This window comes from Miscanthus floridulus, chromosome 1 (assembly GCF_019320115.1).
Source record: "Miscanthus floridulus cultivar M001 chromosome 1, ASM1932011v1, whole genome shotgun sequence".
Classification (NCBI taxonomy): domain Eukaryota; kingdom Viridiplantae; phylum Streptophyta; class Magnoliopsida; order Poales; family Poaceae; genus Miscanthus; species Miscanthus floridulus.
Window position 1 is genome coordinate 143,131,293 of NC_089580.1, and position 109,947 is coordinate 143,241,239.

Here is a 109,947-nt window from a genome sequence, read left to right on the forward strand (position 1 = left end):
GGAGCAAGTCTCCCGGCTGGCCGTTGATGAGGAGGGCGTCGGAGACGTTGGGCGGCGCACCGGTGATCATGGACTGGCGGAGCACGGCGATGGGGTTCCTCCTCCACCACTCGGCTGCACAAGCATATGCGTTCAGGTCAGTGAGGCGGCGGCATTGGTGGTGGCAGCCGGCGATATAATTACCGACGGGCTGTACTTGTGCTGTACTTGTATTGTACCTAGGATGACGGGGACCTCCATTTGTGGCTTGGGGAAAGGGTAGGGAAGGCCCCTCCTGGGGTGGATCACGAGCGCGCCGTGCACGGTGGCGCGGAGCCAGGAGCTGTGCGCGTGCCACCACAGCGTGCCCTCCTGGCCCTGGGTGGTGAACCGGTACGTGTAGCTGCCGCCGGGGCTGATCGGGCACTGCGTCACGAACTCCGGCCCGTCCGCCCACCCGTTCCGCAGCTGGCGGAGGCCGTGCCAGTGGAGGGTCACGTTGTACTGCGCCAGGTTCACGGCCTTGATCGCCAGCGTGTCGCCGCTGTACACCTCGATCGTCGGCCCCGGGAACTGCCCGTTCACCGTGACGATCTTCTGGCTCTTGCACAGCCTCTTCACTAGCGTCTCCTGGACCTGCAGCAAGCCAGCAGCAACACCAAACCGTTTACCATTTTGAACAGATTAATTGTTGTTATTGAACCACAAAACACAAAGCGCAGCAACACTTACGATGAACTCGTAGAAGCGCTCCTCGGCGAGGGCGCCCGGGAGAAGGAAGCAGCAGAGCAAAAGAAGAGCAGAGGTGCAGCAGAGCTTCACGAGACCTGACCTCGCCATCGCAGCCACCGCTCCGGTTGACCGGCAATGGCTGGCTGGCTTGTTGCTCTGGTGGTTTGCTGCCGTGGTGACCAAGTGCGATACCGGCGAGCGTATATATAGAGGCAGGCAGCAACGATGGGCCGAGACCCGAGAGGGAGGGTAGTGCAGTTGTTTGGGGTTTGGAAGATTAGGTTTTGATCCTTGCGACTGCGACGCGAGGCCTTTTGGCCTCTAGGGTGTCGCATTGCTGAATCAATGGTGAATGCTGACGCGGGAGTTGTTGCACCCACTGGTCTAGCGAATGCAATTGCAATCCAGAGGGATTCGTTTCACCGTGCCCAGTCGTTCCACCTTTCTGATCATTAGCTGCTGCTGCTGAGTTTGTTGATACTATACTATGATGCATGGATGGACGGTAGCTTACCATGGAAGAATTGCATTAACTCTGGTCAATCAAGATGTTGGAGGGAGAAAAAGGTGCAACTCAGTAGTTAGTACTAGTTCTTTTCTGCAGGTAAAAAAAAAGTAGGGCTTAGCTTTGTCAGGGTGCTACATCTGTTCAGTTGCCTACCTACCATTGAGAAATGTCATTTGTTGGTGTGGACTGAATTTCCTTCGATAACATTATTCTTGGAAAGAAAATAGCCCCAGCGAAAGCACTAATGAAACAATAATACATCTCGCAAAAAAAGAAAGAAGAAGAAGAAACAAAAAAAAGAGAGAGGAAAGAACAGCGCGTTTATCACGAAGAAGATTGAGACTGATACTCTGAATGAGACTGCAAAACAGAAATCAAGAAAGTTTGCAACTGCAGACACCGGTTTTGTTGGAAAAATGCAACGCCCCCACACTATAGAAATTTCTCAAGTACATGACTTTCACTGTAGCCTGTAGGAGTTGGTAGGTTCTTTGACAAAGTGAAGTCAATTGGCCCTTTTCCCCCACTCCAACTGAACAATTCCTCTGCTTTCAGCGATTGGGTGGCCAGGAGGCGACGCAGGAGACATATGATTAGTTAGGGTCATTGAGCTATCAATTTCTAGCCTGTAGCAAATAGCTAATCGTTGCCGATTTCATCGCCGTACAACTGAAAGGAACATGCGTCGGCGTTCAGCAGATGAAGTCCATCTGCAGGTACTTCACTATGAAGGATTCAAATGTTCACTTTGGTTGCTCACAATAAACAAACTATAAATTGACTGATTAATTTCGTCTAGGCTTGTGGGATTTTGGCCATGTCAAATTTTTTTGCAGTACCCCTGAATCGAGCTCCAATTGGAATGACACAGTCCGGTTTGTGGATATAGTACAAGGCGATAAGCACCCTTGTGTCCATATGTTTGCACTTTGCAATGCAATTTCCTGGACAATGAGAGGAAGGGCCAGCTACAGGATCTCTTTTTCGGCCTGCACCTTGCTAAGCTACTAAAGGCGGCAGATCATAACGAGAGTACTATCTCAAAATAGTTGACACTTCAGCTATGAATATGGACAGTTTGTCCCGAAACTATTTCGGACAGAGGGAGTAGGTGCAACCTTGGGAAGCAAGAATTTCACATGAAACATTTAGGATGCACCAGGAGTTGGAACAAATTCCCATCTTCCTAGCGAGATTGTGTACACTATGCACTACAACTTGAGATAGGCTGTTCCTTTGCAGAATGCTACTACTTGTAATGGCAAGTATTGATCGTGCTGACCATTAGTTGTAAGCAGTTATAAGTCTAAAACCAAATGTGCAGCCGTGCAGGTAAGAGTTTAATACCTGGTCCATTGGCAAGCTGACGTTGCCGGTACCAGTATGTTTGGGGTGTATTTCACGTTGTCGAGTAACTACAAAAAGGGTTAACTCATCCTTGCTATTTACGTGCAGGTTGGACGCAAACAGCCAAGTCCAAGAGGTCGACGAAAGGGTCTGCAGCAACACAATCACTGACTGGATCACTAGATAGTAGCAGGCCCACAGCCCTGGTAAGAAATTAGTGTTGGCTGCAAAACCGCAAAAAAATCTACCTTCTTCCACATCCTTAAAGTTTGCAGGTTGTGTTGTGCCTTGTGCGCTCAGTTTGGCCCTGGTAACATCAGGGTTCCTCTGTAATGTCATGATCGGTGATTGAGTACGTTGTGCAGGTGATATGAGCATTCGTACGTTGCGCACTCAGATTCGCGTGGCATGAGAAAGAGAAACCCTTCCTAATCTGACAAGTTACATAGGTGAAACTACCAGCTGCTCACGTAAGCTCTTGCGTGATCACAGAAAATAAAAAACTCAAGTTTGTCATTATGTGTGTTTGGTTGCTAACTACACCTTGCCACACTTCACCTTAAGTTCGGGGGTGTTTGGTTCTAGCTTAAACGGTTTAGTCACTTTTAGTAACTCCAGAGTTATTAGAGATGACTAAAGCCCTTTTAGTCATAGCGTTTGGTTAAAAAGTTACTAAAGTGACTAAAAGCTACTAAATTTAGTAGCTACTAGACGAACCAAACAGGCCCTTAGTAAGTATTTGGTTAGCAACTAAATTTATACAAGATTTTTTTTACTCTACTTGTCGTGGAGTAAAAAAGAACAGCAAAAATCCCTTAGACATGACAAAGTGTGGCTCTAAATTTTCTAGTCACACTTTTTGTGTCTTGCCACATTTGCTTAAGGTTAATTGTGGCAAATTATGTCAGGAAACCAAACAGCCCCGAAATTAGACATTTCTCTCAAAAGGAAATTTTTTGAAAGCACCAAAGGTTCTATTGAAACTGCCGTCTTCCACGTCATTAAAGTTTGCAGGTTGTGTTGTGGGCTCAATTTTGCCCTGGTAACATCAGGGTTCCTCTGTAATGTCGTCATGATCTGTGATTTGAGTACCGTTCGTGATTTTGCATGTTAGGTAGCAGGTGATATGAGCAATCGTACGTTGTGCGCTCAGATTTGCGTGGCATGAGAAACCCTTCCTAATCTGACAAGTTACACTGGACAAACTACCAGCTACTCTTGCGTGATCACAGAAAATAAAAACTCAAGGTTGTCATTATGTGTTTGGTTGCTAGCCACACCTTCCCACAGTTCACCTTAAGTCTGTAAGTATTTGGTTCGTAACTAAATTTAAACAAGATGTTTTTGGACTTTGTGTCGGAGAGTAAAAAAGTATAGCAATCTTAGGCATGACAAAGTGTGGCTCCAAATTTTCTAGCCACACTTTTTATGTTGCCACATTTGATTGAGGTTAATTGTGGCAAATTATGGCTGCCCCGAAATTGGACATTTCTCTCAAAGGAAAATTTTTGAAAGCACTAAAGGTTCAATTGAAATTTAATCAGCAGCCAGCACTCCCAAATCATCTTCTGATAACATGGAGTGTTTCTGGCTGGTACAAACGAATTCAGGAATTAAAGAATGACATCACAACCAAAATTCTCCTACTCCCTACACCTGTACTGTACAGACTGGAAAAAAAAAACGGATAGACTCTGAAGTCTACTTATTAAGAACCTGAAGTAAAAGAGAACTGTAAATTTCAGTCTGCAAGAGGCCGACTACTCTGTAATTGTAGATTTCGTTTCGTCCGTGACACTGGTGGCGGTCGCGGTAGTATGGCTCGGCTCACCGGTGAAGGACGAGGCGGCAGAGACAGCAATTGAGGGCTTGATCTGCTCAAGCTGCCGCATCACTTGCTGTGCCTCGGGCCTCGCTGGAGGCGAAGGATCGACGCAATGCAGTGCCAGTTTCAGCGTCTTCACCAGCTCCTCGCCGGTCTCTGAGCCCGCGGCCGCGTCCTTCATGAGCTCCAGGTCGAACACCTCGTTGGTCCACTCCTCCTCGACGACCGAGGCCACCCACTGCGGCAGGTCGAGGCCGTTGGTCGTGTCCCCGGGCGACTTGCCAGTCAGGAGCTCGAGCATGACCACCCCGAGGCTGTAGATGTCGGTCTTGGTGTTGGCCTTTTTCAGCTTGGAGAGCTCCGGCGCGCGGTAGCCGAGCGCGCCCGCGGCGGCGATCACGCTGGAGTTGGCTGCCGCGCTCGTGAGGCGCGACAGGCCGCAGTCGGCGATCTTGGCGTCGTTGCCCTCGTCCAGGAGGATGTTGTTGCTGGTGATGTTGCCGTGCACCATGTTGGCGTCGGTGTGTAGGTGGTGCAATCCCCGCGCCAGGCCCATCGCGATGTTCATCCTCGTCGGCCAGTCCACCGGGCTGCTGTCCGGTGCACGAGCTGCGATAATACACATGGCGAAGTTTTGTTAAGCACAAAAGAGAAGCAAAGAGATAGCTAAAGAGAATCCGAGCATTTGAAAATGGAAATTGCACTGTGCAAGTGAGCTTACCATGGAGGAAAGAGGCAAGGTTGCCTTTGGGCATGTAGTCGAACACCAAAAGCTTCTCGCCCTTGGGTCCCAAGTAATAGGCCCTGAGGGCGAGGAGGTCGGGGTGCCGGAGCTTGCCGAGTGCGTTCACCTCCAGCTCGAACTCCTTCTGGCTCTTGGCGATCTTCTCCCGGAGCCGCTTCACCGCGACGTAGCTGCCGTCCTCCATGGTTGCCTTGTACACCGTCCCGTACGTGCTCTTCCCCAGGATCTCTGCGGTCGCGCACAGCAGGTCGTCCGCCGTGAACGAGAGCGGCCCGTCGAAGTGGACCAACTTGCCGCCGCCGTCCCCACCGGTGTCAGTGCCTGAGCCTGCCTTCCCGACAGTCTTCGTGGTCGTCTCCTTGGCGCCCTTCTTGGGGGGCGAGCTTTCCTTCTTGTCTTTCCTCCAGAAGATGAAGACGCAGCAGAACAGGAGAAAAAAGAGCAGGAGGATGCCTGCCACTGCAATGATGAGCTCCCTTTTGTTGAGCTTCCGGGTTCGCCGCTCCGACAAAGGCACTGGAGGAGACGGCGCCGTCAGTGGGGATGAAGCGGAAGTGCAAATGGCAGAGCCATTGAACCCACAGAGCTGAAGGTTTCCAAGGAACGAGCTAGAATTGAACTTGTTGGATAGAGCTGCAGGCACAGGCCCCGAGAGAATGTTGTAGGACACATTGAAAGAACTGAGATTGACAAGGCCGCTCAAGGAGGCAGGAATTTCTCCGGTGAGGTTGTTCTCGGACACGTCGAACAGTGACAGTGCCGAAAGGTTCCCGATGGTCGCTGGGATTTCGCCATCGAGGACATTCCTCCTCAGGGACAGCTTGGTCAGATTCTTAAGCCCGTCAAAGCATGCCGGGATGTGTCCTCCGATGTCATTGCCATCGAGATTGAGCTCTACTAACAAAGTGAGGCTGCAGAGTGACTCAGGGAGGCTACCACCTAAAAGATTGTCAGAGAGATCAAGCTTTCCGAGCTTTGTGGCGTTGCCAATCCCATCCGGGATGCTTCCACTGATCAAATTGCTAGCGAGAGAAAGATCGTGGAGCAATCTGAGATTGCCAATGGTGGGCGGAATCACGCCGCTGAGATTATTGTTGTTGAGCTGAAGGGATTCGAGGAACGGGAGGGAAGTGAGGCTGGTCGGCACGACACCGGATAGGTTGTTGGACGCGAGGTTGATCCTATACAGCCGAGTGGCATTGGCCAGAGCGGAAGGGATACTCCCCGAGAGGAAGTTGCCGCTGAGGTCGAGCGTCTGAAGGAGCGCGCAGCCGCCGAGTGCCGGGGGCACGGCGCCGGCGAAGCGGTTGTTGTGGAGGTAGACGCCGCGAAGCTCGCGGAGGAAGCCGAGCGCGGCGGGCACCTGGCCCCCGATGATGTTGTCGTGGAAGCTGAGCCTCCGGAGCGCGGTGAGCTGGCTGACCTTGTCGGAGAGCGCGCCGGCAAGGCCCTTGAAGGGGAGCTGGATGGCCACGACCTTGCCCTGCGCGCATTTGATCCCCGCCCAGCCGCCGGAGCAGGCGTCGAGGCCCGTGCCGTTCCAGCCGGCCAGGAAACCGCGCGGGTCCACCAGCGCCTGGCGGATGGCCTGCAGCCCCTGCAGGTCCGCCTGCGCGATCACCACGCCTTCCGATCGCTGCCCGCGCGCCGGCACCGCCGCCGCCGCCAGCAGCAAGAGCAGCACGAGCAAGCCCCCACCCCTACATTGCTGTTGCTTCCTTCTCGATCCAGCACCGCAATGGACGCCGGCGCGGCAGCAGCTCCGCACACCCATGCTGGCTAGTGCAAGTAGCTAGTAGCTCTAGCTAGAATCTAGTGTACCTAGCCCAATGCAGCCGCTCCTACCTAGGAGGAGCTCGAACTTTTGAGCGAGTTCTTTCTTGGTTTCTGGTTCTGCTAGCGGGGAAAGCGATGGTACCGCGCTCTATATAAGCGTCGCAGGTACTAGTCCATTGGCAGAAGAACGGAAAAAGGAGGGAATAATTTAGCTGCTAACCCGATTCAACTCAGATGCGCTAACTAACGGCTAGCTCAGTCCCTTCTGCAGAGGGAGACGATTTGGAGTTTTAAAACCAGCTCGTCCTATACGTTACGGACGCGGGCGCTGACATCGTGGGTCCCGCGCGGAAGAGCAGGAAAGAATCCGATCTTTATCCCATTCAGCGCAGCAGCAGCAGGAGCTCCCCGGGGTATCTGTACCCTGTCCTGTGCCGTGGTGTCCCCACCGGCCCCCAACGGCTAGCTCCCCGGCGGTGGAGCCCGCCGGACAGCGAACGCCGCGCGGGGATCGAAAGGCGAGCACGTGCGCCCGTACATGGAAAGCAGTGTGGGAGTTAATGGCCGCAGTAATTAACAAGAGCTGGAGCGAGAGATTTGGGGGGAGGCCGAGAGGGACAGGACAGGCAGCGATCCGGCAAAATGAGACTGCCCCGCTCGGGCTCGGCTCGACCTGCCGGCCGCACCCGCACGCAGCCGCTGGGCGTGGATCCCCACGGCCGCCGCCCGCCGGGACCCGGCCCGTCAGCGACCAGGCGCAGGGAGAAAACGTCGTTTCGCAACGGGAGGACCGATGGATTTTGCTCAGGATTTGTTTGCCAGCCACTGATGGTCGCCGAGCCATGATGTACTGGAGGAATGTGCACAGGGCGCGCATCGCGCGATGGCGCGTGCGCCCACCAGCCCATGCTTCCATTGATCCATTCAGGTGGTGTTTAGATCTAGTCGGTAAGGTTTAGGGGTGTCATGTTAGATGTTATATGGGGTGTCGAGTGAGATATTTGGATATTAATAAAAAATAAATTACAGAATTCGTCGGTAAAACGCGAGACTAATTTATTAAGCCGAATAAATCCATCATTAGCGAATGTGTGTACTGTAGCACTTTGTTGTCAAATCATGAACTGATTAGGCTTAAAAGATTCGTCTCGTAAAGTAGTCGCAATCTGTGTAATTAGTTATTTTTTAGTTTATATTTAATACTCTATGCATGTGTCTAGACATTCAATGTGATAGGTCGTAAAGTTTTGACGGGGGAACTAAACAACGGCTCATTGTGCGTTTTTGACCTGCCTGCCATCTGGGCTGCATCGTCAACGGCCAATATAGCCAGGTAGGTTCTGATACCCAAGCACCAACGAACAGATGGGTTAAAAAGAGGGACGAATAGGGCAATCGAAAGCGGCGACTCAGCGGCTCTGCCTCGGCTCCAGGCAATGTGGTGGAGCCGGAAAGAAGGGGAAGGCCACAAGTCACATCGACCGATGCCACCGGGACCGGGTGACGGAACTCCGTAGTCGACCTCAGATTCCGGGCTGCAATTGAGTCAGTCAGTCCACATTTGCCTTCTGAAGAAATGGCCACCACCGTGCAGGGCAGGACATGGCAGCGGTACCAAAACTTCAGAGCGGGGGGTTTGTTGATTCGGGCAGGGCATGACGAGGTCTAGTTCTCTAGCAAAAATGATTCATCAAGATTCAAGAGGGAGATATTGGCGATACCAACGTGGCCTCTATTTTCAGAGGTCTGGCTTGTTCGCTTGAACTTATCAGCCGACTTATCAGTTAGAATGTATAGTATTTTTCTCCCACAACAAAACAGCTTCAGCCAGCTGATACCAGCCGAACATGCCCTTATTACAAAAGGTCCTTTTAATCCACTTTATATTTTTAGAGTAGTTTGATTTTTCTCTCTCATTATAGAACTGGATTTTTTTTCCATCTTTACCAACTTTAAAACCAGTTTATTTTCACACCGCCGTTTCTTCCTGGAGCCGCCACCGCCGGTGAATAGCAGCACCCTTGTTCCTATTCCAACATAAGGTAGGCTCATTAGTTTAGTTAAAAGTACATCTACACATCTGTAGTGATTGAGCTATCGTTGGTTGAGCTATCGTTGAGTAGTGTGTACGAGAGCGCCTTCACGGCTGGAACTTGTTAGTTGAAATTATTCAGTACTCATTGTTATTCACTATTCAATATTTGTTCAGTTTTTTGCCCATGCGATGGACCCTTGTTTGTATTATATTATATACAGTACTCTGTAAAGTTAATCCCCACTAGGTGTCCTATCTTTTCATGTAAAATGTCCACATCGTTCCCCACTAATTTACAATTTTTCCATGCAAATTATCCATTTCATCCATTATTAATGACAAAAATTGTCCACTACAGTACTTGTAATCCTTAATCTATCAACGTAAGGCATCTAACATATGCTATTTGTTTCATCATCCTATCTTTCTATAATGTGATCTAATATTCTATTGGCTTCTCTTCCATTAGCTTACCATTTTTTTACCAAATTCGATACAATAAAATAACATACAAGTCAAGATCATATACAGAGGACCTAGAGTACTATATAGTTATGCTATATATATACCAAATTTTATTTCTAAGAAAGTCCCATGACAACACGCGAGGTATTCTTCTAGTTAATGTGATTATTGAATCTGCTATGTTGAGCTACACATTTGAAGTGTTTACATGGGTCAGTGTTTCCGAATTAATTTACCGTTTTTGACCGTTATCGATATGTATCCGACCGCATTGTGTCGTCCCCAAATCCCAAATATCCTGTTTCTGTTTTCCCGACTGAGTATTCTTGATTCTGTTTTCGTTTCCCTATAAAAATATGAAAACAAAAAATGGTTGGAGGGTTTTTCCGACAGTTCCGCCGTTTTCGTCCCTACTGGGGTTCTGTTCTGCGGACACGCGGGCCCGGAATGTCAAAGAAACCAAGGGAGAGGGAGCGGATCAGGAGATGCTGGGCTGCCTGCCCGGCTCTTGGTCCAAGGATGCCAGGCCGAGCTGAACGGGCTCAGCCCAAGCACAACGGAAGAAGGGGCGCTGCGACCAGGAGCTGGCCGGGAAAAAGCCAGGCCGGCCCAAACGTAGAAAGAAAAGGAAAGGAGGATCGGGCTGAGCCAAGAGAAAGAGAGAGCAGGCCGTCAGATAAGCTCGAAGCGTTTTTATAGTTTTCTATAAACATATTCCTAAGATGTTTGATGGTCGGATTGGTCATGTAATGACCGTTGATAAGCTCCGAAATGTCAATTTCATTTATCTCGACGAGGCTCCTCGGCATAGTAGGGCCAAAAAATGTGATTTGAGCATATCTAGCAACATGTTAAGTCTCATTTCGTTCCTTGGCTAGAATCATGTTGAGATAGAACATGATTTTAGGGAAAATATGAAACTAATTTCATAATTTTTCATGCTAAAACAAAATTTCTATGAGTTTCCTAAGGTCAAACCAGGTTTTATGTTTTTTTAATTGCATTATTTTCTATGAAATTGTTTTGGATAGTTTTTTTTGAAACCATTTTCACGAAATTTTGGATATTTTAAATTTTAGTTTTATTTTTATCTTCTCGAACTTTTAATTTAATCTGATTACATGCCTCTCGGCTAACGTCAGAAAAAGATATTATTAAAATTATCTATGACGCAAAACAAACGGTTTTAAAATATAGGGGAGGTAAAAAAATAGTTTTATAGATGAAGTAGGGAGCGGACGAGAGCCACCTCCGCATGCGCAGTTTTGTGCGTCGTAAAAAATTCTCTTGTCTGTCCGACGTCAAAGTATAGGTCTAAGTGAACTGATCATAGATTAGCTGGTTGTGTTCCTTGTGGTAGAACCTGTCCACCTGGGTTCAAGTCCTCGACTTGGCACGAGTGCTTGTATTTTCCTGGATTTATTCCAGAATTTAATGGCGCTATGTTTTCAGTGGTAGGCGACATCCCGTCGACAGCGAGGCGTCTGTGGTGACTTCGTGAATCTCGAGATCTGCCGGCTCAGTCCTTCGGAGGTGCTCATATAGGGTAAGGTTTGTGTACATGTATTCATAGGGGTGAGTATGTGTGCGTGCTGTGTGCGTATACGTTGTACTGTGTAATTCAAAAAAATATAGGTCTAAGGTCCAGCCCAGACTCACTTGTGTATTGAACAAAAGTTCAGAGGTTTCTTGATCTACGTGAGAAAGTCATCTTATATTTTAAGGCATTGTTTGAATATATCTTAGATTGTGGGAGCTGGATTTTGAAATGTAGATTGCTATAAGTTGGATTGTAGAATCTGAGTTGTGAGGTTGATTGGATCCATAGATTATAAAAGCTAGGGTAGACAACTTTCTAGAGTACGGTTACCATAATAGCCTCAATATTTTAGTTTATGTTGGAGCTATGGAAGAAAGAAAGAGGGCAGAATAGTCTTTTCATGTCTAAAAGCTGGAAGACCTAGATTATAGAATCTGAGGTCTCTGGATTCTAAAAGCTACCTAGAAGTTACGGCGGTCTAGATTCTAGAAGCCAGTTTGTATAATTTGGATCAATCCAAATAGGCCCCAAGGAGAATGCCCTGGGACTGCCTAGCATCCGCGGAGAGTTTTTAGATGAATTAGGGAAATTGGACGATCGCGAAAGTAATAAAAAAAACTTGTGCGCTAATTGATCGACGGAGGCGGACTCTCCGAGCGATGATTCCCCTCCCGACGAGAGCGAGATCAACTAGAATCCGAAAAGAGAAACGGCCATCTACCCTACCCACCCTCCTGTGCGAGCCGTGACTCTTGCGTCGTCTTCCCGCCGCTCGTGAAGAGCGACCAGCTAGCCAGCCTCGTTTAATTCCGAACAGCACGCGCCATGCGGCAGGCCCCCACTTGCATGCATTGTTCCTACCTTCCTGGTGGGGGCAGCGCAACTAGGCGGCTGGGTTGGCTGCCAGGGTTTATGGCGGTCGGGACCGGGCCGCACGAGCGCGTACGGCCGGCGGGCAGCGAGCCGTGCCTTGCGTGAGCGAGAGGCCGGCCCTCCTCTCCATCGCCTGGTCCAAGGAGAGCAGCAGCAGCCGAGCGCGGCCGGGGAAACAGCGCTCGGTCGCGTCCTCGTGATCAGCAGTGACGTTTTGGCGCAACTGGGCGTGCCCGGCCACTGGTTCCCCGGAAAGGGACGCGCGGGCGCTCCCCCCACTTGCGCGCGTTCCCCTCGCGCGAGCCCTTATCGATCGCGTCGTCCGTCCACCCGCCTCCCAACCCCAAGTGGCCTCCCCAACTTGCAGCCCTGTTGTTGTTGATTCAGAATCACGACAGCAGCGCCCCTGCTGGTATATGCTACAGGAGTAGTACATTGCTACCAACGACGACAGGCTGCATCGATCTTCTCTCTTTTTCCCTGTCCCTTTTATTACTTTCGTAGTGATTGGTTCGGTTGAAAATTAAACCCGCGCGTGGCCGTAGAAGAATCTCCTCCTACCGGCTGTCGCTGGGAGTATAGCTATACACATCTATGTACTGTTCCTGTGTTGTCGTTGTCCACCCATTGCTGTAGGATTTCGTGCAGTATCTAGCCAATCTGACCATAGAAAGCGCAGTGACGAATTGAAGTTTTTCCTATGCTAAAAAATTGATGTCTTTCCCCTTCGGCAACGTGATGGATTGATGACCTTCTTGCGTTTCCATTGGTCAATTGACTGAGCTGTGAGCTCGTGTTTTTCAGCGAATAATTCTATCATGTATTCATGTGCGTGCGTGGAAGAAGAACGCTGAACACACTAGCTCGATCGATAGGCCGAAGAAGGGACCCGTTATATTCCGGCCATTGCAATACAAAGTTGCATCACACTAGCTTGCTATTGCTACGAAAGTGTGGCCTTGCAAAAATGTTGTCCTGTACGGTGTACGCACAATCATGGCTGGAAACAGATCGCGTTTGTTAACCAGCTTTGTCGCTAACAGGAAGCCGGTAGAACCTCCTTTGTGCCTGTCATGGTCCGTGCATACGATATATATATATATATATATATATATATATATATATATATATATATATATATATATATATATATATATATATATATATATATATACACACTGTTTTGCTATAATACACCTGGTTACATCCTGTATATAGAATGCACACAGGCCGGCGGGCGCATCAATTTGGAGCAACCAGCGTGCATGCATGCATGAAATTTTTTGTTGGTTCGAATCTTCGAAACAAATTTTCTCCTAAACCGTAACCCCGAGTGACAAACCGTTTGTTGCATCTCACTCAATAAAATATTCTGAGCAAAACTAGATCCAATATGGATATATTTTTTATCCTTTAAACGAGTTGCATGTCAATGTGCTACCGGTTGTAACTCTGTCTACCACCTAGTTGCAACTAGTTATAACTCTGTGTATTATATGCATCTAGTCAAGTTGCAATTCTGAGTTGCAATCATATCTGAGTAGCAACTGTAAAAAAAACTTCATCAAATACAGCCGTTATTACAACCAGTGCTAAATACGCTACAGCCAAGTTGCAATTGTGTTGTAGAAGTGCTTACAACTCATAATACAACATATTGCAACTACGTATTTGAAAAAAAAACTTCATCAAATACAACCTTCATTGCAACCAGTGCTAAATACGCTTCAGCCAAGTTACAATTATGTTGTAGAAGTGCTTGCAACTCATAGTACAACATATTACAATTACGTATTTGAAAAAAAAAAAACTTCATCAAATACAACCTTCATTGCAATCAGTGCTAAATACGCTACAGTCAAGTTGCAATTGTGTTGTAGAAGTACTTGCAACTCATAGTACAACATATTGCAATTACGTATTTGAAAAAAAAAACTTCATCAAATACAGCCTTCATTGCAACCAGTGCTAAATACGCTACAGTCAAGTTGCAATTGTGTTGTAGAAGTGCTTACAACTCATAGTACAACATATTGCAACTACGTATTTGAAAAAAAATAATCAAATACAGCCTTCATTGCAACCAGTGCTAAATACGCTTCAGCCAAGTTACAATTGTGTTGTAGAAGTGCTTGCAACTCATAGTACAACATATTGCAATTACGTATTTGAAAAAAAAAACTTCATCAAATACATCCTTCATTGCAACCAGTGCTAAATACGCTACAGTCAAGTTGCAATTGTGTTGTAGAAGTGCTTGCAACTCATAGTACAACATATTGCAATTACGTATTTGAAAAAAAAACTTCATCAAATACAGCCTTCATTGCAACCAGTGCTAAATACGCTACAGACAAGTTGCAATTGTGTTGTAGAAGTGCTTGCAACTCATAGTACAACATATTGCAATTACGTATTTGAAAAAAAAAATCATCAAATACAGCCTTCATTGCAACCAGTGCTAAATACGCTTCAGCCAAGTTACAATTGTATTGTAGAAGTGCTTGTAACTCATAGTACAACATATTATAATTACGTATTTGAAAAAAAAACTTCATCAAATACATCCTTCATTGCAACCAGTGCTAAATACGCTACAGTCAAGTTGCAATTGTGTTGTAGAAGTGTTTGCAACTCATAGTACAACATATTGCAATTACGTATTTGAAAAAAAACTTTATCAAATACAGCCTTCATTGCAACCAGTGCTAAACATGCTACAGCCAAGTTGCAATTGTATTGTAGAAGTGCTTGCAATTCATAGTACAACATATTGCAATTACGTATTTGAAAAAAAAAATCATCGAATACAGCCTTCGTGGATCTCGTTTTGTTAAGCATATTTTTTTCAACAACCTACTTCAAACAGAACTAAAATCGAATATATGATTTAGAAGATATCGTATTTTTTCGTTTCGAATCAACAAAAGATTCTCTGCATGCATGCTTCCTGGTGGGTGAGTTGAGCAGTTAGATGGCATCTCGTAGTTGGTTGTCTCCATTTAATTTTACATGTAGGAGCGTGGACTTACCTCGCGGCTCACACTCACGTGTCGGATGCACTCGCTTTACAGAATGCACCAAGGTGCATTTTAGCCTCGTCATATATATACCCTCCCGGTTGGAGGTTGGACCGATAATTGTAACTGTAGATGAAAACATATTAAAGAATCGATATAATTAGTGATTTGTGCCTTCAAATATGATACGACGTACATTTTCCCAAGAGACAACTGAACACAGAAACAGAGTTTTTTTTTTTTTTTTTTGCCTTTGTGTATACTACGAAACAAGTAGAGCTTTAGTGGTCCTTTCATCTGAAGAAAAAGGGTAGGGTACAAGTTGACGACCGTGCCAAGTTGATCTCCGTATTTTATTGTACCATTATTAAGTTAGTAGCTGGTGAAAGATTAACGATCATAAAGGGACGGGATCACGACGATGGAAAACAACAGCATTGGGCAAGAGGGATGATATAAAAATGGGCATCCATAGGACAAGCACGGTGTGGGGTTATATATAAACTCATCTCGACCAACTTGGCTTACTTGCCTCCCCTGTTCTATATGCTCCACTTTCATTACATTACAATGCTAGTTGTTGAGAAATCTTTAGATGAAAACATATACAGTATATTTGAACAGTTCAGCCCCTTCCCCCTCTTTACTTAATTAACCACCTCCTCTTGGATAAAGATTAATTTGCAGTGTTGCTTGCCCACTTGCTCTTAACAAGCATCTTTTAAATATTACAGTGATATATTATATCATCCACTTTTCTTTCTAATAAATATCTCTTGCCGTCCCTTCTGATATATACTCCCCCGCAACTTCTCAACAATCATATATGGGCCACTGAACCCCCGCAACTTATGCAGCAAAGTTAGATTTAAACCTCTCAATCCTATGCATGCATCATTCTACAATGGTTGTACATTTTTTTATGTTAGAAGGCACTCACTTCTTCCTAAAACATAAGTTATTTTAGTTTTGTGCTAAGTTACAATTTTATTAAAAAAACCATCATTATCTCCACAACGTCAAAAAAATTTCATTAAGTCCACCACATAATATTGTTGTTACTTGTTAGTGCATTTTTGTGTCCATTGTAGACATTTATATCATAACATGCATTTATTTAAATTTGATCAAACAGAGAGAAAAAATGACTTGGCACAAGACCAAAATGTCATACATCTTGGAGAATGGATGGAGCAGCTGGGCAACTGTTGCATACATAGATATGACAGTCATATAGATGACTAATTCTAACCCTTATCAAATGTCTACAATCAAACCTGTGTTATGTAATCAATTTTTAGATATTATTTTTTTCAAATCGAACCCACTTCAACATCACATAAAACAACCATGTATTCTACTGCATAGTACTTCTACCGCGAGGTACATGAGCCCCCATGCATGGAAATAAACATGAACTGTGATGAAATTCAAGAATCTCTCGTGTTGAGTTTATATATCACTTTTTCTTCCTAATTTATCGAAAAAAATCAAGAAGCTGGCAATGCCCCCCTCCCCGCAAAATTGCAACTTGGGTTGAGTCTATATCAGTTTTTCTTCCTAATCTATAGAAAAGATCAAGAAAGCTGGCAACGCCCTCCCCCAAAAATGCAACTTGGGCAAATTGCTGAAATGTAGACCCCACTTAAAGATGATTTAGTTGAATTAATTAAAGAGGGAGCACAATTAAAGTGAGCACACAACTGGATACATATGCAGCAGTGCGAGCCAGGACAAGTTGGGCGCACTTTGCATTGCATATATAAATGCCTCTACCCTCCATTAACCTCTCTTCACAGTTCACTATCCCCAACCCGCCCATCGCCGCAAGAAATTCCACCGCACACACGAGAGACGAGACCAGCAGACGAAGGCAGCTAACCAGGGTAGGACAAGCGCAGCCAGCTAGCCGCAAAAGATGCCGTGCATCCAGGCGTCCAGCCCCGGCAGCATGCCGCACCAGCACCACGGCCGGGTCCTGGCGGGCGTCGGGTGCGCGGCGGAGGTGGCCGCGGTTGTCGCTGCGAGCGCGGCCGGGATGCGGTGTGGGGCGCACGACGGCGAGGTGCCCGCGGAGGCGGCGCGGCACCACGAGCACGCGGCGCCGGGGCCCGGGCGGTGCTGCTCCGCGGTGGTGCAGCACGTAGCGGCGCCCGCGGCGGCGGTGTGGTCCGTGGTGCGGCGGTTCGACCAGCCGCAGGCGTACAAGCGGTTCGTGCGCAGCTGCGCGCTGCTGGCGGGCGACGGCGGCGTGGGCACGCTCCGCGAGGTGCGCGTGGTGTCGGGCCTCCCCGCGGCGTCCAGCCGCGAGCGCCTGGAGATCCTGGACGACGAGAGCCACGTGCTGAGCTTCCGCGTCGTCGGCGGCGAGCACCGGCTCCAGAACTACCTCTCCGTCACCACCGTGCACCCTTCCCCGGCCGCGCCCGACGCCGCCACCGTCGTCGTGGAGTCGTACGTGGTGGACGTGCCGCCGGGCAACACCCCCGAGGACACCCGAGTGTTCGTCGACACCATCGTCAAGTGCAACCTCCAGTCGCTGGCCACCACCGCCGAGAAGCTCGCAGCCGTGGAGGCGTGAGGAGGGCCTCCATCTCCATGGGTGATCGATGGTTTTTCCGGGGAGGAGGGATGCGTGTTTCTACGGCGCGTGAGCTTTTTTTCTTCTTCTCTTTCTTCTTTCTTTGACCTTTTTCACATTAGTGCCCCTCTTGGTTTTGGTTATTATTTTTGTTTCTCGTTGTTGCGAGAGACACACAGCCCTCCCTGATCCCTAGCTAGTCCCTTGTCCAAAGATTCAAGATATCAGATGACAAGTATAAACCGGTAGAGATCTAAGTTCCGGCGCACGATCGATTCCTCTGTATATATGTTCATGGTTATAGATGTGGTTTCTGGAAAGCACAAAACATATCAGATTAATTATTGTATGTCCTCTGGCAAGTTTTGATCTAAATGTAACAAATGTTATGCATGCGGAGCAATATCTAGTGTACTGTGATGAACACACAAAATGATTAAGAGCCTCCTGCTTACATTTATCGAGCTTGTCACACGCAACAAGCCAAGTGATGATGAGAAAGTAAGTAGCAACAGTGAGCGTTGCGCACTTGTTTGATTTGCTAACCCAGCAAGTCTATTTTTCTCTACTCTTCCATGTTAAGTAATCGACGGGCGAACAAATTAAAGCTACCAGCAAAAGGAAGCAGGAGGAGCATATCTAGCTGCCAAACATGGAGTACCGAGCTAGTACGCAAAAATGCATTTGCCAGAGCAGCCGATCACGCGGAAAAGTGTTTATGAGATCGATCAGAGCCAGGCGTACGTAGCATAACAGTGATGAAGACCTCAGTTTGGTCGATCTGGAATACAATATATGTATACACAGCTGCATCTAATATAAACCGGAGATTATGCATAGTACAGTTTGCAGGACTCAAGCGAAGATCGAGATTCGAGAAGCAACTAGCTAGTTTAGCAGAGATCGACCACTATTTAGCTAATAATCACATCACAGGGGGAGGGATGTCCGTACAGATTGATAGCCACAGTAGGATCTTTACTTTGTTCGTGGGACTTCCTGTGGGAGGAGCCGGAGGACGAAGATGATGGAGCCCTTTGCTGAGATGAGAAGCGAAACCCAGGGTGCGCGCGGCGAAAGTGCCGCCCCACTTGCGGCGCGTCGCGACGTCTCGAGCTGTACTGCCGCCCCAGCAGCCAGCCGAGCCAAGCAGGCCAACTTGCGCGGGTAGAGCAGAGGCCCTGTCGTTGCTTCTTCCATTCCACCCACACCCACCTATCGCGCCCGTCCTCTCCCTCTTCCATCCACCGGCCGTTTCCAAATCGCTCCTTGACCACGCTTTTAATAATAATCTATTTGTTATTGTCATCTTTGTTATAATTAAACTAGGGTATGTTGCTACTGCGACAGATAACAATATGGGTCGCTATAGCTACCTGCAACTTGTGCGTACGTTGCGATCGAGACCGGCGGCAACTTGCACGGGAACGGGACAGGCCAGGTCAGCACACGTACGTGATGTGAGTAAAATAACTGCGCAAGTGGGGGATCAACTTGCATGTGTCAGATCGCGTGATTAGCATCACACACGGCTGCTTGGTTCCCTCCTCTCCTTTTTTTTTTAGTTTTATTTATTTTCTCTGTGTCTTGGCAATTTGGCTTATGGGTCGGTCCATGCATCTTTCACCCTCCCGCGCTTCCTTCCTTCCACTTGCTTCTGGAACGGTCTCGACGGGCTATCTGGTATCAGCCGGACTGGACCTCTTCTTTTCTTCCCGACGGCGTCGGGGGAGGAAGCTTCTTCTCCCGTCCATTTGCTTCGCCTATTCGTTTCGGTTTGTTCCAGTTTTGACAACGATAGTCAGAAAAAGCCAAGATGATTTTTATTTTATGAGTTCAAAAAGCAAGCTGGACCATTGTTTTCAACAAAAAAAAAATCAAGCTAGACCCTTCACGGCTTCTCGACCGGGGCTATAGACTATGAGTACAATTTTGATCGGCTGGAGCTAAGATTGCTGTCTGACTAACGAGCTGCCTGCCAAGATACGGTCTAAACAGGTCTTTAATTTGCCACTGCTCAGGCAGCTGCAGTGAAGCTACAAAGAGAAACGAAACGTCCGTAGCGTCGACGTACGCTCACGGGGTAAAAGATATACTGGTACGTACGTACACGTACACGATTACTCGTGTGCCTGAGTAATCATGTCACCTTCTGCTCTCCGTACGTATATCTTCTCTGAACGAATGGATCGACGTAGAACGTGCAACGGAGTCACAGGACGCACGCACCAGGTAAGCAGAGATTCCAAGTGTTATAAAAAAAAGTAGAGATTCCAAATCCTGCGTTCATATTGCCCGATCGAGCCAGGTCGTCACCGACAACGTACTAGTAGCAGTATATCAATCCGTTTCAAAGTACAAGACGTTTTGGCTTTTTTAGATTTATTTATAATTTTTACTGTACACTTAGATATACACTATATCTAGATGCATAGTTAAAGCAATCTATCTAGAAAAGCCAAAACATCTTATAATTTGGAACGGATGTAGTACCATAGTAGAGAAACGACTTTCCGTCGATGACAAAAAAACATTTAGTCCCGGTTCCAAATTGCAAACCGAGACGAAAGGAGGCATGTGACCTTTAGTCACGGTTTGTAATACAGACTGAGACTAATTCCACACTTTAGTCCCGGTTTGTAACGGTTATCGAGACATGTCAGGGTCAGAAGCTTTAGTCCCGGTTTGAAACACGAACCCAGATTAAAAGTATGACTTTTAGTCTCTGTTTGAGACACGAACCCGGACTAAAGGTACCTTTAGTCCTGGTTTGTGTCTCAAACTCAGACTAAAGGTGTCTCCAGAGTGAATTAAAAAAGACAGCTAGTGTATCTTATGTAAGTCAGATGTGTGGCGAGAGTTGAGATGGCAACGCGCGCAAGGGATGGAGTGGGAGATCTTGAGTTTGAATCTCCACAGCTGCACCTTTTTTTAACCTAAGAAACACCTTTAAAAATCACGACCTTTATTTCATAGTCCCGGTTCTCAAAACTGGCACTAAAGGGGTTGGAAACCAGGCTAAATCTAGCTTCTCTACCGGTGTACGCATCTTTCTTTTTACAAATGGGAAAATGCACATATAGTCACACAAAAACTATGAACGGGAGTGCTCGCTGCAGAATTTTTCCGCTGTGAGTGCACCTGTGGCTGCAACTTTAGAACTGTAAACTACCGTAGCGATGGGCGGCTGCTGCTGCTGTTGCAACCGCAGCCAACAATCTGCAGTGAGCGGGCTAAACATCTTGGAGAGGCCAGGTCAATCGATAGGATATATTAATGAAGTCGCTACATGCAGTTCATTTATCAATGGAAAAATAAATAGCCAAAAACATAGGTATATACCTAATGTTGAGTCTAGAACTCTGAACTAGTCAAGTGGACAAACAAACCTAAACAACTAAGCAAAATTCATTCGTATATTATGCATGATGTTATGATTGGACAAACTAGTCCATCAACCCCATGCCAGATATATTGCATAGGTTTGCAATGTTAAGAGACGTGATTATTTTAAAGAGATGTAAGTATAAATCTCATACTTGTTCTCTGTTATTATTTTCTAACACAATGCCCATAGACATGAATACATATAATATTTCTCCGGTTGTGATAGATTTTATTCCAAATAGCCTATATATGTGGCATTTCATCATATTATATTTTTCCTCTTTATTTAAAACCAGTGTTTTCCTAAACGCTAAACGGTAAACAGTCGGTCACCTACCGTTTAGCCATTATTCGGGCAAAACGTCCTATTAAACGGGCTAAACGGTCAATTAAACGGGGTAAACAGGTGATTAAACGGAAACGGCGGACCACCGTGTAGCGTTTACACGGTGTTTAAACGGGCTAAACGACCGTTTAGGCGAACATTGTTTAAAACACACCTCCATGTATATTCCGTCTATGTTCTTTTGTAATATAATGAAATAACCGAGTCACTTAAAAACAAGTAACAACCCTCCAATCACGAAATTAAAAGATGTAGTCCAATGTTACAACCTATAAACATCAATAACGACAAGGTTATTTAGCTTGGAAGCATGCAAGTTAAATAGATTTGTATTCAAAGTATTTACAAGATCTATAAATTTGAAGGATTTTTATGAATATATTTTAGAAATATAAACAAGGTAGTATTGAAAAAATTTAGATTATTTGTTTCTATAACGGCAGTCGTGGACATTTTAGATGTATTTTTCTGGAGCTACTTATTTTAATTTTTTAATAATACAAGATTCGTATAATTTAGATGCAAATGTTACTTTTTTTTTATAATGGCACGTAATTTAGACATAGGTTTAGGGACTACTCCTAGTCGTGGAGATGAGTATTCAGATATAAGTAGATTTAATTAGATGGATACTTTTCATAATTAATGGCAAACGTGGATAGTTTAGACATGACTATTCTTGTCAAGTTTAGAGACTTGGCCATGTGTTTTCTCTCTCTCTCTCTCTCACACACACACACACTCTCTCTCTGAAAAACAGAGGAACTGGGCAGGATTTTTACGTTTTGGTAAGAGTTGCTAAGGTTTCTTTAATTTTCTAGGGCACGAGTAACTTCGTGCTAGCTAGGCTCTAAAGTAGAAGGGTGTCCATGTCTCCATGAGATACACCGCCTCAACTACTCGCGACGTGTCTCGATCGTCGCAAGTTCGTCGTATCGAGAACATACCGGCGGCCCCGGCCCAAAACCACTCTGGTCCCGCTTGTCTTCTCGTTAGCGTTTCTTGTAGAAAATGGAAGAGAACTTCCCGTCTCTGATAGCTATAGGCTGTTGATATACTTGGTACACGATCGACTGCACATACGACCGACCGGCCGGATTGCGACGTTGCTGCTGTGCGAAGTTCGGTCTCTCTAGACATGAGTAGTGCTGTGGGTGATGGATATATAGAATGACATAGAGATGCCTTGTTCTCGCAGCAGCATGGCGCCATGGCGGCGATGGCGAGTGACTGTGTATATATGCCGATCGAGCTGAGATGACGTACACGAATGATCTGCAGGGACTAATATAAACGACGTACAGGAATGATCAGCAGCGACATGTTGACTCCCTCTCTCTCGCTCTCTCTCTCAAACAAAGGGAACGCACCGATTAGAAGTGTATAGTGTAATATACAGCGCCATGCATTATCTTCATCGAACAGTAATATCAGATCGGAAAACAATATATATAATTCTTTTTCTGCGCTTTATTATCTCCATATATACTTTATCGAACAAGGACTAGATCTTCGTGTTGATGTATCTATAAGACTACCGACAGCGTTGGTTTTTACCGATGCTGAAAGAGGAGAGAGTTGGAGCACATCGAGGAGAGCCATTATGTGTACCGATGCTGAACAAAAAGTTACATGGCTTGAGTAATCTACTTTTCTCGGTGCCGAGTAAATAAAAAAATTATGCTGGTGTTCATCACTATACTGCACACAGAGCACACAGCTTTTTTCTCTGGGCACCAGCGTTGAAAGACGCACATGCATTCTTAGCATCGATGCCGATAGTGCGTGTAGGGACTTTTCTTTGGGCATCGACGACACTATGAGTAGTCTAAGGCTGAGGTGTGTTTCATGTTCTATTTGAGAATTATTCAAGCTTTGGTTTAAAACCACCATAGAATGTAGGTAGCTCATTTATTTAGGAACTGTTGCAATGGATGTACCAAATAACACGTTTTCAAAATGGAGTGCGAGTGTTGTATATTGGCCTATATGTCTAAGTAGGATCAATGATATTGTTTTTTTTTATAAGAAAAGAATAGACTCTTAAATACATGTTATGTTCATATCTACATATTGGACTCACTTTTGGTCTTAATTATTGAAGGGAAGTGTTCAACAACAATGGAGTGTGCTTGCGATTTATTGGAAACAACCGTAAATTGAGTTTTTGGTCAACATGCGTGGATGTTTTCTTATAGATTTGGTGTTTAGGATTTGTTTGGTAGGGTTCTTCCAGAGAAGTCGGAGCCGTTTTGTAGGGGCCACGACCGTGACCTCCCCTTTTTCACTAAAAATAGCTGCAAATGGCTCCTCCTAGCTACTAAACCGTTTGGTAGGGTTCCTCAATGGGGCCTTAGTTTGCCGTTTGAATTGTCTCTTTTGTTTTCAAAGTTATATTCTTGTTTCAAGCTTTTGCTTTTTGTATAGAGGCCATAGCATTGTAATAATAAAATGGTTGTTGGTAAAACTCTTGTCGAGATCATAATATAGTTTTTTTTTCTTAAAAAATAGAGAGAAAGGATATATAGATTCGCCTTTTTGTTTTCTCGATCGGTACTACCTCTCCTATTAGTAAAAAGAAGTTAATTAGTGAATATATTATCGGACTATCTGAATTTCATTTTGGCATGTTTGATTGGTAGTCACGCTAGCCAAAAGCACTTGGCAAAAGTTACCGATTGATAGGACCTCACCGCTTCTTAGAAAATAAGCTTTATGTCCAAAAGCTATTTAAAACAAGTCCATAATTTGTTTTTTTGCAAAAAAAAAAAGAAGAGAAAACAACTACTATCTAAATATAAGCATTAGGTAAATATCTTCTTCACGTGGTTTTCGTGCAATCTCCGTCTAGTTTTCGAGCTTTAGGAAGCTATAACGACCGGACAAAAGGTAAATGTAGAGCTTTATTTTTATTTTGCTCATTTAGCATAACCATAGGGTTTATTTGGTGTTTTTAAGGAGTTTTTGGAGACATTCTAGCTTTCGAGAAAAAAAATAGAGCCTGTTTTGATCCCTCCTCAAACTTTAGAGCTAGAGTCTCTAAATAGATGGTCTAAAATTTAGAGAAGGGGATCTAAACATGCCTTCATCTAGAAAAATGAAGTGATATTAAAGGGCGGGTTTATCTCTAGAAACTCCACATCAACTTGCAGAGGGAGATAAGCAAGGATGGACGGATGGCTTCGTTGGCGGGACACACAGCACCGCCAAGGCGCCAACAACTTGACGCTCCGGCTCCACGCCAAAAGCAGGGGCGCGTGCAACTTGCATTGGGCCTCGATTTCTCAAGCGGACAAGTTCGTGTATACGGGCGTCGACCCCAAAGGCCCGAAGCGTACGTCGGCTCGGTCGGCCGCCGCATTTTTTTTTCTTCGTTGGCCCGCCTGGTCAGTGGTCTCCCCTGGCTGGTTGGCAGGCTCTTCCTACGCGGTTCGATCTCGGCCACTCATTTTTGTCCCTGAGTAGCTTGCCTGATCGATCACCTATACTATCTCCGTGTGACATGGGCAGAGACATGGGCAGTGCATGTCTACCCGGGCGAGGATCTCTGTGGCAGCCGGGTGCGCCACGCACGTATCGTGGGCGTGGTCGCGCGCCTCGGCGGCCGGATGCGCACCACACGGTGGCGGCGCCGTGGGTGGACAAGCTAGCGGCTGTGTAGGGATGGGAAATTGGGAAGGGCTCGTGATCAGCTGCTGCGAGCGTTAGTGAGACTTCCGGACGCATGTATCTACGTCAGGCGGTAGCTACATGTCCTGCAGACCTTTTGTTCAACGAAGTCGGAAGTCCGTGTTCAAGGCCAGGGGATCGCTGCTGTACTGTGCGTGAGATTCAGTTCGGTGGCTGCTAGCTAGCATGCTTTAGTCCAATTGATTTGAGAGTTTTAGTTCCGGTTGGTATTATTAACTGGGAGTAAAGGCGGCTCTAGCCAGGCCCCAGGCGCTGTCACGTATTACACCTCTAGTCCCAATTGATTATACCAACCGGGACTGAATGTCTCTTTTTTTCTTTTCTTTTACAGTTTCTTTGCATTGAATATTGTACGCACGTATTAAGAGTGAAACTAATTAAGTAAGATGTTGTATATTGCAATGATCATCCATCTCACAATCAAATTTCATACAAACCATAATAAATTTAAACCAAATCATTACACACTACATGTCCAAGTACTCCACAAAGTTCATGCAAACATAGTATGTCACCACTACTACCTAATGAAGTTCACTTTCTCGTATTTTCGATTCGGTGAAGTGTCGGTCACCGATGTGGTATCCAAAAATATCATTGATGAAGACCGATGCATTAACTAGTGCACTCTCCCTTGCTTCACAACTACGACAACAGGGTCTACTAACAACGTTTAACAGTGCTCGAGAAGTCGGTGGGTCTCCCCTCTTAGTCGCAAGCAGCTTTGCCTGAAATCCTTCCGCAGTGAGTGTTGGCTATTCATGAATCATGAGCATATTTCCAATCATAACTCAATTGATACGTTGTCTGGTTTAGAGTAGCTTCAAAACTGCACCCATTGTAGGTTAAGTTATAGTCCTCAACCTATAAGTGTGGGGAGAAAAAAAAAGTTATGAGAACCAAGCTTTGCAACATATAACAACAAATCCAGATATAAACTATGAGTTCGACTTCGACTTTACCACATCATTTGGGTTGTTCCAAGCAATGCTTGCACAAAAGCCCTTAACATTATGACGCATGTCCGCATTTATAGCTTGTATCAACACGGAGGATAGTGTAGGCAGGGTGTATCCAATATTCGCAAGCTTAGTTACACATGCAATGATAGCATATTTTTATGCAAGAGTCTTCTGGGGTGCCTTTATTCCCATCTCTGAGATTTGCACAACACCTCTACCCCTCCTAGCGGGGGTGGAAAAGTCAATTCGACATTGAATTAATGGATCATTATCTACATGAACGGTCTGAACATCCACTGCCTGAACCCCTAAATTTGAGAGTGTCTCTTTAAGTCAAATGATTGGATCAATTACCTACGATACATTTAAGAATCACATATATATACATATCAGAAAATATATTTATATAAGAGTATTTGACACATTAATTTATTGGAAACATATAGAGTTGTTTACTATACTTGGATGATTAAACAGTACATTTGGCAACACTAGATCGAATCCCATCCACTTTACATAGCCGTTGAAACCTATGACTTCCGGCAGAGGGAGACGACGTCCAGCCATCTCTTCTCACTAAAGTCAATATATCAAAAATCATATCACTGGAGACAATATTTTTCATACACGAAAATGCATATCACTAAAATCAATTTTTTCCATAAGTCTACAAATATCAAAATTCACATCACTAAATCCTATATATCAAAATTCAAAACACTGTAGTCAATTTTTATCATATACCAAAATGCATAAACACTAAAGTTAATATATCCAAATTTATATATGCAGGTCACTGAAGTTAATTTTTTTATAAGTCTATATATATCAAAATTCGCATCAATAAACCTTATATATCAAAATTCATATCACTAAAGTCAATATATCAAAATGCATAACACGTTAATATATCAAAATTCATATATGTATATCACTGAAGTCAATTTTTTATAAGTCTATATATACCAAAATTCACATCAATAAACCATATGTATCAAAATTCAGCATCTTTCCAAGTCCGGTTTCACACAGCACGAAGGGATGACAAGGGGTTGGCAATGAGTATTACCACCTGGCGGCAGACGAAGGTCGAGGCCGAGGCCGGAGACGAAGAAGGCGACGACGGAGACGATGTCGAGGCCGGAGATGAGGGCAAGGTCGGAAACACGAAGGTGCTGGCTGGAGAGAAGGAGGGCGATGGAGCCAGCGCGCACACCGGAGAGGAGGACGAGGGCGTTGTGCGCGTCGGAGTCGAGTACAAGGGCGAGGCCAGCCGGCCGCCGGAGGACGAGGACAAGGGCACCGCCGCGCTCATCGGAGAAGAGGAAGCGAGCCACGTGCGCGCCGGAGCCGAGGATGAGAACGCCAGCCGGCCGACGGAGGACAAGGACGTGGGCGCCAACACGCGCGCCGGAGCCGAGGACGTGGATGAGGACCCGTCGTGCGAGCCGGCGAAGAGGGCGAGGTCGGACGGGCGGCGCACGGCGGGGGTGGTGACGCAGCGGAGTGCGTGGCGCGGATCCGGCGACGCTTGAAAGGAGAAAGAAGAAGAGAAGACACGATTATATATATAGTTGGTACCTTTAGTCCCGGGTTGGGCCACCAACCGAGACTAAAGGCCTTTTAGTCCCGGTTGGTGGCCCAACCCGGGACTAAAGCCAAATTTTGGTGCGCGGCGAAACTGCTAACTACCCAACAATTTTGTTTCCCGCCCATACAACAGTTTATAACATATCCTTTAACATAAATAGGCCAAAAATTAGAAATTACGTAGTAAAAAATATAGCTCAAAAAATTGCAATACAAATTTGCTTTCATATACAATTTATAATGCTTTTGTCTCATGCTTTCAAATAAAAAAGTTGTCAACTATAAAGTTGCATAACTTTTCAAGATATACAACTTTCGTTTTGGTCATTTCTCCATTTGAGGACATTTTAAAAATTCAAATTTCAAATCTCAGAAATTTAAACATAGTTTTCCTTGACAAAATGATTTCAAATCAAAAAGTTTTCAACTACAAAGTTGCGTAATTTTTTGAGATCTACAACTTTTATTTTGGTCATTTCTTCGTCCGACAAAATGATACTGCACATTATTCACAAATTTATGTACCACTTTGTCGGACGAAGAAATGACCAAAACAATAATAAAGACCTTAGAGAACCTTACAATCCATATAAACATAATTATGTTGTCCATACAAATAAACCTAATAAAACATAATTAACTTGCATACAAACATAATTAAAATATCCATACAAATAAACCTAATTAAAGTACATAACCATTCGAATAAACCAGATTAAACATAACATTACGAATAAACCTAACTAACACATGGATCCTACCAACCGGCCGCAACCCTAGTCTGTCTCCACGGCCAACAGTGTATGTCTCGAATTGTGTAACCACGGTCATTATCTATGTAATATAAGGCCCGCACTACAACACTCTTCATTGCCTTACAATGCAGAGGACATGGCATCCTATAGATGTAGCCTACCGACGGACTATCGATGGGCTGATTCTGCCTAAATCTCACACAATACTGGATGCCAGCTATCATCCTCTGGCCCATCGCTTTCACGAAGTCCCAGGCGTACCCCAGTCGCTTAAGAGCTTGCGTGAGAATGAGCTGCAAGCCACATGTAGTATAGGTGAAATCATAGAGCAAAACCTGCAAGCGAACAAACAAAAAATATCAGAAAACGCTCATATAATAATAAGAATAAATAAACATTACTCTCATATCATACACGATGTACCACATCATATAGTTGAATGTCACATGCCTCTCGCTAACTCGCGGCACATCCAGACTATGTTGACGTAAAGTTTCTATCTTTAAGGACGATAAGTTAGGCACACGGTAGCCAATTCACTCAATTGCCTGCAAAAAAAAAGTAGCACGACATCGATCTGGGCACCTAACTTGGTCGACGACCGTCGTCCAGTCTGCACGATGTCCTAGCGCACCTCATTATTGTACCTAATGGGGATGCCGAAGGCGAGACTGCACGTCCATAACTCGCCTCCTTCATTATTCACGACCTCACTTGTCGTCACTTCAAGATGTCCCACACCCCGAGCAGCCATAGTGCTGCTTACAGCCACTTACCGATTTTATAGTACGTGACATATGCAACAATCATATTATAAATGAATGTATATATGCAAAAATTATATTAGCACGCAAAACATAAAATATTCCATACTATTGATGGGTCTGGGTAACGCGGAAACGGACCTATGTGACGATGGCGTGAATGGAAGATCGCCAAGGTGGAAACCTGGTTCCTGTGGTTGGGGAAGTCCGCTGCTATTCATCGTAACTAAAAAACTGAAAAAATATCCCAATAAATATAGAACCCCCATATAAATATACAATGCAGCAATATATATTAGAGAAATATATAAACAATAAATCATCAAGAAATAATGTTGGTAACAAAGATTATTTCTAGAAAACAATAAATTTTTAAGGTAACAAATATATATGCATGCCAAGTAAACTTAAACGCCCATATAAACAATATATATGCATGCCAAGTAAACTTAAATATTTTACACAAAATTTTGTTTAACGATTATTAACTCTCATCAAGAAATAATGTTGGTAACAAAGATCTAGAAAACAATAAATGTTTAAGGTTACGTAGAAATGATGTATAAATAAAACTAAAATCCACCATTATTATTCTTAATCTAAAAACCCACATATTTGAATATTTCTATGCTTATTACTAAAGCATGAAACGATCTACATTATTAGCAATGGAAGATTAGAAGAATAAGTTGCTAACCTTTAGAAGATTGAAGATGAAGCCGGCAGCCGAGAGCAAGAACTTGCTCCCCCAAGCAAAAACACGGATGAACAATAAGCAAAGACCAAGATTTGACTGGTATGTCTCAGGCTAGGGAGACGGTGGAAGCGGGTATATATAGGTGGAGACATTTAGTCCCGGTTGGTGGAGACTACCGGGACTAAAGGATCAACCTATAGTCCCGGTTAGAGCCAAAACCCAGGATAAAAAGCCAGCGGGACCTTTGATCCCGGTTGGTGATTCCAACATGGATTGAAAGGCAACATTTAGTCCCGGTTTGAACCATATACCGGGACTAAAGGTCACTGCTGCAAAAGCCTATTGCACCATCCGTTGGACAGAAAATTCTAGTCCCGATTAGTGGTTCTAATCGAGACTAAATCTACTGTTACTTCCGACCAAATTCCGGCCAAGACTAAAACCAAAAAACAAAAGTCTATTCTGTACTGGTGTCTACTATCTATTGAAAAGAAAAGCGCGCGCACAAGTGCACACAGTGTACCGCCATTAACATATGATTTATATCTAGTACTACTATAACGACAGTTTTAATTATCTGAACACTGTGTCGAATAGGTACTAAAGCAGATAGATCTAGTAAGCAATTGCTCCTTTCTGAGTCACAACTTTCGAATCGAAGTCAATAAAATGCGTACGTACGCATGTCAATATATATGTATAGCCGGCATTGGCAAACTATCCGTCCCCATTCAAAATATGTACCGTACCCATTTGTCCTCTGGCCGGCGACTTTGAATCCTATACCCAAATATATACAGTACAAACAAGTTATGCAGGGAAAAGTGCCCGAGAAATTTAAATATGTACTCCCTCCATCCCAAATTATAAGTCATTCCAAGAATCTTGGAGAGTCAAAGTTTTTCAAGTTTGACCAAATTTATATAACAAAATAATAATATTTATCATACCAAGTAAGTATCATTAGATTCTTCATTAGTTATATTTTCATATTGTACCTATTTGATGTCATCAATCTTTGTGTTTCTCTCTATAATTTTAGTCAAACTTGAAAAAATTTGACTCTCCAAGATTCTTGGAATGACTTACAATTTGGGATGGAGGGAGTACAATGCAAGTAGATAAAAAGGCGTCAATGCATGTAGGTAGACTACGTTACTACTCCACACTGTTTATTTCGAAATTTATTTCGAATCCAAAAGGTTGAGGGTGACTGTCGTTTATACGATTCTATGATCATGGATGGAAGACCTGTCCTGGTTGTTACGTCCCGTTGTTATAATTTCCCACGATGTTTTTGATCGATTTAAGTGTAATGCTGATGATCAGCGATTAAGATGGACCATTGTGTGAAGTCTTATTTTACAGGTCAAAATTAATAGTTGCAGTCTGTTAAGCACCATTTGATCTTATTTGGGGCCATGGTGAGATTTGTTTTCTAGCGTACCCAAGGCCTGTGTGTTTGGCATGCGGAATGTTTTCGTTTTCTAGCTTGGAGCACAAGAATCAGTTTCAGATTCCTGCACTACTAGATTGAAGCGACAAAAGACCGGTTTCGCAGGAGAATCACTTTTGTTTCGCTATCAACTTATGTGCTAATAATTATATTTTCTTTAGTTGTAATCTCTTTTTGGTGCTACAAGCTAAATGGGTTGTATTTTAAGTTGTCCTTTGTCCAAAAAATTTTGAATTTTTTTGGAAATATACATTTAATATATGTATTCTCATGGATTAAATGACTGCACCAGCCTTGTTTGCTGGGTGACAAGTAAAAGTAATAACAGTGCTATAAGGACCTATCTGGCTGGTGGTCACGCTTGTCACACATGCATCTCCCAGCCTTCTGTACTTTGTATTTTTATCTCAAAATTGATAAAGACACCACACATGCCATTGATATCAATGGACACATCACAAGCCGTGTAGAGAGCACCTCAGAACAACCAAAGGATTACAGGTACGTGTACGTATAATGCTGTTTCTGCATGAATTGTGGAACCTTTTTTTCCCCGCAAAACAAAGTGGCGTGTATGTAGGCCTAACGTGTTGATCTTGAACCTATTTCTCAGTGAAGATAAAAAGCACTTGGCAAAGGCCAAGTGATAGGATACGAACTTGCACGCTGCTTTGGAAAACGTTGCTTGCTTTCATTTTCTAACTGTTCTTTTTTTTTTGGAGTAAATAAATGAAAAACTGCAACCGGGGAAAAATTGAAGTGATAGCATCAACATGCTGCAACTTGCCTAGTGCTAGCACAGGGACGGGAACGGGACGGATGGTTTGGACACCTGGAGAAGAAACAAGAAACACATGCACGCACTCCACGGCAAAAGCAGCGCGCGGTGTGCAAGTGCAACTGCAACTTGGGCAGCTGCCGTTTCCATTTTAGCCGCGCCGTATATTCCAAAGCGTACGTCGCTTCGCTTATACCTTTTCCGCTTTCGTCGTCGTCTTCGTCGCGCCCACGCACCGCCGGTCGCCGTCTGTGATCCCAGTGATCCGTGCTGGCAATGGCAATTGGCAAATGGGGGGCGCGGTTGTTGGCGGCCGATGGGAGCGCCAATCCACCTCACTCTCTTTCGTCCCCTGTCTGCCCACGTCTTGTTTGTTGCGCCCGCCTATAAGTACATGGGGTCCATCCACGTCAGTGGGGACTGTCTCCGTCTTTCCTCGCCTGACACCGAGGCGAGGAGACGTAACATACAGGTAAAACACTTACATCATTTGTATGAAAACGTATGCAACATCCAGATAAATACACTTGCAACATACATCGGAAAAAAGATAAAACATTGAGAACAGGAGCTCGCAACATACCTACAACCATTGCAATATGTGCAATATCCCAATCTACTTTTACAGCATCCTATGAAACACTTGCAACATATCTCTAAAACATTTGAAACATGCGCTTGCAACATGCGTTTTTCACCTTTTTCCGTATGACGCAAAACAAGGGGACGTTTGCGTGGCCTGGCAGCGGCCAGTTGCGCCTACGCCTGGCCTGGTCCTGGCCAACGACGCCCCCTCTCCTGGCCGCCTAGCCTCGGTGCGGCGAAGGATGGAGAACGGCGGCGTGGTGGGGGAGGAGGCGTCGCTGCACTCACCGAGCATGCGCATGGAGCTTAGAGATGGAGGGTGAGGCGCTGGCGACCGGGTCTAGCGGCAACTGTAGTCGGTGGGGCGGCTGGTAGCATACCTCACGCGGAGGATTCCTTCTCTCCGCGGGAGACGGAGGTGCTGCAGGGATGGGGGCGCCGTGGGGATGGCGGGCGCCAACGGCGCGTCGGAGTGGGCGGCAACGCGGGATGGAGGCAGAAGCATGGCGGATTGGGACAGTCGGAATGCTGCATGGCGTCGTGTAGCCGCGATGCATAAGCGTGGAATTGGGGAGACGTGCTTCTGTGGGAATTTGTTATTTTATAGACGAGCGGCGCATGCGACAGTGAGTGGAACGAGGCGTCCGGTCTCCCAGACGTTTTAACGGCAGCATTACCGTTATTCTAGTGTCCTACAATGCAGAATGGACCCCAGATCGTTACACATATCATTTACGGCTATAAGCCCAGTTAAAGGTTAAAGAAAGAAAGAAAATCCACATTATCTTCCTCAACTTTCGCGAAAGTCCGCTTTTCCTCCCTGAACTCCAAAACCGGGCAAAATACATCACTCAACTTTTAAAACCGTTCATCTTACCTCCCGGGCCCGGTTATAAGCGGTTTTGAAGACGGTTTTATCCTTTTCTTTTTTATTTATTTCGGCTGAATTTTTTAAAAAATCATAGTAAATCACAGAAAAATCATAAAATATAAAATCTAATTTCATTGGACTCCACATGAGTAGATATACACAGTAAACATATAATATAAATTTAGTTATAGATTTTTTTAGTTTATGCTTGTTAAATATAGATAAATCTATCACTAAGCTATACAAGATTCAATGAGTATGAAATTTTTACTACAGTTCAATCATATAATAATTAGCCCACCATAAAATTTTCATCACAATTGGACCATAGAAACTGCAGCTATGAATTATTCCAATTAATTACAGAAAAGCATAGATCTAAAGGCACAACAAAAACCTTGTTCTAAAGAATACCATATTGTATGTCCACTATGTAGATCTACTCATTTGGAGTCTAACAAAATTGGATTTTTCTATTTTATGATTTTTCTGTGATTTACTACGATTTTTTCAAAGATTCAGCCGAAATAAATAAATAAATAAAAAGGCAAAACCACCTTCAAAACTGCTTATAACAGGGCCAGGGAGGTAAGATGAACGATTTTAAAAGTTGAGAGGGGTGGTTTGCCCGGTTTTGAAGTTCAGGGAGGAAAAACAGATTTTCGCGAAAGCTGAGAGGTAATGTGGACTTTTTTCCTTAAAAAAACCACCGTCTATGAGTCTATGACCCAACAAACGAGCCCACTAAGTACCTAAGCCCGACGAAAATGCAAGCCTTAGAAAGCCCAGCTATAAAGACCTCAAGTCCAGAGCGAGAGAGAGATTTCAGCCCACGAAGGAACCAAGCAGCACAGCCCAGTAACCCGTCTTGCCTGGCCGTCCCAAAACCAGCTGGCCCATTTTGTCGGCCTGCCTTGCGCAGCTCGTCCCAGCACACACCGCCGTCGTCCTCGCTCAGCTCGTCCGTCCTCGTGAGCTCCGCCTGCCCTCCCCACTGCGAGCCTACTGGACAGCCCCAGCCATCTTACCCCACCTGTATACCGCTGCCGCGCCTACCGCTGCCGCTGCCTCCCGCTTCGCCGCCTCCGCCTAGCTCCGGGCTCCCCAATGGCCTCCACGCTCGCCATCCTCAGGCCCTCCGCGCCGGCCCCGCTCGCCGGCGGCCGGGCCCGGGCTGCCGCGCCGGCGACCGCGAGGGTGGCGCTGTCGTCCAGATCTAGGTATTCGTCGGCCAGGGTGTCCCTCGGCTCCGAGGTTGCAGTTGGCGCCGACGCGCTCTTCGCCGACTATAAGCCCACCACCGCTTTCCTCTTCCCCGGCCAGGTACGGTGAGGGTGAGGCCCTCTTTTTGCAAGTTGTGGGCCGTGTGCACGCGCGTGTGGATTACCCACATGTGTAAATTCTGTGAATGGTCATCACTATACGATGGTTTATGCAAGTAGAATGTCTTAACTTCGGAATTGAAGCCTGGCAATGAATGGTCACCTTTTTGCACGTTTCAGTAAACGTACATCAAAATTTGGCCACAGAAGTTTCTGTTGATTTAAAGTTTGGTGCTTTAGTGCTGCTGTAATTGCATAATTCTAAGTTATACTATAAATAAATACCTCCACCGTTCTCCAAAAAATAAATAGTACCGTTGAGTCATGCCGACATCATTATGCCTATCTCCTATTCCCCTGTCCATTTACTGCTGGATGCTTTGATTTCAGGGTGCCCAAACTGTTGGAATGGGGGCAGAAGCTCAGAGTGTTCCAGCAGCTACCAAATTGTTCAACCAGGCAAATGAAATCCTTGGGTATCTCCAAACCTCTGATAGTATCTACTACGCGTTTTCTCTCTCCTATGCTTGCAGTACTTATTTATAATCCACGGACGCTCAGCCGCTCACCTTCCAAGGAAAATAATTATAGTGCTTATGCTAACTTGTTCCTTTCTACTGGTTAATATAGATATGATTTGCTGGATCTTTGCACCAATGGGCCAAAAGAAAAGCTTGACTCAACAGTGATCAGTCAGGTATGTGGATTTCAGAGTCCCAAGTAATTTGCACCAGTGCTGCCATGCATAGTTAATTCAGTTTCTTTGCCATGCAACTTATTTGCTCCTGCTAAATGTGTCCCACCAAATTAAGTTTCCTGGTCTATATGATGTACTTTGCAGTTTATATGCTTGGCTTGGAAATCCCAGATTCTGAGAGCATCTCCAAGAGTTTCCAATACGCACTCCCAATCTTGATTTTTTTTGGCAAGATTGAAAAAACCCTCTCTCCAACAACTCCTTATCTCAACTCCAAATCCATGCGCAAATATACACTTGCATATCCATCGGCCAATCTGGAGGTGGAAGGATGTGGGAAGGAAAAGGAGAAAGAACAGGTTTCTTAATGCAAATTTACTAGAGAGAGAGAGTATAAAAAGTGGCTAGGGTGATTTGGAAATAATCCGGGATTCCTGATGCAAAATTACCTTCTGCCTTTAGGAGTGAGATATTGGAAATGGTTGGAGAAAGGCAACAAATATGCTCCCTACTTCTTTTTAGCAACTTGGAAAACTCATTGATTTACCAATTGTTTTTTTAGGAACTATTGGAGATGCTCTATTGTGCAGCTCTTAAGCAATGCCCTCCTCTTGTTTGGTTACCAATACTTGCATTTTGAAGCTTGCAATTGTGGTCAGGAACTCAGGATCCCCAGAAATTAATTTGTTAGTTTTGTTTTAAATAAGATATATTGCATATTTGTATGAGTAAGGGCACGTACAATGCAAGATGTTTAGACATATGTGCTTAAGAAGAGAATGTTGTCATACCACTGAGCATTTGCGTGTTCCTAAAATGCAAACAGATGCTTAGGTAGGTTTAACCTCCTCCTTAACACATTAAGCATTGGTGCTAACTTAAGCATCTTATCCACCTCACAAGCATCGGGTGCTATGGTTGGTGAAGTTTTTTTTTTTTTTTTTGGTAAAGCATCTCCTCTAAGCACCTCCATTGTACATGCTCTAAGACTGCATAGGATTATTCCTTTGAATTGCAGTATTTTTGCAGTCTTGTCAATTAAGTGCTATGTTCTGCCTGCTGAATAGTTCTTTTTGCAGCCGGCAATATATGTTACCAGCCTTGCAGCAGTAGAGGTACTACGTGCACGCGATGGAGGCCAAGATGTGATTAACTCTGTAGATGTTACATGTGGTCTCAGTTTGGGAGAATATACTGCTCTTGCATTTGCTGGTGCTTTTAGGTACTCCATTCGTTCTCCAGAAGCACTTGTTTGTTATGTCAAACCATGTCCATCATGGAATGAACAAAGCCTACATGATAGGCGTACTTTTGCAGCTGTAACTTGGATTTGATAGTATATCAACTATGCACAGTTGCACACTAACACATCCTATATCACCATGCAGCTTTGAGGACGGACTGAAGCTTGTCAAGCTAAGAGGAGAAGCTATGCAGGTTTGTCTACAGAAACACTAATAGATAATTTGTTTGATTTTGTAGATTGAATTCTAATGTTCATTATCTATGGTGGACGTAGTCTACAGTAAATCTAGTAGATTGCTTGCTTGTTTGATTTTGTAGATTGATTTCTAATGTTCATTATCTGTGTAGGATGCTTCAGATGCTGCCAATAGTGCGATGGTTAGTGTGATTGGTCTGGATTCAGAAAAGGTGCAAGAACTATGTGATGCTGCTAATGAGGAAGTAGATGAAAATGAACGAGTTCAGATAGCAAACTTTCTGTGCCCTGTGAGTGTTTTATCTGATGCTGTCGGTAACCTCGTATGCTGGCTCTTGATTGATATGAAATGAAGTACATAAAAATACATTGCAGGGGAATTATGCAGTTTCTGGTGGTGTAAAAGGTATTGAAGTAGTTGAAGCCAAAGCAAAGTCCTTCAAGGCCAGAATGACGGTTAGTGTTCCAAAAATGTTTTGCTTGAATCATATTTATTGAAATACTCCCTCCGTTCCAAATTATAAGTCGCTTTGACTTTTTTGGTACATTTTGCTATGCATCTAGATATAATATGTCTAGATACATAGCAAAATTGATGAACCAAAAAAGTCAAAGCGACTTATAATTTGGAACGGATGGAGTATTATCTATAATTTTATATGGTTAAGCATATTACAGTTTTCAGTTATTCTGCCTCCCATTCTCCTTTTTGTTTCAACAATCTTAGTATCTTACCAAAGGAATTTTCATGCTTAACCATTGTATTTCCAGGTTCGCCTAGCTGTTGCTGGTGCTTTCCATACTAGCTTCATGCAACCAGCTGTTTCAAGGTTGGAATCTGCGTTGGCTGCCACTGAGATTAGAACACCTAGAATCCCGGTCATCTCCAATGTTGATGCGCAGCCCCACTCAGATCCTGACACCATCAAGCAGATTTTAGCGCAGCAGGTGAGTTCTATACCAAAACTTGAATTCTTACTGCAGGCTACTAGGCTTGCCACTTTCTAGGGTGAAGTGATTTTTGACGGTTGCATGGCTCTGACCGACCTGCACAACAGGTAACCTCTCCAGTGCAATGGGAAACGACTGTTAAGACTCTTATGGGCAAGGGGCTTGAGAAAAGTTATGAACTTGGACCAGGAAAGGTAAGTGATTAGTTTCCTGTTTGTGATTTATTTATTGTTTAGTAATGTTTCTCGAGTTATAGCAGTGATTTAATTTTCCAAGATAGTATAGCAGCTTGAAGGATTCTTAATAACCGAAATCACTAGTAATGCTCTTGAATTATCCTTTTTTTTTCTGGCATCCAGGTTATAGCAGGTATTCTCAAGAGAATCAACAAAGGCGCTAGCATTGAGAACATCGGGGCTTGAAGGTCAGGGATCTGAAGAACTCTTGATGGAACTAAGTTACACAACAGAGGATTAGCCCCCCGTCGGGTGAATATGAGCCTTTGAGTTAGCGTTTTTTGTTATTTTTTTTACCTTCGTGGTTGAATTTTGATCTTGATGTAAAATTGACACTTAAACTCGTCTGGTCTAATGATTATATGAACAGTGTAGTTTCACAATATTTGAATAACAAGCACATCCGTTTGGTGAAGTTGTGTCCAGATTCAATGTCGTTGCCTGCCCTTAGCCATCCCCCGCTTATTCTCTCTTCCTCCGGGCATACCGGATTGGCGGTTAGCACGCTTAGAGCAATTAGCAATGGTCTCAAAAATAGCCTCTAAATCAGGGCTCATATTCCATATTTTCTCTCGGCACTGTTAGCGTCCGGAGGTCCGGACGGACACCCGGCTGCAGTCTGTTTTTCGTGCGTCCACGCACGGCCTGCGCCGCCGAATGCCGCGCGCCTGCATGGGGACCTCGCGCGCCCCCTCTCGCTTTCCACGCACATCCTAATCTTATGTGTAATACTCTACTTTTGAAACATTTAGATGTAATACTTGCAACATACCAAAAAAAAAAGCTAGAAAAAATACTTGAAACATGTGTCTGAAATATTTGTAAAAACACTTGAAAACCATTGCAAACATACGTAATATCCAGATAAAACAATTTCAACATATGTATAAAAACATATGCAACATATAAATAAACATGCTTGCAACATACATTAAAAAACAGATAAAACATTAGAGACAAACTCTTACAACATACATGTACAATTATTGAAACATCCCGATCTATTTTTGCAATATCCGTATGAAATGCTTACAGCGTACCTCTAAAACACTAAACATTTGAAATGTGAGCTTGCAACATGCGTTTTTCACCCTTCTTCTGTGCGACGCAGAGCAGAGAGCGGAACGGACGGTTCCGGCTAGCCGGCGGTCGAGCTGGTGGCGCAGCCTGGCAACGGCCAGCTGCAGCTGCGCCTGGCCTAAGCCCGGCCAGCGACGCCCCCCTCTCCTAGGGTGCTCTTGGCGATGGCCGTAAGCGGGAGGTGGACGTTGCGCCGTGGCGTGTCGGAGGCGGAGATCTTCCTGGCCGCCGACCAAGCGTCCGGACCCCGTGGTGGAGGCGGTAGCGGCGGTCGAGCGGCTGCAGTCTCCCTCTCCACGGCGCGAGCAGCGCCGGTCGATCGGCAGGTTTGCTAGCCGCGACGAGAGGCCCCAACGGCGGAGAAAGCGAGTGAAGGGCGAACGATGTAGTGGAGGCGCCCGCGGCGGTCGGTGCTAGGTGGGGAAAGTGTTGCTCTCTTTTTTTAGAAACTGTGCATATGTCGTGAGGGGAAGAGGACTGTGGGCCAATCCACAGGCCCAGCTAAAAGCGTCCGTTCGGATGGATGCGGGACGGACGTCTGCGCTAGAGCATTAGTGTTTCTCTTTTCTCATTATCTATGCGCATTCTATCTATTTCATTTGACATAAATTCCTCCAATAATGTTACTATTTTATACAAATAACTACTACTCAAATCTAGAAATTCAAGTTTCAATTTAAATTTGAAATAGATCACATAGTTTGTCCCATCACATAGTTTAAGTTCCCCTTGTTAAAGTACAAACATGAAGCATAGGAACGAATCACTTCCCTTCTCCATTGTTATCACCACTGCTAGCCTCGCTACCTTCACCAGTTGCACCACTTTGATCCACCGAAATTGTTGAATGACGCCATCCGCTTAGCTGCAACTGCAAGATGAGCCCTCATTGCAACAATATATGCTTCCATATACGGTTCTAGAGTGATGTCAGAGAGTATGATCCTTTATTCTTCCCGCATCAACCTCCGAGCCTGTTCGGCTGGTATTAAAGCCGGCTGAAGCTGTTTTGTTATGAGAGAAAAATACTGATAAGCCGGCTCCCCTTATTTTGATCTGCCTCCACCTTGCGCTCCTCCAGTGAGACCTTGAGCTCTTGTATCATCTTCCTTTCCTCTCATCTCTTCCTTTATTTTTTCTTTCTCCAAAAATGAGGTTTTGAAGGACCTGTTTGTACGGTCCATCATCCACTCCGCTCTTCATTTTCTCCTTCGCCTGCTTTCTACCAATTGGCCTTTTCTTCGCAGTTAGCATGGTTAGTGCCACTCTTGCCACTTGCCCCATCTTATCCATCACATTCACAATTCACTAGATGGGTTTTGCGGAAGCTACATGTTTGTCCTAGGGGTCTCTTGTAATTGTCTAGTGACATAAACTTAGGACAATGTCACACCTTCAACCAATAATGAACAAAAGCATAGCCTCGTGCTTCGACGCATATGCTGTCTGTGGTTCTAGCAAACACACACAAAAAAAAAAGGTCAATTCAAATTATCATTATGCTCTCTACATAAATGAGATGTTTTTTACGCTGCCTTCATAATGATGTCCCAACAGTACTGGGTGTTTGCAGTCGTCACCCTCAAATGTCAGTGATAGGATCAATGCGAATGTTCTCCCATGGTTCACACAGGGAGCAAACTAGTTGAGACCAATTGGTTCCTCATTGCCAGTGATAGGATCAATGCGAATGTCCTCCCATGGTTCACACAGGGGGCAAACTAGTTGAGACCAATTGGTTCCTCATTGCCAGTGATCGGATCAATGCGAATGTTCTCCCATGGTTCACACAGTTAGATGTCTTGTTTCTTACCGTAGTTCCATCCATCTTTTACATCCCTTTTAAGACCCTCTAGTTGCCTCATTACTGTGGGTGATAAGAGCTTCTAGAGGAAGAACAAAAGAGATGTATTCAATGTTGGTATAATTGGACATCATCCCAGAAAAATCTCCAGTTGCCATTGACAATTTAGAGAACCAATTAAATAACAACTCGTAACAAGTTAACAGGGCAAAGGTTTAATTAAAATACTCAAAACTTAACATTGTTCACGTCCACTGCCAATTCCCGAGTACCGAATTCCTAGGCAACAACTTTGGCATCAAAACTATGGTTTTTGAAGTACACAGGGAGCAAACTAGTTGAGACCCCAACAAAACATCCAGATTCAACGAAATGAAATGGAGATATCCAGGGCATCATCTTTATGCATTTTCGGTCATAGGGTACTCAAAGACCACGTCTTTCCCACACAGCCTGCGGTAGACTGCAGTGTAGGTCTCCAGCTTGTATTCGGTGTTGTTCCTCTCGTTTGGGTCCAAGAAGATCTGAATGGCATCACAAGAAAAGGCAAAGTACTTACTTCAAGATGTTAGCCAAACCAAAAAATGTATACAAAACGATTCTAGATAACAAAGGGCAATGCAATTTTTAAGTGTTTTTGTACAAGTGAATACAATTGCCCGTAGTGATGCCAGTGACACCCTTTGGTTACTCAATAGGATATGTAGATTATCTGAACAAGATGGAAGCATCTACCTTGATGATCTTGGCACCATCCAGACGGTATCTGACACGCTTCCCCACAATCTCAGCTGGGTAGACAACATCCTCCATGATGCCATCATGAACAGCAGTCAGAGTTCTGGTGCGAGGGCGCTGAACAGCTGAACCCTTCTTGGGTGGCCTCACGATCCTCCTTGTGGCAACAATTACCACATCCTGTGACAAGTAAAATACACGATCAACTATTCTGGCAGACTTGACTGTAATATTGTAGCCCAAACAAGATTGTTTAGCCAAAAGTTTCTAAACATCTTCTATGTACAAGAATCACAATAATAACAAATAGACTCATATTATGACAACAAAACATATATCTATATCACAAAAATACCAAGCACTCAAGTGCTATCAATACAAAAAAAATAGAGGTAGTACGTGTAGTACAAGTAGAGTAGTAGACATGTCTAACATGTAATAAAACTACAAATTGGCAAAGAGGGTCAGAAGTTTCTTCCCATTTCATCAAGAACTAGTAATTCAAACATTGAAATGAGCCAAAGGAATGGACTACATATATGAGGACGACGGTATTGACAATCAGCTGTGACCACAGCTTAGCTGTTCATGACAACCAATTTTATGCGACAGTAATAGGATTACAATAGGATGGTAGCTTTGGTGCTACTAAATCTCCTAATCCTGATAATCAACATGAGTTGCATACATGTATGAAATCCCACACGGCATCTAAATCGATTACCTCGTCCAAGCTTATGCAGTGGCTACAATTAGCATATAAACTAAGCACAGCAGTAGAAAAACAAAACTAGAAATTCACCTTGCCGCTGAATTTCTTCTCAAGCTCCCTGACGAGCCTGACGTGGATCTTCCTGAAGGCCTTGCGCAGGCGGTACGGGACGTGGATCACAACAGCCTTCCTGTTCCCGGCAACATCCATCTGGCTGCAAAGTCACAACAAGCATCGTCACCAAATGTCACAACCATACACCACAGGCTACTGCATCTCAACAGGCAATACAAGATAGGAAGAAACGGTAATCTTACATAGCATTGTTGATGTACAGGTCCTTAAGGTCACTCTTGAGCTCCTGGTTGCCGTTCTCCAGGTCGAAGAAAGCCTGCAGGTACAACAAAACCAGCCGAAAGCACATCACAACCCTGACACATGGGCAACCAAAACACAGCAGCAGCAGTTCGAAGAAAATAAAGGCAATAACAGGAGAGAGAGAGGAGGGGGATTGGCGTTCTGCTCACCTGGGCGACGGAGTCCTCGAACTCGGAGGGCTCAAGGCCCTTCTCCTTCTGGATCTTCTTCCTCGCGGTGTACATCTTGCCCCTTCGCCGCCGGACCCTGCGGCCAAGGAGGAGATTCGGAAAGCAGAGCACGGATCAGCAACCAGCGCAGAGGGAGATAACAATCAGAGAACGCGTCGCCAGATCGATGGCGGACTCGGGGGGCGGAGATGGGATACCTGAGCGGGAGGAGATGGGGTGAGGAAGCGGAGTGGAGGCGCCGGCGCTAGGGTCTGGAGGAGGCGTGGGTGGCTGCTCGGGTGGCAGCTCTTATACGCTTCGTTAAAACCCTAGCCCCGGGGAGTGGGCCGACCAGGCTGGGTGGAATGCCAGAGCGTGAGACGGGCCGAGTATTTGAGAAGCCTATTTTGTGGCCCGACTTGAGAGGTGTGTTAGACTTGCGCGTCTTAGCCCCATAGCATTGTGGCCCAACTGTATCACGGAAAAGGCCTTTCGTTTGACTGGCATCACGGGCCACGGCGGAGGTTTCTGGAACTGGAAGTCAAGAGGCGAGACGTGTCACGTGAGTACGTGACCAATATGTCGTCGCGTTGCACCTCACACGCATGTCCATCGTCAGCTGCCGGATTTTCCATACGCGCAGCCGTGCCGTGCCGACGACCAACGAAACCATGCGAGGAGGAAAGAGCCGTCGCTTTCGCTCGGCAGTGGAGGACACATCTTCCTCGCCGCTTCTGGCTTTGATCAGGTCGCATCCAACGCGCGCGACCTGGTGAACCAGGACGCACCCTCCCACGATTCCTTTCTTCTCCGTCTACGCGTAGTAAAGAAGTTGTTAACCTAGAATCAGAGCAAGAGATCGACAGCACGCAGGAGGGACTAGGGAGCGCCGGAGCAGCGACAGCAGCAGAGAGATCGCCGTGGCCGCTCGCCTGTTTGGAGAGAGGAAGGAAACAAGAGATGGACGAGATCATGAACAAGGTGGGCGCTTACTGGCTGGGGCAGAGGACCAACAAGGAGATCTCCTCGGCCGGCGACGACCTCGAAGTCCGTGAGACAAAACCATCCCATCCCTGCTCTTTCTTGCAGCTCATGTCTGGTTAAATTTCTGTTCATTTCGTCCTAGCGTGGTTCAGCTCAAGCCTCACACGCAGCTCTGTTCGTCCTTATTATGCCCTCCGACGAATAGATACAGCAGCTGAAAGTTACAACAGTCACGGATGAAATCGATTAGTGATTTTAATAAAAGTTAGTTATAGAACAGCCATGGATGAACAACCCTGGTTCCCATCACCGTTTATCATCTTGTTTGCTGATCGCGCCGCTGATGTTTGCTACTGCAGTCGCTGTCGACCAGCGTCGGGGATGGGGCGAAATGGCTAGTGAACAAGCTGAAAGGCAAGATGCAGAAGCCGCTGGCGGAGCTGCTCAAGGAGCACGGCCTTCCCGTGGGTCTGTTCCCGCGCGAGGCGACCAACTACGAGTTCGCGCCGGAGACGCGGCGCCTGACGGTGTACATCCCGTCCCCCTGCGAGGTCGGCTACCGCGACGGCTCCGAGCTGCGGTTCGACGCCACGGTGTCGGGCACGCTGGGCGACGGCCGCCTCACGGAGGTGGAGGGGATCAAGACCAAGGTGCTCGTCTGGGCCAGGGTCACCGCCGTCAAGGCCGACGCCGCCAAGGTCCACTTCACCGCGGGAATCAAGAGGTCGCGCAGCCGGGACGCCTACGAGGTCGTCAGGGGCGGCATCACCGTCGACGAGTTCTAGCTTAATTTTGCTATCGCGGCTCGCATGGATGGACGAGCTTCATCTTGCTTGCTGCACGATGAGATGGACGAGCTTCATCTTGCTTACTGCACGCTGAGATGGTTGCTTGCAGCAATAAATTCTACAGTCATTAGCTAGCTGAGAGATTTGCTTTCACCGGTGTGTTTTGTGCTTTGCTGTGAGAATTTAATACCTGGAAGGATTCAAAACTTATGCTCATTGCATATATCAACATATATATGTTTCGTGTCAGTACAAAATGGCCCAAGTGACAGCTCGGATCTGTCAGATTTTAAACTGAGGAGTGTCTGGCAGTTTATCGGAACGAGAATTAGATGTGAAAGAATACACGAGAAACAAGTTCACTGAGGAGCTGCTGCTCCAGACGCGGTGGACTGAAGGAGATGCTGACAGTTTTGGCTAAGAAGAAGAAAAAAAAACATTTCTTTTGTAACAAAAAAGAAAATGCACCAGCCGGGAATCGAACCCGGGTCTGTACCGTGGCAGGGTACTATTCTACCACTAGACCACTGGTGCTTCTTTGCTTTCGGGGAACTTGGACATCTTAAAGTTATTTATTAACTCTAACATAACAAAAATATCCAATCGGGATTCTGCGGCGCCACAGCAGCAAATCCATGCTAAGCGCCCGTTTGGATCCTTAGGGATTCTAAGAATCCTGATAAAAAAAAAATCTCAGCCTAAAATCTCTTCAAATAGTCTAGGATTCTATTAGATTTTACACAGAGACACAAAATCCAATAAAATACATTGGATTTTTTTTAATCCTGATTCTTAAATCCTAAAGGATCCAAACGGTACCTAAGCTCGAGTTAAATCATTAGTTATTGTTCATTCCAGCCACAGAAATAAACATTTAACGTATTACCAACCATGTTCAACGAAACCAAAGCCTTTGCATTATATATATATATAAAATCTGGGGCTACAACAATGCAGATAAGCTTGCTGACACTGAGCAATTCTGATCAACACATGGAAAAAGAAGTATTCTCTTCTATTATTTCCTCACCCCGAGGCTGAAAAAAATAGTACACCAAATTATCTGGAAAGAAAACATGGTACAGACAGATCTTCGTTAGACAGATATTGATGTGCCACATCTCAATTTCCCGTGATAGCTCTTGGGCACAACATCACAACAAATGCATCCTGGAGCTTCGTCTTTCTGTCAGCTGAGCGAGTATGCTTCTGTATGGAAGTACATTGACTTCAGGAAAAATACATGGGGCTTAGAGAAATGCCCAGACTATTTCCGCCTTTCTTCATTGAATCTTTCAAAAAATGACTTTGAAGCCTCGTATGTGGACCAACATATCGCAGCCGCAGGTGCATGGAACAGCATTCTTGGCTTCCAACCCCTCATGAGCCCGGAATACCCATCTCGCTTTATGATTGTTCTAAACACATCACCTATTGAGTTGCTTGAAAAGCGCTCACAGCCGCACACACCCTGATCACCAAAATGAGTGTTACTATCTTGATGAAACTGAAAGCAGGTTGATAGAATTCACATTCACAAAGATAAAAAAATCAAACCTTATAGAAACCATCCACATTAAAACAGAATATACTCCCCTCCGTCCCAAAATAAGTAACTTGTAGAGGTTTAAATTTGCCTTAAAAAATAGCATTCTACAAATTCTACAAAAACATGGGACACTACCTCCTAATGCGGAAGCTAATCACGGGTGCGTGCAAACTATAACTACCAAATCCAAGAGATATCCTCCGGGAAAGGAAAGGAGATGAGGGTAAATACGTTTGCCAACATTTTTAATCTGTGAGAAAAATATTTATTTTGCCAGCTGCGTCTTTCCTATTGATTTGCACCCAAACCAAGAAAGACTTTATGATTCACTTAATGGTACATTTGCACTTGATAACTTCCCATAGCATATGAAACACTATAATTTCAGTATACAATTCAAGAACTAAATGAAAAACAGTTAAAACAATATTCAAGCAAGGTCACACTGGTCTATATGTTACAGGAAAAGCCTTCCCAGGTTGTTTTCATGTTCCTTTCATGTATATCCATTTGTTTCTCTTTTCTTATATCATGTTTAAGCTGGCGGAATCAATGTAGATCATGGAAGCTAGCGAAAGATGAAGACAAACAGATAAGTCAAGGAGAACATGTGGTATTTAACAAGAATGTTTAACTTAAACATAGCCAGACAATCATAACATTTAAAGTTCTTCAAACACACCGCAAATGATATGACAACCAAACAAAGGAGTAGACTAGACAGAGAACATGCAATCGGTGGAGACTGCAATCTAGAATTCTAATTTGACGTCACGTTAAGTATAAACTCTATATGTGATAGACAGGCTATTCAAACATATTTGAAGGCCCGAAGTTTGAACTACAAAGTTGCTGATGTGTGTGGTTAATGATTTCTAGGAATCTCCACTTCAATTTTCAGCACAAATTTGCAGGTCAGCTCAAGGTTAGAAAAGGCGGTACGCGGTATCTAGGCAGTGACCCATCGCCTAGAGCCTAGGCGTTTTTCTAGGCGGTGGCTAATACATGCATAAATACTTAAAAGAAAAGGAAAAAAAAAGGAGACCAGTGGTCATGGAATACGGAGAAAGAGGAGAAGGCCCATTTAACGGCCCAACTCTCCCACATTACAGCCTCTCCCGCATCTCTCTCTCTCGCCCGCATCTGTCTGCGCCCGCCGCCGCCAATTCCTCTCCCTCTCCGGCATCTCTCTCTCAGTCCGCGCCTGCCGCCACAGTTCCTCTCCCTCTCCCGCATCTCTGTCCACGCCCACCGCCGCCGGTTCCTCTCCCTCTCCTGCACCTCTCTCTCTCAGTCCACGCCCGCACCTGCCGTCCAGCTCCGCGCCTCCGCCCAAGGCTGCTCCTCCTCCACCGGCCCGACGTCCCCTCCTCCTCCACCACCTACGTACCACCTACCCTTCTAGGCAAGGTGGTACCCCTCCGCCCAGTGTGGAGGCGCGCCTAGGCGAGCACAGAACAGCGCCTTGTTGAACACTGGGTCAGCTATTGGCATGTGCTATATCATCTCTATAGCGTCAACCAATTATACCTATTGCTTTGACATTGATTTCTCTTAATTCTTATATCCAAAATTGACACAACATGAATCTAGTCCTTATATGGACATGTGGCTCAGACTCCGATTGGAACACAAGATTTTCCCCCAAATACTACGTTTTTCTTGTGAAATTCCTGCATTCCAAACAGGCCCTCAGAATTACATCTCACTCTTCAGTGGCGGCAGCACTAAAAACGTTTTGTAACTATGTCACTAGGCTTCCACAGTAATGCCACTGGGCATCCTTAGAGCAGTGATCACCACTAGCTTCATTGCACAATTGTTTCCAATAATCTTGGAGATGAATAGGATAACTAGATCCTATAAGAGATCCCTCCTTTTTGGTGGGTAAGCCATCAGAAATCACTCAAATCAGCTCTAATATTGTTGCAGAGCATTAAAAAACAGAGCTTTGGTCAGATTGCAAATCAAGCGCACTAGATCTTCACCTGGCACTGTAGCTGCGTCTTGACAACATCGAGGGGCGTGGTGACCGCCGCCGCAAGTGCCCCTGCTGCGGCCCCAGCGGTGGCGTGTACGGCGAGGGACTCCTCATCGGCGGCCATGTCCCCGAGCATCCGCTTGGCCGCCTCGTAGGTGGCAAAGTGGACAGCGGTGTAGGGTGCGTTCATGACCACGGTTGTCCGGTAGGAAACGAAGAAGGCGCCAGGCCCCTCGTCGCGCAGCACGGTGCGGATGCAGTGCCCTACGCCCGTGTAGGGGCTGCTGGTGAGCTGCAGCCGCTGCTTGACGGTGTCCATAGGCGTGAAGACTGCGTCGCTGGCGACGGTCGCGACGACCCCGGAGGCGGCGTGCGCGGCGGGGTTGTTGGGGCCGAGGCGGTCGGTGAGGGCCGACTTGGCGAACTCGTAGACGGAGAAGTAGACGGCGTGGGCGGGGCCCGCACCGAGCGCCATGGCGGGGAGTCCCCGGTAGAGGGCGAGGGCGCCGCCCTCGCCGGCCACGGCGTTGCGCAGGGCCGCTCCCAGAGACAGAGCCGGTCGGCAGGGCGGCGTGCTGGCCTGCATGTGGGTCTTGAGGGTGTCGACGGGGAACATCACCGTGTGCTCGACGACGCCGGCGACGGAGCCGGCGAGCATGTACTGCCAGAAGCGGAGGCCATCGTGGGTGGCGTCGGGGACGGCGGGGGTGCTAAGCACCGGATTGGGAGGGTGGCCCTGCGGGGTCGTCGGCTCCTCAGCTGCGGCGGGCAGGAGGCGGTCGGGGGTGCGGAAATCCGCAGCCATGGAAGGCGACTGCGGCAGGTCTAGGGTTTTGAGCGGGGAGCACGGGCCGAGGCGATTTGAGGGGAGCACGGAACGCACGAGGAGGAGAAGGAAATAAAGAGAGATCTGAGGGGAAGGAGGATGTCGCCATTCAGGAGGAGGGGACGGGGAGGAAGAGGAGGCGGTGGTCAAATCGATCTCGCTGCATCCTTCCAGTTCCGGCCTCCTTTCGCAGTTTCTTCCCCGAGTTTTTCTCGTTTCGAGCAATCTGGGTATTCCGGCCTCCGAGCAGCCACGTCCCGGCCATCGGATTAGTATATTCTTCTATATTTCTGATTTGTGTGTAAGACGAATGGGACTCCAAATTATTTGAAAATTTTATTGATTATTATTATCGAAAACTCTCTTATGCGACCTATTGCGATATGTTGTCAACGTGTGACGCCTCTTCGTGACCGTCCCCCTCTTTTTCTCCATCTTCGACGGGCTTAGGAAGGGACTTGGAGGAGGCGGGCGGGCCCGACGGTGGGGACGGGAGGCAGCGGTGACGCCACCGGAGCGGTGATAGAGGATGCGGCCGGGAGAGGGTTAGGGAGACCCTGGCTATGTTGACGGCGGGGGAGAGGAAGGAGGAGGTTGTCGTGGGCGCGGTAGGTCTAATCAGGTAAGACACTACCGCGCCGCGGAGGGGTCACACGTACACGATGTGTCATGCGATATTGAGTTCCGCCAAAACCCTACCGCACTGAAGGGACCGTGACGCCTAAGAGGGGGGTGAATTAGGCAACTTAAAAAATCTAACTCTAAACTATGGCCTCTTTTTCAACCTCTAGCAAAACCTATGCAAAAGATAATCTATCTAGATGTGCAACTACGGTTTTGCTAGTGTGCTGCTATCTCTACCGCAAATGATGATACTATGATCAATGTAAATGCGGAAGCTTAAAGAGCAAGGTAGAGATATGCAAACTCCCGTCGACGACTCCGGTATTTTTACCGAGGTATAGAGAAGCGCGCAAGCTTCTCCCTAGTCCTCGTTGGAGCCCCTCGCAAGGAATCCCTCGCAAGGGCCAAGCTCCCGGTCGGGTAACTCCGTGGATAGCCTCGGGCCTTCCCCACGCGCAAGTGGGTCTCCGATGTGCCTCTCGGCAAGCCTCTCTCGGATGCTCCCCGCCGTCTTCACTATCAAGCTTTCGGCCGAAACGCCGCGGGCCTTGTTCCCTCCGGTACACGGTGGCGGCCACACCACAAACACGGTTGGTGTGATCTCGCAAGACTTCAAGTCCCTCCGATGTACAACACTTGTGCTCACAAGCATGGGGTGGCAAGAGGTATGCAAACCTCACTAAACACTAGGCAAACACCTAGAGCAAGCGCATAAGCGGTGGTCTAATTAACCTAAGCACTTCGCAAAGCACTTATGCTAATCACCTAATAAAACACTAAGCACTATGCATGTGGAGATCACTAAAATGGTGTATCAACACTCTTGGTATGTTTCCTTAGCTCCACACTTCTCAAATGACCGGTTGGGGGTTGTATTTATAAGCCCCACTGAGAAAGTAGCCGTTGGGGTCGAACTCCCGCAATTCTGCTACTGACCGTACGCGTCCGGTCGTTCCGACCGTTGCAGCCGCGAACTACCGATCGGACGCTGCCAGTAAGGATGAAAACGGTCGAACTCGGTCGAAAAACTCCTCAACCGTTTTCTACTTTTACATTTGAAATACGAAAGCGAAAGCGAAAGCGGACAAGCCGGACACGAAAACGAACACGAACTTACGGAATATCTAGAATTTCGAAAACGAACCAATTCGAGCGGAATTATGTCGAACACGGTCGGTATGCGAAAATTCAATACGAAATACCGACCCACAGTGCATAGCATTAAACAAGTGCACGACCAAATACATAACAAGTTCACAACTAACAAGTGCATGATCTAGTTCAAGTGCATAGCATTAAACAAGTGCACGATCAAATACATAATAAGAGAGATGAGGCTGGGCGCCGTCTATAAGAGAGGGCAGCTAGCCACCGGTAGAAAGAACACAGCTGCGTGGTGAGCAGCCTGTAATTGGGCTGTATGACCTGTGCAGTTGGCCAAATTCGGTTTAAACCGAATTTTGAATTCGGAATATTTCAAATTAAAAGTAGAAAAGTAGAAAACGGTCGAAAAATGTGTAAACCGTTTTCTACTTTTACATTCGAAATACGAAACATCTCAAATGCGAAAGCGAAAACGGTAAAGTCGGACAAGAAAATGCGGATTCGGTCGGATTAAATATAGAAAACGATGCTGTTCGGTTCGGGATATTTCCATTCCGTTTTCATCCTTAGCTGCCAGCGTCCGGTCGCCTGCCACCGGACGCGTCCGGTCGCAGTTTCGCGCGCCTGGAACCTCTCTGTACTCGATCGGATGCTGTGTTTCTGCGTCCGGTCGGTTGCCGCCAGTGTCCGGTCCTCGCGTCCGGTCGCCTGTTTGCCGAGCCACCGGTCCAGCGTCCGGTCACCTCTGCGAGCTCGTTTCTTCGTGATCTTGCGTACGGCTTGGTTCCTATCTTCATGCTTGAACTTTTCTTAATATCTTGGGTCTTTTCTTTTGCTCCTAAGGTCTTCCTTAAGGTGTTGATCATCGGATCATCACATCGCCTTCGTCCAAGTCATGTCTTGCACCCTGTTGGACTACAAAACAAACACTTGCAAATTCATTAGTCCAATTTGGTTGTGTTGGTCATCAAACACCAAAATCCAAAGTAAATGGGCTTAGGGTCCATTCTCCTTACAATCTCCCCCTTTTTGGTGATTGATGACAATACGACCAAAGCAAGCAAATGATAGAGATTTTAAAATTTTAAAAACTACCTACTTGCTAGGATGCAACGCAAAGGGCAAGGTTATATGATACCAATTAAAACTTTACTTAAAAGCCATGTCTTGCCCTTGCAAATGTCCCCATGTGATGTTATGGATTAAAGCATATCTTTCTAAAAAAATCTCCCATTACTTAGACTAATCCATAATTCACTTTCCTCCCTTTCTCGGACCATTATCACTTGTAGACATCAACTTGATGCTTGCCTTTGGTCCTTCAAATTCTCCCCCTTTGGCATCAAACACCGAAAAGGAAGACATTAGTAGCACAAGGGAGGGTTAAATTTCGTGATCCTTTGTGTATAGAGTAAAATGGATCACAAAATTTGACTCTCATATATTATATAGACTAAGCTCCCCCTGAATATATGCATATATATGGTAGAAAGCAAAGCATATGCATAATTAGTAATTTATTGTATAAGAGAGTTTAATCTATATAATGCATGGAGAAAGCATATAAAGAAGAAAAGTAAACAACATGATGATGCCAATTGAAGAAAGATGCTTAACTTCGGGGACTCCAATTTCCTTACAATGAGACTACTACACATGTGATAGGTTTAAAAAAAATTGATACCATTTGAACAAGTGTTAGTCTCAAAGCATCCAAGTTGTAGAATAAGCTCCCCCTGAATTTGTGCACACAAGTGTTGAATACTCGTAAAATTTATGCACATTGATTTAAGTATCAAAATACCACTTGAAAGATGATATTTGGGAGAGATTATGTACAAATTGGACTTTGGCACATATTAAATAAATGATAGTAAAACAAGCTATGTGCCGTGCTTTCTAAATAATTTTTAAACCATGTAGGTTTGCTCCAAGGGTTGATAATGAAACCGAGCAAGCCTACCATATGATGTACATATTGAATGCATGACAAAGGATTTAAGCATGTAAATGCAAACATAGGCATGAAAAATAACTAGATGCTTTAAGAGTATATCAATTGAAGGATAATACCAATTGAAATGAATACTAATAGAAAGTAATAACATCTAGTTACCTAATATGGGAAAGGGAATTTGGGTCCATAGTATTCACTAACCTATTTGGCAATGACTATGTCCATCAAGATGCACCCCATGAAATGCACCCATACTTTTTCCAAGTCTCCAAATTCCCCAAAGTCCGATGGACTTCTCACTTCCCTTTCGTGATCCAAACCTTCTTGGTGCTCTTCATATTTGAAATGATTTTCTTTGGCATCCAAAAGCGTTTGACCCCATTGTTGGCTTGCTTGTTCACCTTGATGGCCACCACCTTGTCATTTTTCTTCTTCTTCAAGAGATAAGGTGTGGAGGCCTTTTTGTCCACCTTATTGGTGTAGGTGTTGGAGAGCTTGCTTGTTTGCTTTTTCTCCTTCTTCTTTGCTCCTCCCCCATTCTTTACCTTGCACTCATAGGACTTATGACCTTCCTTGTGGCACACGTAACAAACCACAGTTTGTCCTTCATCAAGCTTCTTCACTCCCTTGACGGTGTTATCTTGATGAAGTTGGGTTTGCTTCGCCTTGCCTTTCACTTGAGTCAAGTCCTTGGTGAGGCGAGCTACTTCTTGCTTGAGTTGCTCATTCTCTTTTGCAACCTCTTGTGTGTATGTATCTACAACCACTTTCTCAACACAAGCTTGGTTGCACAAAGGTGAGTCTAAACATAAATCATTGCAAGAGGTAGATGCATTCTTTTTAATTATGTCATTTCTTTTAGATGCCTTGATGGGGGTATTTTTGACGGCCTCAAGATTAACAACTTTATTTGTTAGCTCATCACAATGTTTGCACATGATTTCTATTTTAGCAAGCAAACTTTGATAATTATTTTGTGAGCTAGCTAACTTTTCTTTTAATTTTTAATTTTTCTTTTCAAGTTGCTTATCATTAATTGTGCATGCATTTGTTGTTGCACTAGCCTCAAGTTGCTCAATTTTAGTAGATAGTTCAATATTGAGATTTGCAAAGTTTTCATATTGTTTGAGCAAATTCTTGTATGCTTCTTGTGAACTACCTAGCTCTTCTTTTAAAGTTTTGAGCTTCTTTTGTTGACTAGTGCAAACTTTAGCATATTTAAGATTTTGTTGCACAATTGTATTGTAAGAAGACAAGTCATCATCACTATCACTCTCACTAAAGGATGAGCTTTCGTTACCTCGTGCCATAAGGCACACACGAGAAGAGCTTGATGATGAGTGCTTGTGGCCTCGCCTCTTGTGATGGTTTTCTTCTTCACTTGAAGAATCATCCCATGATCTTATTGTTGTGAGGGCTTTGTTCTTGCACGCCTTCTTCTTTGTCTTGGGTGTGGGCTTGTTTGGACAAACTTCCACAAAGTGCCCCAACTCGCCGCATCCATAACATCCCCTCTTTCTTTGCTCGTTTCTTTGATTAGTGAAAACGAGGTCTTGAATTTGGATGGGCACACCCTTGACGTTGAGCCTTACGATCATCTTCTCCACCTTTTTAATAAGTTTGATTGATTCTTCATCAAGGTCGGAGGTGGAGGAGAAAGATTGATCATCATCACTTGATTCTTGTTCGTCATCATCATCATCCTCATCTTCTTCTTCACTTGAGGAGCTTGAGCTTGACTCAACTTTCTTGCCCTTCATCTTTTTCTTCTCGCTACAAGCGAGAGCTTTGCCTTTGCTTGATGAAGATGCTTCTTCTTGACCCATCTTACGTGACATTTCAAATACCACTAGTTTGCCAATGACAATGCCCGAGGTCATGTTGCTCAAGTTCTTCATGTTGTGAAGAATGGTGATGATGCTTGCATATTTCTTTTGTGGTAGCACGGAGATGATCTTCCTCACGATGTCCGCATCATCTAGCTTTAATAATCCTATAGAATGGAGCTCATTGATAATTAGATTCAATCGAGAATACATATCACGAACAAGCTCATCATCATTCATAGCAAATGAATCATAATTTTGCTTAGCTAGACAATGTTTTTGCTCACGGACATTACTTGTGCCATCATGGAGCTCTTGGAGTTTTAACCAAATTTCATGAGCGGTATTTAAAGTAAACACTTGGTTAAAAACATCCATGCTGAGAGATTCAAACAAGCAATTCTTAGCTCTAGCATTAAAATGCATTTCTTTTTCGTCACTCTTTGTGGGCTTTTCAGGATTCTTAATGAGTTTCATCCCGTCACGAGTGACTCTCCATACACCTAAATCAACCGCCTCAAGGTGGCAAGCCATTCTAGCCTTATAGTAGAGGAAGTTAGTCCCGTCAAATTGTGGAGGCCTAGCGGTATCCATCCCAACCACTCTACAATAGCGTCGGCTCAACGGCGGTTAAGCCAAAGGTCCAAATGTGAACCAACCGGCTTTGATACCAATTGAAGGGACCGTGACGCCTAAGAGGGGGAGGTGAATTAGGTAACTTAAAAAATCTAACTCTAAACTATGGCCTCTTTTTCAACCTCTAGCAAAACCTATGCAAAAGATAATCTATCTAGATGTGCAACTACGGTTTTGCTAGTGTGTTGCTATCTCTACCGCAAATGATGATACTATGATCAATGTAAATGCGGAAGCTTAAAGAGCAAGGTAGAGATATGCAAACTCCCGTCGACGACTCCGGTATTTTTACCGAGGTATCGAGAAGCGCGCAAGCTTCCCCCTAGTCCTCGTTGGAGCCCCTCGCAAGGAATCCCTCGCAAGGGCCAAGCTCTCGGTCGAGTAACCCCGTGGATAGCCTCGGGCCTTCCCCACGCGCAAGTGGGTCTCCGATGTGCCTCTCGGCAAGCCTCTCCTGGATGCTCCCCGCTGTCTTCACTATCAAGCTTCCGGCCGAAACGCCACGGGCCTTGTTCCCTCCGGTACACGGTGGCGGCCACACCACAAACGCGGTTGGTGTGATCTCGCAAGACTTCAAGCCCCTCCGATGTACAACACTTGTGCTCGTAAGCACGGGGTGGCAAGAGGTATGCAACCCTCACTAAACACTAGGCAAACACCTAGAGCAAGCGCATAAGCGGTGGTCTAATCAACCTAAGCACTTCGCAAAGCACTTATGCTAATCACCTAATAAAACACTAAGCACTATGCATGTGGAGATCACTAAAATGGTATATCAACACTCTTGGTATGTTTCCTCAGCTCCACACTTCTCAAATGGCCGGTTGAGGGTTGTATTTATAAGCCCCACTGAGAAAGTAGCCGTTGGGGTCGAACTCCCGCAATTCTGCTACTGACCGGACGCTGAGATCGTCCTGACCGGACGCATCCGGTCGTCCCGACCGTTGCAGCCTCGAACTACCGATCGGACGCTGCCAGCGTCCGGTCGCCTGCCACCGGACACGTCCGGTCGTAGTTTCACGCGCCTGGAACCTCTCTGTACTCGATCGGACGCTGTGTTTCTGCGTCCGGTCGGTTGCCGCCAGCGTCCAGTCCTCGCGTCCGGTCGCCTGTTTGCCGAGCCACCGGTCCAGCGTCCGGTCGCGCTTCCAGCGTCCGGTCCAGCGTCCGGTCGCCTCTGCGAGCTCGTTTCTTCGTGATCTTACGTACGGCTTGGTTCCTATCTTCATGCTTAGACTTTTCTTGATATCTTGGGTCTTTTCTTGTGCTCCTAAGGTCTTCCTTAAGGTGTTGATCATCGGATCATCACGTCGCCTTCGTCCAAGTCATGTCTTGCACCCTGTTGGACTACAAAACAAACACTTGCAAATTCATTAGTCCAATTTGGTTGTATTGGTAATCAAACACCAAAATCCAAAGTAAATGAGCTTAGGGTCCATTTTCCTTACACGCACGATGGAGTTGCGCGTTTTCCAAGTCGCGCAATATCATCGTCCTGTTATTATGTGGTTTATAAGCAGGACGAAGTTGGCTTTTGTTTCTGTTGTAGAGATCAAGTCGTGGTCTAGTTCTCTTTTGTAAAGGCGACTAATTTGTCTGTGCTATATTGGGCGCTTTGACCTGGCTAACCAAATTTTTTATTAGGAAAGGGGAAGCCCATTTGTGAGTGCCATTCGTACGTGTGTGATGTGGCTTTGCGTATGGAAGAAAGGGCGAGTAGAAAGGCAAGTCCAACACGAGCATCGAAGGTCAACAGACAACAGCATCGAATTTGCAGGGATCCACACGCCATCGACTTCACCATGAGAGATCATATGATCTGATAGTACAGGTTAGTGACGCAGTGGGCTGTGATCAACTTGCTAATGCTGCATTGATACGTGAGACATCGGATGTTCCTCCAGGAACGTGGGAGGAAAAAAAATATGCTAGCATACAGCCAACACAACACGGTGGCTATGAAAAAAAAAAAGAGGGCAGTGGGGGCCTAGTAGTTGGTAAACGCAACAGCCACTCTCCAAAAGCGGGGAGAATATTCAACCTGGCAACGGTTCAGACTTCAGAGATGCCACGCATTACAAATACTGAAGCAGCCTGATTTCTCAAAATGGGTTCTCCCCATCTGCAACTTGTAGCCATGTTAGCCTTCTCCATTCGCTGCATCAGGAGCAGTAGAACCAAACATAATCGGGAATCAGTTTTGTTTTCTTTCCCTTCCCCTTTGCTGTGGAATTTGCAACATGGCATCCTATTATGCCCCGACAGACTCTATCAGCATATGATGACTTGCAATTGCAACTCCACATCAACACTCAGAATCAAATTCAGTTACATTTGTTTTAGAAAATGGAAGAGACTTTCCGCTTCTGCGTCTCCGCACATAGCGTTTACATTATTACATAGTGTAATTCACAATTGATCTTCCAAGAGTAAAACAAGCGACCATCATAAAGTCACAACCATTACAAAGGAATTTGTCGATTTCAAGAAGTTCTCATTTCCACTACACCATCATATTGGAATGGTTCCACCCCAGCATCCAAAGCAGCACGTAGCAACATTGCGCAACAGCAGCTCTATTTCAGTGAAGTGAAGCTGTCTTCTAATGTGAGATTCACATTCTGAAAATGACTGATGCACAAAGATCGTACTAGAGAGTAATTGCAGAAATAGGCATATTTATCTCTGTTTGGGACTTAAAGGCTTTGTTGTTGTTGTAGGCATATTTATCTCTGCAAGAAAAAGGAGCTCCATGTTTTGAAAGATAGGAAATGGAAACATCAATATAAACACTTTGCAAGATTCCTTCTTCTTGCCATAGCTTATGAAACAGTTACATTACTTTCCAAGCTAAAAGAATGGCAAGAAATGAAGCAAAACTACCAGCATTCCGAATGATAATTTGTTCCTCTACTCACAATAAAGTCACATCACATTACTTTAATTACGTTTTCACAAGAGTGGTTCATCTGCCTTCCATTGAACATATTTCTAGCCTTCCAATGCCAAAAGGACAACAGAGAATCAGCTATTGGAAGTCTCAGTCTTATGTTCTCTTGCCCACACCCAGAGCACAAGCATCAAGTTGCAAAAAGACTATCAGAACCTTAGTGTTTCCATATCTTAGACCTACAAGTTCATTCGACAGAGAGATTGTATGATTCAGATTGTAAGATCATCTATGTGCAGAAGAGTTCGCAAGCAGCAAGCTAAGTTAAATTTATAACAAAGCATGCGAAACCAGTCTGTTTCATGGTTCCAAATCCATCCAATCATTTGCATAATAATATGTTCATCTAGATAAACATACTATCAACCCTCTAAACAGTGTAGATTTGTGCTGCAGCATTTGCAAAAATTAGCAGAACTGATGATGGATTTTGAAAGTGTACATCAACCTCACGGCACATTTGATAGTGATTATGGTACATATTCAAAATTATAAAAATTTCACCAGAACTCTTGTTGCATTGCATGGCATTCAAATACTCCATCCCTTGCACAAAATAAGTCCCACTTTCATACCTAGCAAGCAAAATGTTGAGTAATAATGTAATATATTACAGAATTGTTGAGGGTTTAGCCTAGTGCTTACCCATTGTATCTAGTTACCTACTATTACTGCTTTACTATTCACCGTCAAGTAGTTTTCAAGTTCCTAGGCTTCCAAGTAGGAATCATAGCATCTGCTTTATGCAGTTAGAATATGCTAAGGAGTAGGTACACCACTTGCCTATATAAGCAGTGGCTAAGCATCTTCTTGTATCTCAAGTCATTTGCAATTCAATACAATCCAAGCGGCCTATGGCCAAGCTGTCCTCTGACAGCCAAATTCTAATTGTGTTCTAGTTTACCTGGGCAACAATTGGTATCTAGAGCCAGGTTAGGAGAGAGCAGAGGCCATGTCCACCTCCAGCGAGCGCGCTCTGCGTGCAGCCGTCGCAGCCGGCAACAACGCAAGCGGAGGGATGGTAGTCAATCCCGAAGCCGATCGCGCTCAGCGTCTGGCCGCGGCAGAGGCCGCAACCGCGCAGGCGATGGAGGCGGCCAGGCAGGCAGCGGCAGCCGCCCAGGCAGCGGTCAACACGGCCGCTGCGCTGCGCGCGGAGTTCGAGCGGCAGCCTAGGGAGCTGTCGCGAAGCCCGGTGCGCCGTTGGATCCCTTCACCGTCGCCGGAGCGTCGTTGCGGATGCGGAGGCTGTCGTGGGTCACCTGTGGCCGTCCAGTGTACAAGGACTTTGGCACGGGGACGCCATGGCCGATGCCGACCAAGACCAACTACAAAGAGTGGAGCCTGCTCATGAAGGTGAAGATGCAGGCGCGCCAGCTCTGGGACGCCATCGAGTATGGCGACCCCCCGTATCACGATGACCGGCACGCGCTCGAGGCCATCATCGCCGGAGTACCGCAAAAGATGGGCGCGCCGCTCGAGGACAAGGAGGCGTGGGACTCCATCGCCGCGGCGCACATCGGCGTCGACCGCGTTCGCCGCGCCACGCTGCAGCGGCTGCGCAAGGAGTGGAAAACCTCGCCTTCCGTCCCGGAGAGTAGATCGAGGATTTCGCCCTTCGCCTCTCCGCGCTGAAGCAGCAGATGGCCTGCCACGGCGACAAGGACCTCACGGAGGAGTGGGCGGTGGAGAAGCTTCTTCGAGCGGCACCGAAGAAGTACGCCCAGCTGAAGATCACGATCGAGACCCTCCTCAACTTCCAGGACCTCATCATCGAGGAGGTCACCGGAAGGCTGAAGACGGTGGACGATCTTGAGGAAGAACCTCCGATCGAGCCCATCTCCGTTGGCGGGAAGCTCATGTACACCGAGGAGCAATGGCTCGCTCAGCAGAAGGAGATGAGGAAGGGAGGAGACGGCTCCGGCTCGTCCAGCTCATCCAAGGACCACTGCCGACGTCCTCGCGGCGGCAGGAAGCAGAAGCCCAAGGGAGAGCGTGGCGACTGTGGTGGCGGCGGACAAGGAGAGAAGGCTGGTGGCGCCGGCGACGAACGCATGGCGAACCGCGACGACACCTGCCTCAATTGCCATCGCACCGGCCACTGGGCGAAGGACTGCCCTTAGCCTCGACGTGAGCGTGGCGACGCAGCGCATCTCGTGAAGGCGGATGATGACGAGGCGGCCTTGTTTCTCGCCCACGACTTCCTCGAGCTGGAAACAGAGGAGGACGTCCTTTGTTCCAAGGTCGACGCCAACCTCGACATCGACGAACCCCGAGCTCGTGCGTTCCTCAACACCGGCTCCGGCGAGGACAACATGGATGGCTGGTACCTCGACAGCGGCGCCACCCACCACATGACCGGCCGTCGCGAGCTATTCTCCGACCTCGACACTTCTGTTCGTGGTTCAGTGCGGTTCGGTGACGTGTCAAAGGTGGAGATCCAAGGCGTCGGCTCGATCGTGTTCCAAGCGAAGACCGGCGAGCACCGAGTCCTTCACGGCGTCTAATTCATCCCAACGCTGCGCAACTCCATCATGAGCCTCGGCCAGCTCGATGAAGGCGGGTCCAAGGTGGAGATCGACAAGGGCGTGCTTCGCATCTGGGATCACCGCGGGCGCCTCCTCGTCAAGGTGCACCGCGGGCCCAACCGCCTCTACGTCCTCCATCTTGAGGCCGCGCAGCCGCTCTGCCTCGCCGCGAGGAAGGATGACGACGCCTGGCGCTGGCATGAACGGTTTGGCAACCTCCACTTCGAGGCGCTGCACCAGCTCGGCAAGCAGGCCATGGTGCGCGGCATGCCGGTGATCAAGCACGCCGAGCAAGTCTGCGACACCTGCGTCACGACGAAGCAGCGCCGGCGCCCCTTCCCTCAGCAGGCCAAGTACCACGCAGGAGCAGCTGGAGCTCGTCCACGGCGACTTTTGCGGGCCCGTGACGCCGGCGACTCCAGGAGGGCGACGCTACTTCCTCCTGATGGTGGACGACGCGTCTCGCTTCATGTGGGCCGTCCTGCTGCTGTCCAAGGATGCTGTCGCGGACGCCATCAAGAATGTCCAGGCCGTGGCGGAGGAGAGCGACAGCAAGCTCCGGGTGCTACGCGCCGACAACGGCGGCGAGTTCACCGTCGCGGAGTTCGCCGACTACTGCGCAGGAGAGGGCATCCAACGCCACTTCTCGGCGCCTCACTCGCCGCAGCAAAATGGCGTGGTGGAACGCCGGAACCAGACCGTAGTGGCCACGGCCCGGGCGCTGCTGAAGCAGAGGAGGATGCCGACCAAGTATTGGGGGGAGGCGGTGATGACGGCAGTCCATTTTCTCAATCGCTAGCCGACGCGGAGCTTGTAGGGCAAAACCCCCTACGAGGCCTGGCACGGGCGCACACCGGCAGTCGGCCACCTGAAGATGTTTTGCTGCGTCGCCTATACCAAGGACCTGGGGCAGCTCCGCAAGCTTGATGACCGCGGCAAGCCCGACGTCTTCATCGGGTACGCGGAGGGAGCCAAGGCGTACCGCATCATGGACCCGGTGACGCAACGCATGAAGATCAGCCGCGACGTCATCTTCGACGAGGGGTGCGGCTGGGACTGGTCCACTCCGGACGCCGGTAGCTCGGCCTCGACAGCGAGTGACTTCATCGTCGAGTACTGGGAAACTAGAGGAGTCGGGGGAGCACAAGGTGCTTCTCCAGTGGCGGCCGGAGCTACATCGCCGGTGCCATCACTCTCTGCACCGCGCTCGTCGTCACCAAGTCCGGGGGAGCCTGGAGGGACATCGGCGACGGCGGTCACTCCTCCAGCATCCCAGCCGACCTCGCCAACGCCACCACCAGCGTCCCCTACTGCACCTACCGCTTCACCAACTTCACCACCGGCAGCAGCTGTGACCAATGACCAAGTGGAGTTCGCCACTCCACTGGAGGATGATGAAGACAGACTCGACGCCTACTACGACGACGAGCCGCTGCGGTACCGCACGATGACAAACATCATCGGCGACCATCCTCCACCTCCGCCGCCTCAACGCCTCTTTGCCGAGCTGCACCTGACACTTCGACGAGCTTGCCAACTATGCCGAGGCCAAGGATGATCCGACATGACGGGCGGCAATGGAGCAAGATCTCAAGACGGTGGAGCAGAACCGGACTTGGGAGCTGGTGCCGCTCCCTGCTGGCCACCAACCCATCACCCTGAAATGGGTGTTCAAGCTCAAGAAAGATGAGCTGGGAGTGGTGACCAAGCACAAGGCAAGACTCGTGGCGCGCGGCTTCGTCCAGCAAGATGGGCTGGACTGCTACGACGCGTTCGCTCCGGTGGCGCGCATGGAATCCGTCAGAGTCCTCCTCGCGCTGGCGGCTCAAGAAGGCTGGCGCGTCCACCACATGGATGTTAAATCCGCTTTCCTCAACGGCGACCTCAAAGAGGAGGTGTACGTGCAGCAGCAGCCGGGCTTCGCCGTCGCCGGAGAGGAAGGGAAGGTCTACCGCCTTTGCAAGGCCCTCTATGGTCTGCGGCAGGCTCCGTGCACCTGGAACGCCAAACTGGATGTTACGCTCATGGACATGGGCTTCCAGCAAAGCGCTCACGAGGCGGTGATGTACCGGCGGGGCGGCGGGCGCTCTGTCCTGCTCGTTGGCGTCTACGTCGACGACCTCATCATCAGCGGCGCGGAGGAACGTGAAGTGGAGGCGTTCAAGGCACAAATGAAGAAGATCTTCGACATGAGTGACCTCGGCCTCCTCAGCTTCTACCTCGGCGTCGAGGTGCGCCAAGATGCCAGCGGCATCACTCTCCGCCAGACGCACAACGCCAAGCGAATCCTGGAGCTTGGCGGAATGGCTGGCTGCAACCCTGCCCATACTCCAATGGAGGAGCGGCTGAGGCTTAGCAGACACAGCACGGCGGCGGAGGTCGACCCCACGCACTACCAGCACCTCATCGGCAGTTTGCGCTACCTGGTGCACACTCGCCCCGATCTGGCGTTCGCTGTCGGATTCGTCAGCTTGTTCATGGAGCGGACTACGGTGGAGCATCAGCAAGCTGTCAAGCGCATCCTCCGCTATGTCGTTGGCACGCTCGACTACGCTCTACACTTCACCAAGGCGCCCGGCACCGCACGCTTCGTCGGCTACTGCGACAGCGACCTCGCCAGCGACATCGACACAAGCAAGAGCACGAGCGGAACATTGTTCTTCCTCGACAATTGCTTGGTCAGCTGGCAATCGATCAAGCAGAAGGTGGTGGCACTCTCCAGCTGTGAAGCTGAGTACATTGCCACCTCTACTGCTGCAACACAGGCTTTGGCTCTTAAGGCTGCTTGCAGAGCTCCTCGGCAGGCACGTTGAGGTGGTGGAGCTGAAGGTGGACAGCAAGTCAGCCCTCGCTCTGGCCAAGAATCCAGTCTTCCATGAAAGGAGCAAGCATATCAGGATCAAGTACCATCCGCAGCTGTCTGGAAGATGGAAGCATCAAGGCCGACCACATCTCAACTACTGATCAGCTTGCAGACATTGTCACAAAGTCTTTGGGCAGGGCCAAATTTGAAGAGATGAGGGAGAGAATTGGTCTGAGGCAGATCATCCCCAAGGCAGGGCACAAGGCTAAGGGGGAGAAATGAGGGTTTAGCCTAGTGCTTACCCATTGTATCTAGTTACCTACTATTACTGCTTTACTATTCACCGTCAAGTAGTTTTCAGGTTCCTTGGCTTCCAAGTAGGAATCATAGCATCTGCTTTATGCAGTTAGAATATGCTAAGGAGTAGGTACACCACTTGCCTATATAAGCAGTGGCTAAGCATCTTCTTGTATCTCAAGTCATTTGCAATTCAATTCAATCCAAGCGGCCAATGGCCAAGCTGTCCTCTGACAGCCAAATTCTAATTGTGTTCTAGTTTACCTGGGCAACAATTGTATCATACTTGTAACTATCTAGATAGATCAGTAGATTACGGAAAGCATGATTAAAGCAGGATTATATTTATTATTATGCTTCCTAGGTGGACTAATATTTTAAAATGGAGGGATTAGTTGTATAAGGAAATGCAGTTCTGAAAAGGAAACCAGAATTAAATAGCTCACCACATTTGATTGACTATTACTCGCATGGTGAGATAATATTATTTATGTACATAAATCATACCTAGGTTTTATTTCAGACGGGTGCACACATTATGTAAGTTTGAGACAAAACGATTCCATACTTGAAAACAATGAATTGTGATCATGACATCTGTATAATAATAGTGCAATGGTGCCATTTGGTGTGAAATAATTGTTGACCAGCAACTATTTCGGCTACCCCTAAAAAAAAGTAAGAGAAAGAAAAGAAACCTAATTACAGGTAATATATGAACTTGTTAATTGTAACTGCAATCACTTGTCCCAGTGAAAGTTCAACCAGATACAGCCCAAAACTAACACAATGGATAAGATACATGACTCGTTGACAGTACCTGTATCTTGGCAAGAACAAAGATTCATCCTGCTGTCCAGTCCATACCATACATGTGCTTAACTGTATGACTGCCAATAAATTTCTTGAATGCCCACCTTCTCAATGGTATACAGGGGCGTACGTGCCTTGACCATCTCTATTATAACTTACGTGACTTCTTGTTGCAAGAACAAAGATAGTCTGGACAGATGGATGAGCAAGTTATAAGGTTACATTTGATGAATGATGACACTCAGAACATGCTAAGCAAGTCAAGGAACTCTAGAAATTTTCAACAGACACCTGTAAATTGCAAAACTACCTTTTCCATTTCAGAAGGAAAAAACAACAGCATGTTTCTTATTGCGACTGGCCAACTGCAGGTAACTAAATACTCTGCAGTACTGAAGACCTGGGTAAATTACTGCTAGAATTGAAACTTGTTTACAAGTATAAATTACTACTCATTGCACCCATCAGAAGTTTAACACCATATCACTAGGGCTGGTTGTACTGGTAATTGATAAATGTACAGAGCAAATATAACATGTAAATAAAAAGGGACCAATGCAACGAAATCACTCACATACAGCAGGTTGCTAGTAGAGAATAGGAATCATTTAAAAGACTCTTAAAGTTACCTTAATGCGTTGGGGCAAACCAATCCAAAATTCCAGGTTTGGAATGGCCTACAATATAAGAAAAGAGTAAGACAAGTGGTTCAAAAGCATCATGAAGTGTAATGGATGGAGTGGGTTCCTAAGGTAACTGCTCACAGAAACAATTGAAGGCTGATCTAATCACAATTTCAAGGGAATGTTCATTGTTTACAAGGGGGAGATATGATTCACTTGTAGTTTTTATTAAAAAAAAGATTTGATTTATTGATAAATTTACATTCTTTCTTCACAGTTTGTTTTACCGTGGTTGTTTAATTAAATGCATTTCTTTCACAATCCAATTAGAAATTGGGAAACCCAATCGAACACACCAATTTCCACCAAATCCAAGTAGAATGGTCAAAACAGTTAGTTATTTCATAGCCAGGTGGACCTTGTTGTCCACAAGCAAACAATATTTTCACTGCCGGTACGTATATTCAAGAAACATGAAGCTGGAATCAAATCAATTACGAGATTAAACTTGTGGTCTCGCAGATTGATTTTGATAAAACTTGAGTACAGTTCAACATTTTGAGGAGCAAGTTGTCTCTAAACAGTGGGCTCAGCTACAGTCCAAATTTATTTTGAAATCCTGCCTTGAGGAGTTGGTCCAACTCAAGACTAATACAAATTTTAACAAATTATTAGTATAAGTTTTCTTGAGACCATTCCCAGTGCTGGGAACATTAATGAAAAGTTATCTAGCACAAAGTTAGGACGAAATGGTACTTTTCCCTACAGATTTCAGGAAACAAAAATTATTTAGAATAACCATCAATGCGCACACGCATGCAGATGTATCAGTGAAGTGGTAGTTGGGTTAATGAGATTTTTCATGTAACTCTAGTGATTAAAGCTATGGATCAGAGCTTATTGATGAGAAACCATGAGAGTTACAACTAGCCTTACCAAGCAAATAACATCATACTCCATATAATTTGACATAAAACGAATGAGGCATATAAATGGAGGACTCTTGAAAGACAAGCTTTACCTCTACAGAATGAATGCCCAGGAAATAGTATCTGTAAACTGCTCCAATCAAAATGTACCCTCCAAGAAGGCACAGAATTCTGCAGAAAAATTAGATATTAATCAAGCTGAGAACTGCTAAAAGAAAAAAGTGTGAAACTCTGCGATGATGAGAACTCACAAACAAGACTACAGTTTTGTATTAAAAAGAAAATGGGCACCCAAATTCAAGGTAAAATAGACATAAACCAGGGAGGTTAGGGGTGTATACCCACACCTTCCAGTAGCTGAGCTAGATTCAATTTCTTCCTACTGCAGAATGCAGATTAATTGGCTAATATAGCAGGTTCCAGGTTCACATAATTATATGCAGCTCAAAAGAACATACGTCATGAACGAAGTGCTTAACCATCCCCAGCCACTTCCAGAAGCAGAAACAGACCTTGCACAACCAGAAGGGTGTTTAAGTGTTGTAGCCTGTGAGGTACAATTGTGTTAATGTCTTAAGGAAACAAAACTGCTGTAGAAAACTGCACCATTGCAATTTTTTGGTACCCACATAATCACATAGACCAGATACGACGAATTTGTCTGGTACCTATGAGTGAGAGGAAATAAAACAGCAAGGTAAAATAAGAGGTGACAGAGAAACAAACAAAACAATAAACTTCAAGGAGATGCCAATGAAGAAATCTACTCACTTGGGCTGCGGTTGAATCGCAAATAACGGAAATAGAAATAGAACACTTTGATGAGAACATCTTAACAATGATACCCTTTTGAGGATTACTCTCGTCTATTCTTTCCCCAATGAAACAACAATCATGTTAATTTGAGACATCAATACAGAAAGAATAGTTCTGAAAGAATATTATGTCATTCTTACCAACTAGAGATATATGGGGTTTAGATAAACTCCCAATAGTTGTGCAGACATCATACCCTGAAGACAGAAAAATGCAGGTTAAAGTTACACACATTAACAATTTTTATCGATATTTGAAAAATGGAAATGGGGGACACCAATTGTCCCACAGGTACCATTCCTGATATACAATTAAGGAAATAATAGGGAAAGACTGCTGAAAACATATCCAGTCAGGACCCAGGAGAGAAAAAAAGCTACCTCGAATATAATTTGACGCAAGTGCACTGCACTGAGTTCCACATCTCAATGGACCACCACAGTCCTATTATGTTACATAAATAGTTTGATTATGGTACATAAATAGTTTGAAAAAAAACATAAATAAAGTAACAAACAAGAAAAATATAATCTTTAACAGCACTCAATGCGAAGGTACAGAGGAGCCTAAATTGTTAAAAAATAACGATGTTTCAATCAGTTGGATCCCATGGTCTAAAGTTTAGTTAGCTCTTGAGGCTCCAAACGGGTGGTCTAAACTCTAAAGTGATGTCCAAACTTTAGCCAACCTCACAAAAATACTATTAGCTCATTAGACCACACAACTGAGCTAAAGTGGTCTAAAGTTTAACCCTTAACTTTAGCCAACCAAACTTTAGACCATGGATCCAAACAGGTCCTAAGCTAGTCCTTGGCATGACAATTTTTCAAAGAGACAAAGATTATTTAATAAAAGACTGTCATGCCAATTTTATCACATGAATAAGCTAATTGCAAAGATGAAGTGAAGTATCACTTATAATGCACCAATCTTACAGTGATAAAACGTATCCTTCGTCAAATCTTACCAAATACAGCTAGTTGTGATGGATGTCTTGAACAGTCTTTTTGTCAGAGCTAGTGATTTGGACCTATTGCAGCCGCTCTCTAACCGGACAGCTGGGCAAAGACTCTCTCTTTATGCCGACGATGTTGCCCTGTTTATTAAGCCCTTGGAGGAAGAGTTACATATTACCAAAGCGATCCTAGATATCTTTGGTGAAGCCTCGGGCCTGAAAACCAACCTTGGTAAGAGCTGTATTATTCCGATTCAATGTAGAGATGATACTTTGGCAGAAGTTAGCAACACGCTGCCATGTACAGTTTCAGAATTCCCTTGCACTTATTTGGGGCTCCCGATCTCAAACAAGAAACTTAGCAAAGCAGCTTTGATGCCTTGGGTTGAGAAGATTGCGGATAAGCTCCCAAGTTGGAAAGCCGCCCTCATGAATAGGGCTGGTCGTGCTACTCTAGTGAGATATGTGCTCTCAACTATTCCGGCGTATCTCCTGGTCGCTATCAATGTCCCCAAGTGGTTTATCAAATTGATTAACAAATTCAGAAAAGGATTCCTTTGGAAGGGCAGGGAGCAGGCTAATGGAGGCTGCTGTTTGGTTGCTTGGGAAAAGGTACAATGACTGATTGACCTTGAAGGCCTTGGCATACTTAATCTTGAGACCATGAGCTGGGCCCTGCAGATGCGATGGCAATGGCTCAAGAAAACTCGAGCTGATCGTCCTTGGGTTGATTTGGAACTGCCTTGTCATGCTAACACATTGGCATTATTCTCTATTGCAGTAACAACCCAAGTAGGAAATGGCAAGAACACACTGTTTTGGACAGATCGATGGCTCCATGGATGTTCCATTTCTGAGTTGGCACCTACAGTGGTTGCTCGTGTCAGACCTCAAATTAAAACCAAAAGAACAGTGGCAGAGGCACTTGAAAATAATGCTTGGGTGAGTGATATTCAGGGGAAGGGCGGGCCTAGTGCAAGCGGTAGAGTCTTATCGCCTGTGACCGGAAGGTCCCGGGTTCGAGTCGCGGTCTCCTCGCATTGCACAGGCAAGGGTAAGGCTTGCCACTGACACCCTTCCCCAGACCCCGCACAGAGCGGGAGCTCTCTGCACTGGGTATGCCCTTTGAGTGATATTCAGGGAGGCCTGTCCATGGTCGGACTCTCAGAGTACTTGCATCTTTGCGATGGTCTTAGGGAGGTTGCGCTCTCCCAGGATGATGATCAACATATTTGGAGATTTGATGCCTCTGGAACATACTCCACCAAGTCTACCTACCGAGCTTTCTTCTATGGTTCGGTGACATTTGAGCCTTGGCGACGTTTATGGAAGTCATGGGCCCCTGGAAAATGTAAATTTTTTATTTGGCTCGCCATCATAAACCGATGTTGGACAGCGGATTGGCTTGATCACCGAGGATTGTCACATCCAGAGAGATGTCCATTATGCGACCAAGAGGAGGAGACTATTCAACATCTGCTCACTAATTGTGTGTTCTCACGTCAAATATGGTTCAGCATCCTTTCTCCTATGGAGATGGATGAAGCAGTACCACAACAGAACGAACATAGCTTTGCTGATTGGTGGGCCAAGTACATTCCTAGAGTCAAGAAGGAGTACAAGAAAGGGGTTAATTCGCTAATCGTTCTGACATCTTGGCTGATATGGAAGCAACGCAATTCTTGTGTCTTTGATGGAGCTACTCCATCCGTTAACGAGGTCTTGAGACAGTTTAGAGATGAGTACAAACTGTGGTGCTTGGCTGGAGCTAAGAAGCTCCAAGCACTTCGGTTAGATGGGGTAGGGACATCTGGTTAGGTGCCTGGTTGTCGGTCGTCAGATGCCTCACAGGTGATAATGTTGTAAGTGCCCCAACCTTCTCATGTATGGTACTGGCATGAGTTGGTAATGAACTCAGGCCTTCATTTTCTCTCTATAATACAATGATACGCAGCTCTCCTGCGTATTCGAGAAAAAAAAAAGTTGCTATTGAAACAGTGTCCATAAAAAAGAATACACACACAAAATAGCAAATGAGAAGTAAATAAATTGTGCAGTATAATATAAATCCTATTTATAATACAATCAGGAAAGGCTGAGACGAACTCAATATAGGGCGTACCCAGTGCAGAGAGCTCCCGCTCTGTGCGAGGTCTGGGGAAGGGTGTCAGTGGCAAGCCTTACCCTCGCATGTGCAATGCGAGGAGACCGCGACTCGAACCCGGGACCTTCCGGTCACAGGCGGTAAAACTCTACCGCTTGCACCAGGCCCGCCCTTCAGACGAACTCAATATAGTTCCAGATAATGCAATGCAACAACAGATGATACTTTGCTCATTCAGCGCGAGCATGGAAATTAAATGCTGAAGTACAGGCGTGAGTGCCAAGTGTGCAAATGACCCGTAATGGAAATCCTAGAGAAAACCTGAACATCTTGCGTTTAACTGATGGAATAGCTAGACCAAGGGAGTATACCTCACAATTAAGACACATAGGTGGGTCAAAGTTGAATAGCATTTCATCGCAAAGCTGCACGCATGGCACAAACAAAACTATCATTAGTGGAACACCAAACCCTAAAAGTCTCACCCCTCCAGAAAGAGAGTGTTTTAGGAAACTCAAGAGTCTATTTTCAGTTACTAACCAGCTTATCATATTAGCTTTTGGAAATTTAGAAAGTATGTCAGCATATGCAATACACACTCAGACATAAAGGAGTATACTATCCTAACCAACCTGGAACCAGAGTATGGAATCATTCACGGCCACCTTGTAAAACCTGAAACACAAGATGGGCATTATTGTGGGACACACTCAGCATAGGTATAATAACACACAAAAAAATGTGATTCCCCAGAACAAATATTTCTAACACATGAGAATTCAAGTATGCAACTGAGTCGAACTGATTGAATACAAGTATGCCTAGAGCTGATTAAGGGCCTCTTTGGCACGGCTTATGCCGGCTTCGGCTTCATCTATTTTGCGCAAATCGAGGCACTGTAGCGTGAAGCCGTTTTGTAAGCCGGGGTTAAAATGAACTAGAAGCCGGGAAAAGCCAGTTTTTCTGGCTTCACCGGCTTTGGCTTCACCGGTGAAGCCGTTTTGGATGAGCCGTGCCAAAGGGGGCTTAAATATTTCTGGAGGTCTTAGCTTCAACTCTCAGCAAGTAAGACAATCAGGCCACTTGCTTTTCAAAAGAAAAGCCAAGCAGGCCACAAATGCACATATCTATTGACTGTTGAGGCTTGAGACACCCTTTTCTGATACCGAGACAAATTTCATATACAAAAGCAATGCCAGGTGACGCATCACTAACTTCAGTTCAGCAACAACCAAGCTCAGGACTCAGGACGAGCACTTCGAGGAACACGGGAAGGGCGTCTCCACGACCATCCACCACTAGGCAGGAGGAGGACCCGAAGTAACCGCGAGGCGCGAGGAGGCAGGCCTCACCTCACCCCCTCCAGAAATGAATTCGCGGCAATCCCCATCCCGGTGGACGCAGGGGAGTACTGCTTGATACACTGGTCTTATATATAGTAGTCCATCATGGGCAGTTGGCGGATCCAGGATTTGAACTCAGGGTATGCCGTCCAAATTTTTTCATATATAATTCGGTAAAACCATTTCTCAATTCGGTAATAATTATAAAATTAAACGTAATTTGATATACACACACTAAATTACATGATAAGTATGAAACTGAAAGACATAAATTTTAATATAAATAGTTCAAACGTCATATTAACAGTCCCAAATATAAACATAAAAGAGAGTATGTAAGAGACTTATCATACTACTTATCTGACTTTTTAAACTGTTTTCTAAGGGATGTGAATGTTTCTATTATATTATCTTTATTCACTTAAAAATGCCTCTTAACAAATTCTTAATTTTGCTTTCACTAAATCATGGTAGAAAATACCCAATCAACAATTGTCGTTGCCTAGCAATATCAATAGGCTTTATGTTTTTACATAAAATAAAAGAGAAGAGACAAAAGCAGAGATGGAATACCTCGGTAGCTAGCAGTCGAGATCTATGCCTAGCACGTTAGTCGCGCACGCACAGCAGCCGACCAGCAGCAGCGAAGTAGCTAGGGCGGATCCTCAATCTGACCATCTTAATCATGATTAGTGGTGACGTCGTGTCCTCGCCTGAGTGCGTGTACGGCTTCGTTGATCAGAGACGGCGGCGATCTGAGACCTAGCGGCATTGGATCGATGGACTCCTACCATAAAGTCCCGTTGTGTAGGGTCCTTCCAAGTGACGTCGTGTGGCCGTAGGCCGGGCCGTAGCTGGTATAGGCCGTGTCACTGGGTGAGGTCGTGGGCCTCGAAAGTGAAAAGGCCTCACGCCGCACGGCGCAGCCTCAGTTTGTTATTTTGCAAGTTTTTCGGTTTTACTACAAAAAAAATATACATGTATATATACTCCATACATGCTAGACCTGCAGGGTATGCCGGTGCATACCTGGCATACCCTGTAGATCCGCCCCTCATGGGTACCAACGTCACGTACCCGTCCTCGCTGAGCACGCCGTGGCGGTGCGCCGGCGTCGGCGCCGCGAGGTCGAAGCTGTAGAGCTCGCTGCCGCGGGCGACGGAGAACTCGCAGGAGCCGCCTTCCCCCCCACCGGTGAGGCCGCTGCTGCAGGCGGCCGCGAGGAGGAGTAGCAGGAGAAGCGGCGGCAGGCGGGGCCCCGGAGGCGGCATTCGCAGCGGCGGCGCAACCGAGGATGAGCAGGAGCGAGTGAGCTTTTCTGCTTGTGGCTGGGGAAGCGAGGACCGAGGAGGGAAGCCTGGAATCCTAGATGCCTCCGCTTGCGCGCGGCTTGAGTTGGACCGCTTTGGCGTTTGTCCGCATCGGTAGTCACGGCTCACGGGTGTGTCGTGTCGGGGCCCCGACGATTCTCTCCTCGGCCGACCGCGCCATCGTCCGTCGTCCCCATCCGCCCTGCGCCCCGCACCGCTCACGTCATCACGTGGTGTTTTCTGCCGCGGCCTGCCGGCCTGTGTTCGCAGACATGTGGTGTGAGTGCGACGGTGTGATGTAGACGTCGAACCCACACAGAAGGCCAGAACTGAATCGGAGCACATGTTCAATGCAATTTCAGGGAGCAAACGCGCGAGAGCGCGACCTGATGTTTTTCTTAAAAAATGATCTACCAAAGTTCAAGGACAACATTCTGTAGCAGAAGTAAAATTTGTCACTCTTATTTATGTTTGGCGTACGAAGGCAACAAGATTGGACGTGGAAACGATCAAACGAACACATCTTGATCCGGCCATCTAACGGTGCATCGAGCTCTTCCTTCCCGCGACGGCAGCGAAGCTCTCGCGGGCAGCGGCAGCACCGACCGCGTCCGCACCGCGCGGCGGCGGCGAGCCGCTCTGCCCGCCGCCGCCGGCGCTGTCGTCGTCGCCCGCGTCGCAGTACCCCTTGAGCATGTCGCCTTCCTGCGGGGTGAAACCGATGAAGGACAGCATGGAGTCGGCGGCCCAGCAGCTCTGCTCGATGACGCGGATGGCGCGGCAGCACCCGGGCCCCAGGAACGCCTCGCCCTTGATGAAGAGGATGATGATCTCGCCCGTGCACGACTTGATCTCCACCAGCGCCTCCCAGCACAGCTGCGCCTCTGCGCCCTCCAGCCGCTCCGCCAGTGCAGGCAGGCCCCGGACCGAGGGCGACGACGACGGGGCGAAAGCCGTCGGCGGCGTCCGGTGCGCGGCCGTCGACGCGGCGAGCTGCGCCAGGAAGGTGAGCGCGGACATGGACAGGCGGGAGAATGCCATGGATGGTGGTGGTGCCATGTGCTCTAGGAAGAGTAAAACTTGGGACGATGAATGAAGGTTAAGAGATGCGCTAGTTAATTTGCAGCTGAGGCTCGCGGCTGTACTTATAGAAGGTGCAGGCTGTAACTGCAGGCAAGCCAAGAGTCACAATTAGTTTCAGAATGTGTAAAACCACACTGTTTAATCTCTCTCTAATGGAAAGCAAAACCCCACTAACCAATTTATCTCATTCTACGGCGCTCCACATCATCGACCACTACTATAGAATGGACTTGTTGTCCCGGTGCGGTAACGGCCTTTAGTCCCGGTTACCATGCCGGGACAACGATCCCGGGACTAAAGGTGGAACCTTCAGTCTCGGGTCATCGAGCCGGGACTAAAGAGGGACCTTTAGTCCCGGTTGGTTCCAGCCGAGCAAACCTGCCGCACCCTTTAGTCCCCGTTGGTAACCCCAACCGGGACTAAAGGTTCACCCTTTAGTCCCGGTTGGTAACTCCAACCGGGACTAAAGGTTCCTTTTCTTTTTCTTTTTTTGTTTAATTTGTTTTCAGTTCAGTCACACATATTTGTTTAATATATAATATGCTTTTATGTACGTATTCTACGCTGCTAATATAAATACACACACGCATATTGTCGGTGTTTCGTACAAGCACTGGCAAGTAAATTTATAGTAATGCGCGTTAGGCTCGGATGGTGCGCTAAAGGACACAAGATTTATACTGGTTCGGGCGGAACGTCCCTACGTCCAGTTTGCTGCTGCTCGTGTTATTAGCACCGTGAACGATCTGTAGTAAGGGGTACAAACTATCGAGAGAGGGACTGGTCCCAAGTCTCTGATGGAAGGGTTGAAAGGTGGTCAAGAGCTTCGTAGCCGCTTGACTGTGCGTATGAGTGTGTTCTCTTGTTTGGTCTTCTTTTTTCGGTCCCCCTTGATGGAGGAAGCGCATCCCCTTTTATAGATGAAGGGGCCGGCTTTACAAGGGTAAGGGCTCCAGGACGCGTACTCTACTTAGTCTTGTGGCTCACGTCTACCTGGTCAGGTCCTCCACTCTGATGAGTGCGAAGGAAGATAAGTGTTTACAATGTTGTCGATGTCTCTGTAGGATGTCAGGTTAGTCACAGAATGCTGCCCTGCGCAGGGTATGGGCTGCAGTACAGTGGTTTTGACTTATGAGCCTCCCCCAGCCTTGCTCCGCACGCCTTCTGGTTCTCATGAGTCCTCGTTGGGAGAATGCGGGGTCGGGGTCCGGTGTAACGCCGTGGCCAAAGCCTTTTGACTGGGAGGACCTGAGGGGTCGGGAAGCGGGCGCCGCTCCCTCGGGTCCACCGTGTGGTGACGGAATACCCGTCGTTCGTGGAGATAACAAATCCTTTCCTGGAGCGTAGCGGTTGTCGTATATCTTCGTCGGGTTCCGTGTCCCAGAGCTGAAGGCGGCGCCTACAACTCTACAGGGTGAGGTGCACGCACCTGTAATACCTTTTGGGCTCTGCGGCGCCCGGAAGGGTCTAAAGCATTAGTCCTGTCGTTCCCTGGCAGTCCTTTTCCTGCCAGGGCGCAGGGTATGGTCATTGGAGCCATGGTTGACCCGAACGTCTTGTCTCGTCCTGTACCCATCATTATGAGGGATAGATATCGATCAGGGCGAGGCTCGTTCTGGGCTGTCGGGTGAGGCGGAGACCAATCCCCATCTCTTGGGCGAGACCTAACCTATCCCTCTGGGATCGGGCGAGGCGGAATCCATCCCTTTGCCTTCGGGCGAGACCGAGCCCGCCCTATAGGCGTCGGGCGAGACGGAGATTAGCCTTGAGCTTTTGGGGCGAGGCAGGGTTATCCTACAAAGGCGTCGGGTGAGGCTGACCCCGCCCCTCTGGGGTCAGGCGAGACGGAATTCATCCCTCAGCCCTCGGGCGAGACCGAGCCCGCCCTCAAGGCGTCGGGCGAGGCGGAGTTTATCCCTCGGCCCTCGGGCGAGACCGAGCCCGTCCCGAAGGTGTCGGGCGAGGCGGAACCGAACTCCTGTCACTCGAACAAGGGATGACATGGAGCCCTTATGCATCTAAAAGTTTTTCACGTTCGGTGGTCATCGGTTCCACCTTCTGGGGTACCCTAGTATTAGGTCCCCGACAGTAGCCCCCGAGACTCCAGGTGATTCGGGTAGAACCGCCTGGAGGGTGTTTTTTGATTTCGTTGAAGCTAATTTGCCGGAGGGTGCGCGCGAGCGCACCCGATGGGTGTAGCCCCCGAGCCCCCGGGTGACTCGAGTAGAGTCGCCCAGGGGGTTGTATCGGCCCCTTCGCGGGTAAGGCTGAAGGACTTAGTTTTTGATCAACTGGGTGTTTTTCCGAGTGGGTCGTGGCGCCCCGTTCGCTGGGGACTGATTCAGGGCTGTCCTCACTGGTGCTTCTGCCCTTGGTGGCGGATTGTTCGTGGATTCCTTCTTAGTTGGGCCGGCCGGCGAGTTGCTGGGCCCCAGGTGGGCCAAAGAGAAAAGAACGGGCCTTTGTGGCTTGCGCTTCCCCGGTGGGTAGAGAGTCCGGATTCGCTTGGGGAAGGCGAACCGTCCGCCGAGATTTTTTGGGATGAGAGGATAGGGACTGCGGGCGCATGTCCCACGATGTGACGCGGTGGCGTGCGTGGCAGACCCGGAGATCGAGGCGGACGGTTGCCCTTCTCACGTCCGTCGCCCCCTATAAAACCGCGGGGTTCGCCCCCAGGGTCCCGTGTTTCACTCCCCTTCCTTTGCGTTCTGAAACATCCGCCGCCAATCTTCCCAGCCTCTCGCGCCCGCATCGCCACCGTCGACCGGCCTGCGTTCGTGTTCCAGCCGCCGTTAAGCTCGCGCCTGCCCTTCCCCCCTCCTGCTTCAATGGAGTTATGGGGCAGATCAAGCATCACTTCCCGGCGTCTGGAGGGCCTCGTCCGCCGTGGCCTTCTCCGCCCACTATCCGCCGTCCAGGAGTGGTTACTCCCCGGCGACGAGGGTGAGCCGGTGCCGCCTGAAGGGTATGTCGTTTCCTTTGCCATCTTCCATGAGCGGGGATTCGGGGTACCCGCGCATAGATTTCTTCGGGGGCTATTAGATTACTATGAGGTAGAGCTGCAGCATCTCACTCCCAATGGGATTCAGCATATGGCGGCGTTCGTTGCCCTGTGCGAGGGTTTCCTGGGGATCGATCCCCATTTTGATCTGTGGCGTTATTTCTTTAGCATTAGTCTGTCGAAGAGGAAGATTGGGGGGAAAGAAGTGAATGCGCCGATGGGGTGTGCCAGCATTCACCTGCGCCATACCCGGTCGAAGGGTTACCCGTACATGCGTCTGGCTACATCCAACAAGGGATGGCATTCGCAGTGGTTTTATGTTAAGGATGATGTGAGTGCCACCCTACCGAAGTACACCGGACGTCTTATTGTGGATGCTCCGGAGTTGTGGGGCTGGGGAGTCCTGACTAAAGACAAGAAACATATCTCCGACCTTCTCTCCGCCCTCCATGCCCTGAAGGGTCGGGGTGTAAAGGGGTCGGGAATTATCGGCGCCTACCATGCGAGGAGGGTGGCACCACTGATGGCGCGTGTGCTTCCCCTGCATCGGATGATGCTCGGGATATCGTTCGAGGGGACGGTGCTCGTTGACGAGGCGCTCCCTTATTCGGAAGTGGCGCAGCGTATCAAGGAGGCGACGGAGCCGACGAAGGATTCTGCCGGCAGGGTCCTCGACATCGTGTATCCGGTGCCCGGGCATCCTCCAATGCGGCCGGAGCCTGGGTTCTTCGAATTCGTAAGCCCTCTTCTCTTGCACTCTTTTCTTTCTCCTGAATCTCCCTCTTTTAACACTTGCTTCTGTAATGTTGGGGCTAGCCGAGGGGGCTAGTCTTCAAGGATAGTCCGGCCCCGCTGCCGAAGGATAAGGTTGTGGGACAAGAAGGCAAAGGAGGAGATGAAGAAGGCGAAATGACTGAAGCAGGAGGCACGGGATCGGGGAGAGGACGTGAGTAGTGAGGATGACGACGATGATGATGACGATGACGACGACGAGGTAGCCGTCGACGTGGATTGGGGCGTCCTGGAGGACGAGGACACGCTGACGAGTGGCCACCCATCCGTGCAGGGGCCCTTCCCTTTCCACGCGGAGGGAAGTGGATCGATGAGGTCAGTGGAGGCCGGCGAGTCCGCCGCTTCGCACGGCGTGCCGGCCGAGGACCGGTGGATGGGGGAGGGCGGGCCTGTCGCCGCCATCCCCGAGGCGACGATGGAGGGGAGCAGCTCTGGTGCTGCACCCCGTGAGACGATGGAGGGGGACGGCTCCGGTGCCGCGCCCGACGAGACGATGGAGAGGAGCGACTCCGGTGCCGCGCCCGACGAGACGAACCCCCCTGCCCCGGAGCAGGGGGCAGGCATGAAACGGTCCCGCCCAGATGAGTCAGGGCAGGGGTCTGGGGATCCATCCCCAAAACGCTTTCGCCGGCCGAGGACGTCAACGTAAGCTGTTGATTCCTCTGTTTTTATCCTTTTTCCATTTTTATTTTGACTTAATGGTTATTACCTTTACGCAGGTTCTTGCGAACGGGTCACCCCCTGGGGCTGGCGCCCAAGAAGAGTCTCGCCCTTCAAGCGGGACAGACGGCATTGCCTGGAGTCACCCCTATTTCAGGTAGGAGTGGTGCCGATGTCGGGGCCGCGTTGGCCGAGCCGACGGCGTCCATGGTGGCTCCCACGCCCGCGGAGGTTACTGAGCGAGCGGTCTCTTCCGTGGCGGACGTGGAACAGCCGGCCGAGGACCGCATACCGCCGGTGAAGGTGGTCGTGACTGCGCCAAGCCAGGATCAACCGGACGCGGTCGTGGTGGCACCCGAGGCGTGGTGCAATCCGCGTCGCCAGGCGTCCATGTGGATCCGCCCGTGGCGCCCGAAGCGGTCCAGACGGAGGAGGGTCTAGCCGGAGGGTCCTCGAGTGTGGCGGTGGTGCCGCACAGGGTCAGGAGGGAGCCGCCACCGACCCCTTTGTCGGGAGGAAGCCGCTCCCCTGCACGGGGGGAGCCGCCACTCCAGTGGATGGCTGCTCAGGACCCGACGTCGGCTCTTTTCTCGCTCGATGATCATTCCGAGAGCATGGAGCGGGAGGGTCTTGACATCGGGATCTCGACCATGCTGAATGCCCTGGACCAGGCCAGAGGAGCCCTCCGTGAGATCGTTATCCCTACCACTCAGGTATTTTCTGGACTTTCTTCTTTTTTCATGTGTTTTTGTGTTTTCGTATTCCTGATATCAGTCTTCTTCCTCCTCAGATTCTTGTTGCTCGTAGCCGGGAAAAATCCCAATTCCTCCGTGAACAGAAGGCGGAGAGGGATCGCCTTTCCGAGGAGGCCCAGCTGTGAGCAGACTTGGCCGCCCAGCTTGCTACTGTCCAGGAGCGGGAGGCCCAGGCGCGTCAGGATGTGGAGGAGGCGCACGGGATGTTCGAGGACCTGTCGGCGAGGTCTAAGCTGGATGGAGAGGAGATTGCCAGGCTCAAAAAAGAGCGAGACGAGCTGCTGCAGAGGAATGCCGCGGCCAATGAGAAGGCCGGCGAAGTCCTGAAGGAGCTGGAGATGGAGCGGGACCTCAGGCAGAAGGCCGAGAGTAGGGCCACAGCCCTCCAGCAAAAGGTGGACGAGGACGTTGAGGTGGTCCGCTCTCTCCGGGCAGAGCTCGATGACGCGGTGAAAGGAAAGTTGAGTGCTGAGAACATCGCCACCAAGCTAGAGAAAGAGGCTGCCTATACGCGAAGGGCCCTTCAGGTTGAGAGCGATGAGCACGATCTTCTACAAGCTGTGGTCGGGGTGGTCCTTAACGCCCTGAATGTGACGGAGCCGGTGGAGACCAGCCCGCTCGCGGCCCGTGTCGGAGGTATCACGGCTCGGGTGGGCCAACTTGAGGAGAGTGCCTTTCACGTCGGGATTACCCAGGCCTTCACCGTCGCCCATGCCCATTATGAGAAGGAAATAAACCTGAAGGTGATGAACGAAGGCTTTCCGTCCACCTACGAGGATGAAGAGCTGGAGGAAATGGAGAAGATGGTCGCTCCCCTTGCGAAGAACCTGGCAGACAATCTGAAAGAAATGGTTCTCCCTTCGCGGGAGTAATTAATCGAACAATTTTGAGAACAGCTTATATGTAATATGTGGACAAGTGTCGGTACTTTTCGAGTCTGGACGCCTTTCGTGCTTTTGCGTCTTAATTTCGTTTTGTTTGATTTTTTGCGATTTTATTTTTTACGGTCTTACCAATATGTTCCCCTGAATTATGCCGCTGATTATAATGCGAGGAGATTGAGGAGGTAGCCGTACCTTAACAGCCCCTGAGTAAGGTCCGACCCCCGCACCTGCTGGGGTCGGGTGTTACTGGAGACCGGAATCGTGGTTTTGGTGACAATGGATGTCAGCGCAATAATCCCCGCCCTGTCTTCCAACAGAAATCTCCACTGGGGACTTTATGGGCTCGGCAAGGTGGGGCCTTTGTCCCTGCATTGTTTGGCCCGAGCCCCCGATCCTTGTTAAGGTCTGATAGGGGTCGGCCGTTATTTGCGTGTTACCTCGTCCTCGGTTTTCGCAATCGGAGGGGCTGAGGGAACGACACTTGCCTCGATGGCTTGAGTATCGCGCTCAACGAGCTCGCTAACGGGTACGTTCGTGCGGAATCCAGGTCCATCATTTGCTGATGGGGTCGGTAGAGCCCTCTGGGGGCACTCCACAACTTCTTAACCCGCCTCCCGGCAGATGCCTGAGTCGTTCGATAAGCTCAGGGGGGCCGATGGCCTCTCCTCGATGGAGATTCTGTGGGTTTGGCTCGAGGTTAGAATCGAACGAGAGAAGGTCGAGACGTCCCGGTTTGCTTCTGAGCGAGGTCGGGCAGGGCCGCTGGGGCTCGTCTCGGTTATCTCTCCCTGGCTCTGTTCGGCGTGAGGCGGCCTCGAGCTCTTTGTGGGCCAACCTTCGAACCTCAGCCTATGGTTGCCTATATCGAAATGAGGCGACAGCCGTTTCGTGGTGCGACATGAATCGTTGGGATGCAATTTTTTGCATTTTGAATGCAAGATTTAATTGAAAGTAAAGGCGGTGACGTTACCTTGGTGGTATGAGTGACGGAAAAGCTCCTACCAGATGGGTTCGGGCCCTGACGTTTGTGACGAGGTTGGAAAAACCTGCGTAAGAATTGCTATTCTTTGTTTTCGTGTCTTGGTGACAATCCGAGCTGTTCGATTAACTTGGGCAACCTGACAGCTTCTCCTTTGGGGGAGATTCTGTAGGCGGACCCCTCCGATCCCCTCTTTGGGGAGGCAGACGTCGAAACTAGAGACGCGAGAGGCGTTGAGCATGATTTTTCTGGTGAATAGAAACACCGTAGCAATCGGGGCGTAGGGTTTGTTAGTTCGTCCAGTTTTACCCAAAGCTTTGTGCCTGTATGTCGCGCCCTTAGTTTCAAGCGTACGGAGGGGTCGGGTGGAGAGGATGTCTAGATTGGTAGTCATCCTTGACAGCCCCCGAGTGATGCTCGCGTCCCTGCTATTTGACGGGGTCGGAATCTTGCGAACAAATTTTAACGCATAAAGTGAGAAAGCTGAGAGGCTTATCTTTCTTTGGTCGTTCGTTCGTCGTGTCTTCTGGGCCGAACGGCCGACCCAAGAGATCTGAAAGGTCCCGTCGCCGGGTCGTCCGTGGTCCTGCATGGGGAGGCGAAAAAGTTGTCTGCCTATGTGGGTGCCTTAATCGCCGCGTCTGGAGCGGGTCAGTGGCGGGCCATACCCAGGCAGTGTTCAGTTTGACCAAAGAGGGACGCCTCGTAGACCAAGGTTCGTCCCGTCACCTCTGGCGCGTCCCCTCAGATATCAATCAGCATTGATTGCGTATTAAAAAAGGGGAAGGGAGAGGGTTTTTCGTCCGACCTTTTGCCTTTCCTTAGTTACAGCGCTTCCTCTTTAAATAGGGAGGGGGAGAGGAGTTCTCATCCCACCTCCCCCTCTGCCTCCGAGCCGCTATCTCTCCTTCTTCTTCCTTTCCGCCAAACGCGTCCGTGCATCGCGGTGGTTCCTGAGTGAGGAAGAGTAATGCCAGAGAGAGATAGAGAACTTACAAACTTGGTCGTGAGTCTGGTGCGTGATGTCGAGCCGGAGGTTATCCAACGTAGATGAGATGGTGCGCGCGGCCCTTGCTGAGGAGTCGCTGCTGCTAAAGGAAAAAAGGCGTCGGTGGGCGTCGTACGTCATTGACTGCGCCGTCGTTTGCCGCGCTCCTCCCTTGGCGAGAGGCATTTCCTGCCCATACGCCATTGTCAGGGTTATGGCTGGAGATGATGGTGTAGTCCCCAGACGCCATGGCGGTGGCGTTGCTGCCGGGGTTGCGGCTGACGACGATGGCGTAGTCCCCGGACGCTCCGGCGGAGGCGTCGCAGATGGTGGTGCCTTCGAGGATCCAGCGAAGATGTCACCGATGGAGAGCGTGGCACGGCGACCGCAGTAGACAAGCTGGCCCGTGTACACGCCCCGGACGTCACCGATGGAGAGCGTGGCGCGGCGACCGCAGTAGACGAGCTGGCTCGTGTACACGCCTCGGACGTCACTGAGTACTTGTGGTAGAGCTGAACCGAGACTGTAATGAAATAACGTTGTGGGGAAGCCCCCGAGTAAACAGTTCTCAGAGTATATTGTTCCTTTTTTGTAATGACATCGCTTTGTAAGTGGTGAATTTGTGCAAAAAATGAACAAAATTACATCTTTTGCTTATGGCAAGTCATTTTAACGCTTTCCAACTCTTCTCATGGTCTAAGTCATAGGAAGCTAGGAACATCCTGGGAACTAATTCTGATTGAACTGGTGAGCAAAGAGTTTGCAGCCGCTGGGGCGTGGGTGTCTCGCAGTCCTGCCAGTTGTATTCAGAATTGGTTCCTAGGATCTTAGCCCTCGAGACTCGTTTACAAGGCGAATGGAAAACTTAGAGAATATTTGTAAGTATAACACAGGGATTTTTGTATTTCACATGACATATGTTACGATCACATGCCAGCCCCCGAGTGAGGTCTGACCCCTCGTGATTTGCAGGGGTCGGAAGTCACTAAGGATCGGGGTTCTGTTAAGACAAAAACTGATAAGGAAAAGTGTAAGCTTATTTTAAGGATAGAAACGACGTAGCTGCTCAATGTTCCAGGCGTTGGTGAAGACCTCGCCTTTGATGGTTTTCAACCGGTAGGCGCCTGGGCGAAGTATTTCCGCGATGATGTAGGGCCCTTCCCAGGGCGGGGAGAGTTTGTGGCGATCCTTGTTGCTCTGTACAAGACGGAGGACGAGGTCTCCGACGTTGAAGGCTCGACCCCGCACCCGTCGGCTGTGGTACCGCCATAACGCTTGTTGGTACTTAGCTGAACGGAGGAGGGCGATGTCGCGGGCCTCATCCAGTTGGTCCATGGCGTCTTGGTGAGATGCCTCAGCTCCCTGTTCGTCATATGCTCTGATTCTTGGTGCTCCATAGTCGAGGTCCGTCGGGAGAACGGCCTCGGAACCGTAGATCATGAAGAAGGGTGTGTAGCCGGTGGCCCGGCTAGGAGTCGTCCTTAGGCTCCAGAGCACAGCTGGGAGCTCAGCGAGCCAACGCGCGCCGAACTTGTTCAACCGGTTGAAAATTTTGGGTTTGAGGCCTTGAAGAAGCATGCCGTTTACGCGCTCGTCCTGTCCGTTCGTCCGAGGGTGCGCGACGGCTGCCCAATCGATTCGGATGTGATGTTCATCACAGAAACGAACGAATTTCCTACCGGTGAACTGCGTGCCGTTGTCTGTGATGATGGAGTTCGGTACTCCAAAGCGATGGATGATGTCGAGAAAGAACAGCACAGCTTGCTCGGATTTGATTGTGGATATTGGCCGAGCTTCAATCCATTTTGTGAAGTTGTCTATGGTGACAAGCAGGTGGGTAAAGCCCCCGGGCGCCTTTTTAAGTGGCCCAACCAGGTCAAGCCCCCAGACCGCGAAGGGCCACGTGACGGGGATCATCTGGAGAGCCTGGGCCGGGAGGTGTGTTTGCCGAGCGTAGTATTGGCACCCTTCGCAGGTGCGTACAATTTGCTCGGCGTCGGCTACTGCAGTGGGCCAATAGAAACCCTGTCGGAATGCCTTCCCAACCAAGGTTCTTGGTGCGGCATGGTGACCGCATGCTCCACCGTGGATGTCGCTCAGTAGGAGTTTTCCCTGTTCGCTAGGGATACAAAGTTGCAGAATTCTGATGTGACTTCGTTTGTAGAGTTCGCCCTCTACAAGAATGAAGGATTTGGCGCATCGCGTGAGCCGTCGGGCTTCTATCTTGTCGGTTGGTAGTACGTCATGGAGGAGATAGTCGAGGTAAAGCGTTCTCCAGTCATTGGGAAGATCGGACTCCATTGCTGGGTCTTCTTCAAGCTCCATGACCTCGGGGTCGGGAGGAGCAGTTGGCGGATCGGCCCTGGGGGTCGGACTTGAAGGGCCATCGTCGGCTTGTTCCGACCCCGCATAGCGTACCGAGGGTTTGTGTTGATCACTGGCAAAGATGCCTGTTGGAACTGGCTCTCGGTTGGATGCTGCTTTTGCGAGTGTATCGGCCGCTTCGTTGAGGCGTCTGGGGATATGATTGAGTTCGAGGCTGTCGAATTTGTCCTCCAGATGTCAGACCTCTTGACAGTATGCCTCCATCTTGATATCGTGGTAGCCTGACTCTTTCATGACCTGGTTGACGACCAACTGAGAGTCGCCCCTGACGTCGAGGCGTCGGATGCCCAATTCGATGGCGATTCGTAGGCCATTGATGAGTGCTTCGTATTCTGCAGCATTGTTTGATGAGGGAAAATGAAGCCGAACCATGTACCTCATGTGCACCCCGAGGGGGGATACAAAGACTAGTCCTGCTCCGGTGCCCTTCTTCATCAGCGATCCATCAAAGTACATTATCCAGTACTCTTGGTCGACGGCTGCTGGTGGCATCTGGACCTCGGTCCACTCCGCGATGAAGTCAGCTAGCGCCTGAGATTTGATCGCCGTTCGGGGGACATAAGAAATGCCCTGATCCATCAGCTCGAGTGCCCACTTTGCGGTTCTTCCTGTAGCGTCATGGCTACGAACGACCTCGCCGAGGGGGAACGACGTCACTACTGTTACGGGGTGTGACTTGAAGTAGTGGCGTAGCTTCCTTTTTGTGATGAGGACGGTGTAGAGGAGTTTCTTGATCTGGGAGTAGCGGGTTTTGGAGTCGGATAACACCTCGCTGATGAAATATACAGGGCGCTGCACCTTGAAGGCGTGCCCCTCTTCCTCCCGCTCTACTATTAAGGTGGAGCTAACCACTTGGGTGGTGGCCGATATATATAGTAGGAGAGATTCTCCATCGCATGGAGGAACTAGGACCGGTGGCTTAGTTAAAAATCGTTTAACCATGTCAAGTGCCTCCTGAGCCTCGGCCGTCCACTCGAAACGGTCAGTTTTCTTCAGGAGTCGATAAAGGGGGAGTCCTCGTTCGCCGAGGCGTGAAATGAATCGGCTGAGGGCGGCAAGGCACCCGGTGATCCGCTGAACCCCCTTTATGTTTTGGATCGGGCCCATCCTCGTGATGGCTGATATCTTCTCTGGGTTGGCTTCGATGCCACGCTCGGAGACGATGAAGCCGAGCAGCATGCCCCTCGGGACCCCGAAAACACATTTTTCGGGATTGAGCTTGATGCCGTTCGCTCGGAGTTTCGCAAAGGTGCGTTCAAGGTCGGCGACAAGGTGGTCAGCCCGCTTGGACTTGACTACAATGTCGTCGACATAGGCCTCAACGGTTCGCCCGATGAGATCTCCGAAGCAACTAAGCATACAGCGCTGGTACGTTGCCCCAGCGTTCTTCAGACCAAACGGCATTGAAACGTAGCAAAATGATCCGAAGGGCGTGATAAAAGATGTCACGAGCTGGTCGGACTCTTTCATCGCGATTTGATGATAGCCTGAGTATGCGTCAAGGAAACAGAGGGTTTCGCACCCCGATGTGGAATCGACTATTTGGTCTATTCGTGGCAAAGGAAATGGATCCTTTGGACATGATTTGTTGAGGCCAGTATAATCAACACACATCCTCCATTTCCCGCTCTTTTTCCGGACTAGAACAGGATTTGCTAACCACTCTGGGTGGTACACTTCCTTAATGAATCCTGCGGCCAGTAGTTTGGCTATCTCCTCGCCGATGGCCCTGCATTTCTCCTCGTCGAAGCGGCACAGGCGTTGTTTCACCGGCTTGGAGCCCGGGAGGATTTGGAGAGTATGCTCAGCGACCTCCCTCGGGATGCCCGGCATATCCGAGGGTTTCCACGCAAAGATGTCCTTGTTGGCGCGGAGGAAGTCGACGAGCGCGCTTTCCTATGCGGAGGAGAGCGCGGTCCCGATTCGGACTTTTTTACCCTCGAAGCTACTGGGATCTAAGAGGACGTCCCTGGAACCCTCTGCTGATTCGAACGATCCGGACGACTTCTTTGCGTCGGGTGTCCCTTCAATGACCTCCTCCCTCAGGGTGACGAGCTCTTCGGATGCGATGACCGCGGATGCGTGTCCGCAGCATTCGACCTCGCACTCGTAAACGCGCTGGAAGGAGGTGCCGATGGTGATGATCCCACGGGGGCCCGGCATCTTCAGCTTTAGGTATGTGTAATTGGGTACGGCCATGAACTTCGCGTAACATGGTCGCCCCAGAATGGCGTGGAAAGTCCCCGGGAACCCCACTACATCGAAGGTGAGGGTCTCGGTCCGGTAATTGGATCGATCCCCAAAAGTGACGGGTAGGTCAATCTGCCCCAGTGGCACGGCTTGCCTTCCAGGCACGACGCCATGGAAAGGTGCTCGAACGGGACGGAGGTGCGTTCGGTCGACGCCCATCTCGTCGAGCGTCTTGGCATACATGATGTTGAGGCCGCTGCCCCCATCCATCAGTACCTTGGTGAGCCGCTTTGGACCGACGATCGGGTCGACGACAAGCGGATACCTTCCTGGGTGTGGGATGGCATCCGGATGGTCGGTCCGGTCGAAAGTTATGGCGGATTCCGACCACCGGAGATAAGCTGGCATAGCCGGTCCAGCGGTATAGACCTCTCGACGTGCGACCTTCTGGTGGCGCCTGGAGTCATAGGCCGTCGATCCTCCGAAGATCATGAGGGCACCGGTTGGAGTTGGGAAGGTGTCGTCCTTCTCCTCCGTGTCGTTAGTGGTGGGAACAGGCTCCTTCCCCTGCTCCTCCTTGTTCAGGCCCCCGGCCAAGTATTTGTGCATAAGGCCGCATTCCTTGTATAGGTGCTTGGCTGGGAAGGCGTGGTTTGGGCATGGCCCCTCGAGCATTTTCTCGAAGTGGTTCGGAGTGCCCTCCGCGGGCTTCCGGCCACCTTTGCGGTCGGCAGCGGCCGCGAGTGAGTTGTCGCGCCGTTGCTTTTTATTTTTCCTTTTGGCGGGACGGTTGGAGGCGCCTTCGCTAGCGTCCTCGTCCCGCCTTGTCTTTCCGTCGGAGCGATCAAAGATGGCTCCGACCGCCTCTTCTCCAGAGGCGTGACTGGTGGCGATGTCCAGAAGTTCCTTGGTAGTTCGTGGGCCCTTGCGTCCCAGCTTGTGGACCAGGGACTCGCAGGTCGTCCCGGACAGAAAGGCTCCTATCACGTCGGCGTCGGCGACGTTCGGGAGCTCATTGCACTGTCGGGAAAAGCGCCAGATGTACCCGCGGAGGGTTTCATCGGCCTTCTGACGGCAGTTCTTGAGGTCCCATGGGTTTCTAGGGCGTTTGTACGTGCCTTGGAAATTACCCACGAAGATCTCAGTCAGATCCGCCTAGCTCTGAATAGCATTGGACGGTAGGTGCTCCAGCCATGCTCGTGCCGAGTCGGCCAAGAACAGCGGGAGATTGCAAATAATGAAGTTATCATCACTCGCACCACCGGCCTGACATGCAAGCCGATAGTCTTCGAGCCAAAGCCCGGGATTTGTTTCGCCAGAATATTTAGGAATGTTCGTAGGTGGTCGATACCTTAGAGGGAACGCAGCGTTGAGGATGTGCCGGCCGAAGGCCTGAGGGCCTTGCAGGACGGGGCTCGGGCTTCGGTCCTCGTTGCTGTCGTAGTGCCCGCCACGTCGGGGATGATAGCCGCGGCGCGCTGCTTCTCTTTCGTCGCCGTGGGCACGTCTCCGGGCGTTGATGATGCTGCGTACGTCGCGGCCACGACCGAGGCGTTGATGTACAGGGACGACGGAGGGCTGCCCGCCGGCTGGCGGCGTTTGGTGTACGGATGCGTCCTTGGTGGGACGCACTGAGGGCATGCGCTGGCTGGTGTTAGGTTCGCGTCGTCGAGACAACGAACTTTCCGCCTGCTGCGCTGCTGCACGCTCGAGCAACGTGCGAATCTCCCGATAAGCGCGTCGATCCTCGAACGTCGCGGCCTCCGGGAGGCCATGCAGCAAGGCGGTTGCTGCGGCGATGTTCTGGCTGGCTCGAGCAAAGTGAGGAAAGGCCCCATCGTCGGTGAGGATCCTTTGATGTACGGTGCGGGCCGTGGCGCGCGCGCCCCCCCCCCGTCTTTGCGGCGTTCAATCTCGCGATTGATGTCCGCGTATTCCCGTGCGAGCCCTTGCCCAGCCTCATCGATCTCTTGCTGACGAGCCCTTAGCTGCTCCATCCTCAGGTGAGATGGGGCTGTCCCTTCTTCCCCAAATCTGCTGTCAGGATTGTTTGTAGGGGTGGCCTCTTCCCTGGAGGCGCTTTCGACATGACCCTCGGGGGTCTGCGTCATGTAGCATTCCCGGGAAGGGTGGTGGCTCCCCCTACTGGAATCTGAGCTGGAGAGCGATATAGGTTCCTCGTTGAGAAGCTCGTAGAGGGTCTCTGTATCCCGCTCAATCGCCCCCACGAACTCGATGTCTGTGGGTGGTTGAACCACACGTAGCGCCAGAAGGAGGCCAGCGGTTGCCGCAACGTTGCGGAGACCGAACGGAAACGCTGTTGGGGCGCTCCATACGGACCCTTCCGAACACATGGTGGCGTTGTGAGAGGCCTCCTTGGGTGATGGGACTCCCCGGGAGTTGCCCGGTGGGCCCCTAAGCCTGAGACGGCTGAGGTTGATCGAAGGGGGAGATGGGGCGGCTGAGTGAGTCAGCGCCAGCTCTCCTCCTAGTGTGATGATGAAATCCAGGTCGCCGAAACGCACGGGTGCGCCCGGGGCCCAGGTGATTGCGTGGGTGGCCATTCGAGACCTGATTTGGAACGCGCAAAGCCCCTACCTGGTGCGCCAACTGTCGGTGTTTCGTACAAGCACCGGCAAGTAAATTTATAGTAATGCGCGTTAGGCTCGGATGGTGCGCTAAAGGACACAAGATTTATACTGGTTCGGGCGGAACGTCCCTACGTCCAGTTTGCTGCTGCTCGTGTTATTAGCACTGTGAACGATCTGTAGTAAGGGGTACAAACTATCGAGAGAGGGACTGGTCCCAAGTCTCTGATGGAAGGGTTGAAAGGTGGTCAAGAGCTTCGTAGCCGCTTGACTGTGCGTATGAGTGCGTTCTCTTGTTTGGTCTTCTTTTTTCGGTCCCCCTTGATGGAGGAAGCGCATCCCCTTTTATAGATGAAGGGGCCGGCTTTACAAGGGTAAGGGCTCCAGGACGCGTACTCTACTTAGTCTTGTGGCTCACGTCTACCTGGTCAGGTCCTCCACTCTGATGAGTGCGAAGGAAGATAAGTGTTTACAATGTTGTCGATGTCTCTGTAGGATGTCAGGTTAGTCACAGAATGCTGCCCTGCGCAGGGTATGGGCTGCAGTACAGTGGTTTTGACTTATGAGCCTCCCCCAGCCTTGCTCCGCACGCCTTCTGGTTCTCATGAGTCCTCGTTGGGAGAATGCGGGGTCGGGGTCCGGTGTAACGCCGTGGCCAAGGCCTTTTGACTGGGAGGACCTGAGGGGTCAGGAAGCGGGCGCCGCTCCCTCGGGTCCACCGTGTGGTGACGGAATACCCGTCGTTCGTGGAGATAACAAATCCTTTCCTGGAGCGTAGCGGTTGTCATATATCTTCGTCGGGTTCCGTGTCCCAGAGCTGAAGGCGGCGCCTACAACTCTACAGGGTGAGGTGCACGCACCTGTAATACCTTTTGGGCTCTGCGGCGCCCAGAAGGGTCTAAAGCATCAGTCCTGTCGTTCCCTGGCAGTCCTTTTCCTGTCAGGGCGCAGGGTATGGTCGTTGGAGCCATGGTTGACCCGAACATCTTGTCTCGTCCTGTACCCATCATTATGAGGGATAGATATCGATCAGGGCGAGGCTCGTTCTGGGCCGTCGGGTGAGGCGGAGACCAATCCCTATCTCTTGGGCGAGACCTAACCTATCCCTCTGGGATCGGGCGAGGCGGAATCCATCCCTTTGCCTTCGGGCGAGACCGAGCCCGCCCTATAGGCGTCGGGCAAGACGGAGATTAGCCTTGAGCTTTTGGGGCGAGGCAGGGTTATCCTACAAAGGCGTCGGGTGAGGCTGACCCCGCCCCTCCGGGGTCGGGCGAGATGGAATTCATCCCTCAGCCCTCAGGCGAGACCGAGCCCGCCCTCAAGGCATCGGGCGAGGCGGAGTTTATCCCTCGGCCCTCGGGCGAGACCGAGCCCGTCCCGAAGGTGTCGGGCGAGGCGGAACCGAACTCCTGTCACTCGAACAAGGGATGACATGGAGCCCTTATGCATCTAGAAGTTTTTCACGTTCGGTGGTCATCGGTTCCACCTTCTGGGGTACCCTGGTATTAGGTCCCCGACACATATAATTACATCTAATTCTCATCTCGAGCATTATTATATTCGAATAAAGTATGAAACTATATATATTATAGATATATATGTATATATACAACACTTTCATAATCTTGTTCTCGAAAATAATGATATCAATAAACATTTAATTACATCATTAGTTCCTTAGATCAAAGTAGAACTCGTCGTTGGGATTTAGCACTTTTTCTAGAAGATATCCTGCTATTGACTCTTGAACTACTTTCAGATGGTCTTTTTGCATGACCCTTCGTTTCAACCATTCAGTCTTGCATTTGAAATAAAAGAAAAAGTATTAATACATATATTTATATATTCATTTAAAAATAAATAAAAATTGATATATACGTACTCTGAGGACATCTTTAGGAGTTCTTCTTATGTATGCAGTGATAAATTCACAAACGTAGTATCCACACAAGTTATTACCTGGTTCCTGCCGCAAACACCACTGTACGAGAAGAAGATTATTCTCATCATCTCACACGTAAATTGAAGTACGATATAGTAATTAAACACGTGGGGAAGTATATATAGTACTACTTACTGGTATTTCAACTACATCAAGTGGTGCCTTGCAATCCTTGCGGTGTTGCCGAATAAACTCTTTCCAAACCCTGTGCGACCAATAATGTACGATCGTTAATAAATTATGGCAAAGTCTATTCAATAATAGTTGTGCGCGAGAGATCAAAATTATCCCTGGATAATGTCTATCATATCTTGGTATAGTGCTCGCTCTTTTCTCAATGAGTCCAAGATTACTAACTGACTTGAGTTTAACTCAATGACAATGAGTATCCAGTGAAACCTGCATTGGTTTATACACACACGTACATGCATATAAGTTGTATTGATATTACATAAAATGTGTAGACTACATTATTATTAACACTTACTCAAAGTTGTACGGGAAAAGTATTGTTGTCTTATCGTGCTGCTTCACGAAGAACTTCATGATATTCGTCTGTGCTTCAGATACCCAGTGGTCCTTGACAATAATATCGGTTTTGAATACGATATAAGGATCAATGAAGTCAACATTGGTGTCTTGTATTCTTTGGAGCTCTGACATCTGGAATCTGTATATAAATATAAGTTACATGTGAGGATAATTATATACACGTATACATGGAAGTGAGTTTATTAAATAAAAGTAAGAATCACTTACAAACAAAAGGAGCTAATGATTGATTTGTCTAGAGCGTCCAAGTGGAATAGTTGATGCAATTCTTCGAAACTAATATGTAAGATGTCATCTCCACGGAAGTAATGATGGTCTCTAAATCTGATAAAGATCCACTGCTCACCCCTGTCATACGCCTGCATGTACCACTTATTGAGCAAGTATATTTGCGTACCCAATTCATTCAGAGCCGCAGGGTTGTATAGACTTTTGCCAAATTTATAAGTCTTCCAGGTATCAACTTCCAGGTTCTGGATTGAAGCTTTGCTCGTCACTTGATCCAAGGTTAAACCAGTTTGTTCAAAAAAATCATTAAGGTCTTGAACCGACACTTCTCCAGAGTTGTCTGATCGATAGACTTCTATGTTGGAACCATATTGATTAGCAACAATAAGACTTTGCATTGGTTGCTTCTGTTGTCCGAGCTGTGGGACATCCTTCCCTGATGCTCTTTTCCTTTTTTTATGTGCATCATGTGACTTCACGAGGGAGCGGTCATAGTCTGATAGTGGCGGTGGCTTACGAACTTCAAGCATCTTTTTCTTGTGAGCTTCGACCTTCTGCCTCAGCTGATCTCGTGGTATGTAAAAGTACGACTTCTCCTTAAGCTTCGCTTGTCTCTGCTTTTGGATATCTATAAAAAAATCTTTCACTTTTTTGCCTTCTTCAGCTGCTATTTGCTCATCAGTCTTTTCAAGAAGTATTTCTTGAGAAATAACTCTTTTTTTGGTCTTCTTTGCCGCTGGGACCTTAGACGTCTTTATAGTGCGTCGCTGTGGAGGTGGTGGGGGCGGTGTTGGAGACCGGCGTGGAGGCGATGAGTCCGGTGTTGGAGTCCAGCGTGGAGGCGTTGGAGATTGTTGTGGAGGCGGTGGGGCCGGTGTAGGAGTTGGAGATCGTTGTGGAGGCGATGGGGTCAGTGTAGGAGTTGGAGATCACCGTGGGGATGAAGTTGTCTCGCCCCCCGCGACGCTGTGATGAGATGGGGAATGAATGATTGGGCTAGGCTAGGGGGAGACCTTGCTACAAAAATAAGTTGTGGTCAATTATTTTTGAAGCCAATATAAAATTAATAGAAAAATAATATTTCATTCACTATCATTCGTACCTAGGGTGAGGTAGGGGAAGCGGTGGCTCCCCAGAAATGATGATGAAGCGTTTGCGCCATTGAATAAATGTCTTCTCTGCTTCTCCTAGTGTCTTCTCCCCATCACCGCCTTCAATGTCAAGAGGAACATTGCTGTAACCTTTGAGCACTCTATCGACCGAGACGCTAGCATATCCAAGTTGAATAACTGACCCATGGATTCTTGGTGTCTTCGTTCGGTCTATTAGGGATACAACCCCGACAGCCACTATGATTGATGCATTATTACCATCTGGAATGTGCAGCTCACATGTTGTTAGAGGCTCGATAATGTCATCAACAGGGAAGCGCAACCCAGCATCACCTTGAATAACTAGTAGCTCCGTGGAAGCACAACTGCTTTTCATCTGACCAACGGGGCTAATGGTGACTCCCAGCGTCGATTGCATTTGACTCATTGCTAGCTACACTTGCCTCTTGATCTCTTCCTGCATTCTTGCCTCAAGAGATTTTTCTCGTTCACGTGATTCAAGCAATGCTTGTCGTGACTCATTAACAAATTGCTCCAATACACGGATTCGGTCTGCCTCCTCATCCTTCTTTCTCTGGCGGCTTCTGTAGGTATTCCTGTCTGCTGGGAATGCTTGTAGCCACGGAACCTCCCTATAGCCTCTTGTTCGACCACCGTGTTCAGGATTCTCTAGGGCATATGTCAATTCATCCTTTTCTCTGTTGGGCTTGAAAACACCACTATCAGCTTTTTCCCTAGCATGAGCTAGTCTCTGTGTTGCTCTCTCAATTTTTTGGCTGAAAATTAGCTTGCCAGTGTCTGGGTCTAGGCTTCCCCCATGAGCGTAGAACCAATTCTTCGCGCGTTGAGGCCAGTTCTTCTCTATTGTTTTAGGTATGATTCCCTTGGCAGTAATCTCTGCTTCTAGGTTCTGCCACTTGGGAATAGCACTCCTATAACCACCTGATCCCATGTGATGATGGTATTGCTTCTGTCGAGCATTCTGCTGATTCCTCATCACATATTCCTCACTCTCTTGAGATGTCTTGTATTGTACGAAGTCATCCCAATGGGACTCCAACTTGACAAACGCCTTAGCATTGAAATTCGGCGTTTCATTCTTCAAGATAAACTTTTTATACAATGTCTTCTTCCAACTCTGGAACAATGTTGCCATCTTCTTCATTGTCCAATCCCTCACTAGCTCCTTCAAAGCATCATCTGCTTGTAATGTGAAATGCTGAGTGATATCTCTCCAAGCTAGGTTCTTGTCACGATCAGATACAAAACTAACATTAGGAGCGAATATCTTCTGCTTCCATTCACAAGCACTAACTGGGATCCTATCCCTTAAAATGAACCCACATTGATTGACATATGTCTGAGCATGTGGTCCTAATGGATTGCCGGTGTCGGTGTCGAATTCTGATATTATGAAATGGCCCTCTAATGGCTTTTTTTGCCCTCGGACTTTCCTACTCTTGCCGGTGGTTGATGTAGATCCAGAGACTGGCTACATGAGTATAAACACAATGGTTAACAACAAATATACGTACGCATGCATCTATAAGAGATGATAGATAATCGAATATACCTCGCTAGTATTTTCTTGCGCGACAATTTATTGATCTTCAACCACCGGCATATTCAGGATATCATCATAATCAGCAAAGTACTGACTCGTGTCATCCACATTGGTGCCAGCGTTGATAATATTCGCCATTATGTCATCATTCAAGTTATCATCCGGAGCAGCCATTTGTATCTTCAAGATAACATATAGATAGAATTACTATGGCACATAACATAAGTACATGTGAAAACACATATAGAATTACTAAATCCAATTAAATATAATAACACATAATATTTCATAAGGATAAACAATAATAAGGTATAGGCTTTGGAATCAAATAAAAAACACTTTCGATCCAAAAAACATGGAAATAAGTACATGTATATATACATATAGAATGATACAATTTTCTCTCTCTCTCTCAACACATAGAATAAGTACATATGTATATATCTCTAGATATGCATGTGATAATGTAACACCCCAGGTGTTTGCCACCAGTTAAGCAATGGGTTTGAGCTAAAACATGGTATATTAAGTGATGATGAAGATGTCAAGGTCAAACCTATAGAAACGAGCCCCAACCTAAACTTGGATATTGCACCTTTTGCTCGCCTATAGACCCCTTTTCAAGATATATGCTTGGGTGGTGTGATTGGGATATCTTCATGTGTCTCACATCAATACCCATCTATATTGGATACTCGAAAAGTTTCATGAAGTTTAGAATCAAAAAGTCACATGAAATGATAAGTTATATCCTTATTGGAATGACTTTGCGAAGTGCTTGAATTGCACTATTAAGTGAATGAGAACATGAGATGTCAACCAAACCTTGCAACCTTGCCAAAATGACTCTAGATGAACTCTACAACAAAAGTCATGAAAGGTTCATGTTGGGCAAATGCCAAGAAAATGCTCCAATGGATAAAAAGGATAATTTAAGCTTCATCATGATCCTACTTTGGTCAAAGTAGAACAGCAGGTTCTATACCAGTTTTGAGGTTGGACCTTAAATGAAAGTTGTAGTCCATATCATGTAGAACAAACTTTGTTTTTGGACTAAGAGCTAGATCATCTTGGAAGTAAGTCAAATCGAGGTCACAAGATCAAATTTGCTGCTGATTTCAGCACTTAGAAATATTCTAAGTCTAGAATTCATCGACATCGGCATTGACGTCTCGCGTTCTCTGAAATTCATTAAGCAACTCAACTTGGTCCAAAGATAAAAGTTGGAGTGTACATGATGGAGATGAGCATGTATAAAGATGGCACTTGTTGGACTTCGTTTTGACCCTCAATTTGGGGCTTTTGTTCATCGCCGTCAATGCGTCGACACTATTAACTTGGAGCCTAATTACCCGCTGATCCAGAGCTCTAATGACTTGGCTCCTTAAATGAGAAATGTAGAGCAGTCCAAGGTGAGAAAACTTTGTTTTTGGCCCAAGGTCTGATTCAGCCCGGAAGTAGCCCAAATCGACTCCCCACGTCGGTCATACCGTCGCCCGCCACGTGCTCAGTAGAATGCCTCAAAGGACGCCGCGTGTCCGTGGACGTGGCCACCATTGCCGAGCTCACGCCCCACCTCCCTGCTCCATGCCAACGTGCGTCCTAGCGCCTCTGTGCTCTCTTGAATGGACGCCAGAGCCTCCTCTCATTCCTCACTCGCCTCCCCACTCCCTCTGCACCCCAGCGCCTCTCTCTGCTCTCCTGTTCGAGCGGCCACCATGGACAAGGTGTGGAGCTCCATGGCCGACCAGCAACCATCACCCTGCCGCCCCAACCAACTTTGTCCTCCTCTTCCTGGCCTCGCGTTGCTCCTCTGCGCCGTCTCCTCGGTCACGCGGTCACCTGCAGACAGCTGCCGCTGCCAGCAACGCTGGCCTGGCAAGGCTCTGTTGCGGCGCCGCTGCTGGCTGTAGCCGGCCAAGGCCAGGGCCAGGCGCGGCCACGGCGGTCCACGGCCAAGCCCCTGCACGCCTCTCTGTGGCCGCCGACGCCTCTCCAGCCAGCCAAAATCGGCCACCGGCCGGCCACTGGCCTCCTCTGTTCTCCACCCCGTCAAGGACCTCACGCGACAATTCGACGAAAGTCAAGGGCCTAGCTGCAATGTCATAGACTCATGTGAATAGTGCCGTAAGGACTGGTTTGTAATTATTTTGCAGGAACTTTGGAAATTCATAGTAAATCGTAGAAAATTCGTAAAATAGTAAATGAGGACTTTTTGGAATCCTTGTGAAATTGTCTATGCAGTGGATCTATAATATGGCATGTTTTAGTTTAAATAATTTGCGGTAAAAATAGATTTGTGCAGTAAGGTTGTAATGCTAGTTGAATTTGTTATTTTTCATAACTGTAGATCTAGGGCTCCAAATGAAGTGAAATTTTTGTGGCATGCTACTCATGTGATAGTTGATGTGTGGTAAAAATTTCATGAGTATTGGATGAAGTATGAGTGAGTTATTGGTTTATCTTGCTCTCACATGAATTCTTGCTTTAGCAACTTGTCTTTTTCATAGAGGTTGCTATACATATTCAAATGGAGTGAAATTTGTACAGTAGACTATTGAGAGGATATGTGAGCCACTGTAATTTTTGTAGAGTTTATTGTATACTTTTGGTATATGTTCATTAAGTCACCTTATTATCTAAAATAAATTAAGAAATGCATTAAAAGAATTTATTTGGTCATGGACACTAGGTTTTCTGGTGTTCTTTAGTCATGTGTGACATGTTGGTAAAGTTGGTTTTACCTAATTATGTATTTGCAACATAAGTTAATAATTATTTTCTTGCCGATGTGGTTTATGGACAGATCTGGGAACTTAGCAAAGTTCTTCATGATAATGTGCTTTGTTGTGAAACTTGTTTATACAAAAGTTGTAGATAATTCATGTATCTAGCTTCTATTAAAATTTGGTGTCATTTGGCCAAGTAGTTTAAGAGTTACAGCTGTTTAAAGTTGGGTTTCAGAAATGGCTGTTTTCTGTCAATTGTGGACCAGTTTCTGTAAATGGATATATTTGACTTAGTTAACTTGAGAATCATGCTAAGATGATTAAAGATGAATTGTAGAAAATTTCATAAGCTTTCTATAATGTCTTCTTGCAAGTCATTTGGATTTATGTAACTCCAGTTATAGCTAAATCTTGTAGCTGCTGTTTGCATGTCCAGAAATTGGCAGATTCCAATTATAGTGCTTGCTTGTATATTGTTAAGTGTGACGTATGCCTTGAATGATGACTGAGTTAGAGCACTTGAGATCTTGGGAAACTTGTGTCATGATTGGTGTTGTCGTCTTCTTTGCCATCTTAGCATGATAAATTGTGTGATGTTTAAGTTAAGCATCGCAAAGTACTTAAGTGTGTTAGTGTAAACTATGCTTGTCTTGCTTGCTATTTTGTGATGTGTCTCATGGTACTATTCTTCATATTTATGCACTTGCATATTGCATCTCATCTAGGTACGCTAGATGAACCACGTGAAGGACGTGATGTGGAGCCGAACTCGAAGATTTGGTTTGGTGAATCTATTTCGAAGATGGAAGGACTAAGCATGTGCTAGAACCGGAGATGTCACCAGGATGGTGCAAGCTAACTGAACTGACTTGTGTCGGATCCCAGGCAAGCCCCGGAGCATTCTAAGTCTCCTACTTTATAAAAGCAATTCTTTCTATACATATGAGTTTATCTATATTGTTGCATTAAGTTGTAGGAGTTGATTGAAACCGTTGATGCATTTATTACTATCCTTGACTACCTTACTACCTTGTTACCCTGTTAGGTTAGGATCGAATAACTGCTTAGCCTTGCTTAGACCGGTAGCGATCGGTGATATCCGGTCACCTACATTTATAGATGGTTACTGGAAGAATTTAGCTATGGAAAGAATGATATCCTGGAATTAACCATGCGTGATGGATAATTGGAGACCGGACGGAAAAGTTGGAGGCAACCAGATAGGGTTCTGGGGTGCTGTTAGTTTCCATCTGTGTCGATTAAGGACCGACCGTTGTTGGGCCTCGAGTCATGTTGAACGCATGCCTTACATTTAGCTGGCCGGATAAAGTACCTTCTGACCGCGAAGCTGGGAGATTTTTCGGGCCGAGTAGATTGCCCGCAACGCACTGTGCCGGAGCAGGTGTGGTAGGACACGGGGGCGGGATGATAAGACCAAAGTGCAGTCGGTCGGCCCCCGGGTACATGTGGTTCCTGGCAAACTCAAGATTCCTGGAAAGTTGACTCGGTGATCAATATCTCACTTTAGCGGGTGAGTGAGGTTTGTGTAAGGAATAAATCACCAGCTGGTTAGGAATCGATTCGAATCGCCATCGCTCCTGGATAGTGAGCACTTGACTCGAGTTACTACATCATAGTAATTATTATGGAACAATGATGGTTATCTGGATGGTATGAGATATGCTAAATCTAAATTGGCGCTTTCGGGAAAATGGAATGCCTATTTTCTATTACGCCGGATGCAAATTCTTGGTGGTTAGCACATTGGAGCAAGGGTGAAGAAGTTAGAAGTGAAAACAAGTTGATCGCGAAGATGCTGGCGTCGGTCAACCGACCGGACGCTGGATCCAAATGCACCGGACGCTGACTGCCTGCGTCCGGTCGTGCTAACATGGAGTGTAGCAGTAGCTGGAGAGTAACCGGACGCTGGTGCTGCGTCCGATCGCGTTCGACCGGACGCGTCCGGTCATGCTCGGGAGCTTACTGGAAACGACCGGACGCTGAGGGTCCAGCGTTCGGTCAGTTGAAGCTGCTGCGTCCGGTCAAGTCAAGTGACCGTTGGAACCGGGACACGTGGCCGTCTGCGGGCGACCGGACGCTGAGGTCCAGCGTCCGGTCAACACGACCGGAGCGTCCGGTCGGCCCGACCGTTGCCCAGTGAAGGGGTAACGGCTAGTTTAGCCCTTGGGGCTATAAATAGAAGTGGCCTCGGCCATGGCTGGTGTTGAGCACCTCAAGGGACTTAGTGTCCATGCTTGTGAGTGCTTGGGAGCCCTCCATCACACACATACTTGATAGCGATCATCCGATTGTGTGAGTGAGCGATTCTAGTGTGATTGCATCATGAGGTTGCATCAAGTGGCACTAGGTGGTCGTGTTGCAAGCCGGTGGTGCTTGTTACTCTTGGAGGTTGCCACCTCCTAGACAGCTTGGTGGTGGTCTCCGTCGAAGCCCGCAAGAAGCTTGTGCGGCGCTCCAGAGAAGTGCTTGTGAGGGGTACTTGTGCTCGCCCCGTGGGAGTCGCGAAGAGCAACTTTAGTAAAGCGTGTCATTGAGCTACCCTCACTCAAGGGGTAGGTTCTTGTGACGCCCGACGTGTGGGCTTAGCGGGTGATGCTAATTAGCCGCCGAACCACCAAGTGAGCGGTCGACACAACGGGGACTAGCGTGTTGGCAAACACGTGAACCTCGGGAGAAAAATCATCGTGTCAACCTTATTCTTCCCGTTGGTTTGCATCCCCGTTACACAAGCTTGCAATTACTTTTATACATATTAAGCTTGTGTAGTTGCTCTTGTAATTACATAGCTTGTGTAGCTAGCTAATTACCATCTTGCTTGTGTAGCATAGAAGTAGCTCCTTGCGTGGCTAATTTGGTTTTAGTAACCTTGTTAGTCACATTGCTTAGTTTGTGTAGGTAAGTATTTGCGCTCTCTAATTAGGCGTTGGTTGCCTTGTTATTGAGCATTGCTAGTGAGCTTAGTTAGCTTTGTGCTTTTGCTTACTAGCATGTGTAGGAGCTCCCTTGTTACTTAAAGTACTAGTGGCATAGGTTTGTGTAACCTTGCTCCTAGAATTGTTTAGGAGAGCTCTAGCTAGCCCGGCACCTTAGTTGCTTTATTAGTATCTTTGCAAGGTGCTAGTGAACATATATAGAGGGGTGTAGTCTTGGCTAGACCGATTGTTTTAATTCCGCATTTATATCGGTTAGCCGACGCGATTAATTTTAGAAAAGACTATTCACCCCCCTCTAGTCCGCCATCTCGACCCTTTCATCGGCTGGTAAGCCGAGCCGGGACTAAAGGGGTCCCGGCTGGTAACACCAACTGGGACTAAAGATCCTTTAGTCCCGGCTGGTAAGCCGAGCCGGGACTAAAGGGACATTTAGTCCCGGCTCGGCTTATCAGCCGGGACTAAAGGATCTTTAGTTCCGGTTGGTGTTACCAGCCGGGACTAAAGGTATTTTTGGGTGGGCAACTCCGCCCACCCTTTAGTCCTGGTTCCTGGCCTGGGCCGGGACTGAAGGCCTGAAATTTTTGCAGCCCGCCAAAGTGTTGTTTTTTCATTAAGGACTGTAGATCTTGATGAGCTGCTCAAATGAGACACTAAATGACCTCAGATGAAAAATCTCTGAATACCAAGTTTGATCATCTCAGTAAGATCTACAATTGTTACATAGCTCATTTTTCCATTTGAGAAAGTTTTATCAAACACTAGTCACAAATTCTTGAATCTCATATAGACTTTTTAAAACTATGTCACACACTTGTGAAATTTGAACTACATTTTGTTCAAACTTTCTCAAATGAAAAAATAGCCTATATAAGGATTGTATATCTTGATGAGCTAAACAAACTTGGTATTCAAAACTTTTCAATTGGAAATAATCTAGGGTTCCGAAAACTAGTTTGTAGGCGTCAAAATTTAAAAATCACAAATTTGAACCGTCCAAACTATCTCAAATGGAAAGTTGACCAAAACAACAATTGTAGATCTTGATGATTTTAACAAACTTGGTACTCAAAACTTTTCAATTTGAAGTCATTTAGAGTTCAGAATACTAGAGTCAAACTATTGTTTTTTCATTTGACCAAATTTGACTTGGTCAAACTTGCTCAAATGAGACACTAAATGACCTCAGATGAAAAATCTCTGAATACCAAGTTTGATCATCTAAGCAAGATCTACAATTGTTACATATCTCATTTTCCCATTTGAGAAATTTTTATCAAACACTAGTCACAAATTCTTGAATCTCATATAGACTTTCTAAAACTATGTCACACACTTGTGAAATTTGAACTACATTTTGTTCAAACTTTTTCAAATGAAAAAATGGCCTATATAAGGATTGTATATCTTGATGAGCTGAACAAACTTGGTATTCAAAACTTTTCAATTGGAGATAATCTAGGGTTCCGAAAACTAGTTTATGGGCGTCAAAATTTAAAAATCACAAATTTGAACTGCCAAACTATCTCAAATGCAAAGTTGACCAAAACAACAATTGCAGATCTTGATGATTTTAACAAACTTGGTACTCAAAACTTTTCAATTTGAAGTCATTTAGAGTTCAGAATACTAGAGTCAAAGTGTTGTTTTTTCATTTGACCAAATTTGACTTGGTCAAACTTGCTCAAATGAGACACTAAATGACCTCAGATGAAAAATCTCTGAATACCAAGTTTGATCATCTCAGCAATATATACAATTGTTACATAGCTCATTTTCCCATTTGAGAAAGTTTTATCAAACACTAGTCATAAATTCTTGATTCTCATATAGACTTTCTAAAACTATGTCACACTTGTGAAATTTGAACTACATTTTGTTCAAATTTTCTCAAATGAAAAAATGACCTATATAAGGATTGTATATCTTGATGATCTGAACAAACTTGGTATTCAAAACTTTTCAATTGGAAATAATCTAGGGTTCCGAAAACTAGTTTGTAGGCGTCGAAATTTAAAAATCACAAATTTGAACCGTCCAAACTATCTCAAATGGAAAGTTGACCAAAACAACAATTGTAGATCTTGATGATTTTAACAAACTTGGTACTCAAAACTTTTCAATTTGAAGTCATTTAGAGTTCAGAATACTAGAGTCAAAGTGTTGTTTTTTCATTTGACCAAATTTGACTTGGTCAAACTTGCTCAAATGAGACACTAAAGGACCTCAGATGAAAAATCTCTGAATACCAAGTTTGATCATCTCAGCAAGATCTACAATTGTTACATAGCTCATTTTCCCATTTGAGAAAGTTTTATCAAACATTAGTCACAAATTCTTGATTCTCATATAGACTTTCTAAAACTATGTCACACACTTGTGAAATTTGAACTACATTTTGTTCAGACTTTCTCAAATGAAAAATGGCCTATATAAGGATTGTATATTTTGATGAGCTGAACAAACTTTGTATTCAAAACTTTTCAATCGGAGACAATCTAGGGTTCCGAAAACTAGTTTGTAGGTGTCGAAATTTAAAAATCATAAATTTGAACTGTCCAAACTATCTCAAATGGAAAGTTTACCAAAACAACAATTGTAGATCTTGATGATTTTAACAAACTTGATACTCAAAACTTTTCAATTTGAAATCATTTAGAGTTCAGAATACTAGAGTCAATGTGTTGTTTTTTCATTTGACCAAATTTGACTTGGTCAAACTTGCTCAAATGAGATACTAAATGACCTCAGATGAAAAATCTCTGAATACCAAGTTTGATCATCTCAGCAAGATCTACAATTGTTACATAGCTTATTTTCCCATTTGATAAAGTTTTATCAAACACTAGTCACAAATTCTTGATTCTCATATAGACTTTCTAAAACTATGTCACACACTTGTGAAATTTGAACTACATTTTGTTCAAACTTTCTCAAATGAAAAATGGCCTATATAAGGATTGTATATCTTGATGAGATGAACAAACTTGGTATTCAAAACTTTTCAATTGGAGACAATCTAGGGTTCCGAAAACTAGTTTGTAGGCGTCAAAATTTAAAAATCACAAATTTGAACCGTCCAAACTATCTCAAATGGAAAGTTGACAAAAAAAACAATTATAGATCTTGATGATTTTAACAAACTTGGTACTCAAAACTTTTCAATTTGAAGTCATTTAGAGTTCAGAATACTAGAGTCAAAGTGTTGTTTTTTCATTTGACCAAATTTGACTTGGTCAAACTTGCTCAAATGAGACACTAAATGACCTCAGATGAAAAATCTCCGAATACCAAGTTTGATCATCTCAGCAAGATCTACAATTGTTACATAGCTCATTTTCCCATTTGAGAAATTTTTATCAAACACTAGTCACAAATTCTTGATTCTCATATAGACTTTCTAAAATTATGTCACACACTTGTGAAATTTGAACTACATTTTGTTCAAACTTTCTCAAATGAAAAATGGCCTATATAAGGATTGTATATCTTGATGAGCTGAACAAACTTGGTATTCAAAACTTTTCAATTGGAGACAATCTAGGATTTGCATCGTTGTATCATGCGGGCACAACAGTGATTTTTTTCTTGATGTATGACCCTTGGTTATGATCTTGTCGTAACCATGGAGTGTCTTCATCATTTAACATGATGCTTGGATCTTTCTTCACTATGAAGGATGGAATTCGGATATTTCTTTCATAATCTTCTGACATGTCTGACTTGTCTTCAATTCCCACTATATTTATTTTTCTAGAAAGAACTATGTGGCGCTTTGGCTCATTGATCATTGAGTTGATATCTTCGTTTTTCCTCTCTTTGATTTTATAGACATGTCTTTCACATAGAACATCTGACTCACATCGACAGCAAGGACGAATGGTTCGTCTTTGTACCCAATATTGTTGAGGTCCACTGTTGTCATTCCATACTCTTTGTCGACTGTTACCCCTCCTCCGGTCAGCTTCACCCATTGGCACCGGAACAAAGGGACTTTAAAATTAGGTGTGTAGTCTAGTTCCCATATATCTTCTATGCGGCCATAATATGTTTGTATATTCCCATTTGGATCTGTGCCATCTATGCGAACACCACTATTTTGATTGGTGCTCCTTTTATCTTGGGCAACTGTGTAAAATGTATTCCCATTTATCTCATACTCTTGGTACGTGAGGATATGCCATGATGGTTGCCTAGCCAACAAATACAGTTGCTCATCAATATTGTCATCGCCTTGACATTCTTTTCGCAACCAACCACTGAAACTTTCCATGTGCTGACGCCTAATCCAAGCTTCAGTCTTCCCTGGAAACTTGGATCGTAAGAACTCCTTATGTATCTCGATGTACGGATGCACCAATGACGAGTTCTGAAGAACTGTGTAGTGTGCTTTATTGAAATAATTGTTTCCCATGCCAATATATGTTTTTTTCCTAAAGTTCCTTTACCACTGAGTCTCCCCTCGTGTCGCGATTCGGGAACGCCAATCGGAACAAGGTCAGGAATAAAGTCAACACAGAACTTAATTAACTAAGCCTGGCTACAACGTAAGCAATCCCAACTATCACTAAACAAACTAAAACTACAATGCACTTCAGTAACATAATTATTTCGTGATCGTACGCAACTAAAACAGACAAATCATTCTTCTGTTGAATATCAATAAGCTTCTCCTGCTGGCTCACTATCTCATCATCAGCAGCCGCTACCTCAAGCGCACCCAAATTCTGCACGTATGTAGCATAATCTTCCTCCTAGTACCAATCATCGCATCCATTGCCCTCCCACTGAAATTAAAGCCAAAAAATATTTAGTCAAAAATATTCAAGAAAAGCAGGTCAATTAGCCATAATTATAAAATGCGTAAGAAACTCACATCGCGATCCGAGCACTTGTAGAAAACACGACCCTTGTTGGGTCCCTGTCTCTTGACTCGGTACTCCATCACAATCTTCTGCTTACACTTGCCGCAGATAATGAGAGGGAGTTATGGCCTCAGTCGTTTCGCAACCGAACGAGAGGCCGAGGATCCGGTATCAGTTGTCATCTACTTTCTATACTTATTTTTGCAAACTAGTGTAAATTTCATATTTTCTAAAATGATATATTTAAACAAAACTAGTACGGATTTCACATGTTTTAATAAATAACCATCCGTACTAGTTGACCTTGCTTACGTGATCATCTCGGCCAGCATTTCTCCACCGGACGGCACCGTACTTGACCAAGGAAGAGCTCCGATTCTACGAGAAAAGGAACACGGTCTTCCACGACCGTTGCCGCTCTCCCTCGTAGAATCAAAGCTCCTCCTTGACGTCCGTTACCGCTCGACAGAGAACATGTTGGTCGAGCTGAACACGGTCCGCAAGTTCAACTAGTATGAATTTTCTATATTTTTCTAACTATTTACTAAGTCTTTCATTTCATGGAAAATTTAATTCTAAAAAATAAAAGGCATGATTTCTAAGTAGTTCATTTCATGGAAAAAATAATTCTAAGTGGCCTGCTCGATATCGGCGAGCTCGCGGACGTTTAGGTTGCCGATGATAGTAACATTTGTAAATGATATTTGTAGGTATGAAGTTATCAAATATCCATCAAATTATAGCTCAAAAACATGTTTCAATAAATAACCATCCGTACTAGTTGACCTTGCTTACGTGATCATCTCGGCGAGTATTTCTTCACCGGACGGCACCGTACTTGGCCAAGAAAGAGCTCCGATTCTACGAGAAAGGGAACACGGTCTTCCACGACCGTTGCCGCTCTCTCTCGTAGAATCAAAGCTCCTCCTTGACGTCCGTTACCGCTCGGCAGAGAACATGCTCGTCGAGCTGAACACGGTCCGCAAGTTCAACTAGTACGAATTTTCTACAATTTTCTAACTATTTTCTAAGTTTTTCATTTCATGAAAAATTTAATTCTAAAAAATAAAAGGCATGATTTCTAAGTAGTTCATTTCATGAAAAAAATAATTCTAAGTGACCTGCTCGATATCGGCGAGCTCGCGGGCGTTTAGGTTGCCGAGGATAGTAACATTTGTAGATGACATTTGTAGGTCTGAAGTTATCAAATATCCATCAAATTATAGCTCAAAAAACATGTTTCAATAAATAACCATCCGTACTAGTTGACCTTGCTTACGTGATCATCTCGGCGAGCATTTCTCCACCGGACGGCACCGTACTTGGTCAAGGAAGAGCTCCGATTCTACGAGAAAGGAAACATGGTCTTCCACGACCGTTGCCGCTCTCCCTCGTAGAATCAAAGCTCCTCCTTGACGTCCGTTACCGCTCGGCAGAGAATATGCTCGCCGAGCTGAATACGGTCCGCAAGTTCAACTAGTACGGATTTTCTACAATTTTCTAACAATTTTCTAAGTTTTTCATTTCATGGAAAAATTAATTCTAAGATCACGTAAGCCACCGGGGACGAGGATGGCGCGTGCTCCAGCGAGGATGAGCGAGGCGTGATTTTGATGAACTAATTTAACTTTTGTTTATCCAAACATATATGCAAATCATCATGTGATTTTGAGCTAAAAATGACATATAAAATCATAATAAAGTCCAACATATAAAGTTACACATGCATCTACATTGCAAAATGAGATATCGCAAAATGAGATAAACTACTGAAAAAACATAAGAGGATTAACTTTGTTACCTCCAAAATCGAAGAGCAACACCAATGGAGGAGGAGAGAGGAAGAACAACAGCAAGCTGAAGAACAGCTGATGAAGAAGAATTTAAAGGGAGCCGATTAGAAGAAGGGACGACGGTTTCGAGCAGCAGTGATGACTTGGAAACCAAGAGGCATGTGCAATTAGAGTGCGACTGCATGAGTAATCCATCAGTTACAAAAATTTGGCGGTGGGCAGGGACAGAAGATGGGCGGATAGTCTGTCTTTTCGGTGAGATGAACATGAACGGATGGATTTAGCTGATAGTACAAATTAGATGGCTTAGATTAGTTCACTACTAGAGAACAGACTTTAGAACGATGTTCCAATTTAGCAGGGACCTTTAGTCCCGGTTAGTATTAACAACCGGGACTAAAGGGTCCTTTACTCCCGGGGACAAAAAAAAAAATTGCCGAGGCTAATGCCAAATTGGAACATCGTTCTAAAGTCTGTTCTCTAGTAGTAAACTAATCTAAGCCATCTAATTTGTACTATCAGCTAAATCCATCCGTTCATGTTCATCTCACCGAAAAGACAGACTATCCGCCCATCTTCTGTCCCTGCCCACCGCCAAATTTTTGTAACTGATGGATTACTCATGCAGTCGCACTCTAATTGCACATGCCTCTTGGTTTCCAAGTCATCACTGCTGCTCGAAACCGTCATCCCTTCTTCCAATCGGCTCCCTTTAAATTCTTCTTCATCAGCTGTTCACCTCCACCCTCCCTCAGTTGCATGTAGTAGCAGCGTGTGTGCACCATGCCCAGGTCCTCCGTTGCCGTCGAATCGGAAGGCATAGGGTTCTGTCCTTTCGGAATTCGGAGAGAGCAGGAAGCCGCCTCATCAACTCCAGTGTGCCGTGAGAACCCTGCCACACGCTCTCCCCACCGCACAGGCTTCGCTAGCGCGGTTTCCCCACCACGTGCAATGTCCGGCACGAGAATCCTGCCATGCAGCCTCGCCATGACCTCCGATGGCCTCTCGCCATCCACACGGATGCTGTAGGCCGTGCAAAGGCTAAGCAACACCAGTTTGCTTTGGATATGAGATGAGAGAGCATATGAGAAAGGTAATGGGAAATGGATGAGATCGTGTAGGAGGTAATAAGGTTGCTTTTGGCTGGAGTCCAGCATGTGATACCAGAGCTGGAAGGCGATTAATCAATAGTTGCCACGGATGTGCCTAAAATAATCCCATGTTTAATAACGAGCACTGAGCAGAGGAGGGTTCTTCATATAATATCATGTCCGTACATAAATTGGACGAGACAAGAAACTGACTCTTAGTATTTTCTGTTAGCATACATTGTATGTATATACGATCGTATTTATTCATTTATTTTGTAAGGGAAAATGAGTCGCTGTGGTGACGTCACATATCCTCATGTCAACGTAGCCATGCATGGACGCGCCGGCCACCGTGCACCAGGTCACCAACGCCTGGTACTTGCCAAGCTTGATGCTGGAGGTCTCATGTTGCTGGAGGCTACTAAGCACGAGGTCATATGTTGCTGGACCTGGATGTCTTGTCATAGGAGATGATGTGGAGCAAGGCGGCAGCGAAGGTGGTGCCGCACCTTGAAGCCATGCGCGTTGATGAGGCGTGACGAGCGAGCTGTCGCGGCTGCTACCGTGGAGGTGGTCGTGGAGCGTGCCATGGAGATCGTGAACTCGAATACCTGGATGCACACGTTGCAGAAGCCCAGCAGTTGCACCAGGTTGCGATGGTTGATACATACATCATCGAAGTCCTCTTCGAACTAATGTTAGATTTGCGGGGCGAGCAGGGCGATTAGTTTGCGGGCGGGGCAATCAGTGGGACAATACCACGATAACAATATATAGGTTTTTTTATTGTAGAGATAGAGATATATCTTCTTTTAGCCATACTATTTGTCTTTGATGAGATAAAATAATTAATTAATCTACGATGGGCTCATGGGCATACAAAATTCAAAAGGAAAATTAAATATTTTCACCAATTATCATACTAATATTAAAGATAATTTATTTGATTTTTTTAGGAGGATGATATCACTCTCATTTTTTTTTCTAATTTAGCACATGGCCCTTATGATTTATCGCTCTCATTTATTTTTCTAATTTAGCACATGGCCCTTATGATTTAACCAGATTGGAGGACTGGCCTGTTCTAGATTGTTGCGTCCCGTGCTGCATGTCTATGGCTGCCGCCTAAAGAGGCACGACTGCCCGATGCCAAGCGCGTGCTATCTGCCATCACGCAGATCGCCTGTGCTGGCGCTGGCGATCATCCGCACTTTTTCTCCATTCTCCGGCCTCTGTGACTGAGTCCCTTCCCATTACACTTCACGCAAAATTCTACTTATGACCGGCTAATTGCTTGGTGCTTTGGTGATTAGTCGTTGAGTGTATTGTTTGTCTTTTTATTAGGTGGCCATTATTTGTTCCGACTCCACAGGAGCGCTTGAGGGAAACTGCTTTGGTGATTAGTCGATAAGTATATTGTTTGTCTTTTTATTAGGTGGTCATTATTTGTTCGGACTCCACGGCAGCGCTAGCGGGAAACTGACGCAGGCACAGTTAGGCGATGGAGCCTTCTCTGGCGCGGACTCTGTGGCAGCAAGGAGACGAAGTCGCGGGAGCGGGGGCAAAGAGGCGCGCAGACGATACCCTTAGTTATTTTTTTAGGTGTAGAGATTACGTGCCTTTGTTGATGGAGTCCGATGGACAATGTATTGTTTTATTCCAGGTAGTTTGATTTCCACTTTTTCATCTCCTTCTCTATATGTTTATCAATTACTTTAAAAAGTCATGTATAACGTTAGAAAATGTATATATTGCATTTTAATACTTCAGGTTTTTTTCATGAATTTCTGAGCTGTACAATAGCCAGTTGCTTATATTTTCAAATTATACTTAAAAATTCTAAATACATTGTGCTTAGTAATAATAACATGAGAGCCATTGCCCATTTCCACATCAACGGGCGGAGAATTCTTCTAGGTATACTAATGGTCACCGGCACTAATGTAAAATTCTACCATGCCATGGAGCCACGGCACGCACAGAACTTCAGCGGACACAATCAATGCCTACTCATTTTCCAAATTTCAGTATTTTGAACCCAGGTATTTTGCACGCCAATTCGATTTTCAACCTTAATCTTTAAAACCGGATACTGAACGTGTCTTCCTTGCTGATTTCAAAGGTTGTTTTTTGTCTTATAAAAAAATGATAGCTATTATTTTTAAATAAATAAAAAATACGAAACTAGTATCAATTTACTCTAGTAGTAACATTATATATATGTTTGTGATCTATTTAGAGTTATTTAGAATTA

At 46.9% G+C, this 109,947-nt stretch overlaps 8 protein-coding genes, 1 non-coding gene and 1 pseudogene across 13 annotated transcripts in view; 3 read left to right on the forward strand and 7 right to left on the reverse strand.

Moving 5' to 3' along the window:
• Positions 1 to 2,905, reverse strand: part of LOC136464559 (laccase-3-like) — a 4,851-nt gene extending 1,946 nt beyond the window's left edge. The window contains exons 1-4 of the mRNA XM_066463506.1: positions 2,815 to 2,905; positions 712 to 878; positions 219 to 615; positions 1 to 114 (exon numbers count right to left, since the gene is read on the reverse strand). The exon at positions 1 to 114 is cut by the window's left edge and continues 15 nt beyond it. Coding sequence (XP_066319603.1) covers positions 1 to 114; positions 219 to 615; positions 712 to 878; positions 2,815 to 2,905 — 769 coding nt within the window. The remainder of the gene's footprint in view (positions 115 to 218; positions 616 to 711; positions 879 to 2,814) is intronic.
• Positions 2,906 to 4,163: 1,258 nt separating this feature from the next.
• LOC136496393 (probable leucine-rich repeat receptor-like protein kinase IMK3) lies at positions 4,164 to 7,007 on the reverse strand. The gene is made up of 2 exons (XM_066492060.1): positions 5,113 to 7,007; positions 4,164 to 5,000 (listed from the first exon to the last, which is right to left on the reverse strand). The coding sequence occupies exons 1-2, from the start codon at positions 6,908 to 6,910 to the stop codon at positions 4,327 to 4,329; spliced, it is 2,472 nt and encodes an 823-aa protein (XP_066348157.1). The 5' UTR covers positions 6,911 to 7,007; the 3' UTR covers positions 4,164 to 4,326.
• A 9,611-nt stretch (positions 7,008 to 16,618) lies between these two features.
• Positions 16,619 to 17,775, forward strand: LOC136496403 (abscisic acid receptor PYL4-like). Its single transcript, XM_066492067.1, has one exon. It carries the CDS (start codon positions 16,764 to 16,766, stop codon positions 17,424 to 17,426), a length of 663 nt encoding a protein of 220 aa, XP_066348164.1. The 5' UTR covers positions 16,619 to 16,763; the 3' UTR covers positions 17,427 to 17,775.
• Positions 17,776 to 34,232: 16,457 nt separating this feature from the next.
• LOC136496411 (uncharacterized) lies at positions 34,233 to 38,369 on the forward strand. Its single transcript, XM_066492075.1, has 10 exons — positions 34,233 to 34,630; positions 35,020 to 35,105; positions 35,260 to 35,326; positions 36,406 to 36,548; positions 36,715 to 36,763; positions 36,920 to 37,057; positions 37,143 to 37,223; positions 37,539 to 37,715; positions 37,826 to 37,912; positions 38,078 to 38,369. The coding sequence occupies exons 1-10, from the start codon at positions 34,415 to 34,417 to the stop codon at positions 38,138 to 38,140; spliced, it is 1,107 nt and encodes a 368-aa protein (XP_066348172.1). The 5' UTR covers positions 34,233 to 34,414; the 3' UTR covers positions 38,141 to 38,369.
• A 2,661-nt stretch (positions 38,370 to 41,030) lies between these two features.
• Positions 41,031 to 43,148, reverse strand: LOC136496418 (small ribosomal subunit protein eS7-like). Its single transcript, XM_066492087.1, has 6 exons — positions 43,034 to 43,148; positions 42,816 to 42,912; positions 42,606 to 42,679; positions 42,379 to 42,502; positions 41,574 to 41,756; positions 41,031 to 41,362 (listed from the first exon to the last, which is right to left on the reverse strand). The coding sequence occupies exons 2-6, from the start codon at positions 42,888 to 42,890 to the stop codon at positions 41,240 to 41,242; spliced, it is 579 nt and encodes a 192-aa protein (XP_066348184.1). The 5' UTR covers positions 42,891 to 42,912; positions 43,034 to 43,148; the 3' UTR covers positions 41,031 to 41,239.
• A 144-nt stretch (positions 43,149 to 43,292) lies between these two features.
• Positions 43,293 to 44,844, forward strand: LOC136496428 (uncharacterized protein At5g01610-like). Its single transcript, XM_066492097.1, has 2 exons — positions 43,293 to 43,862; positions 44,159 to 44,844. The coding sequence occupies exons 1-2, from the start codon at positions 43,776 to 43,778 to the stop codon at positions 44,582 to 44,584; spliced, it is 513 nt and encodes a 170-aa protein (XP_066348194.1). The 5' UTR covers positions 43,293 to 43,775; the 3' UTR covers positions 44,585 to 44,844.
• A 206-nt stretch (positions 44,845 to 45,050) lies between these two features.
• Positions 45,051 to 45,121, reverse strand: TRNAG-GCC (transfer RNA glycine (anticodon GCC)). Its single transcript has one exon. It is a non-coding gene; the product is annotated as a tRNA-Gly (tRNA).
• Positions 45,122 to 45,473: 352 nt separating this feature from the next.
• On the reverse strand, positions 45,474 to 49,223 carry LOC136496435 (uncharacterized mitochondrial carrier C8C9.12c-like; annotated as a pseudogene).
• A 7,878-nt stretch (positions 49,224 to 57,101) lies between these two features.
• On the reverse strand, positions 57,102 to 72,721 carry LOC136542786 (uncharacterized). 5 transcript variants are annotated; one of them, XR_010780774.1, is made up of 12 exons: positions 72,329 to 72,721; positions 70,541 to 70,583; positions 70,280 to 70,333; positions 67,230 to 67,293; positions 66,990 to 67,046; positions 66,805 to 66,899; positions 66,663 to 66,701; positions 66,492 to 66,580; positions 66,126 to 66,204; positions 65,111 to 65,158; positions 64,489 to 64,670; positions 57,102 to 57,822 (listed from the first exon to the last, which is right to left on the reverse strand). XR_010780774.1 is itself a non-coding variant. In XM_066535392.1 (11 exons), exons 1-11 carry the CDS (start codon positions 72,520 to 72,522, stop codon positions 64,590 to 64,592), a joined length of 843 nt encoding a protein of 280 aa, XP_066391489.1. In that variant the 5' UTR covers positions 72,523 to 72,721; the 3' UTR covers positions 63,491 to 64,589. The 5 variants fall into 5 exon arrangements, 1 of the variants encoding a protein (XP_066391489.1); XR_010780781.1 differs by lacking the exon at positions 57,102 to 57,822 and adding an exon at positions 57,834 to 58,219; XR_010780778.1 differs by lacking the exon at positions 57,102 to 57,822 and adding an exon at positions 57,834 to 58,615.
• A 306-nt stretch (positions 72,722 to 73,027) lies between these two features.
• LOC136496444 (egg cell-secreted protein 1.3-like) lies at positions 73,028 to 73,654 on the reverse strand. Its single transcript, XM_066492117.1, has one exon. It carries the CDS (start codon positions 73,618 to 73,620, stop codon positions 73,099 to 73,101), a length of 522 nt encoding a protein of 173 aa, XP_066348214.1. The 5' UTR covers positions 73,621 to 73,654; the 3' UTR covers positions 73,028 to 73,098.
• Positions 73,655 to 109,947: the final 36,293 nt, after the last annotated feature.

Bases quoted from the DNA above. Each gene is read 5' to 3' on its own strand.
- LOC136542786 (XM_066535392.1), bottom strand. From the start codon at position 72,522: ATGCCGCCTCCGGGGCCCCGCCTGCCGCCGCTTCTCCTGCTACTCCTC. The intron at 66,205-66,491 runs GTATGTTCTTTT...ATTTTTCTGCAG, and splicing joins TTAAGCACTTCGTTCATGAC to AATTCTGTGCCTTCTTGGAG. The intron at 65,159-66,125 runs GTAAAGCTTGTC...CTTATATTGTAG, and splicing joins TGGGCATTCATTCTGTAGAG to GCCATTCCAAACCTGGAATT.
- LOC136496393 (XM_066492060.1), bottom strand. From the start codon at position 6,910: ATGGGTGTGCGGAGCTGCTGCCGCGCCGGCGTCCATTGCGGTGCTGGA. The intron at 5,001-5,112 runs GTAAGCTCACTT...GTATTATCGCAG, and splicing joins CCTTGCCTCTTTCCTCCATG to CTCGTGCACCGGACAGCAGC.
- LOC136496403 (XM_066492067.1), top strand. From the start codon at position 16,764: ATGCCGTGCATCCAGGCGTCCAGCCCCGGCAGCATGCCGCACCAGCAC.
- LOC136496444 (XM_066492117.1), bottom strand. From the start codon at position 73,620: ATGGCACCACCACCATCCATGGCATTCTCCCGCCTGTCCATGTCCGCG.
- LOC136496418 (XM_066492087.1), bottom strand. From the start codon at position 42,890: ATGTACACCGCGAGGAAGAAGATCCAGAAGGAGAAGGGCCTTGAGCCC. The intron at 42,680-42,815 runs GTGAGCAGAACG...TTGTACCTGCAG, and splicing joins TCGAGGACTCCGTCGCCCAG to GCTTTCTTCGACCTGGAGAA. The intron at 42,503-42,605 runs GTAAGATTACCG...GTGACTTTGCAG, and splicing joins CTGTACATCAACAATGCTAT to CCAGATGGATGTTGCCGGGA.
- LOC136496411 (XM_066492075.1), top strand. From the start codon at position 34,415: ATGGCCTCCACGCTCGCCATCCTCAGGCCCTCCGCGCCGGCCCCGCTC. The intron at 36,764-36,919 runs GTTTGTCTACAG...TTATCTGTGTAG, and splicing joins TAAGAGGAGAAGCTATGCAG to GATGCTTCAGATGCTGCCAA. The intron at 37,058-37,142 runs GTGAGTGTTTTA...AATACATTGCAG, and splicing joins TAGCAAACTTTCTGTGCCCT to GGGAATTATGCAGTTTCTGG.
- LOC136496428 (XM_066492097.1), top strand. From the start codon at position 43,776: ATGGACGAGATCATGAACAAGGTGGGCGCTTACTGGCTGGGGCAGAGG. The intron at 43,863-44,158 runs GTCCGTGAGACA...TTGCTACTGCAG, and splicing joins CGGCCGGCGACGACCTCGAA to TCGCTGTCGACCAGCGTCGG.